Genomic DNA, 131,802 nt, shown 5'->3' on the forward strand with positions numbered 1-131,802 from the left:
CAAGAGCATGTAGAGTCACTATGCACAAGAGTCAAGACGTCTGCTTTGCCGATCGATCGGTCCGGTCCTGGACTCGCGCAAAAGCTGTGCGCTCCGGGTTTGCTTCCGCGATCGCGCCCCGGGCAGCGCGGCGGCGTGGCGAGGACGTCGCGCGTGTGCAAACAGTACCGGACGGCGCTGGTGCGCTGACAGAAGAACATCGGGGGGAAGCCTCGCGTCTGCCACCCTCTGCAGCTGCCAGCAGCTCCGAGCGACACACGCTCGCCGGGGCCGCACCGTACGTATGCCTATCTCCAGTCCGCCAAGCCAGGCCCGAAGACGTGCGCAAGGCCCGATTCCATTCCGTCTCGAGCGTTCTGCGTCGACGGTCGACGGCGTTTCTGCTTTCGTTCGTATACAATGTACAACGGTGCGCTTTTGATGGCGAGCGCGCGACTTCTCTCTCCTGCCGACGCCTTCTATCTACCGCCCCCGAGCCAGTGCGCGCGCGACGGCCCCTCGCACCTCGCGCATCGCGCTCGCCTGCCACCCCCCGCGCTCCCACGAGCACCCCCGGCATCGTCGCCCGCACCCGAGCCCGGAGCACCCGTGAGTGCGCGCGCTCCGCCAGCACTCCTCCGTCCGCGAGGCCGCAGCCCCCCACGTCCGCCGCGCCAGATCCCAATGCCAATGCCGATCAGACAAGAGGCGCAGTACCGGGGAGGCCTCGCCGTCGAAAGCCCCCGAGGCCCCCTCTCGCCCCCCTTCTCCGTGCGCACGCGCGCCACGGGAGAAGCACCAGGCGCTCGCTCACTCGAGGGCCTGGACGCCGTCGTACGCCGGGAGCCGGGCGCACGCCGCGGGCCAGTCGATCGTGCCGTCGACGAGCTCGATGACGGTGTTCAACACCTCGTCCATGTCCCCGATGAGCTGCGTCGTGGTGTCGCGTTCTCTGTGAAGCGAAGGACGGGCGTCAGCGTAAAGGCCGCGGATCAGAACTCGTTTCAGGGATAGGACGAGGTAAGCGGCCGGGGCGGAGGAGAAGGGAACGTGGGTGAGGCGATAGACGGAAAGAAGACGCATCGGAGGGCGACGGAAGCGGAAGCGGAATAGGGTTGCTAGCCGGGAAGGAGGGGATTGTGGGGGCCGCGGGCGTGCCAGGGAGCGCCCGCAGCAGGTCCCCGTGGGGCGCGGGCAGTGAACGAATGCTCACCTCAGGGTCATGGTCCGCTTCTGAACGGCTGTTGTGACGGTGGGAAGGAGGAAAGGGGTCAGCACGCATCAGGGCCTGGACCCAGACCGCAAGGAGCGCACAAGACTACGTACAAGCGAAGTCAAGCGTGAGGCCATAGGGTGTGCCCAGCTCGTCGTTGCGCGAGTAGCGCTTGCCAATCGACTGATTCGAATCGTCCACGCGCGAGAAGATGCCCGCCTTGCGTAATTTCGTCGCTGTGGGGCGTGGGGTTAGCATCCAGATGGTCGTGTGACCTCGGCGACTACCATCGGAACGGCGAACGGAGACTCACAGACTTCGCGGATGAGCGGCTCAAACTCTGGCCTCGCGCTCAGCGGAACGATGAGAACTTTCGTAGGGGCGATGACAGGTGGGAGCGAGAGCACCTAGACCAATCGTCAGCATCCAGGATAGGGTGGCTACTTAAACGGAGCGCCCGAGACGGAGCGGAACGAGGCAAAAGCAGACGCACCCCGCGCTCTACATCTTGTTCTCGGCTCCAGAAGCTGTGCTCGAGCAGCGCGTACAAGATACGGCCCAGACCGAACGATGGCTCAATGACGTTCGGAGTAAACTCGCGGACTGGGGTTTGCATGCGCACACCGTCAGCTGATACTGCACCTCGACCGAGGAGTTGACAATGCCGCTTACCCGACTGCTTGAACGTCTTCCGCTCGATGATCAGATGGTCAGCGGTCAGCGGGAACACCTTGCCTTCGGTGTCGGTTACAGTAGTCGCCCTGTCGGACGCGGAAGGTCGTGTGAGCAGACACGGGTCGCAACGTCCCATTCCCGCGGACGACACATGGCCGCAAAATGAAGGACGCACCCTTGCGCGAGCTCGCCCTGCATCTTGGCTAGAGCGGCCTCGTCCATGGCATCTATAATCGTCTGGATCGAGGCGGTGTCCTTCCCGAACGTCTTACCAAAGTTCTTCTTGTTGTATTCGGGCGTCAGCTTCTCCGTGATTATTGGCTCCTTAAGAGCTTGGCGGACAACCAGAGGGTGACCGGTCTTCGCCATGTGCACGGTGAGGTCGTACGCTGCGCGGTCCGCGCAGCCCACGCACTCAGTCCAGCCATACGAGTTCTGGATCTCGGCGTCCCAGCAATCTGTCGCGTAGTGCGCCATCTCGTTGGACATGTGCTGGCGGAAGCGGAGCCGGTCTCGGTTGATACCAATCTTGAGCAGGAACAGGTGGATACGAGCAATGAAGTAGCCGAGAGTCTCGTTGGCGACAACCCCTTTGTCGACCGCATCACCGATTTTCATTCTTGTGACCTTGGTGCTCCCAGCCGACTGTGTATGCCGGTCAAGAAGATTGAGTTCTACGTCGCGTACGTCGACAAATCGTTCGTGCGACTTGTCTTCAGGATCGACGAAGTGCTCAATCTCGGCCATGGTGAACTCGCGTACGCGAAGGAGACCTGCGCGGGGTGAAATCTCGTTGCGGAAGGAGCGACCGATCTGTGCAGACGCGAAGGGAACGCGCCCGTTGTTGTACTCAAGGAGACGCGAGAAGTTAAGGAAATGGCCTTGCGCCGTCTCTGGCCTAAGGAAACCGGGGTGTTGGCCGGTGGGGCCGATGCTGCTCGCAAACATCAGGTTGAACTGGACGGGTTCAGAGACTTCGTTGTCGGTATCAGGGTTCCGGATGTTGTACTTCTTGCAGAGCTCGCCAAGCTCCGGACCGGAGTAGTTGTCCAGCTTGTGTGTTTTTCCATGGTGAACGCTGGAAGAAATATCGCAATTGAGCGCACTCACTTGGGCTAGAATGTTCTCATATTCCGCTACTACGGTATCCTCGAGCTTGACGGCGACCGCCTTCCCCTTGTCCTTCTTCCTCTTCTTCTTCTCGTCTTCCTTGACAGGTTGCGCCGCAAGCCCTCGCGCTTCCTTGTCCCCGGCTAGCCGCGCCTCGAACACGTTCTTCACTAGATGATCGGCGCGAAGAACCTCGCCTGTCTTCAGATCCTTGACCATCCAGTCGGCGAATCGCGCAACGTGACCGGAGGTCTCGAATACAGGGGCGGGAGTCATGACGGTCGTGTCCACTTCGAGCATGAGCTCCTCGACAATGAAGTGTTTGCGCCATTCCGTGATGATGTTGCTCTGGAGAGCAGAGCCCGGAGGACCGTAGTCATACAGACCGGCGACGCCTAGGAATGATGTCAGATCCGTGACATGACCAACATGTTCCGACAGATTATGTTTCGAGGCCTCAAGCTGTTGAGGGGAGTTCACCCAAGGTCTTGAACCACTCCACTCGTCCTCCTCGACACGAGGCGGCGCGTGACACCCCTTCGGCAGCACCCCACCCCATAACCAGGCACAATGGCGATTGAGATGATTACTCACCGCCATAGATCTCAAAGGCCGGTGCATAGAAGAAGCGACGATTGAGCAACGCCTCGAAGCGCGGCTTGTCAAATGGATGAGCAGTCTTGTTGACCTGGGTGGTAGCCATGTCGGTGTGCTTGGAGCGAGCCCAGATGGGAGGAGGAGTAGAAGTACAAGGGCGAAGAAGAAGACGAGCACCAGGCCGAAGACGCATCTGCTTGAGTCAGTTCTCCAAATCGGTCCGGACATCAGGATAAACGCGACGCGTGACGCTTTTACACGTGAGGACGCGTGACGAGGCGCGCGTGGCCTCGGCGACTCCCACGCCTACTTATTCCGACCGGCGACGCTGCGCACCCAAGCCGCCAATGCGACTCGGCACGCGCGCGGCATCCGCATGTCCGCGTCCTCCCCGACCACCTAGTACGTACCGCATTCAGCCCGTGTGACGAGAAACCACAAAGGCTTGATACGCTCATAGGACGCACTGAAACATCCCTGTTGTAACATAGCCATGTCAGCCGGATGCACATGCAATGGCGCCAAATCTGATGAGCCGAGAGTTGCCCTGGCCACCACCGATATATCCATGCCCGTTATCCCGAACATATACCCTCGGGCCCCGCATTCGTAAGTCTCAACAACGCGCCAACGCGCCTCTCCCCTCCCCTCCCCTCTTCTCCTTCCACGCCCTTCTCTTCTTGGACTTATTAGTCGGTCTTCTTCTCGTCTGCACGCAAAATGGAATCAACCTCCATGTACACGGTTGACCCCTTCGCCCCCAAACACGGGGGTGCCATTTCAAGATTCCTCAGTGCCGCACTCGCCACCGCCGTGTTCCGCTGCTGGCCTCTCCTCCTCTTCTACACCGCATGGGCCACCGCTATTTCGGTCATAAACCATGCCGGAATCGCCAAGCTGTCTTTCCAGCCCACCCTGTTGACTGTGTAGGTAGCTTGCGTCCTTTGTTCTCCCGCCTGCGCCACCGTCGGCATTACCCTACACCACTTACTGACGAGTCTTGACCCGACTCTCCGGCTGCAGACCAAGTGACTGACCGTGCCTCTCCACAGGTTCGGTACAGTCCTCGGTTTCATTGTCTCCTACCGGACGACGGCGAGTTTCGAGCGGTACAACGAGGGTCGGAGGCTATGGTCTCAAATCATCCTGGGCAGCAGGACGTTGGCGAGGACGATCTGGTTCCATGTTCCAGGTATGTTTTCCTTTTTCATTGTGCGTGATAGTGCAGCAAACCCACACCTCCACGCAGAGATGCACCCTGTGCCCGCCGGGCAGACGATGTCGGAGGAGGAGCGTAGGGCTCGCGTGCTCATTGAGAAGAAGACGGTTATCAACCTCATCGAGGCGTTTGGTGTTGCGGTGAAGCACTATCTGCGTGGTGAGGAAGGCGTGTACTATGTCGATCTGTACCACCTCGTCAAGCACCTCCCCGCATACGCTCTTCCCGCCGGTCTTCCCTCCCTCGTCGATGTCAACTCAATGGACAATGCGTCTACACGCTCTCCCCACCGTCGTCGCGGTGACAGCATTGTAACCCCTTCGCTAGTCAGCGGCGTGGAGAATGGGGGCTCCAGATCGCCTGTGTCCCCCACTTTCCCCCAAGGACTTCCTCCCCCGGCCACAGCAGGCATTGGACGCAAAGTCAGCTTGCAGCTCCCTCCTTCCCACCGGGATAACGTTCGCACCAGGCATGCCGAGAAGACCAACAAAGGCGACATTATTGCTGAGACGGACGAGAAGGGCGAGAAGGTCGACAGTCGCTCGGTCATGTCGAACGAGGATTTCCTTCTCCCGGCACGCAACCCCCGAAGTACCACCTGCTCGACCTGTTCCCTCTGTCTCTGCTCGTGGGCTTTTTGACGAAGCGCGGCAAGGAAGTCAAGGTTCGCGTCCTTTGTTTATGCGCATGTACGGGGTCTCACGTTCATATCGCATGCAGGGAAAGAAGGCTGCGCGCATACGGGCGAAGCTTCGGAGCCGGGTTGTCACTCACAACCTGCCTCTTGAGATTTCCCTGTACCTCGTGCGTCGGTGTCTTACGTATGTGACGTCAGGTTGCTCATCTCCGCTGTCAGAGTTCGTACATCGCCGCCCTTCAAGACCGTGGAGTGGTGCCGCCGCCTACGGCCAGTAAGTCACCTTGACTTGAGTACAATCATTGCCTATGCTAATGGTCGACTCAGCCAATCTGCTCAATGCCTTGACTACCCTTGTTGACGCGCTGACTGGTTTGGAGCGTATTTTGACGACGCCGATACCCTTCTCGTAAGCCCTTGACGCGCTCACGACAATTTCCTTCATTGACGTCGCGTGCAGTTACCGGGTTCACTTGTGGAGTGTGGCACTTGTGTACAACTTCTTCCTTGTATGTCCAGTCCATTCTCTATGCTGCGGATCAATACTCACTCCGTGTATAGCCTCTGCAGATTTACCCCACCCTTGGCTTGTTGACCATCCCGGCCACATTTGTCGCGGTTTGTGCTTCTCCATTGCAACTGATCGTTTCAACCCTCATAAACACAACAGAGCTTCATCTTCTTCGGGTTCTTGGTTGCCGGCGAAGAGATCGAAAGTAAGGCATACATTTGTCATTGCCCTTCGTTCGTATACTGATTATCCTGTGATAGATCCCTTCGGTGAGTAAAGCATTCGCCGCATCGTTTTATTGACAGCTCTGATGAAAAATCTGCACGGAAATCAAGGTTATGATAAGAACGACCTGGTAAGGCGTGATACGTTTGGCTGCCCTATCTCTGCTGTCACTGATGGCCGTCTTTTCTCAGAACTTGGATCATTTCACGCACAACATCATTCGTAAGTCGTGCCGTACACACACTGCGGCTACATATTAATAGTAAATTCCAGGCAACGAGCTGCTCGCTATCACTGCACTCCCGGCGCCTCACGTCGAGAACTGGGCGTTCTCCCAGTACAACGACCAGATCTTCTCGAAGGAAGATCGCGCCACGCCCAACGAGTGGATCCACCGCGGGCTGGGACCCATCCAAACTGCGCTTGCGACCATCTAGAAGGACTCCGCTTTTGTCTGCAGACGGAGGTCGGACCCGGAAAAATCCGAACATCCACGACGGACAATGCTGCAACGCAGCTTCACTCGTTATATAGCTTATTCGTCTTTTAGTCCCGCCTCTATTTGCACTCTCCAACCTCACGATGCTCACGACGCACCGCATATATCTAGACATCATGATTCTCGTATATATCCTCGCTGGCACGCTGGTTTTGCACATACCTTATACGGCTCGGGGTCACCTATGTACTGCACATGTAGTAGAGAGCAGTCGCCTCGCCACGCATCACAACGTAGATGGTTTTGTTGTGTCTGGTCCATCGATATGCGTTCGTGTGGGCTGATAGACTTCCACCACGCCGTTCGAGCCTCGTAATAGGTCGATCGCGCCGAGATCGGTGGCACAGAGGGCTGGACGCGTGCGATACGCGCGTGTAGCACGCTCATGTGACCGCGAAGGAAATGAACGAGACGCTCATTTCCGGGTCCGATGTGTCTGTCGGCTTTGGATGCGTGATGATCTCTCTTATTCCTTCACCCTGCACCGCAGCACCGTACATAGCGGGGCCGCGCACCCTCTCTCCCAGCCTGCGAGCGAAGCACCGCCCTTTGAGCCTCCCTTTGTGGACTCGTCTCCCCCCGAGAAGGCCGGGCCGCGCTATTGTAGCTGAAGTGGGAAGGTGGGTTGCCAGGATGTTCCCCGGAGTGCCGCAGCACCTTTGCATATATCCGCCACCCGACTCATGCTGCCTCCTTGCTACTTCACAGCATCCTTACCCCCTCCGCTCTCGCTGTCCCTCCACTTTTATCCCGTGACGATCTGTTCGAAATGACATGGCTCTCGCACCTTCTCGGTGAGTACCAGATACTTGTCCTGGATGCCTTGTGATGACAAGGCTGTATGCTGCACTCCACAAGAGTGTGAGATGAAGCACTACTTGGGGCAAAGTTACCGTCCTCGGTATGTCTTCCACAAGACCACTGCTCAGTATGTGTCTACCAATGACCATTCATGACTACGCCCGGCTCGAATGCCCACATCCAGACGCGTGGACAAAAGCAGTGAAGGTTGGCTAACCTTATTTGACTACAATTATTTGCTCTCACCAACCTATTATGCAGATGTAGAATCCCAGTGGTGGGAGTCAGTGGCATGGTTCCTCGGACCGCTGAGCCGCCCGGCTGCCAAGCTTGGTCCCTTAGCGCAGAAGCCCCAAACTGGCGTTGTTCTCGCGCGGAGGGTCTATCACCTTCAGACGATTTGCGGCGGGAACCTGTGCATTGACCACAGGCTCCCTGCTCGACCGGTGGGGCTGCGGCGCAGGGGCCCAATTGGCGCGAGCTGGCGGGCGCGCGAGTGACAGGCGGGCCACACGTGTAGCGCGTCAAGCCGGCGGAGGCGCCGAAGCGATGCATGCTTGGTGACAAGGCTGAGTGCTCTGCGCCCAGTCACATATAACCCCACGGTCGACGACGACGACGACATTCGCTTCCACACCAACGTCTCTCCTTCCCCCTTCCTCGTCTTCACGCTGTATTTATGACACAGTCCGTCACTGAGTCCTCTATTTCCCCCGGCCCCTTGAGCCCCTTCTCCACCTTCTCGGTCGGTAGCGGCGTTACTTCTGATGGTGAGATACAGCCAAGTACACTCTGGGTAGCCTGCTCAAGCCACCCTCGCCATAGATGCACCAGATCTAGGAGCCTTCGGGACTGTTTTCAGGGCACTCACCAATCTCCACCCTCTCAATGGCACCGACGTTCGTAGTGCCACCCCCACATCCTCCTTCGCCCTCTCCCACTCAGACGACTCGGACCCCCTCCAAGGGCCGTCCAACTGGTCGCAGAGGCGAGTCTCTTCGTACCTCACATCCTCTCTCCCAGGAAGTCCCATGCGCGAAGCCGCCTCCCTCCCGCTCGACACTGAAGACACCGCTTCGGAGTATGACGACGGGACGGAGCTAGAAGTCCCTATCGAAGACGAGAACGCTGTGGACCGCCCTTCGCTCGGATACCTCGACCAAGCGTTGATGTACCTCGCTGCAGAGCGAGAGAAACTCACGCTACAACGCGAGCTCCGCGGAGCCGGCTCAACAACCACCTCAGACAGTCCCTCCCAATTCCCTCTCCCGGCCATCCGTCGAAAGCGCAGACGCAAGTCTCGTTCTGCGCGCAAAGTCGCGCCCGAGGATGGCACCCGTACGGAGACGGCGACGGGGGAAGGAGAAGGGCAGGACGAAGCGAGCGCCGACAACGAGGATGGTGACTACTCTTCATCTTCTCGCGAAGCGACCTCTTCCTCTCCACGACCCAAGACCACTCCTGCTACCCCTGCTACGTTCCGACGCGAGAAGCAGAAGCAACGCGCAGCCGCTGAGACAAACCCCCGCCTCCACCACAGTCGTTCCACACCCAGCCTACACGTTACGACACGATCATTCGACGCCCAAACGATTCAGCTTCGCACTCTTGCCCACAAACTCAGGCTCCTCTTCCGAACAGAACGCCAGGCGCTTCTCGGTGTTCTTTCCAGGGACTTCACATCCTCAGCTACCTACGCCGACCCCCGTGGGCCCGCTCCCACCTCTCAAGACACACTCATCCATGTTTTCATTGACCAGTGCGTATCTCCGCATCGCCCTGTTTCCCGCGCTCGTCCGTTTATCTCCCCCCCCCCCCACGCAGCTCGAACATCCTTATCGGCTTCGTGAACTATGCAAAGCGCCACCTCGGCCACATCGTCCGCAAGATCAAGCAGACCCACCTCTCGCACGCCGCGCTCGCACTCGTCCTCGAGCGCGGCCGGCCCGTCACCCGCCGCGTGCTCGTCACGTCCTCGCCCTCTACCAGCCGATGGACGCCGCGGAGCAGCTCGGGTACGAGGTCCGTATCTACGCGCGCGTCCCGGACACCGGCGACGGCCCCGATCGTCGCGACCAGCACGACGGCGCCCACCAGCGGCGGAACAGCCGCGGGCAGAACAACCATAACAACGGCAACAACAACAGCAACGGCGCCGAAGCGGGCCCACCGCGCGCGCGGGGCAAGGCGCGGCAGCCTGCGCGCGGCCACGCGCATAAGACGTCCACCGGCGGGAACGGGACGTCGACCGAGTCCGAAGGCGCCCACGCGGCCGCTCTCAACGGGAACGGGAACGGGAACGCCACCAGTGCTCACGCCAACGGGGCCGCGAACGCGTCCGGGAGCGCAGCCGGGAACATGCCCGGGTCGAACCCGAGCCCGAACGCGAACGCGAACGGCGCGGCGGCCGCGCGGCAGCGGTACCGCGAGCAGGGCGTGGACGAGCTCCTGCAGCTGAAGCTGCACCAGGCGATCGCGGACGTCGACGCGCCGCCGGCGGGGGCGACGATCGTGCTCGCGACCGGGGACGGGAACGTGGGGCAGTTCAACGAGGACGGCTTCCTGGGGTGCGTGCGCACCGCGCTCAAGAAGGGCTGGCGCGTCGAGCTCTACGCCTGGGAAGGCGGCCTGAGCCGCGCGTGGAACCGCGAGTTCGGCGCCGACCGCCGGTTCACGGTCTGCATGCTCGACGACTACGCCGCGGACCTGATCGAGATGCCGGAGGCGGTCGTGGGCGGCCACGGACTCTGAGCGCGGCGTTATGCTTGAGCCGTCGTCAGTGGGAGGGCGAGGGTGCGGTGTTGGGCAGGGTTGGGAGGTGAGGCGTGCTGTGCTGCGGCGCTGGTTGGTGTGTGCGGTGTGTACGACTCTGTGTGTGCGTGTGGCTAGGGCCCGCTACGTCGGGACGCCGTCAATCGTCGGCGTTGAAAGATCAATAATGTAGGATGTGAGATGTACGACTAGTGTATATACTCGATGGCTGTAATACGTGTGGATATATGTACCTAGACCTAGCGGATCTTCTCGAGATGTACTCTATGTCGTCGGGCGGTGGTGGGGGAGGAGGATGGCGTGCCGCTGCACAATCTATCTCTATTGCGATGGCTCGCATAACCCCCGAGGGCGCTTATAGATAACCAAAAGTCAAATGACCTAAGTTTTATTCGAAGACGGAGGAGAGTAAAAACATAGTTGGTACACGACGAAGGGAAGACCGTTGTCTACGTTGTCTGCTCGTGGAGTGGCAACGCTTTCCTTGTTGGGCCGGATGTATTGTGTTCAACGCTGCCTCAGTTTGCGCATGAGGCAGGCGCAGACAAGGATGCCCAGTTCCCTCGCCGAGAAGCACCTGGCCAGAACAATATATCAGAGAAGCCACCACGACGAAGAGATGACAACCCGTCGCCTTCGAGTGCCGGTAGTAGTCACGCTACACTGTCCCCGAGCACACCAAGCCGGCGCCGATGTCCCCTCCGCCGTTACAACACACCACCGCTATATACCCCAACCCACGCAGATCACGTCGCCAGAGTGACAGTACAAGACAGTGCCCATAACCTCTCGCTCGCTCGCTCGCTCATAGATGTACAAAGGACCGGACAAGGATACCTACCCTCGCTACCCAGCGGGTGACGTCGCCTGGGGTCTTCATAACGCTCGTCGGCACGGTCGTATACAGCTGCGCGCCCCAGTGGGCCACCACGTGTTGTCCTCGCGATCGCGCCAGGGTTCCTCCAAGACACACGCCGTACCCTCAAGGAGCACCATTTCCGCATTCGTGCCGGGAGCGCATGCGCGGCACCATTCAGAACCTCGGAGAGGTTGAAGGACCGGACGCATCGCCATGCGCGAAGCGGGCAGCGGTGCCCTGGCCAGCACTGGGGCGGGGCCCGCCGTTTGCCGACGGCGGGCTGGCTTCCTTGAGAGACTCCCCAGAGATCTGGCCGATCTTCATGAACGCGTCCAGCAGGGCTGGGACCATCATCTGCTGCGAGCTTTCCTGCTGCACCTTCCTCTCGAGATCTTCTAGCCGCAGCCGCTCTGCACGCAACTTCGCTTCCGCGACCTTGCGGGCCACCATTTCCGCTTTGATGTTTTCCTGGAGCGCTGTGGCGAACAACGCGTGGTGGCGCGGCGTATGCCAACGGCGGCGACGAAACAATGAGGTAGGCTATTGCGACATCCAATAGATAGCCACGCACCTGCATTCTCATCCTGAAGGGTCTTCAGGCGAGCGTCTGACTGCCCGGAACCAGGGGCTTCCATAGGCGAGACGTTTTGCCCGAGGCGTTCTAGTTGACGCATCAGCTCCTCTTCGCGTGCCCGAGAGGCAGAGATCTGGCGGCGGACACCCCACAACTCTCGTTGCGCTTCGTTGACCGCAGCAGCCTGCTCTCGGGAAGAGGTGGTCGACATGGGACGAGAAGAGGAAAGATCCGAAGAAGCGATGCCGCTCGACGACGGCAGAGTCAACGATCCCGTCAACGGTCCCATTGTCAGGTTGAGCGACGTGCTTCCCAAGCCTGACGCAGACGTTGGCGAGTATGGGACGTCACTCGTAGGTTGAGCGATCTGGCTTGCGAGGATGGCCTGTGCTTGTGCACTGACGCCAGCCCTCTGCAAAAGTGCCTGGAGATTGTGAATGTCCAATGGTGACGACGACGCCTGCTGTGGAGGGCTAGCAGGCCCACGCAGTGGATATTCGGACAGAGGCTCTTGACCGAGAGGGCTCTGAGAAAGGGAATGAGTATCACCCAGGGCGGTGCCACAGAGCGGAACCGATGCTTACGATAGGACCTGCGCGGTGAAGTAAATTCTGGAACGCCGAAGACTGACTAAGTTGCAAGAGCGTCTTCTGAGTCACATCGATCATTGCGGAGGAGCCGTCGCCCTCCCGTGGAGGAGAGCGTTCAGTTGGGGAATACATATCAACATCGTCCAATCCTTTGCGCGGGTCGTACTCCTGACCGATGCGGTGAGAAAGCGGTGTGACCCCTCGTCGTGCCTGGTTGATCGATGTAGGGGCTTTGGGGGCCTTCCCGAACGTCTTAGGCTCGTGGTCCGTGCTTGGATACGCAGATGCTGGGTAGAAGCGGGGGATGGATTCGGCCTTGTTGTAGGACTTGGGTTTGTATGCCTTGTTCATGAGGGACGTTGTGTGCGTTATCCCACTGGAAACAAGGGATGGTCAGGGAACGTGGCATCTGAAACTGACCTTGAATGCATGTTCACGTACTCTTCATTCAAGGAAATGTATCGACTTGACAGCAACCCACTCTTGAGCGTCGAGAGAGCCTGGCATGGAAAAAGTACTCACATAGACCGCACACTCAGCAGACCCGCCTCGGCTTTAGCCCTCGAAAAACCGTTCTGAATCGCGCGATGCATTTCCTGATAACAGAGCAAGGACGTGAGTATGGTGGAATACCACCGCCATAGAGGCGAAGACGTACGCTGTCCCTATCAACATGCCAGACACATAGCATGAAGCCAGATTTCTCAATTGGCTTCTGCTCATGCGGCATTGGGAAGCCATAGTGCTCGAGGTCATCGATGAGGCCACGCGTGTACTCGGGTGCTTGCTCTTCGCGCAGGAGCTGCTTGGCGCGCTCGCCGATGTACTGGACACGAACAACGAGTTTCATGAGGGAGTGTGGGGGAGCGGGGAGAGAGAGGAGGAGGCGCGTGTGCGGCGTCTGCGACAAGGCGACACCTTTATAAGGCGAGAGGAGATGGGAGCAGGGAACACACACCGGGCAAACAGAAGGGAAATCTGGCGCCTGCGGACTCGTGCTGCATTGACCTCCCCGGAGCACGTGATCTGGCGATCGCACCGACGCGGCGGCCACCGACGCGCGACTTGACGCGCCCGCCCCGCGCGGCTGGAGCGCATCATCGCGACCTCTTTTCCGTCCCGCCGCCATGGCTCCTTGTCTCCTGCTCTCCTCCAGGCACTCTCAGCATGTTCCGAGTACGACGCTCTGACCGCTCACCTCTCTTCCCTCCTGGAGTCGTATCCTCCTCCCTTTGTCTTCGTCCATGACCCAGACAACCCTCGGTTGACGGCCGCCAGTGTTCGCACAATCTCCAAACACTCTCTTCAGGGCCTCTTGAAAGTACCCAACTGAGATACGCTTGCGTCAATGCTGTCGCTTGCTTCACGCCTCGCCTTCTCTTTGACACCGCACTCAATGCACTTGCTGGCTGGGTTCCAGACTGGCACACTGGTGCCCAGAACTGGCTCGGAGCAGGCGACGGCGAAGGGGTCGGTTCAACGAGAGCTTTGATGCATTTGTCCATGGGATTCAGGCCATATATGCGGACAGCGTCGGGGCCAGCGTGGGGGAGGCGACGTGGGTAAGGGCAAGACGCGAGCAAGCGAGCACGCGCACCCCGCCCGGATGGTGTTGATGGTCGAACGCGCGGAGCGCTTGAAAGACAGTCTGCCCGATCTACTCGTGCCTTGACTAGGCTCGCAGAACTGGTGCGCCCCCTCCTTCGCCAGCCCTCGATTATCTCTCACACGTAAATGGTTCACAGTCTCACGTCGATATCATTACCATTTTTGTGTCTGACGTTCAGTGGCAAGACATCCGTCCACCGATGCGGGCAGCACCAGAACCATATTATCTGGACGTCCCATCCCTTTCCAAAGAATGTAAGAGCATCGGCCATTTTTCCATCCAGATGCTTATGAACATCGGTCACACACCCAGCCACTCAAGAACTCCTCGCCGACTGTTATCCGTCCCTATCTGATCATCCCTCCTCGTCCAAGCAAATCGACCACCGTGTGTTCGACCCCGTCTTCCAACCTCTATACCACCGCTTCGTCGCCACCCTTCATAACGTTTGCAGCCTCTTCGTGCGCGATCCTCTCGAGCTCGCATACATTGCATCCGCCCGCTGGCCAAGTTTCATACAGCCCCTTCTAGACGAGCACGACAGAGCCAAAACAGATGACCCCGACGAGATCGATTACGGCGACGCCTCGGTACTCCTACCGAGGACGCCATCCTCCGCCTCACTCGCCTCTTCGCGCCCTCGCTCACCGCCGCCCTCGACGCGCTCTACCCCCGGCTCTCCACCGCCGCGCACTGGGCCCGCGCACACACGCCCCCACCGAACCTCCTCGCCCTGCATCCTCGCCGCGCTCCGGACGCGCTCGCCGCCCACGCTGCCACACTGGCCGCCTCGTCAGCAGGTGGGCCTGGGTGCCGGTGGCGTCGGCGGCGGGCTGGACGCCCTCCCGCGCACGGCCCGCTTCGTGCTCGTCGCCGCCTTCCTCGCGAGCACGAACCCGGCGCGGAGCGACCTGCGCATGTTCGGGCGCGGCCCGGACGAGCGAGCGAAGCGCCGCCGCCGCCGTGGAGGTACCCCACGCAGGCCGAAGCCGGGGGCCCCGACCACCGCGGCGAAGGTGCCCCAGCGGCTGCTGGGCCCGACGGCGTTCCCGCTCGACCGGCTGCTGGCGGTTCTGGGCGCGTTGCTGGAAGAGAACGACTCGGAGACGAGGCTGAGCGCGCCGCAGTATCGGCTTCCTGGGGAGTACACGGAGATGGAATTGGCTCGGACGGCATTGTACGCCAATGTGAGTTTTGGCACAGTGTATGTATGCGGGTGGAGGAAGGCTGAACAGACCTTTGTAGATCGTGGAGCTGTCCAGCATGCGTCTGCTTGTGCGGACGTCGCCTGCAGACTCTTTGGATAGGGTGCAGACGTTCAAGTGCGGCATTGGATTCGACCTCGCTGTGAAGTTGGCGCGTAGTGTCAACATTATACTCGCCGATCTCATATACGAGGTTGTGTAGTGCTCCATGTCACTCGTCAAATCGTGCAATACAGTCAAACATATTTGGATAATGATTCTATGGGATCGGGTGGTCGTCCACGTTCCGCACACTGGACTCATCTCTTAAGCAAGTCAAGCTTCACCCTTCGTCGTCCTTCTACCTGCAGCAGCATCATGGTCGCGGGGCTTCAGCTCCTTCTGGGCCCCTTCCATTTCCTCCTCGGTCGGGAATGAAGCAAACCAGTCCTTGAATTTGTCGATCGGTGCTTCAAGGAAGGCAAGGATGGTCTCCACTGGAGGCTGATTGGGCAGCGATGGATGGGGCCTTCGTGCACAAGAGTCATCAACCGATTCCCGTATGCACAAGCTAGAACTTGCCTTGTAGGGACGAGCTTCTTCGTTCTCTTGAAGCTGGCGGCCGCCTTCATGCTCGCAGATTCTCCAATGGCGGGCTCGAGGAGCGGCAAGTCCTTGATCTCTTCGTCGTCGTTGTGGTGGTGCAGCGACTCCATGACGGTGGTGAGGAGGCTGTGGAACTCAGCGGTACCAGGCTTCAACTCTTCAAGGTGGTACAACTGCTTCTTAACGTTCTGCAACGATACATCAGAAAAGAAATGGCAGCCAGAGACATTAGACAGCGCACCAGATGTTCCTCCCGGTCGTGGTCTGCCAATTTTTTGCCTTGCTCGCCGAGGTGTTGCTCCATCAGGGGGTAGATTACAATCTCTTCCCCGACGGCGTGACGGGCGACCTCCCAGACCAGTTGGCGTGACCAACGACCTTGGGCATCGACGTCCCCGCGGTCTCGGGCACGCTTGTACTGGTCATGGAACTCGTACATCTGCGCCGTGCGTTTGGGAAGATAGCGCGCCATCAGAATGAACGATACCCACCTCCTCATGGTCCTCCTTCACGGTTTCGAAGAGAGTCTTCATGGTTCGATAGTGGAAGAAGAAAGCGGGAGACCTGAGTGCGGCGGCGGGGGAGGGAGCGAAAGTGCGGCGAGAGATGGCGCGGGTCGCGAGCATGTTGCGCCTACAGTGGCCCGGAAGATGAGGATATATAGCGTGGTGTAGGCCATGGAGCATTAAAATTCGATGAGCACAGTGGGATCTTCCTATGACGTCGCCGTTTGCGAAGAGGCCGGTCAGAGCGCGATCCTCTGCCTGGGGCGATCGAGATCCTCGAAGCTATCCCCAGTCACGGACCTGCAAGGACCAACAAAACCCTTCTCTGTGCGTAAGTACAACTAATAGTGAACTTCAAAGTGACGTAATTGGTACTGGAGAAGTCACTGACTGCGGGTCATCTCGAATTGGTTCGAGTCTAAGCGCGAGCTTATCCCTTCTAGTGGGGTTTCAACGCATGAAAGTACCTTGCGTGGTAGCTGTATCGTCAACAATACTGTTGCGAAAAAAAGTGGTGGTAGTAGAGGCAAGCATGGCAACGTTGGATGGGAGCCGGCGCCGCGTTGGCCCTGTCGCGCTGAACAAGACGCTCAAGTAGCGGAGCCCAAGGCAGACACGCCCGAGCGCGTCCTGCTTCGTCGCTGCCCACGACGGGCCCTCGTTGCTCGTCCCCCCACCATGCCCCCTCCTCGTAGCGCCGCCCCGTCGGAAACCCCGAGTCGATATTCGCGCGTAACGGCGCGTTCGTCGACGGCTGGCTCGTCGACTGGACTCGTCAAGCCGCGTTCCTACTCCTCTGCCTCACTCTCCAGCAACATCAGCGGGGTCACCACCGTCGTCCCCAACGGTCGCAGCACCAACGGCTCGCCCAAGAACGGCGCCGGCTCTGTCTCTCGATCGCCCAACGCCACGCCCGCGGCCCCTTCGGCTCCCACTGCAGCCCCCAGCCCAGCGGTGCGTCGGCTGAGCACGGCGAAGCCCCAAGCACGCAGGCTCTCGAGCGCGATAGCGCCCTCCGCCTACTTCGACCCGAACCTCTCCAGCGTGTCCACCTCCAGCGTGTCCATCTCCAGTGTGTCCACCTCGCTCAGCAAGTCCACGACGACGCCCTCCCTGTCGCGCCAGAACAGCGTGCCGATGCCCCGGAAGAGCAGCGCGGGCACAGGCCCCGCCGGGGCTCCCTCGGTCGCCCCGTCCCGGCGGAGCGTGCGCTCTGCGGCCGTGTCGCTCTTCACAGCCGACTCGGACACGCGCGTGGCCAGCGCGAAGGTCGCCGTGCCCACCACGCCCCGCACGCGCACCATGTCCACGCCGTTCGCGCAGTTGGCGTCCAAGAGCCCGTGCGGCCCCCCGGCGCGACGACGGTCACGACCCCGGACAAGACGCTCCCGCTCACCCCACCCCGCGACCCGAAGCCGGCCCCGGTCACGCCCAACAAGTCGACCACGCCCAAGACGACTCCGGGCAAGCCGCAGCGGACCCCCCGGCCGTCGCCATCGAAGATCAGCACCGCGGGGAGGACCGTCAAGAGCGGCACGCCGGGTACAGCGCGAAGCCGGAACACATCCGGAAGTATCGCCGAGTCGCCGTCGATCTTGCTCACATCGGAGGACGAGCCGTTCTGGGACGGAGATGATATGACATTGGAGATGGTCACGGACGTGAACGACGAGGAAGTTGACGAAGACGTACGTCCCTGCACGCGTTGGTCATATCCACCTTTCTCCCGCACGAACTGACCAGTGTGACGGGGTGCCTAGATGCAAGCCGCGCTTGCCGGGGTCAATGGCCTGCACATGCGCAAGCTCCTGCATTACAAGAGGCTGCTCGAACGTGCGCAGGCGTCATCAGCAGCACAGCTGCACGCCCTTCAAGCGGAAGTGAGAATGTTGCGGGAGCGGGAGCGCCAGCAAGAAGGGAACATCGTTCTGGACCCTGACGACGAAGCCCACTGCACGTGTGGGGGCAAAAAGCGGTCGAAGGGATACTGGAGCGGATACCGAGGCGGCGATGACGATGGAATTGGCGGCGAGGTCGACCTTGCCACTGTTCTCAGAGGTGACGGTGGTGGGGGTTTCAACGAGCTGGAAGTGCGGCGGGTGGTGCGAGGGCTGAGCAGGGATGACAGGATGCGATTGTGAGTCTCTGGTCTTCTGCTTTCATCGTCCGGAACTCAGTAGGTGAGGACATAGGATTGCTATCATCCTTGATTCCTGCATGCCCGGAGATATTCGCCTGCAGATTCTCCTGCTCGAGAAGTATGCCAAGTCGACCTTCGACATTGTTGGGAACCTCGCACCAGACCTTGCTCTCAAGGTGTTCAAGTTTCTCACCGTCCGGGAGCTGCTTGGTGTGGAGATGGTGTCCAAGAAGTGGCAAGAGGTCGTCCATTTACCGGTCCTGTGGAGGTACCACTGCTTGCGCATTACTGCGATGGATCCATCTCCCGTCAAGCCGCCAGCAAAGCCAGAGGGATGGTACGAAACTTGCATATACGCGTAGCCAATGCTCTGAATGCTCCCGCTTGTACAGGGAGCCTCTCTACCGCTCGCTTCATCACCGCGAGTCCAACTTCCGCAACGGCCTCGCCCAGAACGTCAGGTTCCTGAACGGTCACACCAACTACTGCACTACTCTTCTCCTACGTGGTAAGCAAGGTCACTCTGGAGTGTAGAAGATGTCTCATTTGCACGTTTTAGGGAAGCGGTTGATCAGTGGCTCGTACGACGAGACCATCCGGTTCTGGGATATTGAGACGGGTGAGCTAAAGAAGTGCCTCCAGGTCAAGAAGCCAGTCAGCTGCGTCGACTTCCTCTCGGATGAGGGTGTGTTTCTTTCGTTCGAGTTCCTGTCCTGACGGCGTGATTTCTAACGACCCTTATAGAGGTCTTCGTCGTCGGCTTCCATGATGTTGGGAGGGTGCACCTCTTCTCATCTTTGACATTCACTCCCTTGCAACAGCTGGCCGGCCACTTAAACGGTATCCGGGCCGTCGCGCTTTCCTCCAAGAACCTGGTCTCAGCTGGCGCTGACAAGGCTCTCGTATGCTGGGACTGGCGTGCGGGCACGAAGATCGTTCGTTTCGGCCAACAGACCACTGTCAACATTGGTGTCCAGATCCTCGGGTCGTCCAACTCTCGTGGTGAGGACGAGGGTGAACGTGTCGTCAGTGTTACTATTGACGGTATCGTCCGCGTGTTCTCTATCAGTAAATGGTTTCATTATCGCGCAGGTGTATGCGCTGACGATTACTTCCGTTTCACAGAGCGCAGAGAGATGGTCTCTCAATTCAAACTGAGCGAGCTCGGTCTTGGGGATCCTCTGTTGAACTCGAAGTTGATGCAAGTCGGCCGTGCCCCTGATAACATGCTTCAATGGTTCGCCGCGAAGGGCACTCAGATGACTGCACGTACCCGTCTTTCCTCTACTGTCTGCCAAGCTTACCCGCCGACAATAGTGTGCCACCAAGTCAGTCATCCTTCACCTTCAGTGGACAGAAGAAGAGGACGCAACGCCCGCAACCGCCACCTCTCAGGATCCAGCTCGCCCTGGCACGCCCCTCACCCCTGGCGCGCTCAGTCCGACCCCCGCCCCTCCTCGCATGCGCACAATCTCCTCCCTATCCCGCTCGACCTCGTCCCTTACCACGCCGAACCGGCGCTCATCGCTCATCGCGCCCGCAGTCAAGAGCCCATGGGCCTTGCGAGCAGCGTCGGCGCCAAGTCGCGCCTCTCGCTCAACATCTCGAGCGGACCCATGACGCCGACGTCGATGCTCGGCTCCCCGCGCGTCGGCACGCCTGTATCCGCGGCGGGCCAGTCGCCGTTCGCGGTGCGCTTCGGGCGCGCGGCGGTGCTCACCGCGCCGCCGAAGCTCGTCGCCGTCGTCGACACACCCGACGTGGCTGTCGGTGCCGTCGACCCGCGAAAGCGCCGCGTCGTGACCGCTACCCGGTTCAGCACCCGTGCTGGGGCCACCAGGGCGGTGAGTTGCGGTTGTTCGTACGTCCATGCGGCAGACCAGTTGCTCATGCTGTGCATGTGCCCCTACAGGTCTACATGTCGCAACACCGCGACAAGGAGGAGATTGCGAAGGCTGCGGAAGAAGACGGCGACGCCAGCGAGAGCGACAGCGGGCGCAAGTCTGATGGCCCGCGCACGCCGTCGCCCGGGGTGGACTACGACACGGTCATCCTCCCCGTCGGGGGCGCATGGGGCGCGCTGTCTCACACGGACGCGGTGGCGGCCGCTGGGGTCAAGGGCCTGCTTGGACAGCTCCCTAACAAGTTCCAGGGTCTTGCGATGCCGGAGAAGAACCCGATGTCGATGCAGCTGAGCCACGAGGAAGTCGTTGTGGGCTGCGCAGATGGTACTATCTAGTGAGTAATGGGCTCTCTGGCGTGCATTCCTTCACTGATAGCGTCTCTGCAGCGTGATGAGCTTCGTTGGATATGACTACCAGAAGGAGAAGGCCCCGCGGCCGGAGGAGTGGCAGTCGCTCACCGAAGAGGAGCTGCCCTCCGGTGAATATGAGTACTGATGGAAGGATTCAAAGATTCTCAAAACACTGTTCTAGGCTTGACCCTCGTCTCTCTGACCCTGACCCGATTACGACACCGGACCGTCCACCAAAAAACTACAGCTTTCGTTTCGTCTTGCTTGCTTAACGTTTATTGCTCTCGGGTTCCAAGCACGTTGCATGACTCGTCCTCTCTCTATATACGCTCATTTTCCCCCACTTGATTACGACCCAGTAAAGGTATCTTAGATCCTCTCTATTCCTGTCCTGGATGGTGCAGCTTATGATGTGCGGTTGAAATTTTACTGTGAGCTTTGAATTGAAGTGGTTTCATGGATGGACTCGTTGTGTGTTGCCAGCCACAACCGGATGAGACGGGCCGACGCCAGACTGATCGCGCTGGCTCCAGCCTTGCGGCGAACCCTCCCACCGCGTGGCGATCACCAACTCTTGTTCCTTTACTTCATCTGGGTTCTGAGGCCAGAGGCGTCAGCCGCTTCTCATTGCTTGCGCGTCTTGGACTTCTGGTCAGCTCTCCTCTGTGGCCTCTGTCTTGCACTCCGACGACTTCAGCGACGCCATTGGCCTCCAGAAGTCCCAACATTCGTCCAAACACCGCACAGCGTAGGGCAGAGGAGGCGAACCGGACAGAGGGGTACAACGTTGGGAGAAAGGGTTCTAGGTGCGTGCTTACGCTTTCTAAACCAACTCCACGCCTCACCTTTCTGATTTTATACGCCATAGTTACTATGCTGGTAGCTGCCTCCGGTCGGATGGGCTCCTCAGGCTCTCTTGGCAGCCCAGGGACGTCCATCGGGTGCAAGATGCTCGGGGCTTCTCCAGAAGCGTACATGGACTTTTTTCCCTCTCGTTTTGGACGTCCTAGCTCTGGCGGTGAAAGCTCTGCATCACGGTCTTTCCTCGACAGTTCACCACATTGCCTGCCGTACGACGAAACGGGATCCCCTCCACCGTGGCCGTTAGCAACACGTCCCGAAGCTACCTCAAGAGTTCCCTGCACTCCTCCACGGAAAACTGGCTTCCCCAAACCCCCTCTTGGTACGCTGTCTCCTCCACCGGCTCTTCCCTCGGCATCGTCCACATTCTTTCTCGAAACACACTCGCTATCATCCAACCACTCGTTGCTGTCCGACATTCCTTCATTCAACAACCTACGCAACCTTGACGATGTCTATCCTCAGTATGCCTCCCCGAGCCCCGCGCGCTCTCAAGCTATCTCTCTTACTCAGTCTACCAAATCCCGCCCTCAACCTAGGCCGTCCATGGAGTCCAATCGTTCTTCCTCGTCTCATCGTGCCGTCACCGTCCAGCAACTTGCACTTGATCTCCCTCTGGCTCGTTCTCGGAGCAGCTCTCTGTCGGCACTCATTCGAGCCCTGGAAGACGCCTCCCCTGGCTGGTATCAATCTCTCATGGACAGCGTAATACCCCAAGGCGGGCCGCCGTCACCGAAAGAGTCCCCTCTTACATCTCCACCGCAAAGCCCAGCGACGTCTCCTCCGCGGTCGTCCCCGGCAACTCCTTGGACCTCTCCGTCTCGTTCTCCCGAGGTATCCGAATCGCTACTGAAAGAGTCTCAGCCACACCTATGGGACAACACTCCCCTTCTTGAGGAAGATGAATCTTCGGAGGACGGTTTACCACCGGACATGCTGGCTCATCTCGAAGAACTTGAACAGCTTGCAATCGAGATCGGACTCCTTCCGCATCCTCGACCTCCAACGCTGGACGGGGACGCCCTGGACTCGTTGTTTCTTCATCCAGCCAAGTCGGACTCGGTCGATCCATTCGAGGCTCATCATTGTGGGCTTTTCGCCTCTCTCGAGGAGCGTAGCTATGAGAAGACGGTGCGACCTTCATCTAGCCGGCCTTCCAGCGACACATCGTCATCCGGGCCTGCTTCGCCTCAGTCCTCGCTTTCTCCGGCGTCTCAGCACGCGTTCAGCCCTAGTCCCTCGACCGCCAAAGCCAACCTCGTCCAACACCCGAAGCTCGCGAAAACCCTCGGCCTTGACGAAGCTGGCCCGTCCACCCCCATCATGCGCTCCCCCGGCCTGTTCAAGACCAGGCGCAGCTCCCGCGGACTGTCTACACCCATGTCCTCCCCGACGAAGCCGTCTCCTGCCAAGCCGTCTCCCACTAAGTCATCTCCCACCAAGTCATCGCCCACCAAGTCGCCTCCCACCAGGTCGATTCGCGCGCCCGCCACCCCCGTCGTGACGGCGCCCAGGAAAGAGCCGTCTACGCCCCCGAAGACCCCTCGCACGCTCAAGCTGCACGCTTTCTTCCGCAGGCGCCCGTCGATGCCTGCCCAGCCCCTCCCGGACAGCAGTGCGCGGCCCACGCTTAGCAGACGGGCGGTGACGGTCCCAGAGACGGGGGAGAACGGGAAGCTCGCCGACCGTCGAGGAGGGAACATCGTCCGAGGGAGGAGCCAGAGGCACTTGAGCGGGAGTGCAGCGACCAGCTCGAGCGCAACGGAGCTGGCCGCCCAGCCGAGCACGACTTCCCTTGCTTCATTCCTGCAGATGATGTGACTTATGTGTGGATGCTGGATTATGACGATGAAGGACGGATGGCGTATGTATGTTTACAGGGTCTATCTTTGGGCTGCTTCGGGAGGAGGTACATGGCTATGCCCGCACATCTTTTACCCACTGGATATTATGCATATTTACTGCCCCTCCTCGAGCTTGTCAGGACGCTGTTCCAAGTTTGGCGATCACGTGTTGGACGAGCACAGTTTTGGTGGAGGAGGCACTGCAAGTTGCTTCAGCAGTGCTCTTGACAACTGCGATGTGCCATGTGCATAGCTCCGTGACATCGCGCTCTGCATGTCTCAAGTTGCACCATTTACTGCTCAATCCCTCACTCAGAGTTCTCTGCGGCCGAGAAAAATAGAAGCACAGCGAACTCTTCCATATGCAGGTGCGTCTTCAGGCTTCGTGTTAAACTTCTGCACTTGCTCAAATACATTCAGGAGACGCCTGTTATAGTCCTTGCGGGATTTCTTCATTCATCTGCGAGCCTCGGAGCCGAACCAAACCATCCGCAGCAGCCATGCACAGTCGGGCTACACCTGGAAGCTTCCCAAGAAGCTTCCTGACACGATCGACTCGCCTCTAGCCCAAAGTTTCAAGAGAGCAAGTCTCCATAGTACAGAGGGCGATCAACAGCCACTCACCCCGCACACGTAACGGCGGCATGCGTCCTCGCACCGGCCAATACATCGCCCATAAGGTCCAGCTTCCGCGCCACTGACGACCGTGTCGGACCTTAAGGCTTTTCGGCTTCGTGGGCTGCGCTAGCTACCCTCTTCCTACTCGTCGTTCGGCGACGGCTGCCTATCAACTCATCAACTCTTCCGCCTCTATTCCCCTCCGGCCGTTGTAAGCTCCTACGCGGCATATCAATCCGCGAGACGAAATGAGCGTTATGAGCGAGCTGGCCGGTATGTCGATGCTGATGAATGTGCGGTATTCAGAACGTACGTGCCCAGCCTCTAGTCGCATCTTTCTCCATCTGATGATCATGTGCCCTCGATATCCCAGTGGCAAGCAGTACAATTATCGTGTTTGACCACCGTGGGTACTTGATCCTCTGGCTGCGCGAAGAGCATGTGTTCATGTCTCCCTGGCTTTGAAGTGCTCACATTCGACCAGGAGGCGAGCATCTCAATCCGCAGCTCTGACATATACGCGTCTAACACACATTCCGCTAGGTCCGCTTCATTTGGGTATGCATACACTCGATGATTGGTTGCCGACGAGCTAAACACCAGCGAAGGGCACACGTTGGAGTCCTGGAAAAATACTCTTCATCCTAGTAAATGCATTTTGCCCTTGACACTCCATACTCACATAGTAGAACCTAGAACCGGTATCACGCACTCTCTGCGGTACTGTAAGTATGATCTTGCGATATGATGGCCATCATGCTAATTTTTGCGCAGCTTTAATAATTTTGGTCAGTACATGCGGTGTTGCTCTTCCGTACTGTTCCACTGGAACTCATCGAGATCTAGTGTTTTCAAGTCCCGTGAAGCTCTCAAATGATGTGAGCGTGACTTGCAGTATTTGAGGCTACTGATATTCACACCGCCAATAGTTGTAGGTGTTCAACTTACTCGCTTTCGCATCACCGCGAGTCTTGACCTCCACCGGTCCACTTTCAGCTGTCAACATTGGATTCGGTGGCAAGGATTAACCGGGATTATTGCATTCTCGCTCACGGAAAGTATGCTACCTCCCCTCTTTCCATCCAGCAATGCTGACGATTTATTATAAGCGATTCTTCTACTAAGACTGTATGCGATGTTCTGTGGAGATAAGCGGGTGTTAGCATTCATCGTGACGGTTGCCGTGAGCGCGACCGCAGCTGCAACATATGTGATGGTGCGTGCTCTCATTGAGATGAAAGGTATGCCCAATCCTCCACCCTCTCGTTCTCCTGAAAGCGATGTGATACCGACGACCTTTCAGGGATTGCAATACCCATCCACACGGACGGCACGACTATATGTGTCCCGACCAACATCAGAAGTGACCTCTACGCCTTTTGGATACCGATGCTCGTCGCAGAAATCACATACTGTGCACTCGCGCTCTACCGCGGCTTCCATAGGTTCCGGGGCGAAAGGAGCATCCTCAAAATTCTCATCCGCGATTCGCTCTACTACTTCATCATGTGCGTGCGCACGTATCTCTTCCCCGCCTTCTCCCTCACCTCCACCTCGCCAGCATCTTCGCCACCTATCTCACCAACACACTCATTTTCCTTCTCCGACCGGTACGCACACACCATCCCCCCTTTCACCTTCCCGCGCTCCCGTCTGACCTGAGACCTCCCGCTATCTACCTCTGCCAACCAGAGCTCGGAAGTAGAGATCCCCATCGGGTTTTCCGTCGCGCTCTCGAGCGTCATGGCCTCCCGGATGTGCCTCAACCTCCACCGCCACGTCCACCGGCGCGACGAAGACCTCGACTCCTCCTCCTTCCTGTCCATCGCGCCCGCCGACGCCGCGCAATCCCCCGCGCGCTCCCACCCCGCCTCGCCGCTCTTCCCGGCGGGCGAGTCGACAAAGACCCTGTCGCTGTCGTTCGATTCCTCTCGACTGTACCAGCAGGTGGACGGCGGCCGCGAGGGCCACGGTCAAGAGCAAGAGCACCACTATGGGCGCGCGGTGGAGGATGAGGATTTCTACCAGCTGCTGGAGAGCATAGACCTGCAAGAGCTGCGCCCAGTCCCCCCGGCGCTGGCAGAGGTGACTTCCGGGGCGGGCACTTGTTCTGCGGCGAAATTTCCCCGGGGCGGTCAGCTTACTTTCCGGAAGATGGGATGTTTGGGGACCGCGGCTAACTTGCCGTGGTCTCAACCCTTTGGATCCTAATTACATCCACGCTCCCACTTCGTTGCCCATCTGCACACCTGGTCATCACAGTATCGACAGTGTGCAAGTTTAATTTCGCAGATATACAGTACATTCATTTGTCTGCAGCACCTCGTACATCACGCATACTCCTCACAACCAAGCCTTTCACGCCTGCTTCGCGTTGACGATGTTGACGAACTCGGGCTTGAGCGACGCGCCGCCGACCAAGAAGCCGTCGACGTCCTTCTGCGAACCTGGCACCCCACGCCCCCGTCGGTCACCGCCGCGCCCACAGAACCCGAAGCGCAGGCACTCACCGAGCTCCTTGCAGTTCCCCGCGTTGACGCTCCCGCCGTAGATGATGCGCGTGCCCTCCGCGACCGCGGAGGAGACCGCGGACGCGAGGTAGGCGCGGATGTCCGCGTGCGCCTCCTGCGCCTGCGCCGACGTCGCGACCTTGCCCGTCCCGATCGCCCACACGGGCTCGTACGCGACCACGACCTTGCTGCGTTCCCCCAAGTCGCGTCAGCACGCGCGCACAAACAGAGGGTCGGGACGGGGTGGGGCAGGACGGGACGCTCACCTCCAGTCGGCCTCCTTGAGCGCGGCGACGACGGGCGTGAGCTGGGCCTCGACGACCTGCTTCGTCTTGCCCGCCTCGCGCTCCTCGAGCGTCTCGCCGACGCAGAGGATGACGGAGAGCCCGGCGGCGATCGCCGCCTGCGTCTTGTCCGCGACGAGCTTCGAGGTCTCGCCGAAGAGCGTGCGGCGCTCCGAGTGGCCTGCGGGCAGCGCGGGTGTGAGCATTGGGTCGCGAGGGCAGCGCGCGCGCGCAGGCGCATGTGAAATGGGGAGGGCGGAGCGGAATTACGGAACCAGAGCGGGAACCAGGGCGATGCGGTGGAATCACTCACCGAGAATCACGTAGGGCACGCCGGCGTCGACGAGCTGGCGCGGGCTGCGAGAACGGTGAGGGAGAGGGCGCAGGCGATGGGATGTGCGCGCGCATACCTGATCTCGCCGGTGAACGCGCCCGAGTCCTTCACGTAGCAGTTCTGGGCGGCGACCTTGAAGTCAGAGCGAAGGCTGTCCTTGACCGGGATGAGGTACAGAGCGGGCGGCGAGATCACGACCTCTAGATGTGCCCACGGAAGACGGTGCTCAGCCTCAAAGGTGCGCCTGCGAAGCGTTTGCCGAGCTCACCAACGTTCTGGTCGACGGTGGCATCGTTGAGGATCTTGATGAGGGCCTTCTTCTGGTCCCGGGTGACCGGGTTCATCTTGAAGTTGCCGCCGACGAAAAACTGGCGCGCCATTTTTCTTGGTGTTAGTCGGGGGCGAGTGAGGGAGGAAGAGGGAGAAGGAGAGTGGATCGATTGCAGGGCGAGGCCCGCGAGAGACACCGTCAGACGAAGGCTGGACGCGTCTCTATCTAATCTAATCTCACGGGATCGCGGCGACAGAGCGGGCACAAGACTCAGCGCATATACAGTGTCCCACGGGTCCTTGGGACACCAAAAACAGTCCCGCTGATATCTCTGCGATTTTGTATCAGCGGTCGCTTATTTTTCATATCTACACAGTCTCACATAGTAGCTACATACATGAATATTTTCAGGGGGATCTGAAGTACAAGAGACGAGTGCGACAAGAAATGACATATGGCCCTAAAGTTCGAACCCACCCCTCCTTGGGACGGCCCATATCGGGCAATAGATGATGGATCTCCCACGACGCGCATTGGCGCTTCCGATGAGCCATCGCGGCCGTGGTGCTCAATGCCATCCTCCTCATCGTCCTCCTCGTCCCCGCTGTTACCTTCATCCCGTATCCGTACCACAGCCTCCCCCTCGTACTTATCAGGTAAGGTTTCCATGCAGGACACGGAGGGGCCAGACAGGACGACGCGTCGTGTGAGAGTGTCACGTGGTACGCGTTATGTCGCCCAAAAAGACGCCAGAAACGCTGGAAACCTGGGACATGTCCGGCATCACTAGCCCAGCCGTGTGATCACTTGAAACCCCGCAGGGAGAGAGCTAACATTAACAGAAGTCATTAAATCAATCTCCGAGCTTCAAGAAAGTTCCACTCTCCCAACGACATGTCCTCTGAGTTTGCTCACACTCTCGGAAATGCGAAAACATATTTTCATGGTCTCAATTAGCTCTGGGATCAGCTGGAATTGTTAGTCTAGCTACATGGAACATCATTGTGCACTGAAGTGCCATTTCTTCAAGATTATTGGGAGTGTATATCAGGAGGATCCGAGGTCTGTCCCAAGGACCCGTGGTGTCCCAAGGACCCGTGGGACACTGTACACCTCCCCGCATACGTCGTTGAGAATGCGCGAAAATCTCCCAAAGTGAGTGTATAATACAATTCACGAAATACGGCGAGGATACGATAATGCGATATGGTACAAGCGACAGCCGTCAGTTTTGAAGGCCGCACCCCGACGGAATACCATCGACGTGCAATGGCTGCTCTATTTGATGACAACTGCGTCGCAGAAGCCGTCCTCCCGCTCGTGCGTGAAGCCGTGGGCATGCTTCCACGACCCGGCGCGAAGCTGGCGGAGCGAGTGCATCTCCATCGCAGACAGTGTGGCGCCTTCGTGCACGAATGACGTGCTCTGATTGTTGTCCACAGCCCCGCTGAGCGATACGAACGCGCTTGGTCTTGGTGGGTTCGTGTACAACGACATTGGGCCTTCGGATTCTTCGATGATGTATCCGCGGACGTTGAGACATAGCCTGTTGGACATGACAACGGAGAGGGCCACTGCGAAGCCGATCGGGATCTCAAACTCCGAATCCTGAAAGGAAAGTCAGTTCTGCGGATTAAACCATGGGTGTGTCGGTATGCTCACAGGTCGCGTCAGGAAGATGATGGCGTTCATGAGGTATGTTGCAAATAGGCTGAAGAAGTCATCCAATCAGTTGTCGCTTGCTAACCCATGGGTTCAGGAGCTCACATGAGGAAGTAGTAGACGGAGTCGCGGACGAGAATCTCTATGATCCCCCGCCCGCTGAGGATGAGAGCGCCATCCGTGCGGTATCTCTGGAGTCCGCGATAAAGTGCGAGTCCGCATAGAACGCACTCAGATATGAGCATTGGGATCCAGAACGCATAGAAGTCGTCCGGCAGACCGAAAGGTACACAAACTGTAGATGCTCCCAGGGGAAGTCGAACAGCCAGGCTATCGCAGGAGTCTACGTGTCAATACAGGTGGATGAGGACAATAGTGGGACAATACCTGTTGTGAGGGAGAGCGCCCTTCCCACCACATACGCTGAACTCGCAGCCGCGGCCAGGCTGATGAACGTCGAAACCGCGACGACGCGCTTGTTTCCGAGGTAGAGCGCGTAGAGGCGTAATTGCAAGATGACTGGGGGTGGAAGGATATTCTCAGCAAAATGCACTCCGAAACAATGCTCGTGCACTCACACTCGGCGATAATGAACATAAGAACCCCAGTGACACCTTGCCATCGAAACCAGAGCAAACAGCTGCAGCGCACGCGTTAAGAGATGCAGGAAGCCGATCTCGACATTAACGTACAACTAAGAAGTTTGTAAGGAATGACGCGTGACTTGAGCAAGTACATCCACTCACAGATGAGGTCAGCACGTTCGTGTTGAATAGTACTGTGGCCACAGCGTTAGCTCGAATTCATGCAGAAGTGGGTGGACTGAAGGCGGACCATAATTGTTGAATCTGGCGTTCGTTCATCACAATGATGTCAGTCATTGGCCTTAATACAATGGTCCAAAGCTCGCTCACAGGACGATAACCAACGCGTAATAGCGATTCTGAAACCCACTTGATCAGCCTCAGAAAGACTGGAGAATGCAAGACTTACAAGAAGAAATAATGCCTTCCCCAAGGACCGTTGTGCGTTCTACAGAGCGCCCATCATCAGCTTCGACATGTCCACGCTACCTCGAGCAGTTCATACCCAGACGAGGCGTATCTACAATGCAAGATCAGCAAGCTACTCCAGAGCGCGCTCCATTACAGACCTCTTGGTCGAGTGTCAGGACTAGGAGCGATGCATTTGAACATTGGGAACGAATTGAGTGTACACAGACGATGACAACTCACCATGGTCAAACAGTATGATCATGGTGCTTGCAACTGTCATTATAGAGGATGAGGACTCTTGCGCATCGCTCTATATTGAGGTGAACTCACGTTCCGCATAGCGAATCTTGACGAGGATGGGCAGAAGCTTGTTTACAAGAGCGAGCTCGAGAGGATTGAGATCGGCCATTTGCGCGAGGAGGTCGCGTCCCTTCGGGACCGAATTGGATGGATGAAGTTGTGTGCCGGGTGAAGGACAGACGCGCCAGAAGGCGGGGCGGAGACGAGGCGGGGGTTGCGTGGGGGGCCGAGGGAGGAGAGAAGCTGCGGAGAGCACTTAAGTGAGCTTCCGAGGAAACGTTGGGAGTAGGTCAGCAAGGAAGAAGCCGGACCGCGCAAAGAGCGGCGCAACGAACGAACGGGCAAGAAACGCATCCGCGATTGACCGCGACCTCGGCCTGCCAGAGCCACGCCAGGCCCGCATTGGACGCGCGCGCGGGGAGCATGTTCAGCCCAGAACGCGTCGCTGACATGCGACGTCGCGCGATGGGCGTTTGGAAGCCGTCCGCGCTGCGCCTGGAAAAAATTCCCGCCTCGCGGCTGGCAGACGGCGTTCAGCCACAGAGTAAAAGTCGCAGTCGTCGGCTATTCTCGTCCCACGCCCATACACACTCTTGCTCGCCGAAAGCTGCTGCCAAAAAAAAGCACTCACAGGGGTCCAGCTTCGATTAATGCTGGTTGCGATGCACGACGCGTTAGTGTGGGTCGCCCGTGATCACCGTGTGGGTGTCTTGTGAAATCGTCGACCACATAGGAATATCGTTTGCACCCGTCCAACTTCCAGACTCCTCGGACTGGAGCGCCCTTCTCGTAATGAGCCGGCCGCCGGCAAGGTTAAGGCTACAGGATATCCATCAGAGTGGCGTAGCTGAAGTACTGGATCGACTTCCGTAAGGAGGGCTCAAGCCGGGTTTGATGTGCTCGGGTAGGCTCGGCTCACAGGCAAATTCAAACCCAGCTTCTTGTGCGGGCGCGCCCACATCGCACAAGTCGTGAGCCGACCTGAGCCGACATGAGCCGACGCGTAGATCGAGACGAGCCGTCAGGGCACGCGTTGAAGGCCGTCGGAGCGCCCGTCGCGCCCGACCGCTGTGCGACGCGCGCCCTGCGCCAAGCATCGCGCGTGCCCGCACGACGCGACGTCCGCTCGCGCACCACGAGTACACGACGTCGCCGCGCGCGGTGCTTTCAGAAGATTTGTTCCGCTGGAGGAGGACAAGGGACGTGGCCGTCTACTACGACGCCAGCCGCGCCGACAGACACGTCGACCGCGTGACGCGCTTGTCCGCCCAGTACGTACTGGCAGCTCGGGCGCACGGGCTCAGTTTTAGACTTCGTGTTCGAGTCCGCTCGGGCTCGCAATCGCGGTGCGTGGTCTCCAAGAAACTTGAAGCGCGCGGCAGAGACAACCCATAACCCACAGGGGCGGACGAGCGCGGCGAAGTGCAGCGCGAAGCGTAGCGTCATCTGCTCCAGGACGAGGACGAGGACGAGGACGAGCGGTGCCGTGTCTTGAATCCGCACAGGGCTGCAGCGCGCGGAAGACGCGGCGAAGACGAGGTCCTCTCTGCACGAGATCACATCCGATATACTCTTGTAGACGATGAACTCGACGCTGTCCATCGCCCGCCCGAGTATCTCCGGCGGCCGCGGCAGCTCATGAGCTCCCGCACCACCCCTGCTACGCCGCGGAGCGCCACCTCGCTGCCAGCCCCACCAGTCGTAGACGTGCGTGTCCGTGAGTAGCCACCGCTGGCCCACGCCGCGGTCCGGGTTCGCGACCGCGGCGAGCACTGTGCACGCGACGTCGAGCCCGTGCATATGTGGATGCTGCACTGCGCGCCGAAAGAAAAGGGGACTCAGGTCAGCGAGCGTGAAGAATGCACTTTTGTCTTCCCAGATCCGCGCGCGCGCGGCGCGGTTGGTCTCCACGCACCCCCGTCGAGAGCGTATGGATATTGACGGGTTCCCTGTGCCGGGCCTCGTCATCAAGCTCCAGCGCGTATGTATGCCCAACGTACTGCATAGAGCCGCCGCTGGTAGGTTCTTCGGCGCGGCCCTTCAGTGCGCGACGAAGCGGGCGGCGCAGTCGGCGTGGACGAGCGCGTGCTCATCGCAGTGTACGCGCGAGGACGTCGCGGGCGCGCGTCGCACGGGGGTCGGGCGCGACGGGCGCTCCGACAGCCTTCAACGCGTGCCCTGACAGCTCGTCTCTACGCGTCAGCTCACGACTTGTGCGATGTCTCAGGTGGGCGCGCCCGCACAAGAAGCTGGGTTTGAATTTGCTTGTGAGCCGAGCCTACCCGAGCACATCAAACCCGGCTTGAGCCCTACGGAAGTGTGTCCACTCACCGACCCCGTCGACGGAACGTTTTTACGTGTGTTGGCTGTCCCAATCAACAGGAACGCTTCCGAAGAAGCCCGGCCCAGGGGGGAGTACCGTGCATCGCGTCAGGACACCGAGCTGCGATTCCATGCATCTTGAACGGCGGTGGCGAGGGCACGCTTGCTCAGCGGTGTTGCATACAGCTGGAGCTGGCCTTGGCCGGCCGTTGGACTCTCCGGATGCCATGTTCCCTGCCTTACGGCCCATTCGCAGTTCCCGTCTTGGCTCCGAAATTTTAGCACCCGTCTTGTCAGGCACCAGCGCTTCAATTTGCGGTCCTTGGATACATTCAAAAGCAGCGACGTTTTTGAGGCCGAGCATGCTAGATCTTGGAGGTGTTGATGTTCATTCGGAGTGAAGCGGCAAAGAGGAGGATACAGGTGCTTCACGACTGTCCCCAACGTAGCTGGTGACTGTGACTGTGACCCCTGTGGAGGGACTGTCAGACGACATGTACATACACGCACCCTACAGGTATGTGGAAGAGGGCTTGAGCTCTCAGCTCGGATCGACCCCTGCTGAGTCCTCGATGATGCAAAGGGGTGTATTACATTTTCGAGGCAGCATATTAGTACAACAACATCAAATAACGTATAACAGAACTTTAGCAAACGGCAGCGTATATACAGCCGTCAAGAAGCCAGCAAAGATGCTGCGGCAAATGCACGACAAATTTCCAGTCAGTCCGACAAGACAGCATGTGTCGGGTCGGCGTAGATAGATGTCCGTGGTCCTGATCACAGGGGTATAAGACGTTCCTTCTCCGTCACCGTCCGGATCCAAATCTCTCCTGGCCGACTGTCATGCACAAGTCAGCGACGGTCCGTGAGCGCAAGGCCACCGTGCCACGTACCTCCTGTCCCGCAAGATTCTGAAAACGTTCCGCTTCGCCTCGTCCTTGGCCACGCGCTCCGGGCTGAGGGCCACGTTGGCGGCCGCACCGGTCGCGCGAATGGGGAACGCCCCCCGACAACGGGCCTGCAGATCCGCCAGGCCCTCGTTCGTGCCCTCAGCCTCGACGACGACAGTGCCGAACCAGCCGGAGTCGACGAACCACATCTCGCCGGGGCCGGGGCCGGGGCCGACGTTCTTCGACTGCGGGATGCGCGGGGGTTTCCCGCTCGGCGACGGGCGGATGTGGAAGGACGAGCGGTGCACCCAGCGCACGACCATGTGGTGTCCGCCCTGCGGCCTTACCGAGGGGGAAAAGGATGTCAGCCTGTGCCAGAGGCTTCCACGGGGTGGGGACACTCACGTCTCCATCTTCATGCGGTCCTGTAACAGCTGCAGGTTCGCCGCGATCTCCTCACCCCAGGGAGCGATGTTGATGTGGCAGATGGGGTTGCCGCCTCCCATGGTGCGTATGACACGATGGAAATAGGAGGGCGGGAACGCGAGCGTTGGGAGGTAGCGCGGGAGGTCGCCAGCGCGCGAGTAAGCGTAGTCAAGATCCTGGCATATCGTGGGCGCCAGTCAGCTTCCCGCTGTGGAGACGGTGCAAAGGGATGAAACGCACGATGAGATAGTTGCCGTCCCACACCAAACGTCCCACATTGCCCTCATCGCCCACAGCCGCGTCCCACACGACATCGCCAGCGCGGAGATACTTGGTGACATCTGCGCGCTTGAGCTCCCGCTCGCACTCGAGCACGCTGGCATCTGAGAGCCAATCACCCTCCGGCGATGGAACGAAAACTTGAAGCAACGGCGCCCTGCGCAGTCTGAAGAGAGGCGACTGAAATCCAATGGGGACTCCGTTGCCGCTAGACGGAGGACCAACCGATCCAGGGATTGATGCAGTGAGCGCGTGCCCGTGTTGAGAGTGGCTGAAGCCCGACATTGGCGATGGCGCACGGCTTGAACTACGCGAGAGGCTCTTCTTGGGTGTTGGGGATGTTGGGATACGATTCACCGAGGTGGACGAACCGCCCCATCCACGCGGACTGAGCGCCCTGTCGAACGACGAGGGGCTGCGCGCTCGCTCGATGGACATCATCTGAGCTTCGGCTTCGGCCTGCGCGCGGAGGCGGAGGACAACGCGGGTGTACGAACGACACGCAGCTTGTAGGAGATGTATTTGGACCGCGTCGCGTTGCCTGCGGTCGCGCGCATGGAGGTACGTGTCGGCGTATCGAGCAAACTGGTGCTGTGGGACGGAGACACCGCGCATATAAGCGTTGAGATCCTGTAGTGATCCATGTCAGCTCCGCGGAGACGAATTCAACCGATGAGAAAAGAAACTCACGGATGCTGTGAGAGGCAGGGGCTCCTTCTCTGCGAAGCTCCAGCGCGAGTATCCCACCGTACGTAGGAAGCGATCCAGAACGTGTTCGCCGATCTCGCGCTCGGTGTAGCACAGCGCGCGAATCGACTTGTTGAGATGGGAGAGCGCCAGCCAGTCGGTGAAGGAGAGGTACCACAGCAAGTGTCCCAAGAGTGCGGGCTCCTCAATGTGCTTCTCGATAGGATAGTACACTGGAGGCTTCAAGTCGTCAGGAATCGGGTCCGAGGCCGGCATGACAGCCTCGATGCCTTCCGGGCGCACACGTTCAAGGGCTTTGCCGCGGCGCTGGTTGCGGACGTTGGCATAATCCTTGGACGACGTCGGGCTGCGCGGTGGCTCCGGAGAGGTCTTTTGGCTGGTCTGGGGAGTCTGAGAAGTCTCCTGCGCAATGCTCTTCGGCCTGGGTTTTGGGGGCGTAGCTGGAGGAACATCGTCTGAATACCGACCGCTGGAGGGCGGAACGAGAGGCCCGTCCATTCCGGAAGAGTGCGAGGACGACGACTTGAGGGCCGGGGCAGATTTCGTGGCCGCAGGCAGATCGGGACGCCGTGGCGACGGATGCGCACCGTTGAGACCGGCGCCGTTTGCACCTTGCGGAGGAAGGCCCTTGGTGGCGCTGAGTTTCTCCATTTGACGCTCTGTAAGGATTTTGACGGGCCGCGCCGGGTTCGGAGACTCTGAGGATATCACGCGTGATGGCGGTGAGCGTGGAGCGTCTGGTGAGCGTCGCTCGGTATGACGGGGGGAGGGCTCAGGGTACGTGTTGCGGCGCCGTTGTCAGAGTCAGGTCCCGGCCGTTTTATCGGCGCTTCGCGTCCGCGCGGTGGCGCGTCTTCGACTGGAGTAGGGGGCTTCGCACCCAAGGTGGACACGGCTTGCGCGTTGGTCAAGGGGGATGTTGGGCCTGGGATGACGAGGGCTGGGAAGAGACATCTGCCATACGAGTCACACGCGACTTGGTTTTGCTCAGCTTCCGCGGGCGCGGCTGCCGTTGCTCTGGCGAGGAGGGCACGTTGCTGGACGCGATCGGGGGCCGGACGGGTTGGATGGTGAAATGGGGCGCGCGTACTCGTTGCTCTTCATACGTTCGAGACCATGCTCGCCGTTACCCCTCCTTTCCGAACGAGGCCCTCGCTCCTCGCTCTCGCTAACATGACCGGTGGGAAGCCTGTTCGGGGAGGCGGAACGTGGGGTGGGATACCCGTTGACGAACTGGCTGGATCCGTTGCTGTGCTCTGTCTGTACAGAGGTCGGTGCTCTTCGTCTCCTGGGTCAGACGTACGAACTGCCATCCATGCCGTAGGCTCAGTGACCTCGGCCTCGACCTCCGCGGCGGCCATAGCAGCGAAGATGAGGGGACGACGGTCTGAAGGTGCGCTCGACTGCTCCTCACGTGAAGGTGGTGAACGCATGGGGGTAGGCGACTTGGGAGGTGAAGCGTTGTGTGGGCGTGCTTGAGGGGGGTGACCGTGGGAGAGCGTCTAGAAGGGAGAGGGTAGCGGGTATCGGCTCCGCAGGGAGGAGACTGTGCTCGATCTCGATTGAACGATTTCGGGAGGACTTGGTTCGCTTGGGATGGGATTTGTGTGGTTGGGAATGCGTAGGGGCAACTTGTACAGTTGGCTCTTCGGGTGTGATGATGGAGATGGTACGGAGTCTGGAGACGAAGAAACAACAGCAAGTATGGAAGTGGATGCAGGTGGAGGTGCGCCGGTGGACGAGATGCACGGTGGACGGAGGTACGCGGCAGATAGGGGTTGCGGGTGCAACAGAGGGGAACGGGGAGGAGCGAGGGGACGGCTGTCTATTTGAGATTTGACTGGATGACTGCACCTGGGACAGAGACCCTTCCTCCGGTTCGGTTACGACAGCAAATTCGGCAGACGCAGAGGCGAGAATGGGCGTATCAACCACGCTGCGGTGTTCCGACGGCTTCGGACTGGGTGGGGGTGGTAACGCGGGGACGTCCGGCACCTCCTGAGCGGTCTCTGACTCTTTTGCGAGCAACGCGTCGACAGAGAAATTGAACCCACTGAGGTGGAGGGATTTGAGTTGAAGGTCGCTGGGGAAGCGCGAGCAGTTGACGGAAGACGCTGCAAATGATGAATATGTCAGCAGACTGGCACAGTGACGTCTGCTCGACTGGGGGCGAACAAAGAACGGCCGGCAGGATGATGTAACACATACCTGACGAGTCTCTATTACTGGGTCCGAAACAGCCGGGACAGGTAGGAGGGGACGGCCGAGTTCTAACGATGCGGGGGACACAGCCGACGATGGGGCGGGGGTGAGGAGAGCGGGCGAAGAGGGAGCAGGGGACGGGCGCTGCGGCGGGCGTTCCAAGGTTAGCGACGGGATCAAAAATACAAGAGCAGGCAATGGGAGAATGCGCGGAGATGGCGAAGAAGCTGCCCTAGTGGACATTCTCGACGCGCCCACGTGATCGAGAAGAACGTGTCTAGCACCAGTGGATGTGATCCCATGGTGCCCACCGTCGGTGATCCGTCACCCACGACTGAACAACGTGGCTGCGGCGACGACGCGGCAACTCGTACGACGAGCCTCCGCTCCGTGGTCGCTCAGACCCGGCAGGCATGCAGCGACCGGCTCGATCGGCACTCGCGCTGCTTCCCCGAGCGGCGCGAGAGGTTCTGGGATTGGAAGCTCCGTACCTTAGCGTCCTGTGAACTGGGCCCGGTGCTGTTCTCCGAATCAGACGCCGCCCGAGAGGGCAATCCGAACGCCGTGCGCAATGAATACTTTCTACGCCTTGGCGGCTTCGTGGAGGTCTCGACCGAGCTGCTGGACGGTTGCGATATTAGACTCGGTGCAACAGGGTGTGGACCGGCTGGCGAGCCTCCGGTAGGGGCCGACGTTGATATAGGCTTATCGGGGGCGTCATAGTGTCGACAACCGAATGGATGGGCCAGTAGTGACCGTGGTCAGTGTTAGACCAGGCGTGACGGGTGGTTGTTGGGCCACCGATTCCGAAACTAAGTCAGGCGGCGAATGCGAAACCAAATGTTGGGCTGAGGTCCTCCAGCGCTGAGTGTCCTCTCGTGGGGCGGAGAACTGGCGCCTCAACATCGCGATGTGTCAATGTCCTCTTTCGGGCCGGGAGAAGGACGCGGTCGCCTACGACCCGTCCTCGTGGGTCATCTACAGGCTCGGTGTCTGCTGACGACGTCGACAAAGAAGGGAAGATGGCAGGAGCCGTGTAATTCACGGGGGACGGGTCCCTCTGAGCAGGAGTGGGGGGCTTGACGGGGGAAGGATTTCTTCGGAGACGTGCGGTAGATGCAGTCACAGCGGGAGTCGCCGTCGAAGTAAGAGAGGGGGACAGCTGTGGGGAGGGCGGGCCGCGGGACGGCCTGGCATCTTGCGAGTTGAAGTGTCCTCTTTTTGGTGCAGAGAATTTGTCTTCCCATTCGTCTGGGCCGGGAGAATTGACAACAATTTTCACCGACGACGAACTTGTTGAAGGTAACATAGGCGGGCGCGAGAGCACTTGTGAAAGCGTGGGACGAGAGCCTTCGGGTCGATGGTAGCTGGAATCCACCTGGGACTGATGTGGGTCGCTGTCGATTTTGCGAACGACCTTCCTGGAAGGCAGCAGTCCTCGATCACCCCCGACACGGCCGCGGTCGTCTTTCACTGGAGAGGTCTTCCTTTGAAGTGGTGAAAGCCCTTCGTCTTCAATGGTATCTCGAGCGGTCTTCCCATGCCCTGCGGACAAGTGCCCCACCGAGGTGCTGACTTCTCCATTCCGCGGGTCTGCGCGCGAAGCTGTGTCGAAGAGCTCACCTTCATTCTGGGAGCGACGCTTTGCGACGCGATCGACATTCGTTGGCCTTCCCGCTGCAATGAACCCCTCACCCGCATTATTCGAAAGCGGTTTGACAACCGGCCCTCTCTTCCCCTCTCCGTCCGCCTGCGGACTCCCTTGAACCGCCACCGCCACCTCTCTCGACACCCGCTTCGCCGCTCGCTCCTGAATCGGCGTGGCTTCTTCCGTCGACCCACTCTCCGCTCTGGTGTAGTCCGTCTTCTTCAAGATGCCTTTCGGCTCCTCTCTCCTCGCATCCTTGAACCGGTCCTTCAGCGGAGACGGGCCTCGGGATGTTGGTCCCTGTGTCGGAGGTGCAATTGGTGGAGTCTCCTTTCGTGTTCCAAGCACAAGAGGTCCCGAGACTACAGGTTTCGTGCTGGGTGCCTCCTGGACACGCTGAGTGCTTGCAAAACGCGCATATAGCGGGGTAGGGGGTCCTCCGGACAATGTAAGAGGTGCGGGTGCGGAAACTTGGACGGAGGCTACCGGAGACGAGACAGAGTTAGTTCGCTTGCGACGGAAGGCCTTCATCTGAATTCCCGATGATTTAGCGTTGATGCTCTGCTGTGAGAGTCAAGCAGAAAGATCGTGGGCCGACTGTACGTCGCGGGGGATCAGCACAAAGGAGTGGAAAGGGGGAGACTACTCGCACGAGGGAGGGGGGACGAAGCCGCGAGGCGTTGTCCAGCTTGTGCCACGGAGAATCGTAAGGGCTCGCGAAAGTTGCGCGGGGCTCGTGATGTCGTCAGGTGTGCCTCGTCGAGCTCCAAGGAGTGGACAATGGTACCTGACGACACTGTCGTATGTCTCCAAGGACCTCAGACGTGAGTAGAGGGCCGGGCTGAGAGGTGTAGATATTTTCTACGCGCTCAGTCAAGACTGCGGCGTAGAAAACAGAGAAGCGCGGTAGATAAATATGGAGAATGGACGGGAACCTGGCCTGCAGGCAGGGAGGTGCAATGAGGCAAAGTCTCATCAAAAAGTTGAACAGGAGTTACGAACTTACCGGAGATTAGATAGTGGCGACCATTAAGATTAGATAGACGCACGCTGATCGGTCGCTAAGAGAATCGGGCTTTCGGTTTACCGGACTCGGCTCGGCCCTGCTCGGCCCTGCCTCCGAAACTCTACCAGGCCTGGTATCCAAACTCAGTGGGCGAACAGCATATATTTGGCTGCCGCACTCTCGGTACAGAGTACAAATACTCCAAGGCTGCATACATCCGTACCAGAGTCTCCTCCAGAACCCCCAGTACTTCAAGTGGCCATGGCGACCTTTGGCAAGGCGACTTTCAACGCTGCCAAGTACGCCTCATGTGAGTTCGCTTAGTAGCCGTCTCGTTCTTCTCTTCCTGCACCAACTTATCCACATATTCCGGAGGCCGTCCGACGTATCCTCGTCAGTTATATGATTTTGTCTTTCAATTTCGCGAGAGCACCAAAGGGGCACGTTGGGATACCGCGCTGGACATAGGATGTGGTACAGGTGTGTGGTCGTATTTATTGGTCTACCGGTCTTTTTGAAACAGGTCGCTGTAGGGCAGGCGACCGTCGAGCTCACTCCATTCAAGCGAATCATTGGTGTAGATCCAAGCGCGAAGATGATTGAGCAGGCACGAGAGAGTGTGAAGACCAGTCATGCCGGACTTGACCTGTCTTCCCAAATCGAGTTCATACAGTCGAATGCGGAGGACTTGAAATCAATTCAGGAGGGCTCTATCGATCTCATAGTCTCAGGTAAGTCTACTTCCATGCAATGTCATGTCTTCGATACCGCGCCTTCATCGTAACCTCCCATCCCCAGCGCAAGCGTGCCATTGGTTCGACTGGGACAAGTTCTGGCCTGAGGCTGCGCGTGTGCTCAGAAAGGACGGCATGTTCGCCGCTTGGGTGCGTATTAACACAACTCCGGCTAACGTTCGTTGTTTGCTCAATCGTTCGACGGCCAGGGTTACTCCGAGTTTCGGCTTGCGCGATACCCTTCTGCGACGTCACTCATCAGCGCGTACTCTCAGGGAAGTGACCCCGAAAAGTCGCTCGGACCACACTGGGAGAGGCCGGGCCGAACGATCGTGGACAACCACCTGCTCGACGTGCCGGATCCTCTGGAGGCCGTCCCCGGCAAATTCAGCTCATTCGAGCGCGTATTTTTCACCGGAGACCACTATCTTCACCTTCCCAACCGCCGCCCGGTCATCCTACGAATGGACACAACATGGGCCGGTCTCATGGGGTATCTCAGAACCTTCAGCGCTTTACATACCTTCCACGGGAAGTATCCCGAAGACTTGGAGCGCGAAGATGGAGACATCGCCACGCGCTTCTGGAGGCGTCTCAAGCAGGAAGTTGCAAGCGTCGACGGCACCGGTGTCCCCAACGACGAGGACCCCATCACAATCGAGTGGCCGCTCGCTCTCATCTTGGCACGGAGGGCTTAGGATGTGCGTCTCATAGGCCATTCCAGCCGTTCTCAATCTGTCTGGTGTTGGGCTCCAATGACTGAATCGTTGAATATTCCCGACTTACATGTATCTACCTTGCTCTAGAGAGTCGAAACAGTGCAGATGGGGCCGCAATACTCATATCCTGTCCCTGCTGGTGGGACCGCCATTGCCCAGCCTTCCCGGCCCCGTCGCACTCGCTGTCCGCGTCGTAGACATCTCTCTGGCCCATCTTCTCCCCGAGGAGCCAGGCCTGAGTACTGAGTGGTCGACGAATCCGATATCTGACCATCAGCAACGAGCCCGCCCGGGCTTGCCGAGCTCCGCGTCCGCCAGCTTCGCGGGCGCTCAACGTTCAACCCCAGCCCCGCCCACGCGGCCGTCGACTCGTGTCGCGTTGGTATCGCGTGCCGTCGAGAGCAAGTGAGACGAGATTTCTATTGACGGTCGTAACTACGGCGAGGTTGCCAGGCCGTCGCCCTCCGCCTTCGCTTTTGGCCAGAGCTCCGTTTTCTTAAGTACCCCTCCAGCTCATCACCGTCCGAGGCCTCAGGATAGGTTTCCCCCTTTACACCAAGATGCGCGCAGCTCGCATTCCTTTCGCCCCGGCGCGCATCGTCGCTTTGTCCCTCGCCGCCGTCTTTGGGGTCGTCGAACTCGCGGTCGTCATCAACCTCCAACAGCAGGCCGGCTCGCAAACCCAACTCCTCGACCAGCTTCCACAGGGCATCGACGTCGACATCAACCTCTCAGACGTCATCGCCGCGGCCGCGGCCGCCGTCATCTTCTCCCTTCTCCTCTCGGGCGCCTCTTTCGTCATCCTCGTCCTTCTCCTCCTCGCACTCTTCCATCGTCGTTCCAAGAAGGGTCGCATTGGCGCCTTCGCGTCGAGATCGGCGCGCAGTCAAAGCATCGTCCTCGGGATCATCACCACAGGCCTCTTCGCCGCAGCGATTGCATTCACAGTCATCTTTGCAACCCACGGGGCGAAGGTCACCGCAAAAGCGTTTGGCTTTGATGTCCCAGACAGCATCCTCGAGGGTGCAGAACAGTTGGCTGGGATCCCAACGACGTACCGTAGTTTTAGCTTCCGTGAGTCCTACAACACTTTTTCTCCCCCCCCGCCGTTCCGATCACCTTCTTCCAGTCAGACTGCCCGTTATCTTCCCCTGGGTCGCGATCCCGTTCGGTGCGATTGCCACCGGGCTCTCGATAGCCGCCGCACGCCGTTCAAATGATGGAATAAATGTTACAATGCATCCCAAGTCAGCCTCCGGGGTCGATCTTGTCACCGACAAGGATGGACGTGGCAGTGTTTGAGCCACCTTGTTTGTCTGAATATTTGTTGTATGTGAGTTCCATGCGTCCCCGGTGTAATACCGTTGCTGATCATTTGAGGAGAAGTTGAACAGATGTACTTTTAGATAGTGGCATACACGCTGGATTGTGTATAACATCTCAAAGGATGAAAGGCCGCCACCAAGACCCAAGCCAGCTCCACAAACAGCTTGGAAGCTTGGTCGATCACCACAAGGCCGGTCTCTCTTCGTTCTCGGCATCGCTTCTCTGCGCGGCAAGGTGCATTTGAGTGCTGTGCATCCGAGCGCACATACTTGGTCTTGGGTTCTCGTCGCGCGCGGCTTGCTCTTCATTCCAAGGTCCCAATGGCGGATATATAGACCTGGACATGGCGCCTATGTCTGTCTTCTACCCCAACCCGCTTCCCTATCTCTAACTGTCCATTCGTTGCCCCGTTGTGCACCCTTCCAGTACGTCGAGGCCCAAGGGGCAGCAGCAGAATGCTCCGACTAACGGCGGATCAGCTACCTGTCTGTGAGTAGTCTACTCAGAATGGCGCAGTCATCGATACTGACAAACCGTGGAAGTTGTGCCCTTTGGTATCATTGGGTGCGTGGAGTTCGGCCTCGTCGACTGGATGCTTATTCCTTACAGGTTCTACCGGTACCTTTGGTATACCATCCGCATCGCCGCATCACTCGCGTACCAACCTATCCCCTTACCCGAACACCCTACCTACGTCGCCAATGAAGACGTCACCATCATCGTCCCCACTATCGACGCGGGCGAAGAATTCAAAGAAGCTGCACACAGCTGGCTCGTGGGCAGGCCGAAGGAGATCCTCATCATCACCGAAGAGAAGATGCTGCAGCCCCTCCAAGAGCTCGCCAACGCCGTCGACCCCGAGCGTATCCGGGTGCTCACCGTCCCGTTCGCGAACAAACGGCTGCAGATGGCACACGGTATCAAGCACGCGATGACGGACATCATCGTCTTCGCAGATGACGACGCGATCTGGCCGCCGACGCTCCTCCCGTACGTTCTTGCTTGCTTCGAGGACCAACAAATCGGCGGTGTTGGTACCTCGCAGCGTGTTCAGGCCGTTGGAAAGCGAATGACGGTGTGGGAGGTGCTTGCAGCGTTTCGACTGACCATCCGCAACATCGAGATCGCGGCATCGACGCACATCGACGGAGGTCTGCCGTGCTTATCTGGACGCACGGCGGCATACCGGACGGTAGTCCTCAAGGACCCCGAGTTCCTGCATGCGTTCACGCACGACTTCTGGCTCGGGAAGTACCAACTCAACTCCGGCGACGACAAGTTCCTCACTCGGTGGATGGTTAGTCACGGGTGGGGCACGTACGTGCAATGTTGCAAGGGGGCGGAGCTGTTGAGCACCATGAAGCCCAACTGGAGATTCGTGAAGCAGGTGCTCCGGTGGACGCGCAACACTTGGCGATCGGACCTTCGGTCGCTATTCACAGAGCGGTACATCTGGACAGCGCATCCGTACGTCGCATATACTATGGTAAGTGGCAATATACCATGCAATGTACATCTTTTGACGTTATGTCCAGGTAGACAAACTCATCAATCCTCTGACGCTCCTCGCGGGACCTGTGTTCGTCTTCTACATCTTATATAGGTCATTTATCCCGGTCGAGAACGGGGGCTTCCATCTACCTTGGTGGTAAGTGAGGTCATATACACAACGACGCCTACCCGACTGATTACGGTCACTAGGAATGTGCTCGTCAGTTACCTCGTCTGGCTGCTGGTGACTCGCGCCTTCAAGCTCCTGCCCCATCTCTGGCATCGCCCGCAGGATGTGATTTACCTCCCCGCCTTCATCCTCTTCGGCTATTATTTCGCCGTCATGAAAATTTACGCTCTCTTCACACTCCACGAGGTCAGTCATCTTTCGTACTCTCATTTCAACGCCGATAGCTGAAGCACCCCGGTCACGTCTAGACTGGCTGGGGGACGCGCGCTGGTATAGGAGATGCCACCGCTGCGACCGCAGCAGCGGACGGCGCGGCGCGGGTAGCCTCTGAGGAGACACAAGCCCAGAGGCCTGTCATCGAGAAGCCGAGACATACTGTTTCCCGGGGAGTGGAGCCACCCAATTTTTCATCAGGGCGGGTTCATCAGAGACTACCTTACGCGCAGGAGGGCGTGGAGTTGCATATGAGGGGGCACGGACCTGTTGCGATATAGGTCGAATACCATACGGATGGTATTCCTAGATCACATCAATTCTCTCTCAGGCTTCTTACCAGTACTAGTAATTTTGGACCAATGTTCATGGACATTCACGTTATCTTCGCCCTTCTAGTGTGGTCTGACGATGGCGGGTAATTAGTGGCGGCCCAGGCATACTTAACGGCAGACTGAAGTTGCGGCGGAAACCCTGAGGGAGCGCATCGATGCGTGTGCAGAAGCAACGATGTCACCGGCCCGGACGAGGCGGTCTGCGCCCCCGCAAGCTGCGACTTGAACTGCTCGTCCTTGTTCACAACGGTGACCATCTTCTCGACTCCCGTCATCGCTCCTGCTGCTCCCATCACGATGGCTACGGTGTTCAAGATCCTTCCTACCACGCAGCAGTACGACTGGGGCAAGATCGGCCTCTCGTCCAAGGTCGCGCAGTATGCGGCGGGATGCAAGCTCCCCGACTTCAGGCTAGATGAGAGCAGACCATACGCGGAAGTGAGTCTCGCAGTGGTATATGGCTGCACGACCGCGGCGCCGATCTGTCAGACGTCTCCTCCGCGATGATTCGCGTAGCTTTGGATGGGCACGCACCACACCTCCCCGTCGCGCCTCGCGGGCTCTGAGTCCCAGCAGAAGCTGTCAGAGTACCTTGCCGCGCACCCTGAACTCATCGGTCCGGCGGTCCTGGGACGATTCAAGGCGGAGGGCGCTGCGGAGGGAAACCTGCCGTTTCTCTACAAGATCCTTGCGATCGGGAAGGCACTCAGCATTCAGACCCATCCGGACAAGGCAATGGCAGAGAAGCTGCATGCGGAGAGGCCAGACGTGTACAAGGGTGCGTCACACTTCAATCCGCTATCGCCCGCGTCGTGTTTGGGGTCCCCAGCCTGACGAGGTCCTGCCTGCAGACGCCAACCACAAACCTGAGATGGCGCTCGCGCTCACACCGTTCCAGGCTTTGTGTGGATTCAGGCCCCTTCCTGATATTGCGGCATTCCTCCGGAGCACACCCGAGTTCGCGGAGCTTATCCCTCAAGCCATCCGCGATAACTTCATTTCCGTCGCCGAGTCCGCAAACCCCATCGGGCCCGCAGAGAAGCAGGCGCTGCGGGACATGTTCTCCGCAGTGATGACGGCCGAAGCAGACGTGTTCCAGCCTGAGCTTAGGAGACTCGTCGCACGCTATAAGGGCGGTGAAGTGGACGCGACGGAGGAAACGGTGAAGGAGCTCGTCGTGACGCTCGACAGCCAGTTCCCGGCCGACATCGGCGTCTTCTGCGCGTTCATGCTCAACCACATGACCCTGAAGCCCGGCGAGGCCATTTTCCTCGCCGCGGGAGAGCCTCACGCCTACGTCTCTGGAGGTGCGCGCACAGCCACTCCCTCAGCAGACGACCATGGACTGACGCGCTTCCTGGATCGCAGACATCGTCGAGTGCATGGCGACGTCCGACAATGTCATCCGCGCCGGCCTCACCCCCAAGCTGCGCGACGTCCCGAACCTCGTCGCGGGCCTGACATACAACGCCGCGCCGCCAAGCAAGCACGTCGTCGCGCCCCGCTCGTTCGCGTCCGCCGCGCGAAGCACACTCTACGATCCGCCGATCCCGGAGTTCTCCGTCGTCCGCACAGTCTTGCCCGCGGGCGAGGCGGAGGCGCATCCGTCCGTAGCAGGCCCGAGCATCGCCATCGTCACGGAGGGGACGGGTACGGTAGTGTGGGGCGGACGTGATGGCATGAACGTCTCGGAGGGAGATGTCTTCTTTGTGGGCGCCGGGCAGGAGATCCGGCTGTCTGCGGGCGGCCAGGGGCAGCTCGTCGTCCACCGCGCGTTCGTAGAGGCCAAGTGAAGAAGACGTATGATCACGCACGGAGAAGTAAGGACACACGAATGTTGTATGTGAATGTAATATCAGTGTACTCGCCCACGCTCGTCAGATGCGAGGCGTACGAGAAGCCCCAGTCCCCACAGTCCCGAACCGTGATGGGCTTTGCTGTGCTTCCGAGCACTGGATCCTGACCCTGAATCTTGTACGCTGTGCCGAGATGGGCAGACTATGATAACCGGTCCAGGCTTGACAGATTCGATTATTGCATGCAAGGGCCGAGGTGTTTCGCATACATATGGCTACGTCAAGTATAGATGAAGCTCCGCATTACCCGCCGGTAGATTCCGCTCCGAATCCTGAGGCTACGCCGAGATTATCTGACCATACAATAGCGTGACTAGAGTAGACTGTTCGAATGTTGTAAAGGCTGTTGAACGCAATGATGAACATCAGCCTGCGTAGTCACTCGCGGCTTGCCGAGATCCTCACATGATGAGCTCGAATCGACCAAAAATCACTATGACTGCCGACGGTACGGCTCCATAGTAACTGTGGATATTGGTTATCAGAACTTGAGGATGGAGACTTCGATCTCAAACAGCCCACCTGTTTCCTCATCAGTGACGCTTCTCTGCATGAGCTCTGTCTCAACATTCTTGAAGAGGTCACAGTGATTCCCAGCACTGTATAAATATTCCTGAACCGTGTCAAACTCGCAACAAGCCATAGACACTCACCCGTCTTGGATTGTACCGGTCTTATTACGCAGGGTGATCATCTGACCACTCCCCAATATTACCGCGACGTCCCTGTTGCCGTCCCCATCGACGTCAAAGTCGTGGGTGAGCGCGACCTTGATCAGTTTGCATCCGTGCTGTAGCGAGACGAGGTAGTACGCCTGAGCCGGCCTGCTGAAAGACCTGACGATGCCTGTGATTTGTTCGCCAGACATATCGTCGAAGTAGTCGAGTGGGGGTGTGTGTTTCGGATTCGGTGAACCGCTGCTTTTCTTCTGGTGAGAGCGAGGAAGTAGCTTGTCGTCAACCGTCCGCCATGGAGGTCATATATACCTCTCTCTCGTCCTCCCCGAGAGGTGTACCGTCCCGAGCCCTCGTCGGACCAGCGTTGGCAACAGACCGCCCCAGCCCCAAGTGCTCTACACCCACCTTACCACAGCGGGCATCGTTTCATCCCCACTTGCGGGCCATGCCCTAACGGCATCCTCCCGGCACAGGCGGCAACAGCGCGCGATGGCCAGCATCCAGTATCCTTGTTCGTGGTAGCCTCTAGTGGTAGCGCACCAGCAGGTGTCCGTGTGACGTACAGTGTCGTCGATGGGACTCGCCGCAGGGCACCTGGCAGAAGCCTGAGAGGGCGGTCCCGTCTTCCATCATCGGAACCGTATGCGGTTGGCGAAGGGGAGTTTCATGTATCCGAAACTTGCGTCCCAACGGGCTGCACTGTCGCGTGCGGCTGCGGACAGCGTTTGGGTGGTACGTCACTCAAGATCTGAGGTGGTGCCTCACATCTGCGCTAGGCACAAAGCGTCAGCTTGTTCCGAAAGAAGTGTTTGTGTGCACCTGAACCTACAAAGTATGTTCGCCACGCAGCCTCGGGCACGAGCGGAGTAGATTTTGGGCCGCAGTGGGCATGCCGACGGAGTTTCGGTCGCCATCGAGGGTTGGTCACGAGATGGATGTCTTCCACACAACGCACAGGCGCGCCCGGTCCAAGCGGGGACGACAAGCACGCGTGTGTGCACCTCCACAGAGCTCCTTCTGGCCTTGACGTGATTGTCGTGCCATAGCTTCGGGCAAAATACAAAGCGGTCTGCAGTGGGAGCCGGACGTCAGATTTGCGCAACCGCACAGGAACACATTCACCCACGGCAGGACGCAGGTATCTGACATCATTGTCACAGGCTGTGTCCAGTGCGAAATAATCTCATATCAGCCACGCACCATTCTGGCAGCGAGTTTCCGACAGTCCGAAACCGATACAGAAGGATGTTTTGACTGAGGAGACCCATTGGGCGCCAGTTCTTCGCTGGCACTGGCCTTGACGCGCGCCAATCTAATCTGTGTTCGTCTGAGCAGGATTGTGCACTGTGAGGCACGATTTACAGAAGGTCTCACGAACGGCGACAACGAGAGGGGAAGTCAAACGCCACACGCTCGTAGCAATCCACTGAAGAAGGCACACCCGCGTCGACTCTAACCTTGTGAACTCGACGCGCGCGTACTAAGCACCATAGCGCCCCGCGGCCGCGTCCACCTTCCGAGGAGTTCGGAGATTGGTGGGAACTGACATATGTTGTGGATGAAAAATGGGACCAGACCAGTAAGTTGTACAAAAATGTAATGATCCGTTCCGAGACCGGGATTGCTACATGCCACCATTCTCGTGCTGCACTTCTCCGAGACGCAGTTCACCTCGCTCGACCCCAATCTAACCATTGCACTCACTGGCGCGAGAGCGTATCCATCCCCTCAATCGAGTCCATGATGAGCTTGAAGTACTCGGGGTCATCCTTAATATGCCTCTCTACGTTTTCTGCAAGCCTCGCTTGCGCTTGAGCTGCAACACGCTCGCCCCGTACAATGTCAAGCCGAGATAGCAGGGAGGGACAATGCAATCAGCACTACAAGACATAAGTACAAGAAAAGAAGGTCACCTTGGTCGATGTCTTCTTGGGCGATACTATCGCGTTCAAAGCTCATTCTTATTTCCGTAGGTGTCTGGAGGGAGCTAACTACGATCGCGCTAATAAAATTGTTACGCATTTTAGCAAGCGAATCACATGCATTCCACGCACAAAGCACTCACTTGACTCCGGGGGTCGTCGGGTGAGGGACACGGACGATTTTCTCAAGAAGGATGAGGGTGCCGCTGTTGAGCGGGGCATCTTGATAGTCGTACACCTTCCCGTTCACTTTGAGGTCTTCTGTGAGTTCGATGGCAACGACTGAGCCGGGGACGCCATCGGTGACCCGGACGTGGTAGGCGAGTCTCAAGTCATGGAGCTCGAAGACGGGGTCATGTCGCACAATGTCGCACAACACCACTTCCGGGCACTCCTTCAGAACATCCGTGTCGGCGTCGTTCATGAGGCGGGAGCAGATGCTTGTCGGGGAGGGAGGCTGGGCCATCTTGAAGACGAGGGAAGACTGAATGAGTGTCGAGTCCCGGTTCGAGGTATGCATATTTATCTGCATCCTCGAGAGCCGGCGGCTTCAAGAGCCACGGGAGGGCAGACTGGTCCGTCGGCGGAGAGGTGTAATATGGGCGTTCTCTTAAACCACATTCCCATGCGGAGAGCGGCGTTCTACAACCGTGCAACCGTATGCAGAACCACCAGTCCTGCCCGAATACTTCTGTGTCTCGTTTGTCAGTGAATGGATCGTGTTCATCAGAAGAAGAAAGAGAAGGGGCGCATAGTAGGAATGCGCCGGCTACTGGGATACCCCGGCGCCCCCCTGGTGGCGCAATGTGGCACGGAACGTTGGTACACTGGCCGATAGCACGGACTACTTGATATCACCATGTATTCGATATCAAAAGGACCTAATACATTCAACTGAGCGGTCACGGTCAAGTGAGAATCTATTTCGGGCCTTCGGTGCCGCAATTTTTTTCTCTGAGTAGATGCTACTAGACGGTTTAGATGCATAGAACACACCTGCTTCTCTCATCTCTTCGACCTTCATAGCGAACTCGGCAATGTATCCAGCAGGGTAATTCGGGAAATTAAGCTCTTCTAGCTTGTTGTTGATCGTTTGGATGAGGGCTTGCGTTGCGGATCTGGCGGTCTCTACCTGAACGCGCTCGAAGTTGACTTGACCTTGAAGATCTGGATGTCTATCAACAAGACAGTACGGGTGAAGCAAAAGAGAACGGTTCCCACTGCCCGACGCCTTCTCAAGATGTTCACAGGTCAGCACAGCATCGAAGACGTGGATACCACTGGTGCCGGGGCTATAAGTAAATGATTAATACCAGACCTGGGGAGAGCATGGAATCACCTCTCGACACACCTTGCCACGGGAAAACGTCGCATGCCATGTACTTTGATGATCGCCCCCGCGCGCAAGTTGCGACAGTTCACATCACAGCACCGGCTGAGGCTGATGGCATTCTCGGATAGTTGGACGTGGATAGTCTCGCCGCTGCCATCTCGGAGGACGGCATTACGTGCAGTGGTGTTGTGTTCTTCAACAAGGAGAGTCGGAGTGGTGGTGAATACTTGGTACTTGTCCTGCTCCCGGAGCTCGGAGCAGATGTTGGGGCTGAGGGCGATGCTGGACATGGTGGATGAGAATATGCTCTGACCATGCCGCGGCTTTTATGGGTCACCTCACGGTGGTGGGGTCGCTTCCTCTACTCCAACGCAGAGCGCTGCGAAAATCAGGCGGCTTTAACGTTGTCCGTGTTCACCGCATCGGTTTGAAGTGTCAGATTGCCTCGGATTAGCCCCTCTGGAACGTGTCCGGTTGCTACATACGCCAAGCCTATCAGCTAGCTGTGGCCTGTACAGCACATCGTATGTACGCTTCTGGGCAGATACATGCCTTCCTCGTGAGAGTGGACGACCGGTAGTCCCCTTGATTGTGTCCGCGCATGCAATAGCCGTCAGCTCGGCACAATCTGAGAAATGTGGCGTGCCTGGAGCGTTCGGCCCCGAAGAACATCGGAGAGGTTCCTAGGCGTGCAACTGAAATTGGGCTCTTCGTCAGAAGTCAGAAAATGACTGGAGAGCACCACGGACCCACGCGGACGAAGGGAAAGGTGGGGAAGGTGTGCGTGCCGTAAACAGCCGTCTTTCGGGTGCTTTGCGAAGGGGAAAGGAATGCTCCGTCCGACGGAGCATCTATCGAAACATTAACAAACCGTACTGTGCCGATAGTCTGGACCAAGCGAACTTCCGCCAAACAAGTCAGGTAGAGCCTTATGGGCTAGTGGAGAATGACAAATAGTTCTCACTAAGACGATCGTTTCTCCCGTCCACATACCATGCAGTCCTTGACATGACCTGAACCCCTGTTTCACGTGAACCGTGTCAGCATTGATCTACAGGGTACCGGGCGCAGAAGCATTAGATCTCCAGGGTACCTAGGTTCCGTAGGCAGCGATAAGCATGACCAAAACCGTCCTCGGCCTATCATAAGTCTTCGATTCCGACTTCCGGTACAAGCAATGCCACGATGAATGACGGACCTTGAGGCGGGAGTCTGGTATAGAGAAGTCAACGACTAGTGTGACAGCGACGTCTGGAGCGAGCCGCTTACCGTTACATAAACCCTTCGCTGGTAATTCATTACATACTCGGACCTGCGCACAATATTTGGCCATCACTGCCAGTCACGCAGGCAGAACGCTCACGCTGTGATCTCACAGCATCGCGCATGATCGCACCAACGGATGGGCGACGAGTTGAAGATCAGCCATTCGACATGCCGACACTGTTCGGTGCATCCATCCAGAGAGCGTTTGGCCGTGTGTAGAGAATTTTGCTCACTGAATAATTACCCATGACCGTCGGTCTGCTGTGTGACCATACACAGATTATTGGCAAACCTTGGGCAGTGTGACCAGCGCGTGTGGACGATGCGCGCTTCAACGCACATACTCCTTGCAATCTTGGATCCGCCGTTATGTCTGGTATCCACTTCTCCATTCCTCGCGTCCATGCGCAAAGTCGCATCCTCTGCACTGCTCACTATCGGCCAGTTTCACCACTTCTGCTGAAACACCTTGGACGAGCATCACCGCGCATTATTCTCAGACGCAACCGTCAACCAGGATGCCGTGCCCACACCTTCATCCGAAGTGACGGACATACTGGGCTATTGCAAACATTCAAACAGTTGGCCTCGGAGTACTCTCAAGCCGAGCCGGAGCTTTCCAGGCCTGAAGGACCCAAGCTTAAGCTGTCGCGACGTCGAATGGTGCGTCCCGCGGTTTGCTTTCTTCCCCCGTCTGCCTCCTCCTGCTCCCTATGTCCTTGCGGCCCCCCTTCAAATCTCTCTCCAGGCACAGAACTCCAATGGCACATACAGAAAGCCTTGTGGATCTTGTGCATACGCTCTAGCCATTGTTCACGAGTCACGAAGGCTCCGAAGTAGCCCTGAGGCAGCATCACTCGGACGTCGGCGTGACCCCTATGGTACGTTTCCATCTCGGATTCCTTGCCCCGTCAAGCATACTGGCAAGAGCGCGTGTCGGCCGTCTTGGGTAAGTAATCTTCGTGCGCAGTACCACCCGCATGATGCGGGCAGCAGCGTCTTGGAGAGTTGTTTGAACTGCGGCCTCTGGCGATCATCGGACGCTATCGCGCCCGGCTTGGACGGCACTTTGCTCAACTAACGGCGCTCTCATGACGTCACTGCACTTCTCTCACTTGCCCACCCAGCGTGACCGACCGTGACTGCTTTCTCGTTCTACATGCATTTACCGTCCGCATTTGTACAGTAGTCACTAGTGCGAATATACTGTTTGTGACACAGGGGGGATTCACCGAAAATCTGTCCCTATTTGGGAGTCCATCAAGCAAGCAGCACTTTATTTCCTCGCTTGAAGAGCATTCCTCGTCTCAGTGGACATTGGTCGTCCGTATGGCCTTACGGCTATCCAGATGTGTTCATACACCCCGCAAGGTATGGGCTTAATTATATTGTCTGGATGTTGCAAGAACAAAGCGCTTCACCGCGTTGTCGTACGAGAGGGGGTCTCAGGTTCACGCCGATCTCGTTTGTTCGGCTGACGAATAAATCGCTGCACGTTGGTGATGAAGTGCCATAACCAGTTCAAAAGTCTGCAAGGAACACGGCAGGCGTCAATTCGGCTGCCAACACATCATACGAGCGAACTGGGGTCCTGTAGTGGGATATATCCACGAAGACACCGATTGTCAAAGCGCCGCTAGACACACAGCATCCGCTTGTCGCGAGGCGCTCCACTCTTTCCGCTCAAGTCCTTCGGTTGACACATTTGACATGTCTTCGAGGCGGTGACGTTCGATAGCTCTAAAAATGATCCAACGCCAGGGTGGGATGACGCCGAACTCACACCGGGTTGCTGGATTCACGATTGGCTGAACCATGCATCCCAGAGATCTGCCTAAGTGATCCGAAGAAGTAAGCTGGAATTGAAGGTACAAATGTTTGCTGCGCCAAGTGGAGATTCCATACGAACGGAATATCCGCCTGCGATCCGGTTCAACGAGCCACTACAGCTCTAGTCCACCCTGATAAGGACGGAGCCGCATTGCGTCTGCTAACGGCATGCGAGTGTCAGGCGACGGTCTGAACATGACGCTGTCTATCACCTACCGCCCGTTCGACCGCAAATTAATGGTTCACCAGCATGGTCGGTGGCCCAAAATCGCCAAGTGAACCCTCCCGAGGCCGCTTTCGATCCCTTTCTGTCCGGGGCGGAGCGCCCTCGTCGTCGTCGGTGCCGTTAAGGTCCAGCTCGATGTCCCACACCGGGCTTGGCGCCCGCTTCCGCGCGGGTGGAGGCCCCGACTCCGCGGTCGGCTCGGGCGAACTGGCGTTGAGATCGAGCTCGAAGTCCCATGTCGGGCTCGGTGCACGGAGGCGCGGCGCCGGGGGTGGACGAACGGGACTCGGTGCGCGTCTTGTTTCCGCTGCGGCCGGATCGGGCACAGCGGATGGAGCATTACCGGCGGTGGGCGGTGCGGGCCACTGACCGGCGCGCTGTTGCTGCGTTCCAGCCAGGAGAGCACTGGTGCTGCTGTTGCGGAACGGGCGGTTGAATGCGTCCTGTATGCGCCTCGCTTTGACCTGCCCGAACCCTGGCAGGTTCTGGAGCTGTTCCGACGACGCGCGGGAGATGGCGGCAAAGCTCTGGGGCGGATAACGAAGTGGTTAGGCGACCGTCACTGTGAGACCGGGAGGTCCGCACCCCGAAGGAAGTCCGCAGGGTCTCGACGTCTGTCTTGTTGACTTTACTGATGCTAGTGAGGGCGGTGCGCAACACCGAGCGATAATCCTTGTCCACTCGCTCCTTGATGAGATCTGGGGGTTTGTGCTCAAACTGCTTGTATGTTGACAAGTAATAGCCCGCTTCCTCAGCACTAAGGATGTCGCATAAGCGATAGTACTTGAAGCCAATCCGCGGCGAGAGCTTACTTCCAAGCGACCATAACGGTGATTTCGTTCATCAAACAGATCTGCGGCGTTTTCATGTCAAAACGGAGCTCCAAGACCCTGATACGCGTGGATTCATGCCTTGGTGAGTTCACGGATCGGCTCTTGGTGTTCGCTCTGTACGCTGATGAGAAACGGCTAAGCGATAGCTGGAATATCTCACGAACCACATCGCACATCAATAGCAAGACGCGAAGCCCATAGGAGCGACCAAGCTTCTCTATGCGTTGGTGGATGTATTCAGGGTGCAGCCTATGATAGCGCAAACTAGAAGCAGAGTCAGAGGAGCACCCTCAAATGACATGACACTGACCTGAGGAAAAGGACACCCATTGTCTTGCCCACCTGGTAATCGGCAACAATCTCCCCAAACTCCTTGCCGACGTTCCGCACGCATTCAAGGACCGGGTTACCTCGCTGTACGAGCTAAAAAAAACGACCACAGGCACTTCATGGTGAGACGTACTTGGCATGGGTTCACTATGATGTTGTTTCCTCCACCTGGAACCACAACGGGAGGCCCTGAAGGCCGTGTGGATGAACCTGCCACCGCAGCGACAGATGACATCGAGTTGTAGAAACTTGGGAAAGTGCGGATGCCAGTAGAGAGCGGGGATACCGGAGGGCCAAACCTGGCCAGACGCGTCAACGTTGAACGCGTCGCGTGGGCTGGTCGGAGCCGAGTGCCGACACGTCTGAAGTGACTTGTTTGGTTTTATTTGAGCGCATGCAACCGGCCACGGTAACTTTCTCCAACTTAACCGGCCGGTGCTGCGTCCGACTCAATTCCGGGCAGGTAGCACATCCAACATAGCAGTGTGTACTCATTGTCAATGGAAGTCTGCGCTCGCGTTTGTGCACTGCAACGAAACCGACATACACCACCGCCTCTTCGCACGCGCCTTCTGATCAGGGTATCTTTGAAACTGAACTTGAACTGAACAGGCTTGACTCTGTTGATATACACACTCAATGTGGCCTTGACTCGTCGTCGCTCATTCGCAATACCACTTCATAATCAACTATGTCAACCCTTAGGTGTTCTCAACAACCGTATGGTGCACGGTATTCTCCACTGCCTCACGTATACGATCGTTCTCTGACTTTATTGCGATCGCACAAGAGCCTCATTTTGAAAAATTTTGTTCGCTCACGAACTATGATGAGCAGTGTGGCTAAGACGGGTGGACGGTACTGCGAACGGTATATATCTCTGTTAGGAGCCTCGTGTGCTAATTGCCCGATATACTAGCTAGGCAGTTATCAGTGCGATGAGTCGCCGTCTTCATCTAGGAGAGCAAAACGAGGAACAATCTGTCACATTGTACAAGTCACCATCTCGCTTGCCATCAGTCATAGTGCGTCCATGCGTAGTCCCGGAAGTAGAATGATATTTGTGGATAATATACATCTGCATACAAGTGTTGACGTCCTCTGGACGGGAGACAGCTGAAGGGCATTGGTTCGGACACAGTACAAGCTTCGTAAGATGGACGACGAGAGATACACATTGTCGAGAAGGTATAGACACAGGAATACACGGAGACGGACGAATTCTTGTCACAGCGCCATGGAAAGGCCCATGGCAGTCGGCCAGAAGATATACAGGATGCGGAACTGAAGACGTGCGACGGCGGCAGTGGGACGTGTGCGCAGACCACTAGAGGCGGCTCCATTCGGGGAATCCAGAGGCAGCTTCCAACGCGCAAGAGATTCCTCTGAGGGAGTCGCGGAAGGCTCGGTAGTGGTACGAGGGAGAACGGGCGTGGGCTGAGGGGTGATGTACACAACACCGAGTGCAGTGTCATTGTGATCTTCGATCGTTGGGCCTTCATACGGGGGGTCGGTGGACATGCCCGTGATTGTGAAGTCGGCGCTGTAGAACGTGACTTTGGGTTCCTTGCATACGAAACGTAGATGGCTGAACGAGACGACCGTTTGAGACGGACGCATTGTCACCAACACGAGAGCGACTCACTAGTCCGAACCGTTGTGCCCCCACGCCGGAGATATCCATATCTCAGCCGAGAAGTTGGTTGGGGCGACGTGTTCGGCCAAGATGCCGAGACTTATCTTGACAGGGAATAGGTAGGCGAACTGAAGCTTGGAGCTAAACAATGTAGGCCTCACCTCGCCAATGTGTAGACGGACATCTACAACCCCCATTTCCTCCAAGGCTGGCCAGGTGTTGTCGTCACGCCAGCGTACGGTTTCAATCCGCCCCGCGGTAAAGCTTGAACCTGTCCAGGGGGTTGTTGGATAGATGCCGGCCGAGACCAGAGCGCAGAAGCCGAGTAACGCAAGGCAGCCCAGTATGATAACGCAGGGCATCGTGGAGGACCGCTGTATCGAGGTCTTGCCTTCTAGCTAGATTGTCCCCCAGATAAGATGAGAACGGGAAACGAGGTCGCGAAGATGTGCAGCAGTTGGGCTAAGTGCGCGAGTTCGAGCTATGAGAGGTAAGGTGGTGGAAGGCCAGGAGTGGCGGACGGTTGTGTCGCTGTGGTCAGTCGGCGAGCTTCTGAGTCTTGGCTTTGAGATCAACATGGGACGGTCCGGAGGCGAGCTCGAGATGCTGCCGAACTCCTGCCTCGGCAACACTGGCGCCCACTCCCGACGATCCTGCTTTCCGCCCCCATCTGGAGCTCAACCCGCCCAAGCTCCCTCTTCGCACACGCCTGGGGCATGCAGCCGAGCGCGTACATAGCACAAACCGGAATGGTCGCGTACACTGCCCTCATCGAAGCCGCGGACGGGAGTTCCGCTGCTCCTTCCGGCTAGGAATACGGTCCGGTGACCCTTCCTCGTACACGCTCCACGGCGGAGGAGCCAGTCGCGCCCAATGTAAGTATCGGCAGCACTCCATGACGCCTTCCAGCGCCTTGCACCCTGCTTGAGCCGCACCCCATATACACCACCACGCCGTGTTCCACCAGCCTGCGCTGCGATACCTGCGCTCTCCCGCTGTTCGCCATGTCGCCGCCGCACCTCCATACCCTGATGGCCGCCGCGCTTGCCCTCGTATACCCACTCCTCGCCCTTGTGGCCGTGCAAGCTGCGGACCCACCTCCCCCGGGAACGTCCAATCACATCCACCTGAAGAGCCTCGTAGAGCAGTGCGCATTCAAGCTCGGAAACATGGGTTTCGACCTGTGCCCGGTCATTTCAGGGAACGAAGGCGGCTGGAGAGTGGAGACGATGCGGAAGACGGACCCCACTGTCACCAAGACAGTGTATAGTATCGATCTTAAGGCGCCTCTAGAGAAGCAGGACGGTGTTCCCGGACACGAACAGGTACGCAGTCTCCTTCTGGTGCAGAGGTGTTTAAGAGGGTGCTGCAGGATAACGGGATGGGAGTGGAGTTGCATACGATGAGGCATTTGTGCGCCGTTCCGTTCCTCGGTCCCGTCAGTGGACTGGTACCTGTGTGCTTGCCGTGCATTATTATATGTCCAGGTTGCGACGTACTTACGCTAATCCTTTCTAGTGTCCTCCAGGGACCTGGATTTGTGGAACCAGTGCGTGTCAATTCCCTAGATTCGTCTTTGGAATTATCGCTGATCGTTGCGCTGCGCAGTTTCTAATCGCCGCCCGCGGCATGAAGATGAAGGATGGCGCGTCCAAGAAGTCACTCCCGTCGCGGGTACTATGAAACTTTCGAACGTAACTGAATACCGCCCGGGTGTCAACATCACCGCTCAGTATACCCCTTGGCGAGCGGACAAGAACAGTGCGCAGCTTCGTCTGACAATTGTTCGTGTTGTCTAACTTGGGGATGGCGTCAGTACGAGCTTTACACGTCCGCCTGCACGGCGGATATCACGCATATGGCCAGCAAATGGCCGATTTTCAGTTCATCTGCGACACGAACGTAGAAGAGGCAAGTTCCACGCTCACTTATGGCTAAATCAAAGTTGACACCTCCCATAGCCTTCTGTTCCCACATTTGCGTGGACATGGAATGGCACACACACGTTCAACTGGCACACCAAGCATGCCTGTCCGAAGTGGGTTGAGGCTTCTCCCAGCAAGGGCAAAGACGAGGACAAGGACAAGGACTCCTCGACTCCTCCAGAGGATAATGCTCCCCCGCCACCAGACGAAGACCGAGAGGATGACCCGGCGCCCCCACCTGGCTCGTCCCCTGACGAGCTCTTCGAAGACGGCCGCCTCGACCGACAGTCCGCAAGACGCACCATGGTCCTTATTCTCTCATCGGCAACCGCGCTCGTTGTGCTTGTGTACCTCGCGTGGCGCCCCCCAACCAGGGTACGCCGGGCGGTGTCGCGATTCGTGAAGAAGCACCCGCGTCTGGCGCGCTGGCGCGTCGGCGAGAGCGTGCTCGTGCGGTGGGCGTACGAGGACCTGGAGTTGCGGGATGGCGAGGACGAAGGGGAAGAGGACGTGATGGTCAACTTCAATGCGCTCGCAGACGTGGACGAAGGCATTCCGCTCAAGCCGTCGCCTAGAAAGGGGCGGTGGGCGAGTTATGGCACTACATGAGTACTTGAGTGTTGGAGATGACTGCAGATAGAGAAGGGTCTTTGGATATCCCTGTACGCATATATACTGCCTGCGCGTTCGTGCTCTGCTTTGTACACATAGATGTTATGTTCTAGGGCTACTGAGAACCGAGAAATCGGCTAGTGAACAGATATTTGCGAAGTCGGTGGTGCAGCAAAGTCATGGGCACATCCAACTGATAGCGAGATTCAGCAGTCGATCCTGATGAGATTGAAGGCGAAGTTGATCGAATTACACTTGTGATCCCAGGTCATGACAGCAGTAGCAGTACAATAGGCGTGAATTGCGAGTCGAGATGGGCGCTGAAATGACAATAAGCCCGGGGTGATCAACCCCAGGCTGCGGTGGTACTGTGATAGCGGGGGAATGATGAGCGAAATGAACCAGGTACCGCGACCATCTGCGCACCTGTAGTTCACTATTAGGTGGCCTTCGGTCGAGAAGGACTACGGAGGGTGTCTCAGGCAGAGGCGCAGAAGCGCGTCGGAAGTGACCCACCTTGAAGAGATTGGCGACCGTGTCGTCCGGTGCGGGGGAGAAGGCGAGGTTGATGTATGTGAACTGCGAGAGCATCGTGATGAGAAGACGACAACATGGTGAACTGCAAGCAGTGGCCGGAAACGCCTATGCACCAGAGGGTCTCCCTGTTTCCAACCAAGTTCCTTACGCAAGAACTGAATGACGGCTTGAAAGCGGTTCGATGCAGTGATCTTGTAGAAGTTCTGCTTCATAATCGGGGCATTGCCAACGGCCTTGAAGCGGACAACGACTGTGAAGCGGCAAAAAGCACCGGATCACGAGATGAAGGTGTACACAATGGCATTGAAGGACGTGTGGGGACGACGATGTAGAAGAAGAACACATAAGAGACGCAGAGGTGAGCCCCAGAAGCGGCACACGATGGTAGTACGCGCACCTTTACTGCCGTCCTTCTTCTTGTAAGCCTCGAGAGCATCCTGGGCCTCCTGCATGACATGTCCGCCGTCGATTGACGTCCATACTGAGGGCAAGGTGCGGGAGGGAGGATCGGGGCTGCCGGGAAGTGCCATACTGGGTCAAGCAGACCACTGACGCCAGCATCGACTCGCGAGTGGTGAGCGACAAGGCCGGGGCGCCCTGGACTGGCGCTCCCGTCCCCAGTGAGTCGTGACGCAGGGGGCGATGTTCGTCGCCTGGTGCCTCTTCTACGTTGCCGAGAGCGACGGTCACCGTTTCCTTGCCATACCCCAAGGCTCGAAGCTGCTGGGTGTCATACACGCTCTCTCTCTCAGGTCTCACTTGCGCTATTCTTGCTGTTCGTCTCACGTCAGCGCCTCTGCCATCGCCTTCTATCGCTGCACGCGCATGCGCCAGCTCGCACGTCCGCGTGATCTTCATCCGATGGTGATGAATTCCCCCAAGGTCTCCAAGGTTCCTTGGGCGAAATGTGGCACTCCTGCGGAGCAAGAAAGTTGCGAAAACCCTCATCCGGATCTTTTGTCTTCTTCCCGCGTAAGGCTGCGGTGCGGCCTCGAGGCCCTCAAATTTCGCGGTGAACAATCAGCGAGTGGGACTAGTCCTCCTTTGAGGGTCACAAACAACGCATATCCGGCTGGGCCATCGGTGCGTGTGGATCCGTTTGGCGCATCCCGGGCCTCGAGCCCCGGAGCTGTGCCAGCGGGCATCATTTACTTCCGCGCTGGGGCGTTCATATGCGCCTTTCATGGGACTCGATTTCATCTCATCCTGGCTTAGCAGCTTTCGATTCGAAGGCTCCAGTTGGCGAAGAAGCGTGTGCGTATGAGACGATGGCCAGATGGCCAGCTCGAACCTTTCGCGCGGTGCACCGCACTGCCTACTTCCGCGCGTCCGTCGCCGGGGGCCTTGGGCGGTGGCTCCCATCTGCAGTCCAATCTCAGTCTCGGACCCGTGGACGGTTACGCGCGATAGGCAGCTGTCGCGACCCGTCGCCGCGCACGCGCGTGCGCGAGCGCAGATTGAGCGCATAAGTACAATGCGCGCGGGCACGGCCATCTGGACGAGTTCCCCGCCGTGCGCCCTCACATCCTTCCGTCCCGCTTCCCGCTCTGCGCTCTGCGCCCCTGGGCATACACGACTCGCCCGGGTCGGATGCTCCCCTGTTGACCCTGGCGCCATGTCCATCGCCTCTGCCACCCTCAGCATCCCCACCCCGTTCAACGAGCCCCTGGAGACGCTCCTTGTTCATGGGACGGCAGTCAAGTGAGTTTATCCGTTGCCCCATGCACGCACATGTGCTGATGCGTTCGTCTGGGGTAGCGTCATGACCCGTGAGTGGAGTATTGAGCGCGACCTTGTGTAAGGGATTGAACTCTTACTGGGTTCTTTAGTCGTTGGGTTTACCGCCCTACTCTATGACCATTTTATCACGGTGTGTTCTCCTTTGTCCACGCGCTAAGTCATTCGCTCATCAGAGATGCCCAGTTCACCGATGAGGTTCGCACCCCGAACCTGTCTTGCAGGAACACTCCCTAACAGTCCAGCACTAGATTCATTTGATTTGGCGCGCCCGCAAGGGTATCGTCTCTACAATATTTCTCCTTGTACGTCTTAGTCCATTGTTATCGCTGCTTTTTTTGACCCCAGTGCTTTCGTTCGGCACAGAATCGCTACATTGTGTGAGCAGCCAGTTCCGGAGATGTTTCACCCATGTGATTGATAACGATTTCCCACAGACCGATGATGTTGGCTCTGGATATCTTTGGTGAGTGTATCAGACGAGTGCGCGTCCCATCATCAACTCATTACCCGCTCAGAGACATTTGGAGACGTTTCTCATCTGCTGACGGTACCCGCGTCTTCTCCTTCCACTGTCAATGTGATTTGACGATGTTTGATAGTTCTGCAAAGTCTGGACGGTGATTCAAAGTTACCTGACGATCACATCTTTCATCTCTGTTCACGGTGAGTAGCATCATTCTGGTATTTCTCGATGTCGCTCATCGCTTTCCTTTGCATAGCAATCGTTGCCTGGAGAGTGTACGCCATCTACAATGGTCACCAGTGGATCTTACGACTACTGTGGATTGTGGGGTCCCTCAACTTCCTGGTCTCTGCGGCCATCACTACAGCCTCTTTGATACCCATCATTTGTACGCCTCCTACCGCCGTATCACTCCACGTTCTCTGACACATGTTTGTTAACAGCAACCCTTCAGCCTTACCACCACGCTTGTGTCGGTAGTGTAAGCTATCTTTCGCGCATCTGACGTCCGTTGGTTTGAGCTGAGGCGCGATACTCGCAGGTTCCGGATTACATCTGGTCCATATGGCTTCCAAGCGTCGTCTTCGAGACACTCCTCTTTGGACTCACTGTTGTTGCAATGTACCACCATAGGCAGCGCCATTCGCTGACCTCTCTCTCACTCCTTTTGTATCGTGATGGTATGTGCCCGACGTTGCCTGACCACGACGTGGTGGGATTGATCTGCCCATTCTCCAGGCATGTTGTACTTCGTTGCTGTAACATTCTGCTCCCTCTTTCGCTCATGGTCTGGGCCTTGGCCGGCCCGGATCTACTTGGCCTCGCTCGCTAGTGCGTCTCCATTCCTGTCATTCGTTTGTCTGATTGACTAACACACTTCCTTTTACCGAATAGCTTCGCCCTGGCGATGGTCAACATCGCAGGGTCTCGGCTCATCCTCAACTTGAAGGCCTACGCCGACGCCCGTCAAGGCGGAGACTCCGACCTTGACTGGGACGTGGTTCCTCCCATCAACGGCATTGCCTACCCTCCCAAGTCTTCTGCGTGCCCGGTCCTCCATCACCCATCACCCCTCGCCAGCAGTACAGTCCTGAAACGGACGCCCCATACCTCACTGCGCTCCCAGCACGCGCTCGAAGGACACGAGGCCCGCTCGGGTCGCGAGGCATTGGCATGGACTCGGACGTGAGGGGGAGGGAGCACACGTCGGACGAAGAGTCAGGCGGGTCGTTGTTCGACGTCGAGCTCTACTCGATCGAACGGCAGTGCCAGCAGCTGGGGTCGCGCATTAGGTAGCCGTAGTCGAAGGGCAAGAAGCAGGAAGACGGAAGTACAAGAGAGACGCAAGGAGATGAGATGGTTTTTGTATGCTACGTCTGGCGGCTCAGACGACTGGCAGGTGTTATACAGTGGGTACACAGTCCACTGTATCGTTAGCTTATGGGTTTCTGCTCCGTTATTTGGGCGCCGCAGCGGCACCCGTGCTGTGTTCGGAATTCGACAACCATGTTTGCCAATATCATGGTCGGAACTATCAGCAAGGCAGGATTGGAGAACGACGTCAGCGCGAGAACTTTCTCCCTGCGCGCGCGTCGGACATCGGCGAGCATCAGATCCCGGCATGTTGAATCGCAAGGCCGCGATTCGGCCGAGGAGGAGGAGGACAGACAGATGACGGACGGGGACGGAGCATCGAGCGCGCACTGGACGTCCGACGAGCCAATGAGCGCGTCGGCCGTCTGCGCACCGAACGCCAAACTCCCAAAAACGGTGTCCACTCGTCATCACCCTCACCTCCCGCCTCGTCGCGAGCCACGCCTTTTCCTCTACCCCCTTCTTCCCCCCACCACCCCCACCGACGATGCACAGGATCGCTCGTCTCCCCCGTGTCGTGCAGGCCCTGCACGGGTCGCGCTTCCGCTACGTCTCGCGCGGGCTCGCGTCCGCCGCCCCGCCGTCGCCCAACGACCCCTTCGCGAACGGAACGAACACGTACTACATCGAGGAGATGTACAGGCTCTGGAGGCAGGATCCCAAGGCTGTGCACGCGTCCTGGGATGTCTACTTCTCCGGCATGGACAAGGGTCTCCCCAGCTACAAGGCGTTCCAGCCCCCACCCGCGGTCGCTCCTGCCGACGGCGCTCCTGCACTCCACGCGAGCGGTGGGGCTGAGCTCGACGACCACTTGAAGGTGCGTCCCGACTCTGCACGCGTGTCGGTTAGGGCTCGCGGTCGCCTCGGCACCAGGGGTGATCCACCTCGCTTGCCGTATTCTGCGTGGTGAAGCGCAACGGTTGACCTATCCGTGCCAACTCTGCAGGTCCAACTCCTTGTTCGCGCCTACCAAGTCCGTGGTCACCACATCGCCCAGCTTGATCCCCTCGGCATCCTTGACCCCGACCTGAACCCCGTGCACCCTCCCGAGCTTGAGCTCAGTCGGTATGGCTTCACCGAGCGCGACCTCGAAAAGCAGATCACCCTTGGGCCTGGTATCCTCCCTCACTTCGCCACTGAGGACAGGAACACGATGTCACTCGGCGACATCATCAACCTCTGCAAGCGTCTTTACTGTGAGTGCTCTGTTCGTATGCAGGCGTGACACTCGATAACCGACGTGGATGCAGGCGGTGCGGTCGGCTTCCAGTACGTGCACATCCCCGACAAGGAGCAGTGTGACTGGATCCGAGAGCGCGTCGAGGTCCCCAAACCCTGGAACTACACTGTGGAGGAGAAGCGCATGGTTTTGGACCGCCTCATCTGGTCGGAGTCGTTCGAGAAGTTCGTCGCCAGCAAGTTCCCCAACGAGAAGCGTTTCGGTCTGGAGGGTTGCGAGTCGCTCATTCCCGGTATGAAGGCTCTCATTGACCGTTCCGTCGAGCATGGCGTCAAGCACATCACCATCGGTATGCCTCACCGCGGTCGTCTCAACGTTCTCGCCAACGTTATCAGGAAACCCATCGAGGCCATCCTGAACGAGTTTTCTGGCACTGCCGAAGACGATGACTTCCCCGCCGGTGACGTCAAGTACCACCTTGGCGCCAACTATGTTCGCCCAACTCCCTCCGGCAAGAAGGTCGCGCTCTCGCTCGTGGCGAACCCGTCCCATCTCGAGGCTGAGGATCCTGTTGTGCTCGGTAAAACTCGTGCTCTTCAGCACTTCGAGCATGACGAGGCGAACCACAACACCGCCATGGGACTCCTTCTCCACGGTGATGCTGCTTTCTCCGGTCAGGGTGTTGTCTACGAGACGATGGGCTTCCACAACCTCACCAACTACGGTACCGGCGGAACCATCCACGTCATTGTCAACAATCAGATCGGATTCACTACCGATCCTCGCTTCTCGCGTTCTACTCCCTATCCCTCCGATATCGCCAAGGCTATCGACGCCCCCATCTTCCATGTGAACGGAGACAACGTCGAGGCGGTCAACTTTGTCTGCCAGCTTGCTGCTGACTGGCGCGCGAAGTGGAAGAAGGATGTTATTATCGACATCGTTTGCTACCGCCGCTACGGCCACAATGAGACCGATCAGCCGAGCTTTACGCAGCCGCGCATGTACAAGGCCATCGAGAAGCAGCCGACCGCTCTGACGAAGTACACTCAGTTCCTCGTCGGCCGTGGCACCTTCACGGAGAAGGACATTGAAGACCACAGGAAGTGGGTATGGGGGATGCTCGAGAAGGCGGCCGCTGGTGCGAAAGACTACGTCCCTTCGAGCAAAGAGTGGCTTTCTGCCACCTGGCCCGGTTTCCCTTCCCCTAAGGAGCTCGCAGAGAAGACTCTCCCCACCCGCCACACTGGCAAGGACGAGGCAACGCTCAAGCACATCGGCAAGGCCATCTCTTCCTTCCCCCCTGGTTTCAAGCCCCACAGGAACCTTGCTCGTATCCTCACCACCCGTGGCAAGACCATTGAAGAGGGCACAAACATCGATTGGGCCACTGCTGAGGCGCTCGCCTTCGGTTCGCTTGCTCTCGAGGACATCCACGTTCGTGTCTCCGGCCAGGATGTTGAGCGTGGAACCTTCTCTCAGCGTCACGCCGTCATCCACGACCAAGAGACTGAAGCGCAGTACATCCCTCTCAACGACCTCGGTCAGAACCAGGCTCGCTTCGTCGTCTGCAACTCCTCTCTATCTGAGTTTGGCGCGCTCGGCTTCGAGCTCGGGTACTCCCTTGTATCGCCCGATGCGTTGACGATCTGGGAGGCGCAGTTTGGTGACTTCGCCAACAACGCGCAGTGCATCATTGACCAGTTCATCGCATCGGGTGAGCGCAAGTGGCTCCAGCGCACTGGTCTCGTCATGAGCATGCCCCACGGTTTCGACGGCCAGGGTCCCGAGCACTCGAGCGGACGCATCGAGCGCTTCCTCCAGCTCTGCGACGACCATCCGCACATTTACCCCTCGCCGGAAAAGATTGAGCGTCAACACCAGGACTGCAACATGCAAATCGTCTACCCCACCACGCCTGCCAACTACGTAAGTGTCACTGGTCGGTTTGCATCATAGATTCTCCAGGTTGACGTTCTTTCGCAGTTCCATGTCCTCCGCCGCCAGATCCACCGTGGCTTCCGCAAGCCTCTCATTGTCTTCTTCTCCAAGTCCCTCCTCCGTCATCCCAAGGCCCGCTCCGATCTCTCGGAGATGGTTAGCGAGACCCACTTCCAGCGCTACCTCCCTGAGTCTCATCCAGAGACCATGGTTGCTCCGGAGAACGTCCGCCGACACGTCCTGTGCACGGGTCAGGTCTACCACACTCTTCTCCAGGAGCGTGAGGACAAGGGTATCAATGATGTCGCAATCAGCCGTGTCGAGCAGATCTCTCCCTTCCCGTATGACCTGGTAAGTTTCCCCTCTCTGACATGCACGTTACCATGCTCACCACCTGGTGCTCTAGATTACTCCCCACCTCGACAAGTACCCCAACGCGGACATCGTCTGGTGCCAGGAGGAGCCGCTTAACAACGGTGCTTGGACATACGTGGGACCTCGCATCCAGACCGCGGCGAACGAGACGGTGCACCACAAGGGCAAGTACCCGCTCTACGCCGGCCGTGAGCCTACAGGCTCTGTCGCCACCGGCAGCAAGACGATCCATAAGAAGCAGACCGAGCAGTTCCTTGCGGAGGCTTTCGCCCAGTGATTGGTCCGAACCAGACATTGCTACCGGCTCGGTTGGCTACGTAGAGGTCTTGGTTTCGCTATGGCGGTGATACCTGTATTCGAGTGACGCTTAATATCTACAGACATGACTTTAGCTACTAGTATTTATCTACGAACTTTGGAAGATGGTCCACCACTCGCCTGGTCGAAAGCACAACGCATGGTTGATCAATCAACCTAACAAGATCTTGTGCTTGGCTCGTTGACACAGTCACTGCTTCCTAGCTGCGTAGTCTCCTGTTTTCCGCGATTGCCGGGGTAGCGCAATGAGGGGCAAGTGTCCGCATGTGGTGGCGTCCGAAGGAGGACCCGCCATATAGGGTTAGGGGTCGTCGCCGACGGTGGTGAGGTCGACATCGTTATGTAGCTGTTGGGCGCGGAGGATTAATGCATCATGAATATGTAGAAGATTGACGGTCGCGTCGACAAATTCAGAGACACGCGCGCACTGGTTGGAGATATGATGCAAGGCTACTCACATCACGTCGCGCAACCGCTCGTGGCTGAAGGCACGACAACTCTTCCTCCTCCTCGACCGCCACCCGCTCCGCATACGATACTCATGTCACTCTGAACTCTGGATTTTTGAAACTCTGGTAGCTTTCCGCTTTGGCAGGTGCATTGAGTCGTCATGTTCCGCACCCTCTTCACCCCTCTCAGCTCCCGCTTCTCGCTCCCCTCGCCCCTCTCGCCCCGTTCCACGAGCCAGCAAATCGAACCGGTCGACGCGCCGGACGAGATCGACCCGGAGGACTTCGCGCGCGATGTGCTCGTGGAGCTTATGCGCAATGCAACGGAGCGGTTGAAGACGGCAGAAACGCTAGCGGAGAGGATTGAGGTGCGTCTCGCCGTCGCTCGCTGCTTGCGTCTCGTTGTGACGGAGACCCGCTCGCCGCGCACAGGTCCTCACCGAAATTCATAAAATCATGCTGCAAGACGCATGCACGAAGGACGTCTTTCGAGAGATGGACGGCTTCCTGGTGCTCATGAGCGTGCTCTCCACCATCCACCCCCAGTTCACCCAGGAGGTGCAGGCCGAAAGCGCAGGCCCGCAACTCCTCGAGTCGACACGCCTGGTATTTCTCATTCTCTCGGAGTCCCTGCACCAACACAACGCGAACGTCGAGTACTTCCAGGTGCGTTCTTGCTCCTTCCGCGCGCTTTCCTTCCCCTGCCTCACCTCGCACCTCGGTGTATGCGCTCCACAGACGCACGTCGGGCTCGAGTCCTTCAAGCACGCGACCCACGCGCTCATCACGGACAAGCGCACCGTAAAGCAGACGGCGAGCTTCCTCGCGTGCCTCGCGCTGCACGACTTCGCCTGGGCGCGCTTCTTCCTGCACATGTCCAGCGCCGACTACGCCCAGATGGACCGCAAGTTCCAGGACTTCGCCGCGCACCTCGGCGTGATCCACGTCCCCGAGGCGGTCCGCGTGCTCTACGACGCCGCGACGCTCCCCGCGCGCGAGGACCGCGTCCTGCGGTACATGGGTACCCGCCTGCTCGAGCGCCTGGCGCTGCACAAGCACCGGAACCAGTGCGTGCTCAGCAGCCTCGGGCTCGTCCGCTCGCTGTTCGAGCGGCTCAGTGGGCCGACGGAGCTGCCGAAGCCGGAGAGGCAGATCGTGCAGAAGTTACTGAGGCGGCTGCTGGACCACAACGTGCAGACCGAGGACGCGCGGGTCATGTTCGAGTTCGCAGTCCGGCCGGACGACACGCTGAACCCGGACCTGCTAGAGGTGCTGCGGGCAGGGATGAAGACGAAGTGGCCGGACCATTTCTCGTTGGAGTCGCCCGCGGCGATCCGCGTCAGCCGGAACGCGTCGAGAGCGGTGCCGTCGACAGGGTTCACGTTCATGGTATGGCGCGTCAGGCCCCTGTCAGGGATGGTAGATTGACGGGTTTCGTCAGATTTGGCTCTGGATTGAGCAAGTCCCGCGAGATCGCATACACAACCTCTTCTCCATCTCCAACGGTGACCAGGAGTACTTCTCCCTGAAGCTGCGCCCCGACGGGAACTTGGATTGCGCCAGCACGGGAAACAAGGAGCCTGCAGTTTTGAAGGCGCGCCTTGCGAAAGGTCGCTGGACGCACGTCACGCTCGTTCACTATCCACATCGAGGCTCCAAGCCAACAATTCGTGAGTGGTGTTCTATACACACCTGGGCGGTCATTGATCCTCTATCTCAGGGCTATTCGTTGACGGTACAATGACCGACTCTGTACAATGGGTGTATCCGCGTGGCGACACGACGGTGGACCGTCCATACACCATCGGTGACAGTACCGACGGGGCAAGTCTCAACTGGTGCATGGCGTCTGCATACCTCATCTGTGTACCATTGCGTGAGTCCTTGTGTCGCGTCAGGGGTGCATGTGGGAGCCCCCAACTAATTCATCCATATCAGCGGACGAGCTTCCACGAATTATTCACGACCTTGGTCCACGCTACGTCTCTCGATTCCAAGCGAGCGACATCGTCCGCTTCCTGACATACGAGGCTGCGACTGCACTGAACATCAACCTGCATGCACGTGCAGAACAGGCGAAGGGTTCTGCGGCGGAGGTGAAGAACCTGATCAACTCTTTCAAGAATGGCCTGGGGATCACCGAGACCACGTTAATCTTCGCTATATCCTCCGCGACCACATTGTTTGAGAACAAGGAGATGGGCGACCTGAATGATGCGGCTCTGGACAAGGACGTTTTTGTTGCTCGATGCAACGGTCTCGACCTCGCTATGTGGGAGATTGGTGGTGCGGCCGTTGCATTGCGGTTGGTACAGATAGCTGGCGTGAGTCTGATGTTTGCCTCCTTTGTACGAAGGTTAATATCCCTTGTGTCCTCGCAGAACTCTCACGAGTTATCACGCGCCCTCGGTGTGCTGACCGACGGCCTACGTAATAGTTGGCAGAATTCGGAAGACATGGAGCAACTTCGTGAGTCGTCGTTCGGGATATCGCGTTCGCCATGTTTAACATTAATGTGATCAGGCGGCTACGACATCTTGTGCCACATCCTCCGATCGAAATCCTTACTGATCAACACGACCGGTTTCGAGACGCTGTTCGAATTCCTCGGTATGAACTTCCGTAACCCTGAGTGAGTGCCTCTGCACCGTCGTCTATCTAGTGCCATACTCATTACGTGACAGCTATTCGACCGTAACCAACACCGTCGCGTACCGCGCAATCGCCCTCGACTTCCAGCTCTGGGCACACACCCGCGAGGAGATCCAGCTGATGCACTTTGAACACTTCGCCACGCTATTGGACACCAGTCGGCACAAGCGGTTCAATATCAAGCAGCGTCTGAGCAAAATGGGTATCGTCAAGAGGTTGCTCTTCGTCCTACAGACAAATTTGTACCCCGCCGACATGATGCCATTCCTGTTGGAGACGATCCGCGTCGTTGCAGAGGCACATTTCTCGATTGACGATGCCATACGGCCTATCGTTTCCTATCTGGCCGCCAACCTCCATGACTGTAAGTGATTGTTTCTTATCACCTAATCCACAGGCTAACGTGCTTGCACGCATATAGCGAGCCACGGTGCTAGCTCTCCACGTTCTGTCATTTCTCGCATCGACTACGTGAACGCCCAGTACAAGGCCGAGCAGGTGCTCAAGATGCTTGTGGGAGTCCTCGACAATACCACCATGTTCAACAAGTTTACTGCGTGCTTGCCGCTCACCAGGATTTGTCTCCTCCTCCTTGGAGACCGTCCTACCCCAGTCACCGCCAACTTCGTCTTGCGCATGATCTCCACGGCACTTGGGATCTCGACTTCGTTCAGTCGCAAGTTCGAGCTTGTCAGCGGCTGGAATATCTTGAAGCTCGTTCTCCCTTACGGCTGGGACGCCACCGTACAAGACGCTGCGTGGGACGTTCTCCTTGGACGGAGTCGCGACAAGAGGGAGATCGTTCCTCACGTGGTCTGCCCGCATATCGTGCCTTCAATCTTCTCGTCTCTGAAGATGAGTTTAGACATGAGCAGGATAATGGAAGACGCCGACGGTAAGCCATCTCTCGCACCACGGTGCTCTGTCGCCAATTTGTCGTTTTATAGCACGGGCCACGGCAACGACCAACGCTGAACACCTACTTGAGGCCCTCATTGAGACGCACTCGGCAAGCCCGACGTTCCGCGAAGTTTTCCGCTCCAACACGATCACTCAGCAGTTCATCGAGGCCTACAAAATGTACTCGTCTTCAGTGGCCCAGTCATATGAGATAGATGAAGGCACTGTCCGCGTCCTCGAGAAGCTTTCGCATCTCGGCCTTAGCATCGCCTTGGATAACGCCGTGGCATCCAACCTGAAACAGGAGGTGAGCTGCCTTTGAAAACTAAACTGGTGACGAATCTAACGTGTCGTAGATCATGAACGTGCTGCAATCGGTCGAAGCCGTCCTCAACCCTCGTTCGACCCAAGAGACGAGCGTCGACGCCGCGGCAATTGTTGGTACCAAGGGTCGCCGGAGACGAATGGCCTCAGTCAGGCTTAGCATGCAACTTGGAGAGAGTGCTGTCAAGCGCTCCATCATTCGCATCCACGAATGGCGCAAGTCTGTTATCATCACGGAGAAGAAACGGTTACGGAAGACGGCACTCGATCTGTGAGTCGTCTTGGGATGCACTATCAATTGTTCGAGCGGCTGACAGAGTTATCAGTCGTGAACATAACCGGCAGATCGCTGCTCTAACCGACTGGTCTACCGTTTTGACAACAGAGCGGGGGTTGTGGGCCAGGCCTGACATCAAACCTAGCTGGCGGTTAGATGAGACCGAGGGGCCTTATCGTGTCCGGTGAGCAGAGTCCGTGTCCATCAAGACCATCGATTCTAAATACTATGCGCAGCAAAAAGCTCCAGCAAGACGACGAGAAGATGCCTAATTCTAAGGTCGATCATCAACAGATCGCTGATGTACAGGACTTTGACGTCGACACACAGTCTATCATGCAGCTCGAGGTCCCTCCGTGGTCGGAATCGTACGAGCTGTCGGCGACCGAACAAGATGGTGAGTCAGATTTTTCGCACTCACCGGGTCTCTTGCCTATGTGCTATATAGATCAGTTGGGTGAAGAAATCGTGGATGACAAGCATCGTCGAGTCAGACACGAACTAGAACCTGGCGACATCATCGACGCTGTCAAGACCGTTGCGCGGATATCTGGTGTCGACTCATCTCGTAAGTCTGCAGTAACTTCTGCTTGCGAAAACAGGCTGACTGCAGTGGTAGCCGGTCTTTTGATCATCGGTCGCAGCCATCTATACCTCCTTGATGGTCTGGTTGAGAATGACGACGGCGAGGTCATCGAGGCTCAAGATGCACCACGAAAATTGTTCTTCGTGCCCGGCAGTGTCATGGACCTTGAACACCATCAACGCGCCCAACGATGGTAGGTGGTACAAGGCCGTCTTTCACCTACATCCGCTCATACACAAACAGGTCACACGATCAGATTATGAGCTTAAGTGATAGGACTTTTTTGTTCCGAGATGTCGCGTACGTGATACCTCGCAGCCCCAAATCAACGATACTGACGACATTTCCCCCCAGGCTGGAGTTGTACTTCCGCGACAGCCGCTCGCTGCTCGTTGTTTTTGTGGACAGGAAACAACGGCGAGAGATGACCGGCAGGCTAACCTCCATCATACGATCGTTCGGCGGGGACCCTGGAAGCGCGGGCTTGATGAAGTCGCCCTTCACCGGGAAGCTTAGCGGACGCTTCGGAGGCAAGTACCTGAACGGCTTTGGCTCGGACGAGCTCTCTATCGCGCAGAGGAAATGGCAGTCTCGCGAGATCTCCAATGTAAGAACAGGATGGTGAGAATGAGTATTTACTGACTCTGCCAACAGTTCACGTATCTCAGCATCCTGAATCAGGTCTCTGGACGAACGCCAAGCGACGCTACTCAGTACCCGGTATTCCGTAAGCAATCTCGGAGCTACTACACAGTCATCAGCTGACTTGTATTGCAGCATGGGTGCTCAGTGACTATACATCAGAGAAGCTTGACTTCTTCTCTACTGACACCTTCCGGGAGTGAGCAGTTTTCTTTGCGTATTTTGACAAATCTCTAACCGGCACGTAGTTTGTCGTTGCCCATGGGGGCTCTTACGGAAGGTCGTCAAGAGGCTGCTCGCTCACGCTACGAGAACTTGATGAGTGTTGAGGAGAAGCCTTTCCACTACGGCACTCACTTCAGTTCTTCAATGATCGTATGCCATTTTCTCATCCGGATGGAGCCCTTCACGCACATGTTCAAGACTCTGCAAGGGGGTGATTGGGATCTCCCTGATCGACTATTCGTGTGCGTGGTACTCCGCACTAAAACTAACTCCGTACCAACAACATATGTAGCGACATCAAGAGAGCCTACACTTCAGCATCACAGGACATCCGAGGAGACGTGCGCGAACTCATTCCGGAATTCTTCTCCTGCCCTGAGTGAGCGTTCTGTTCCCTACGTTCAGTGATGTATTAATCTTATGTCGCGACTAGATTCCTTGAGAACTCGCAGAATCTGGACTTTGGTGTGCAACAGAACACTGGAGAAAAAATTCACGACGTCAAGCTCCCTCCCTGGGCGAAGCACGATCCTCTCTTGTTCATCATAATGCATCGAAAGGCCCTCGAAAGTGACTTTGTTAGCGAACACCTGCCAACATGGATAGACTTGATCTGGGGATGCAAACAGGCCGACGCCGACTCCTACAACGTCTTCCACCCTCTCAGCTACGAAGGTGCAATTGGTAAGCAAGGAAGTGGAGTTTGCATTTTGGTTGTCTGAACGAAATTCTAGATCTCGATGCTATCACCGATGACCTCGAGCGAGAAGCAACTGTTGGTATCATTCACAACTGTGAGTTCCACGACGCGGCTCGATGAAGCCCTTAACATACACCTCTTTGTAGTTGGTCAAACACCTCGCAAGATTTTCGCTACTCCTCATCCACCACGCAACATGCATGGCAACTCGGCACTTCCATTGGGCCAGATCTACGGTATCGCCGAAGACTACCATCTGCTCACACAAGGGTCTCGCCCGCTCAAAGGTACGCAGACGGTATTTGTTATTGATACTGGTTGTCTGATCTTTTTACAAGACCTTGGTCCTGAAATGCCTATAAAGCGATTAGTGCTCGACCTCATCGGCCAACAAGTAATACCTTGCGCGGAGGGGACCCTTTGCGTGACGTCCCGGCCTCATGAAAGTGTCGTATGGGACACCGGCGCCGTCTCAACAGGTACCCTAAAAGTCGTTGTTGATCGCCGGGTAAGCCACGCATTAAGTGTATCGGGACACTCACTCATCTATCGCAGGTGTCCCAAGTCATCGAATCTGCTTTCTGCTGCTGCGCGACCTTCGCAGATACGGACACGCTCGTCACGGGTTCCACAGACAACATGGTACGACTGTGGCACGTCAGCAGGAACGATCGAAGTCGGGAGCAACCGGTGTCCCTCACGCTCACGCATCTCATGCGTGGTCACACTGCGCGTGTGACATGTATAGCGGCCTCTCGGGCGTGGTCCTTGATCGTCAGTGGTTCGCAAGACGGCAGTGCTGCGCTGTGGGACCTCAATCGTGGCGTGTACACACGTTCAATCTGGCATGGGACGGGTTCAGCTACAGATATCCATCTTACTGCTGTGAACGAGAGTACTGTGAGCCGAATGCGCTTTTCCTTGATATGAGCTGTCACTAACTTGAAAACAGGGTTATATCGCCACATGCTCACGAGATTGGTTATGGTTGCACACTGTCAACGCACGACCCATCGCCTGTTTGGACCTGACGAATTCTGCGCCTACACCATTGTGGCCTCCAGTCACGTCAATAGCATTCCTCGAGCGCGACTACTCACAAAAGGATATCATTGCCACCGGCGCGCCCGATGGCACGATCACCCTCCGGACATGGAACACGGACAACACACCAGAAGGGGAGAAGGCGCGCTGGGAATTCAAGACTGTCAAGACCCTCAAGGTGAAGAACGAGAGCCGGCTACGAAGTGCCATTCCATGTGTGACTGCGCTCAAGTTTGTGGGAGAGTCACTTTATCACGGCGAAGATACGGGGCGGACGTACGGATGGGAACTTCCAGACTAGTTCTTAGTGCAGTTTCTTTTTTTGCTTTCGCGCTTTCGGAAGGGCTAGGATGTATTCGCATGTATCACCAGCTGCTTGCATAGATCTGCACGTATCTATATCCCCACTTTTGGATCGCTGTATTCTCCATTCCTTGTTACCCACATCTGAAGTGCATTTACATCCTGCATCATACGTCGTGTTGTGTGTTGGTCGTCGGTGCAGTTGAGGTGGACGCGTTACACCTGACGCAGTCCCGCGAAAGCTGTGCCTGACAGGAGCACTGCGATTAGCACAACGCAGAGAAACGTTGGTACGGAACGTCGGGAACATGGCCAATCAGCAGCCGCGGTCCGTAAACGGGCCGCGGTGGGAGTTCGGCTCTGTTCGGCTATGGCAGAAATAGTGTTACCGTTGGGTTAGCGTGTCGGCCAGGAACTCTGCCCCTCTTCCACCCATCCCGTTGATCGCTCACGAACGTGCTCTTTTACCTTCTTCGCCTCTCGACCTTCTGTCAAGCATGGCAACGCATATTCCGTTAAATACCCGGCGCGCGAGAAGATGAACTTCGTAGAGGTCGTCTCCCCACCGTTCCCGACGCCAGCCTTTGTCCCGGACGCATCCCTCACGCGATGATCTCCGTGAGGACTGTCCTTGTCTCGTTGGCCCTGCTTTCCGTCGCCAACGCGTCCGGAAACGCATTCAAACCTCTGCAGCACTCAGGACCTGCGTCGCCGTACTTCGACGCGCCTGCGCAGTTCGGCATTGGCTCTGATACTCCCGCGGAGTGCAAGGTCGAGCAGGCGGCGTACATAGTGCGCCATGGCTCGTGAGTTTCTGTCCTTTTTTGTCCACCCCACCGCGTGTTACTCCGGCCCTTCTTCCCCCATCCCCGGTCAGACGACCTGTCTTCTGACGCGCATACACCCAGGCGGTACCCCGAGCCAGGCTCGTACAACGGGTGGGTGTCGTTGTATGAGAAGTTCCAAAATGCGACGTTTACCGCGAAGGGACCCTTGGCATTTATCCCTTCGTGGACCGTGCCCGTGGACAACGTGAGCCATGAGCCGCTCTACCTGTCGAGCACGGGCGCAAGGGAGGCTTTCGATCTTGGGGTTGACCTTCGCAAGCGCTATGGGTTCACTGCCGGCGGCGACAACTTCACTGTTTGGTATGTCACGCATATATCTCCCTCATAATTTCGTTGCTCACATTATTTGATGCACAGGGCTGCTGGTCAACAGCGTGTGATGGATACCGCGACCTGGTTTGTGCACGGCTACCTTTCTGCGGGCAACTACCTCTCAACAACGGACGCGAACCGGGGCCACATCGTCACCATGCCAGACTCGGTCAACTATACGTTCGCCGACTCCCTTACGCCTTCGGCGGCGTGTCCCACCTACAAGTCCGGAGACAAGTCGTCTCTCGCAGATAGTTACCGCGCGCTCTTTCGGCCCGCCATTGCCGCGCGACTGAACAAGTACCTCGACGGGTTGGAACTTGACGAGACGGACATCGGCGTCATGCAAGATCTGTGCGGATTCCAGACTGAGGTCAGTGGAGACCATCGGTTCTGCGATGTGTTTGAGGGTGCGTTTGGTGCGGCGTGGAAAGAGAGCGTAGAGGCTGACTCTTGGCGCAGATTCCGAGTGGCTCGACTACGAATATGCTCATGACCTCAACTACTACTATGGTGCTGGTCCTGGAAACCCATTCTCTGCTGTCAACGGCATTCCTTACGTCAAAGCGGCCACCGATCTACTCGTCACCGGCCCCAACAGCGCCGACGCAGCTTCCGGCAACTTCACGCCCTCGCCTCTGATCATGAGCTTCACGCACGACAACAACCTGCCCCCGGTTCTCTCGGCGCTCGGACTCTGGAACACTTCCTCGCATGAAGCTGTCTACCCTCTCAGCTCGACCAAGCGGGAACCCAAGCGGACCTTCCGCTCGTCCTACGTCGTCTCCTTCCGCGGCTTCATCGCGCTCGAGCGTCTCTCGTGCGACCACGCGTAGGCTCAAGCGTGAAGCACACCGCGGGCCAGCTCAACCTGGCGTCGGCGCCAGCCCAGGCGCGAAGAAATACATTCGTGTGAAGGTGGGCTGCATATCTATGCCCCCCATGTCTTCGAACGCTGCGCTAACAATCCCGGGGTCCATAGATCAACAACGCCGTCACTCCGGTGCCAGGCTGCCAGAGCGGACCCGGGGGATCGTGCCCGCTCGCGTCGTTCGATAAATACGTTGCCGGACGCGCGGCAACTATCGGTGACTTCAAGACGGTATGCGGCCTCGAGGACGTTGCGAACGCGACGAGCGAGCTAGATATTTACACGAATGTTCCGTCCACGAACGCGGAGTCGAGCATACTGCAGGTTCCGCTCTCCTACGCGGGAGCGCTGTAGGGGCACGGTGATGCGTGTTTGAGCATACGGCGGCGGGATATGTACGTGTACGGACGACGCGAGGAGGCCGTGCGTCGGCGAGAGGTCGAGAGCGCTCGGCAGGCAAGGAGTAGGATAGAGCGAGCAGTAATGATGACGTCGTTGCGCTACGGATTGACGGGATAGAAGGCGGATAACATCCGCCGCTTGCCGGGGCCTAATGGGCTGGTGTACGGGTGTTATCGGATGGCGATCTCCGGCGCGATTGGATGTATGCGGCAGAGAGAGGAGGCTCGTACTTAGCCTGCCCGATCCGCCCGCCTCTCTTCCTCTCTCTCACCCCGGCTCTCGCCCTCTCCTCTCTTGTTTTCTTTCCTTGCTCTCGCACCATGTCCTGGCAAGGTCGGTGGCCGTTGCGCTGTTCGTGTGCGCGATGCTCAATGTCCCGCCTCTCCTCGTGCACCTGGAACGCGACCGATCGACTCTTACAGCCTACGTCGACAGCAACCTCATCGGCAGTGGCAAAGTCTCCAAGGCTGCCATCATCGGTCTCGCAGGCGGCGTCTGGGCGTCGTCTGCTGGTTTCACGGTGCGTCCCCCCTTCGCGATCTCGGTCGTGCCGCACAGCGCTGAAGAGCTCGCTCCCTTGTGCGTATTTGACATCACCGTTCCCTTTTCGCCACTTTCGGCTCGCCAATCTCCTTTGCCGGTCGCCTCACATACACCCTCATCGCCCCTCTCCTTCCGGCCCAACCGCCTCCTGACAATCCGTGCACTCTCGAACGCTCCGCCGATGGAAACGACGTCCGGTGGGCACATTCGTAGCTCACGCCGGAGGAACAGACGAAGATCGTGAGCATGTTCAACAACGCTGAGGAGGCACGGACGCATGGCATCCGCCTCTCTGGGAACAAGTTTTTCACGCTCTCCGCGAATGACCGTAGCATCTACGGCAAGAAGGGGGTGAGTTGCTTGTTCCTTTATTCTTTTGCTTTCTCTCCACAAATCCCCGCCCACCCCTGCACATCCGTCTACGTCGTAATCACATCACTTTGCATTGTTTCGCGGCGTTTTCACTTTGGAAACAGTTGAATATCGGACGATCGATTGCTCATGCGCATTACAGGGCGACGGCTGCGTGCTTGTCAAGACGAAGCAGGCCGTCCTCGTCACGGAGTACAACGCGCCAATTCAAGCGGGCGAGTGCACACCGACCGTCGAGAGCCTCGCCGACTACCTCATCGGCGTCGGTTACTAGGCAGTCTCCTGGCTCGCCGTGTGGACGGACTTAGGTGGAGGATGGGGTGCGCGTTCGCAGATTTCTCTAGTCGTAACTGCTATCCTGGATGAAGATTCAACAACAAGCTGTATTTGATCACAACCGTCCCTCTCACATTATTGGCATCATCGTAGTTCCTAGACAATTTGAATCCACTCAAGGCGCAGGTGTGCACGTCAGCTCGAGCTAGACTCGTGTTCGGTCGAGATGCTGCCCAAGTGTCGGAACGAGTTGGTGGATGATCTATTTGACCTGTGCTGGATGCCCTCATTTCGAGCGGTAAGGCCTCGGGTGTCGTTGCGTGTCGTATATGCTTATGCATTTTTTTCACGCAGATCACACCCTGAAATCAAAGCAAGGGGGGTGATACTCATTGCACAGTACAACAGACAAGATACATAAGCGATATTTAACCATCCTCTCAGGCCAGGCAGGAATGTCTATCGAGGATTTCTACAGCTCCAACGGATGTGTGCGGACGTCATCCGGCTGTCCTTACAAGGTGAGTCTGTATGCGCTGAGGTCCATTCCAAAGGTGACTGACCGAGTACAAGGTACGTTGCTTAGAAGCAGTCAGCCTCGACACCGTCGCCACGGCCGCAGAGAGGATCGAGACCATCGGCTGGACGCAGAAGACATGATCAGCAATCGGTTCTATGACAGCCCTAGAAGCGACTTACCAGCCGGGGAAGGGACGGCCTGGACGGCGACAAAGAGAGCAAGGAGGGCGAAGAACTTGGTGGCGAACTGCATCTTGCAAGAAGAGAAGGGTTGGTCGCAGAAGTCGATGAAGCGGAGGCTGAGGATCCAACAGCGCACTTGAACCAAGTTTTATACATCTCCAGTTCCCGCTCACGTCGGAGTTGTGCCTTGCCCAGCCAACGGTGAGCGATGCAACAGTCTTATCTGCTCCCTCTTCAATCACAAGTAGTCGAGCAGTCCACTTGCGCCAGCGCTGCGTCAGCCCAGCTCGCGCCTCGTTTTTGGAGGCTCGCGAGGACTGGATCAGCGCATCAGCAGACTGGCGATCCCGCCACACTGCCTGATCATCTCACAAGCCTCTCAGCAGGGCATCCCAGGCACAACGATCTGTGCTCAGTGCTTTGTACTGTACACACTACACATTGATTGCTCACCGCCGCCCCTGGCGCATGTTAATTCAATTGGACTCAAGTGCCCTGCCAGATGCGCGCGCACTCTCGATACTCGTGATCGTAAGTTGTTTGTTCAGCGGATGCATTTCGCCTTCAAATGGCGTACAAGCATGTACTTTCGATACCGCATTCCGTCTGAGGGGGCGCACCGAGGACGGTGCGGTTGATGCTCTCTGTTCGCCCTAGTTTTCAACCGCCTTCATGCTCACCGCTATCCGGTCGCCCAAGGAGTGATTGCTGGGGAGATCATGTCCTTGGCTAGTTGCCTCCAACAAATGGACTTGAGCTCTTGTCGCAATCTTCGGTGTTCGTAACTGGCGCAATGATGACCTTCGAGGTGTGCTTTGTGCCTCTGCCAATTGCTGCCGATGCCCGAGGGGGTCTACTACTGGCGTCCGAAAACTCCCACCGGACCCAATAATAGGTCGGAGCTCGTCCAGCTCTCTTGCCAGGTGTCTCCTATTCCAAGTGCATATAGCGACACTGATCCACGTTGCAAGCTAACCTGCGCCGAGTGGAAATTGACGCAGACAGTGAAGTCCCGAGTCCTGGCGTCTGTACGTTGTCGGAAACCTCGTTCAAATAATGTTCGACGGCACTAGCTAGTTTCGTCGGGAGATATGAGTCTCGACGTTTGGATTTCCACGGCATACGATACACAAGCTCGCCACGACTGCCGGTCGGCGAGACTTCCCCTCCTCGCATCATACGGCGAGTGCTTCCATCACCGGACGAAGCACAAGTGACCGTCAGCCAGCCCATCCTGCGAACCTGCAGGGTCAGAAGACAGAAAGGAGAGTCGCCCGGAGTACCGCCACGCGAACATGTACGGGAGCAGCACCCCGCGCACCACCCACGGAAACGGCGGCCTGTCCATGCACGGGGGCGTGTGCGACGCCGCGAACGGGAGGTTGAGCTATAGACCCGCGTCCTTGACTGCGGCGGCGGCGAAGACACGCGGGCGTGAGGTGAGGAACTGGGTGGAGGGCGCGGAGGGTCTTTGCGCGCGGCTTGGAGGGGGGCGTTGAAGCGGTCGGCGGCGCCACGTACGATATTCGGCTTCCTTGTCGAAGTGCGGCTTCTGGTTCAGCTACGGAATAGCTGCCGTTCTACGGGGGGTTGTCGGGCGCGAGCGTTCGCGTGCCTTCGACGTCGTGATGGTAGATCAAGATCTTGGCCCAGGTCTCGAGGTGCCCCAGGGGATGGGTAGGTCGTCAAGCGGTTGGTTGGCAATGTCCTCGAGCATGTTCTCGACTCTCCCCACTACTTTGAACGAGCGGTGGGCTTTTACCATCTCGTGATGTAGGACTTCAACAGGAGGTATATTCTCCGACATGTTGAATCTACTTGCTGGACCGGTATGAATAGTCAGAGAGAGAAGATCGAGGTGAAGAGAAAAAACTACGGTGCGGCCTCCCCCGCATCCCCGGGCGAGTCGGGCTCCATACGGTACGGTGTGTTTGAATGCCAGAAGCTTCACGACAAATTCTCTGTCTCCCGAAGCTTGAAGCCTCGTCGTGCTCGTCGTGCGCCTCTCCCTTGAAGCGTCCGCGGCCGTGCCCGAGATTTTGTGTCAGAGATGGCTCCCACCCGTCACGCTGGCTGTTGTGCATACTCAATTCTAAAATGAGACGAGAGGTTGAGGCATCGAAGACTTGGAGGTAACGCTTACGCAGGCAAACACTGGGATCCACAAAGGTGGGGCGGGCTGCGATATCGGTGGAGTTGAGTTCATAAGTCACCAGTGGCAGGCTTGGCCGCTGGGCGATTTCCATCGGTGGGCGTCTCAGGGAGCTAACCATGTGACTGCATTATTTCATTATATCAGCCGGAGAAAGCCGGGGGTAGTGGGTAATCGTCCCAGCCGTTCGTCGCCGAGAGGCGATTCGACTTGGGTTTAGTACATGGCCAGCTCCGCTTCGTCGTCCCTTCGTGGTATTGCCAGTGGCACTCTTCCACAGTGAGGCCTTTGTGATCGACTTCACTCTCGAGTCATGCTGAGAGCGCGACATCTTCTAGAATCTGGAAACATAGACTCAGCGTCACGAGAAGCGTCAGACTCCCCATTGATATCGGTCAAGATGATGTTCCTTTGGTGCCTCAGAACGTCAAATACGTGGCCTCTTACAATCGCACAAACGACCCGCAGCCAACTATCCTCGTGCCCGGTACTCCCCTCGCCTTCTCCATGACCCTCCGACGTGCTCACCAGATGCGCTGCGTTGCCAGGATCTCCACGACAATGGCTCGACCTCCCCCTACCACTTGTGGTCCCGTGCGACGTTCCCGATACCCCTCGGATTTTTGCGGAGGCCATGCTTCCAATGCTCCGAGCCGCGGACACCATCGCGCTCTCGCACCCCGAGTGTGCCGTCGACTGGTCCACGATAGACGTGGTCGCCGACCTCGGAGTGCTCCGGACGCTTCTTCACTGGATCCACCGTTTTTCCAACCCCCACATGCCATGGAAAGACGTGCGAGGCTTGGAGTCGTTCGGATCCCGCTTCGACGTGCAGCCCACCACAGGCAGAACCGTCCTGCTTCACCGCATACCTCCCACGCCCCGCCGTCTCGCGTGGGGACGCAAACAAAGGCCGCATACTTCCTTCGGCAGTGACTTTGAGAGACTCGCGACGGCCCCCGGCGCGGGCTGCGAACGCGGCTTGGAGCACTACCGGGCCATCCAATACGTGAGCGTCCCACCGTGCCATCCTGGCCGCACGCTGGTGCCGCCTTCGCCGCACACTGAACGCCGATCTCTCGCTCCCCACAGGACTTCGGGGGGCTCCGGCTCGTCGTTTCCGGCGAAGTCGACGCCTGCATCCCCCAAGACGCGGACCCCTCGTCCACCTCTCCGCCTCCCGCGCAGGCCCCCATCGGGTCTCCCCCCGATCCCCCCGAGCGCCCGGCGCTGCCGCCCCGGAGCGCCGACATCGCGGTCGTGCCCGCGGGCGCGTTCGTGCCCCAGTCCGCCCTGCTCGAGATCAAGACCGAGGGCCTGCGCCACGACGGCGGCAGACGCGTGCACGCGTGGATGCACACCTGGTCGCGGACGTACCCGCAGATGCTCCTCTCGCAGACGCCGACGCTGCTCGCCGCGGGGCGCGTGCGGGAGACGTTCGTGCGCGTGCGCCGGACGCGCGTCGACGCGGACGCGTTCCGCGCGGAGGCGGCGCGGTGGGCGGACGTGCAGCGCGACCTGCGTCTGCTCGTGCCGATGCTGCGGCGCTTCTGCGGCGTCGCGCGCGCGCGCGGGGCGCCGTTCACGGCGCGGGCGTTCAAGGACCGGTGGGCGGTGCAGGAGGTCGATCGGGCGCGGGAACACTGGCTGCTGGGGCCGGAGGATCTGGAGCGGTTTGCGCCCAGGGCGGGCGCGAGCTGGAAGGTGCGGAATCGGACACGGACACCACGCGAGCCTTGAATATTTGAATGGCCGGGGCAGAGGTTTTTCCCGCAGACGCATGCCCCTCTCATACCTTCTCACACCCGCCCGCTACCACACCCACCTCACGGCCCCCACACGGTCTCGCCAGTCCCCTCCGTACTTTACTCCGTTGGCCAGACCGTTGGCCGGGGCGTCCGCGAGGACGCCTCTAATTATTATCCCGTCGGCTGTAGTTTACACAGGTAGCGTACCGCCTACCATAGGGCTCGGCCCTGACGGGCGTTAAACTGGAATACAACAACAACAACACCGGGCGAAAGTCCGGATGCCTCAGGATATACTTGACAGAGGCGTGAAGCCGTCGACGTTGTCCTTCTAGTAGAAGGATCACTGTGCACTATCCACGTAGCATGTTTACGCTGCTCGGGTCGGATAGTTAGTAGTGCGGGATTATGTCCAACGAGATACCACATCCCAGATAAGTGTACTCGGACGACTCTGTGACCAGGTCCTGTTCACAGCATCCCTTCGCCGCTCTCCGGAGAGCAACAACCAGCGGAAATACTCGCCTAGCGTTCAATCTTGAGCGCTTGAGCAGCGAGACATATATCCCTGGAAAAAGGATCAGTTCAGAAGAACCACCGCTGACGTTCCAGAACTGTGACCAGATGGACGTCTGATGGACAGCAAGCAACCATTCTTGTGCCTGGTATCTGGCGTCAGTGTCAGGAGCTCCTCGACAACGGCTCAATCTACCTAGGCCCGTCCAGGTCCCACCAGGTTCGGAACCTTTCCGCATGCGTATACTTAACCGAGGCCTCGCGGCTCCCCATGTATCGTGCCACAGAGGTCACCGTGCGCACACACCCCGAACATGCCGTCGACTGGTCACCAGAGGTATTGTGGTGTACGCAGGTACACTTCGTGAACTGGATCCGCCGCATGTTGCACTGGGCTGTCCTGCGGCGCCACGTCCCGCTTTCGGAAGAGGGCTCGCGTTGGGATCGGAGAGGTCTCAGAATCGGGATTAATGAACCCCTTACTGTTCGGTAGATCTGGGCTTACGACGTGGGTGGATAACACTACCAACTGTCCAAGGAGGCTGTGGCCGGCTCCGCAAGTTGTGAATAGAACGGTATCTTCATTTGATAAACTTGGGTCACCGGCGTGGCTTGTGCCGTTGGTGCTAGGTCAGCCTGGAGCATGTGGAATCAGTCAAGGGCGGTCTAAGCACCATGTTTCCTGTCAGAGTAACGTTGGGGTTGAGCGACGCATCGCAATTGTGGAAGGCCTAGCAAGTAGCGTACCTGCGCCGCCGTCGGCCCGCTCAGAAGTATATCGACGCAGGCCGCAGCCTCGCGGACTGTGAGGCTGAGGCAGCGTGCTAGCGACGGTCCGACGCCGAGTCGGAGTCGGCGGGCGGTGAGTCTGACGGAGACCTCGCTTGAGGAAGCCACTTGACACTAGCGCGATCCGACGCGGGGGGGGGCGCCAGCGTGCAGTGCAGACGGAAGAGTAATGCTTACGACATATGGACGGAATACAGTCAGCTCGGTGGTTGCAGCAGGCAGGAGAAGGGATAGCGAGTGTGCGGCGGAGCGCTGGTGCACCGTTCCGCACCCGCGGCCGCCGCCCGAACTGCATACTGCCGAGCAACTTCATTAACATTGACTGCTCCCGCGTGACTCCCACCGCCGTACGTGTGCTAACGTCAGCTGCGGATGTCTCCCCATCCACGCACACCTCTAAACACTGCGTCCATCCGTCTGCGGCGCATCTGGACACGCGCTCACGACGCCGCAGCCATGAGCGCGAGCTGCTCGTCCTTGTCGAGCCCCATCCGCCCGCGCCAGAAGGGCGGGCACAGCGGCGGTGCGCTCGTGTGCGCGAGCACGCCGCTGCCGGAGTGCCGGGCGAGGATCTCGTCCAGAATGTGCGGCGCGTCAAAGTCTTGGACCGTGCCCAGCCTGCGGGAGCTGGTCAGTGCGGTGGCCAAGATAACACCACGGCTGGAAGTCGCGCTCGTGATCGGATGAGCGCACGTTCTGGCACAAGCGACCAAACGCGCAGTTGCCGTCCTCGCGCGCGCACATCGAACAGCGGCAGACGTTCGCGGCACCGAGACGTGAGGTGCACATGGGCGCCCACTCACCAGTCGCCAGTCGGGAAGACGAGGACGTTCGCGGCGTACCTGCCCATTACAACGTAGCCGAAGGGCGTAAGCGGATACCAGTCAGCGCGCATCAAGAGAGCTGACGAGGAGGAAGGATGACGGACTTGTGTCCCCCGACGTGCGCAACGTCGCCCACAAAGACGTCACCCCCGAGCCCACGCCGCGCGACCTCGTTCCGCAGCGCGCGCGCGACGGCGCTCCCTTGGTCCCCGCACCGGCAGTCGCGCGAGCCGTGGGTACAGACGTAGAGGTGGAGGTTGGGCATCGCCTTCTTCCTATCGCTCTCTTCCATGCCTCCGTTCCGCCCATCGTGGTTAGATTCCAGCTGCGCGCCTATGCGCGCGAGGACCGCGTCGGTGTTCGCGAGGGTCACCTCGGGCACCCGGAGCGGCACCGGCCGCCCTTGGAGAAACACGCTCGCAACGTACGCTTCCTCGCCCTCCTCGCCCGTTTCCCCGAGCCCCGCGTACCCAGGGTGCACTTCCTGCTGCGGCGCCCAGGCGAAGTTCGGGACTGCGCCGATTGCACGACCCTTGAGCGTTAATTCGCGCCAGAGCGGCGACTTGGAGCGCGCGGGGTACGTTGAGGGCGGGGTGTGGGTGTGGAGGAGGACGCATGCGCGGTGGAGGGGAACGGTTCCCGCGAGCGCGTCGCGCGCCGGGGTGGCGGACGAGAGTAGCCTCGATGCGGGCATTCGCGTGGCTGCCGACGTCGCGCCAGCGGTGGTCGGTATCCAGGCGAGGCGAGCCGCGGGGGAGAGCGCGGTGAGATGGAGGCGGGCGAGTATCATAGGAACGACTGCGCTGGAGAGGTTGACGACGACAACGGCAGAGAGGATACAAGGTGAGGGTTGGGAGCTAGAGACGGACGTAGACTCTGGTAGACCCCCCCGACCCCCTCGCGCTCAGCGTCGCGGACGACGATGAGTCGCTGACGATGCACGACGGCAGCCGGCCACGAGAGCGCCAGGATGCGGAGCCGGGGCGGCGTCTTCCGGCCCACGGACTGATCGCACGTGGCGGATTCTGATCAGACGTCCTTTGGCGTCTGGAGAGCCAACTTCGTCCGAATCGGGGGCAGAAGGAACGAAAGGACGGACGGGCGCTCCTCGCTCGCTCTTCCCCGCGCCACGCGTCTATGCTTTCGTCCACTCGTTTGTCTTCGTCGCCCTGGCCCCTCCCTGCCCGCCGCCCGCCGCGCTCCCTTGCGACCTTGTTTTCGCTGCCGCGTGCGCAGAACGGGAGCGGGCAGCGGGCAGCGCAGGGGAGACAGCGGCGCGGGTTGTGGGTGCGTGCGAGGTGCTCGCGCGAGGCCGCGGTCGGAACAACGCTTGTGCTTCTCGCGTGCACACGCGCGCACGGCTGTCTGGAGCGACGTTTGGGAGTCGGACGCGCCGCTCTCGCTTCGTGCGCCATCAGCGAACGTAAGTCGCGCAGGGCCTGCGCCCGACTCCCAGTCTGTCGCGCACAATTTAGAGTTGGTCATCCCCCAGAGGGTGCGAGGGTCCCGGCCGACGCGACCCGTTCGCATATATCCCACCCCGCGGGCTTCTCTCTTCCATTCCCCCTCCCTCTCCCCGACCACTTCGCATATCTACTCCCGACCACCCCGGTGTCGCACCCCCGTTTGCGGCCTCTCTCTGCGCGACACTCCCCCACTCAACCACTCACCCGGTGTGATTGACCTTCGCCAGTCACTCACCCCCTCGCGCACCCCTTCTTCTGCATACTACTTCCACAACACTCCTCAACATGTCTACCTTCATGTGGCTCGCGACCGCCGTCGCCATCTCCTGCGTCTGGGTCGGTCTCCAGCAGAAGAAGAACCGCCTCTCCCTTCCCCCAGGCCCCAAGCCGCTCCCCATCATCGGCAACCTGCGTGACATGGCCCTCACCGGTCTCTGGTTCGAGGCCACCAAGTGGGCGAAGCAGTACGGTGCGTGTCCTGTTTATCTTACCTCCTCATCCAGTCCCCCATCTGCCGATGGCGTTCATTGTCCCCCACCGGCTCTCCGGCTGCGCCTTTTCCCTCCGATCGCGATCTCGATCGCGTTCCGTGCGCTCGTGGCCGAGTATCGTTGCTGACGGGGGCTCTGGTTTAGGCGAGCTCGTCTACCTCAACATTTTCGGGCAGGGCATCCTGTTCATCAACACCCACGATGCCGCCGTCGACCTGCTCGAGAAGCGCGGCGCGATCTACTCGGACAAGCCGAAGATGGTCATGGCCGGCGAGCTGTAAGTTCTTATCGGTGTTCTCTGTCGCCGTTGGCCCAGTTTTCTGACGCGACTATATGCGCCCGTTTTCAGTTGCGGCTGCGAGAACATGGTAGGCTTCGTCTTCGATCTGTTAAACGCAGTCTCACTCACCCGCACGTTCTCGCCCCCAGATCGGCCTCACACCGTATGGCGACCGCCTCCGCCGCCAGCGCAAGCTCATGCTCCAGGCGCTCGGCGCGAACCGCATCGACGCCTACCACCCTCTGCTTGAGATCCAGACGCATTCCCTCCTCCAGGGCATCCTCAACGCACCCGAGGATTCGCTTAACATGGTCCGCCGGTACACGGGAGGCCTGACGCTCCTGATCGTTTACGGCTACCGGGTCATCTCGGCCGCGGACCGCCTGCTCGACATGGCGGACGAGGCGCTCGACATCCTCTCGAACAGGATCGCGGCTGCAGGCATAGTGTGGATTGTCGACTTGATCCCTGCGCGTGAGTGGCCATGGCTGTCTGGTAGACAGCGAGGACAGGGAGCTAACTCCGGGTACAGTGAAGCACCTCCCGACGTGGTTCCCTGGCACGCAGTTCAAGCGCGACGCTGCTGTGTGGAAGGACAAGATGGAGGCGTTCGTCAACCAGCCCTTCGACTTCACCCTCGAGGAGATGGTATGCTTCCACTTCGCCGTTATCTCTGCGCGCATATACTTACCCTTGATTGCGATTTCAGCGCAAAGGCACCGCCGTCCCCTGCTACGTGACTATGCTCCTTGAGGACTCAAAGTTGGAGAACAAGGACCAGATCGTCGGCTCCCAGCGCGAGTTCGACATCCGGTGGACCGCCAACTCCCTCTATGCTGGTGAGTGAGCGCTCCGCGCCTGTCCGGCATGCTTCTCGCGCGAATGCTCACCTATCTCCGGGTTGAAATCTTCAGCGAGCTTCGATACCGTAAGTGATCTCGCCTCCTCACACGCCGGGTGTGCCTCGTGCTGATACGCTCTCCCATGGCACCCACAGACGCGCGCCACGATCTCACACTTTTTCCTCGCGATGGCGCAGCACCCCGAGATCATGCACCGCGCGCAGAAGGAGATCGACGCGGTCATCGGTAGCGGCCGTCTGCCCACGTTCGGGGACCGCCCACACCTGCCATACGTCGACGCGGTCGTGAAGGAGTGCCTCCGCATCGCCTCGCCGGTCCCACTCGGCCTGCCCCGTCGGATCACAGAGGACAACGTGTACAAGGATATGTTCATCCCCAAGGGCACGCTCGTCTTCGGCAACAACTAGTGCGTACATCTGGTCTGTTCTTTGAACACCCGTTCGGCCAGCTGACCGCCCGTCCTCGCAGCAACATGGTGCGCGACCCGGCTGTGTTCCCCAACCCCGACGCGTTCGACCCAGAGCGCTTCCTCGAGGAGGTCGACGAGGAGATGGCGCACAAGCGCGACATCCGCAACTACGTCTTCGGTTTCGGTCGCCGGCGGTGTCCCGGGTCGTTCATGATCGACGCGTCACTCTGGATCGCCATTGCGTCGATGCTCTCCGGCTTTGATATCACCAAGGCGGTCGACGAGTTCGGCAACGTCATCGAGCCCGAGGTCGTATACGACAACTCGGTCTTCACGTGCGTCTTCTCCGTCTTGCATCAGTGTGCGTGGATAGAGGCTGACGAGGAGTGGCAACGTCACAGGACGCTGAAGCCGTTCAAGTACGACATCCGCCCCCGCTCCGCGCAGGCCGTCAAGGTCATCCGCGAAGCCAAGGGCCTCGAGGACTAAAGTGCCGCAGCTCCGCACGGACTATAACTAAAATTGTCCATATCACCCGCCGCGCTGCCCTCTTCCTCCCCCCGCCCTCCACCCACCATCCCCTACTATTTTAACAGTACGCCCCCACTCGAATTCGCGTATCCTACAAGCCCCACCTAGCTGTACCTATTCGTACCTAGCCCACCTCTCACGGACGCTCCGACCTGTGCTCGGATCCCCGGCCCACACTCATTCCCTCACTCGACCTCTAACCGTTATCGCCTGCCCTTGCCCCTGCTTGGTCTCGGGCTCCGGCGCGGCGCGGCGACGCCCGACCAACATCAATGTACACGTTGCTCGGCGGCCCACACCCACACCCCCTCTTGGCTCCGGCTCTACTCTACTGATCGCCTACGCAAATTCCGGAATTTGGCGCCGCTCTCTCTCTCTCCCCCCCGCTTTCTTTGTTTGGATGTTCGGAAGGAGGAGGAGGGGGGGGGGGTGGAAAGGAATCTGTCAGCAGTTCGAAGTCTCGCGCCCCCTTTTACTGTACATCCGCTTCCCGTTGTAGTGTAGTAGACCCCATCTCGCCCCCGCACCCGCACCTGCTCTCCTCGTTAGCTAGCCCGTCTCTCTCGCCTCCGTCCACCTCGCGTCCCCTCTCTCTCGTCAGATCTAGCAACACGCTCTGCGCTCTCTGCTTCTACACACACGCATGCGCTCTCCTCTGTCCAATCTCAACCCGTCCGTTCACACTAACTCTACCCGTACTGGGATAGCATAACTGGTTCCGGAGCCCAATTGAATGGAGCTTCAAAGCTGCTCCTAGAAGCAAAAACCCAAATGCTCAAGTGCGAGCGTGAATGAATGCCCAAGATGTTTTTTCCGTCTTTCGAGGCTCTGGTCCCGTGTCTCGTAATCCTCATCAGATGGTATAACATTGCGCAGCCCAAACCCAAGAATATCGCACAAAGTGATGTACATCTCGAACACGCGTGCAGCGCGCGAGTAACTACTAGCTAATAGGGAATCAAGGTCCGTGCGCTGCGGGTGGATAATCTATGAGCTGGTATTAGGATAGCAAGCGGAGAGCGACGAGACACCGAAAGCGGACGGATATAGACGTCGGGAAGGGAATGCTGAATGTCCCGTGGAGACCGGGCGCCGCAGCGAGACGCCTCTACAGGTATGGCTGCGACGCCCCTGACTCGGGCATCACCTCCGCGACCGCCGTCGGCGGCGGCTCCGTCGCGCCCACGGCGGGTTCTGCCTTCTCGTGGATCGACGGCACGGCTGAGGGAACGGCCGAGGGGAGCGCGGAGGGCACGAGGGAGAGCGCGCCGCGGCCGCCGGCCTGGACGGAGGCGCGGATGCGGAGGACGTCCTGGCGGGAGAGGTTGGCCTCGTTGCAGAGGGAGCGGAAGACCGAGTCCGGGCGGTCGAAGAGCGCGAGGGGCGAGTCGTACTCGACGACCTTGCCGGCGTCCATGACGAGGATGCGGTCGTAGTAGACTGGTGTGCGGGACTAGTGAGCACGTTTGTGGGAAGAAGGAAGGGGAGGAAAGGCGCACCGATGGTGTTCAGTCGGTGGGCGATGCACAGAAGCGTCGAGGACGAGAACTCGGTCTGGATCGTCCGCTGCACCTTTGCATCCGTCTCGACATCGACGCTGCTCGTCGCCTCGTCCTGATGCGCATGTCAATGCCGGTGCCAGATGGAGCCCACGGATGATGAGAACTCACGAGGACAATGATGCGGCTGTTCTTGACCAACGCCCTGCACAGCGCGAGCAGTTGCTTCTCGCCCGCGCTGTAGTTGGACCCCTCATCGCTAACTGGCGAATCGAGGCTGAACTTCGCTTCCGTCGTCGCATCGACCGGGGTGCCCTCCTTCGGCAGGAGCCACGCACGCCGCAGCGAATCCAGCAGCTCAGCGTCCGTCCGAGTGTTTTGCGGATCACTATTCCGACAACGTTAGCGTCGGTTCCACTTAGCTAAGAGATCGGTGTCTGAGGCTCACATGTTGTCCCGAAGCGTACCCTTGAACAGCAAACTGTCCTGTGGGACGAGCGCGAGCCTTTCACGGAGCGTGTCGAGCCCGATCTTCGCGATGTCCACGTTGTCGATTTCGATGGCACCGCTTGGACGTTGACAATCCGAAAGAGCGCCTGTAGGAGCGAGCTCTTGCCTGCGCCCGTACGCCCGACGATGCCGACCTGTTATCGACACCGTCAGCAACCAACCGAAAGCTGCTAGAGTGAGAACGAGAAGCGAAATGGTACGGACCTTCTCCCCGGGCTTGACGTCAAACGAGACACCCTTGAGGACCGGAGGGAGACCTGGACGGTACGCCATCTCGACGTCCTTGAACTTGATCTCACCGTGCGCGGGCCAGGACGGCGGAGGATCGTCGGGGGTGGTCGCCGCGCCCTCGGACGGAAGATCAGTGTAGTAGAGCACTCTCTCGACGGCGTTGAAGTTCTGCTCGTTCTGTGCGTAGGTAGACACCATTGTCGCTGAGATGATTTGACGTCAGCAGATGCTCAGAAATGCCATTGCAAGCTACTCACAGAACATCTGGGTAACTGCGATGGAACGAGGAGTCGATGGTTAGTGATAAGACAGTAAGGCTTGGGAACAGAACTTACTACTGAGGGTATACGAGAGCACGACTCCAATCTTGCTGGGGTCGACGGACGACCGGAAGCCGGCCGCGAAGAGACAGATGCCGAGGATGAGGATGTTGCCGAGGACGTCGAGGCGGACTGCAAGCCAACGCTGTATGGCAATTGTCATGTAGTATGCACGGTTTTCCTGGTCGAGGCCTTCGTTCGATTTGTTCACAAATCGGTCCTATAAGGGAACCATTAGCATGGGTCTAAATCACATCAAGACAGGTCAAGACAACTCACTTGCCAGCGGTAGGCACGAACAGTGCTCAGGCCGGTGAGAGTCTCAGAGTAAGACGCATACAAGAGCGAACGCAGAAGAGAGTCGATACGCTTCGCCTCGACAGAACTGCGCCGATAGTAGAGGGCAGCAGAGTAGTAGAGGATGATCATGGGGGCAAAGATGATGCCGAGGTAGGGGAAGGTGTAGAAGACTAGGCCGGCCGTTCCGAAAACATTGCTACACCGATATTCAGTCTGGTGATAGAATCACACCGCATGGGCGGACTGACCTGGCAGTGCTGAAGAGCTGGATGGCAATTATAGATAGTTCCGTGTCGATCGTGTCCTGATCCTTGGACAGTCGCGACATGATCCGACCTAGAGATGCAAGCATCAATGCCATCCACCTATCGAGGACGCCGAACGTACCAAGAGGGGTGGTGTCGAAGAACGAGACGGGCGAGCGGACGACAGCGGTGAAGGCCGTCTTGTACATCCTGAGACCGCCAGTCAAGCTTGCCAAACTAGAGACAACGCTCGTCAGCACGTCGTCAATGTTTCCCCGAGGGAGGCGACGCTCACCTGATAGTCAAACTCAGCAAGAACGTGAACAGACCGCTACCGACACCAAGCGCCGTGTACGTCCCGATGTAATCCGACTGGGAGAAACCCGAGATCGTCGACGACGTCCAAAACCCAAGGAAGAGCGTGTTACCGACTGTGATCCAAGTCAGCGCGCACATTGAACGTCAACAGAGCCCACACCGACGCACCTTGTGCGCCCTGCGCGAGCACGATCCACATGAGCACGAGTGGGAAGACCATCACGCCCCCACAGAACCGGAAGTACCGCATGTAGACCGACCAGTCAACCGCGCCCGTCATCCGCTCCTCCTCTTGCATGAGCCCCTGGGTCGCCTTCACCGGCACCTTGGCATCGAGTCCGGCCTCCGCCGCCTTCGCATCCGCCGCCGCCCTCTTCTTCTTGGTTGCCGCCACCACGTCGTCGTCCTGGCGGTCGAGCGACCCGTACTCCTCCATCAACCGCGAAAACGCCGGGCCGTTCGCCATTAGGTCCGCGTACGTGCCCTGCTCGACGATCTGGCCCTCGTCCATGACGTAGATGTAGTCCGTGCGGTCGAGGACGTGGAGCGTGTGCGTGACGAGCACCCTCGTCTTCGTCGCGAGCGGGCCGTTGAGGAGGAGGGTGTCGAGGAGGGTCTTGCCGACGTAGGCGTCGACGGCGGAGAGCGAGTCGTCCATGAGCACGATGTCCGCGCCCGAGTATGCAGCGCGCGCGAGGGAGACGCGGGCTTTCTGACCGCCGGAGAGGTTGATGCCCTTCTCGCCGATTTCGGTCTCCTCGCCGTTCGGGAGCATCCCGAGGTCGGGCTCGAGGCAGGAAGCTCTGATGATCTCGCGGAATCTGCCGGTATGTGATAAGAAAACATCAAGGGATAGGGCGGGGAGGTCCGCTCACTTGGTCTCATCGTCTTCCTCGCCGAAGGTGACGTTCTGCCGGAGGGTCGCGTTCATGATCCACGCCGTCTGAGGGACGTACGCGGCCGTCGACGAGAAGACACAGTCGCCACGGTTCTTGCGCATCTCTCCGATCAACGCCTGGAGAAGAGAGCTCTACAATCACAAGGACGCCATGCATGTGAGCTGCCACACGTCGACCAGCAGACGATATAAGCACACCTTTCCGGAACCTACTCGACCGACGATCGCCACGAACGAGCCCTTGGGAATGTTCAGCTTGAGAGCGTTGAGCGCAAACGGCTTCTCTTCCTCCGCCTTTTTGCCCTTTTCCACCTCGCCTTCGGTGCCATCGGTGACTGTCGGGAGAACGGAATCCTTGCCCTTACCCTTCCGCTTCTCCTTCTCCTTGCGCTTGTCCGCCCGGGATGGGCTGCTCTTACGACTTCCCTTGCCGCTACGCTGTCCACTACGCCCGTGACCGAACTTGGGCGACTCGTCGGAGGCCTTGCGCACGGTCTCCCAGGTGAAGTCGCCATCCACAGCAATCGCGTCGGCGGCGTCGTTGTCGACGAGGTAGGGCACTTCGAGCTCTTCCGCCCGGAGGAATTTCGAGATACGGCCGAGCGCGACGAGCGCGTCTGTCACCGACGCGAGGACGAGCGGGAGCAGGGTCAGGGGGAGCCGGATGATCTAGTGAGGACGGATGTAAGCGGGTGCAATTGCAGAGAATTAGCCTGAGGAGCCGTGGGCTGCGCCGCCATTGCGTACGCCCGCGGCTTGATCCCTCATTGACTCGGAATGACTCACCCCCAAGAATTGCACAGACGAGAACACTATCGCGACATCGAAGCTGTCACTGATGAGGGAGTACGTCACCTGCCGGGATGGAACGCATTCGACGGCGCGAGTGAGTCAGTTGTGGAGCAATAAGCTTTGGGGGTACGCACAATCGACAGGACGGTTGCTATGATTGGCACGACGGTGACTACACCGATCAGGACGGACCGCGCTGCGCTGAAATATCCCACGAAGGTTAACGTCAGTCCAAGCATGCACGAGATGCGCACAGTGGTCCAACTCACGCAAGACGGCGAATGGTCCGGATCTCCTGCTCTCGCAGATCGCCGACATGGTGGGAGTAGAACGACTCCCAGGCGAAATACTTGATGAGGCGTATACCGGAAAGGACTTCGTTGGACATACGGACGCGCTGGTCGGTGAGCACGACACCCTTCTTGCGTTGCGCGAACATAACCTTGGCGAGCATGAGTTGGATGGGGAAGCCGATGATCAGTACCTGGACGAAGCGTGGTCAAAAAAGCACACGGATTATGGGCGTAACAACGTACCCCGAGCCCAACGAGGGCGGCGACACCGATCTATCGCAAAATGATGAGGCAAGTGAGCAGACGGGTCCCAAAAAGTGACCCACATTGCGGATGAGCAAGCCAATACCGAGGGCAATCTGGATGGGGGCAATCCACAAACTGCAACACGGTTAGTGAAAATGAGAGAGCGTAGAGATTATGTCGTACTTGTGAAGGGTCCAGCTGTTTCGGTCCAACCTCGTAGCGTCTGTGGAGATCATGGTCGTGATCTGGCCCACACTGTGCTCGTTTCGAGCTCTGCCACTAAGGCGCAATGATTTGCGGAAGATTGCTCCAATGAGCTGAAAAGACGGTGAGAGACCACACGGAGACAAGCAAAAGCACGACATACGCTCGTACGAAGACAAAGACCGTTGGTCATTGCGACTGAATGCGCTCGGTTAAAATCATCCGTGATCAAAGAGGACAAACACTCAACGTACTCATCTGGTAGTGGTTGGACAGCTACATTGCGATGTTTAGCTAATCAAGTGTTTTGAGCCGGATTTCGTACATACCAGACTGGACACCTCTGCAAACGACCCATTCAGCACCAAGTGGAGCACACAACTTAAAGAAAGGAGCTTACCTTGCATCGCGAAGATCCCAAATGCAAGCCCGATACCGTAGCCAATTCCCTGTGGTTTCGACATCACAGCCCGCTCTTCCTCGTTGGCACGGAGATATACGAATGACTGGGTGAGCCACGTTAGGAGGACTTGGTTCACCAGGGGAGTACAAGTGTTGAGGGTATCTGGAAACCATGGTTAGCGAGTCAAACCCCCCTAGGACCACATATGTGCGCACCAGAAAAGAGCTTGAAGATTCCAGCAGTCCACCATTGTACCCAAAAGACGTTGTGTAGAGCGATCGCGAGGTTGGCGTCATACTTCCTCGGCTTTCCCGACTTGGTGGTCTCGGGTGGGGTGCTGTGCGCCTTTCGTTTGCTCGTCGCCTCTGCGGTGGCTTTGTCTTCTTGCTTCTCATCCTCGGCGTGTTGCGTCTCGCTGGACACGGATGATTGGCGCGAGACGCCCGAAGCTTGTGGACCGGCAGCAGGGTCGCGTATGAACGTAGGGCGTTCTTCGGGAGGGCATCGTCTGTAGAATGAATGTTCGACGCGTTCAGTGAGGTGACCCGTCAGGCGGGAGTTGGGGAGCGTCCAAAAGTCTAGGCGCCAATGTTAACTATATGCGCATCGGGATCTTGGGAACAGCAAACACACCTTCTTTCTGAAGGGGGCGCGAGAAACCCACGGCGAGGAAGGGGCCCAACCACGAGAAGAAAAGCCTTGAGAAGGGACTGTGTGGTAGTAGGCAGTCAGCAAGCGCATATGACCGCCGCACGAGTATTGTGGCAGAGGACGAGGGCAAGCGCCCGGAAGGACGGTTGAAAAGCCAAAGCGGCGCGCCAAGAGCAGGTGTGATCGATGACGTACTTGGAGGACTCCTCGGGGACGAGCTTGCCATCCGCGAACGCTGGCGGGGCGGGTGGAGGATGCAGCGGGTTCTTCATCGCGGACGAGAGGGAGTGGACGGGGCGTCGAGCCAAAAGTGCGAGGAGGCCGCGAGGTCTAAATACAGTACAGCCGGGTGGGATGCGCGACGCGTCTCTCGAGCCTCTGACTCTGAGCGCACATCCATCCAGCTCCCCGCTCCTTCGCCCTGCAGGCCGTCCTTCCAGGTGCCCTCCAAGCGTCGCGTGGGCCAATCGGAGAGCTTCCATTACGCATCAGATGCTCTCGGGGCGAGCCCGGCTGGCCTGCGCTGGTGGGCTCGTCGGGCCATGTATGCTCAGCGCGCTTGCGTCACGCTGCCGCATGCGCTCCGGACATGGGCGCCTCCCAGAACAAGCTTCCTGGGGCCGAGCGATCAGTGCATCAACCGCGGCGCAGCATTCCATAGTCAACAATATTCGGACCTCCCTACGACTTCCATTTCGTGCCTCAACTCCCGCTGAACGACCATGAAACACTGGCATGGGCTGCATGTTACTGTACTGTCTACTCTCCTGGAGATACTGTTGCATTTCGACCAAAAGTTCATGTCACGCGTCACGGAGGCCCGTGAACTTTCGATCAAAGTGTCACGGAGGGCCATGAACTTTCCGCCCACGGGATGTCACAGCGTCTAATTTGCCGCCGTTCCAGCGGCCTGAGCGACGAAAAAACGACGGATTATGAACAGGGGAGCCATTACATGTCTATTGAGATAGTCAGACTGGAAATATCACGATGGATACCTACTTTAGCTTCGTCCTCTTCTCTGGCCTGCGTGGGAAGAGGTCGCCTTCCAAATTAGGTACTCAGGGGCGTTTAGCCGGGAGTCGCGCGCCGAGCCTCTGGCAACAGACCCAGCTGGTACCCCCACCGTTGACATCGACCATCCTCCTATGCTCTTTATCGTCGACCTGCGAGGGATGCTTCCAGATCTAGACTTCCCAATCCATCCCATCCAATGCATGCAAGTCTCATGGAAAGTCCATGTCATCAAGTTCCCCAGGCTCTGTCACTACCCCAACCTCATTGATGGCAAGACTATCGGTTGGGTCGTGCGTTTCGAGGTCGCCTGTGACAGGATCCTTGCGGATGGAGGGATGCGTGGTATCAGGTTCAAAAGGTACGGGTGAAGGCAATGTGACAGGTGCAGGCTGCTGCCTGCGTCCCATCTGCGTGGGCGATTGTCATTCACTGCCATTATAGCCTACAATAATCCCTAATAAACACACATTATAATCACTTTAGCGAGAGCGTTGACACCGTTAGACAAGCTCTGATATTGACAATATTGCGCGTTTATCATCATCGTATAGTCGCGGGCGGCTAGAGGGTCCACCGGCGCTATGAACATTCATGGTGTCACAGGGGCCCATGAACAGGGTGAACTTTGATGTCCGCGGTCACGCAGGGCCATGAACTTTTTCGGCTGGAAAAGTTCATGGTCACGCCCAAAATCGATGAACTTTTGGTCGAAATGCAACAGTACGAGATCGTCTACCTGACCCCCGTACTGAGGTTGTCATCAGGTAGTACTGTAGTCTGTACTGCCATCGCCACTCGCCAGGGAGACGATACATATGCTCGGGAAAAAACACCTGGCAATTGCCTGCAGCGTGCGGTACTGTAAGGACTGCATCAAATTGATAACACGCTCGCGAGCCTCCTTGACCTGCTCCACGGCGGTCCGGCGCAGGAGAAAGGCTTCATGGAGGCTGTGCGGAAGCTTTATTGGCGGGCAGTTGCCGGATAAGGTGTGGCGCTGAATTTTGGCGGACTTTGAACCTGCGTCTGGCGTCCTCGGAGACGGCTCTCGAGCCCGTCGTCCTTGCTCTCGTCCACCATGGTCGCTCGCTGCTGACTGCCCAATGCGACCCACTTCCGCGCACAGCGACGCATGTATATCTAGCCTACGTTCTCTTTATCTACCCTTTCCTCTTCCCTGCCACGTCTGAACTCTCCATTCTCCTCCCTTCACGACCTCTCCATGGCCGAAACCGTTGCCGAGGTCTGTTTCCTTTGCTGCCGACTACCACCCCGCTCTTCCGCAAACTTATTGCAGTCTATGTGACAAAGATCGACACCGGTGGCAAGGGTCTCTTCTCCCTCGTCGAGGCCGCCGCCATTTCCCACCCCGTTCCCACCATCGGCGAAACCTCTGCGGACATGTCCTTAGCCCCTGGCAGCTTCAACGGCCCCAGCAGCCTGGGCGGTGCGTCCAACAGCGTCGGGAGCACTTCCAAGGCCCACGCCGCGATGAAGCACCGAAGGTTGTCGTCCACGGGCCAGGCGCGGAGGCGGATGAGCGACGCCAGAGAGGCGAATAGTCGGCCCTCGTGCGTTATTCATGCTCTATGAATACTCCTCTCTCCCCACGAGCAAACGCCTTGCCTTGCTTGCAGTCCTGCGATGTTGCACAATGCCGCGGCAACGCTCTCCTCCCTGGCGGCGCTTTCGCTCTCCGGGTCTCCGCCCCCGCCGGGCGTCCCGCAAGCCGCGACGTCGTTCACCTCGGCAAGCGGGACGATGGCCTTCGAACCCGTGCCGAAGGTCGAGGCGAGAGATGACGAAATCACTCTGGAGGACACGTTCGCGGCGTCTGCCGCGAAAGCGGAGATCCAAGCTGCCGGGATCAGTGTGTCCAAGTCGGGAAAGAAGAGAGGGACCATCTTCAAGTGTGAGAGCTGCTCCAAGGTTAGTCACCAATTCTTTGTCCTGAGCTTTATTTGTCCCCGTTCTTGCCCTGGATCTGGGCGGACGTACGTGGCATGGTCCAACTTGATAGTTGCTGCCACTTGGTGTCCTATTTCGGGGGCGATTAGGGTTGCGCCGGAGTTTCGCGCGCTCATAACATTGCCGCCTGCTTCGTACCTCGAAGATCCTCGGGCGCACAGAGTTGTCAAGCTGGTCCGTTCCATCGAGCTGGGACTTCTGTCGGACGCGGCTTCTGTAGATGGAGAAGGCTGATCTTGAAGTTCGCAGGTTTACCGTCACCCATCCTGTCTGATCAAGCACCGTTGGGAGCACTCTCCACACTGGCGCGAGGCTTCGAAGTTCCTTCTCAGCAAACATCAGCAGGTCCAGTTGTTGGAGGTGAGCATGCAACTGTCTGTCATCTATCTGTCTGGGTTGAACATCAGCAATGCAGGCAGCAGCTATCCTCTCTCACCTCGCGCCCTCCGCGTCGGGAGGCACATCGCTCCCAGAAGACCGCTCCCTTTGGCCCTCCTTCCTCTCCGGTGGTCTCCTCCCTCCTCCAGACCAGGCGAACCTCATCCACGAACCCCGCCCCTCGAAGCCACGCTCGGTCTCTATCTCTGGATCACTCGAGCACAGTTTTACGCACCCTGTCTCGAGCTCCGTTCCCGCGCCCTCTCTCCTCTCCGCCAGCCTCAGCACATCCTCGGCACCCGGCTTCGGCACCGTCTCGTCGCGCTCCGGTTCGCGCTCTGGCACCGCAACCAGCCTCGGCCGCTCCCCTTCGGCCGGCCCGCGCCTGCACAACTACGCGCTGCCCTCCTCCGGCGGAGGTCTAACGCACGTCCGCCCGGGCGTCGTTGGCGTCCCCACCGACCCCACCGCGACACCCGAGCCTGACCCCGCCCGCATCCGCCAAGGCTTCCCAGGCCCTCCGCGGTCCGCGCCCATGCCCGTCCCAGGAGGCGCGCGGCACGCCCCGCAACAACCGGACGGCGCATACTCGTTCGTCAGCGGAGCGTCCGTCTCGGACGCGTGGGGCTCCCCGGTGTCCACCTCGGGTTTCGCGCAGTCCTCGTTCCGTTCGTCTGTCGGGTCCACATCTGGGTACTCGGCGTCGGCGATGGGCCGCTCGTTCTCGGACGGGTGGAGCCTGCCGCGGTCCTCGGTGCGTTCGGGCTCCGGGTCGGGCGGGGGCTCGCGCAGCCGCAGCGGGAGCGCAGACCAGGAGGTCGAGATGGGTGACGCGGACTTCGTCGACGGCGACGAGGGCGTGCGCGCGGGCCGGTTCGGGTTCACGAGCCGTGGATGGAAGCAGGCCGCGGACGAGAAGATCGAAGAGGAGTGGGACGGGATGGAGATGGAGATGGAGATGTAGTGCGGTCTCGATAGACGGACGGGGTCGCGGTCCCGCAAGGGGGCCGTGCCCTCGCGGATGCCACGCTGCGCGGTGGCAGACGGGTCTCGCGGAGGCGGGCCGCCGGTATGTGCTCTGTATGTTATGTCGCGGCATGGTCTCGGATTCCGGAACGGATGGAAGGGAAGGAGGACGGAGGGTGGGGACCGGAAGATCGTCCGCTTGGATTGCACACGTTGGCTTCGTGGCGCTCCCACATCGTCACGCTCGCGTTCCCCTCGCGTACGAGGTCGGACGAGCGGTGTCATCGATGCATGCGCCGTCCGGCCCGCACCCACTCGATAACGGTTTGTGTCAACAGTACGTGTAACATTTGTATCAGTCTCTCATGTTGTGTGTTGTGTCGCTACATTATATATTCACGGACATGCGAATGTACTTCAATTGGAAACCTTGATGTGAACTGGACAGGGCAATTCGCTGGACGTGGTTTGCGGCTCAGTTGATCGAGGCTCGTTGGAATTGCCCGAACGTGTCCGAGGATGTTGTGCTTCAGTGGAAGCAATCTAGATATTGCTGCAGAGTCGACGTCCACGCAGGCGGCACGAACAAGTGACGACCTCCGTGCTCGGAGGCATTTCGGTCATGTCTATGCATATGCATAGTCGTCCACGCGTTATTCGCCATTAGGGAATAAATGACAGGAGATATACACACCAAGGACAGGCGGTCCGTGTGCGACGCATCATGGTAGCGGGTCAAATTTGTGGCCACCGAGTATATGTCGGCGGGAGATCGGGACCGGAATTATCAGGCTAGTGGCCACTTAAGTTTTGAGGAGTACCGTCCAAGTAAGAGTGCATAGTCGGGTGCTGGACCAGGCAATGACCAGACAGTGGGGTTGTCGCCCACTTCAAGGAAGACGGTGGCGAGCCCGTCAGATCTCCAGACGTCATCTAGCATTGGCGGCTGTTGCTTTGGTTGGGTATGACGGCCCTGTACAACTATGTAGAGCGTATTCGGGAGAAGAGATTGCATGGGATTGGGGGTTTGTTACACGACAGCAACGGATATCGTACAACTTGAGCAGGTTCGGTTGTTTGTGAACCAAGAGACAGCCCTGCGTATGCAGTCTGGTGAGCATTGTCGTCATAGCTGCTGCGAAAGCGGATATCCTAGTCGGACAGTCCTGCAGTCTCACCTTCGTCCGCAGAAAAGGCGTTCAGGGCCGGACACTAGAGATGTTTCTCGGCAATAGGGAACACATTGAGGTCAACGCCGTCCTTGAACCAGCGTTCATCGTCGGAGATGGGGACGTCGTTCCCACTCATCTGCCGCTTCCGCATGAGGCCGTCCTCCGCGAACGTCCAATCCTGTGTCGGTTCAACGTAGGTCAAAAAGGGCTGCATGTACGGAATATCGGAGGTCACATACCTCCAGTCCGTAGCAGCGGTACCATTGCTTCACGCCATCCGACTTCTCCTCAAACCATTCGTAGAAGAACTAAAGGAGGTGGGATCACGATATCAGCCTCCGGATGCGCGGTAGAAACAGACGCCTCGAAGCTTCCCTCGATGAAAGAGCTCATGATGGGGTGAAGAGAAGTGGACGCATACAAGGTACCGGGAAGACACGCACCTGTACCGCAATCCTGTTGTCCTGGAACGCGAAGAGCTCCTTCCTGAGCCGATAACCGTTCTCCTTTGCCCACTTCTTGCGCAAGAACTCGATGACTTCATCTCGCCCGGTCATGAATGAGTCGCGGTTCCGCCAGATCGTGTCGGGCTGTATGGTGCCACAGTCAGGGTCCTAGCGAAGTACTTGTAGCCCGAGCGGGAGGGCGTACTGTATAGGCAAGCGCGACTTTCTCTGGGTTTCTAGTGTTCCAAAGGTCTTGCGCGACCTTGACCTTCTGAAGTGCCGTCTCCGCAGTGAAAGGTGGGACGATCGGGGCCATCGTAAGAGTTGTTGTGGCTGATGTGTGGCTGGTGGGGAGGAGGTATGGTGGAATGTTACTCAGGAGCACATGGTGCGCCGCGGGCTTAAACGACTCCTTGGACAGGTCTGCCCTCAACCATCGTGTGTCCAGCAGACCGTTCGAAGCGGCGTGTGTGGGACAGAATTGAAATTAATGGCCTTGAAATAGTCGCGGGTTCGCTGCATCTATTCGTCAACAACGGCGTTGCTGAATGGCCGTTGCAAGAGAAGATGACGTGTGTTCGGAAAGACGGAAATCATGCTGGGAGGAGTGTTGTTTAGGGCGGGCCAGCATGCTGCAGGAAGGAGAAGCTGAGGGCGGAGAAGAGCCCAGAAGAGCCGCTGCTTACTCAACACCCTCAGCTTCTTTCAAATGCTGGGCCGGCGCTTGACACCAGGGCTTGATCACCTCATACCCCCACCATCGGCACTATCACAAGGCGTTGCGCGGAGTCGACGACCGTTTGGTGTGACAAGTCATGCATTTTGGGTCCAAATTATCAGCCGTGTTCACAAGTGCAACAGTCAGCATTCAGCTCAGTTGTCCTCAAACGACCCAATCCGTCTACCATCGCGAAACTCGCTGAGAACATTCATCCCAGTCCGAGGTCGTACAGCATGAAGTCCGACCGCCTCGATGAGCGCAACCAGCGCATCGTCGTCGACCAGCAAGGGAGCGGTCGCTCAAAGCGGAGTCTATCTTCCCTGCATCGAGGCCCACCGCTCGAGTCAACTTTACCCACAGTCTCAGCCGTTATTCTAAACCCATTCTTAGTCAGAATTGAACTAACTTTGTATCGTTCAGATTCTGATGCGTCCTCTTTCTGTTGGTGCTGACCCCGACCGCCCTGGAACCCAGCCTGGCTTGACGCAATTAATCCTGCAGCTTCTGCATGTGAGCATATACATGCATGCACACAAAGCTGCGAAGCATCCGAATGTACCCCTCATCCCGGATGTGTCCTCGAGGGTCGTCTGACTCTGGGGGTGAACCCTCGAGATTGATCTATTCAAATACCTGCGAAGCGATCCGGTGTGAACCGGGAGTCGACTTGATAGGTGGGTGCGCAATTGGCCACTCCAACTTGAAGCCAATCGAGTATCTGTGGCTGTGGAGATCTCTGACCACAGTCACAGAAAGACGCCGACCGGCGACCTGCGTTTCTTACACTGCGTTCGTCTGAGATCTGCCATCTGGCGGGGGTGACTTGATCTTGCGCCGGTACATCGCGATCAGATCCGCAGTACAAGGAGCATTGATTATGAACCCCGAGTACGCCGCCCAGAACGCGTGAATCCCATCTCGACTGATATGTGGCTGTTAAGGTACGGGCGTGCAGGGCGCGGACGTGCCGGATTTCGGTGCCGGAGTTCGGCGTACCGGCCGAATTTCGGCCACGCTGCGAGCAGGGCTCGGGCGTCTTGACTTCGGCGAAGTATTTCGCCGAACTTCGGCCATCAGATCGGGCGATCTGAGACCATACGGACTCTTATGTACTCTACGCGCGTCCCACGGACGCCAGCTTACCTCCACCCGCACTACCGCTGTATTCGTTACCTCAATCGAAGGTTTGGACGAGTCTGGCACCGGTGCGATCGTGATATTGTCATTTTACATCTTTTTTGACTCCCCGCTACCTCTACACGAGGTCTACTGAATACTATGAGTCACAGGTCGCCCCAACAAGACCATTTCGGCGCGTCGTCGTCGTCTGCAGCCCTCGATATGACTGCAGGCGCGACACGCAGCCGTCCCTACACCCCAATCCCGTCTCGCCCTTCGAGCTCAACATTTGCACGCGGCGAAACATCACATTCGCCACGTTCGCATGCTCCCAGCGACGACGACACAACATATCGCCCATCTGCCCGAGTGCGCGACGCCGGAGTGCCTATCACAACGCCTCCGACGCCGACCCCTCGGGCCTCAACATCAACAGGAGTACGTGGATTCGGTGAGTATCCCATTGCCGCACCTTCCCCGCGGCGAGATGCCTCCTACTCTACGTACCACGACTCGATTATGTCGAGTGTGCAGGCCGGGCCATCAGCGGACCCTCGACGGTTCGCTGAAGACTCGCCTGCCGAGCGTGCGTACGCCGCACGCCCTGCCGTCGAAAATACCCAGGCGGAATTAATGCAACACCGCAACCGCCTGGTGTCAATTTCGGCACGATTGGACGCGTTCCACCGTGATCTTGGCGCCGAAATTCATGACGCCATGTCACGTACGAACCGTGTTCTTGGAAACGCAACCAGCGCGCTGCTGGACGTCGACGGGGTAATCAGTAGAAATAAATTTATTGAACGACTGCCCTACCGAAGCCCAGCTACGATCGCGCACGAACTGGAACGTGAGCGAGAGCAGGTAGCACGCGAGCAAGAGAATTGTGTGCTCCGCTCCACGCTCCACGCTATGCATGAACAGGACCCACTGCGGCCAGCAACACCAATCGCTGAGCGGCCGCCGTCCCAGATTGACGAAAGGAGCCATGCAACACATGAGAGTGGCCGAACTTCGCATAGCTCTGTGATAGAAGGCTCTGCCTCTCATAAAAGTCGGCGAAGTGTGGCTGCACCCACGCATAATGCTCCCCAACCGCTGCCTGACAGTGATAGCGAAATTCGGAGGCAACAGCCACCGCATTTCGCTCTTGCGAGCCAGGACGCGCGAAGGTATGCACAACCGGAAGTTCCTGTACGTGCTCCCTCACCTGAGGATCGCTACCGTGACTACCGGTCCACGTATACGCAAATTCTGGATCAGCAACATGAGGATGCGAAGCAACAGCTGCGATTCGAAGCTGAGCAATCACGTCCAACGTACGACCGCAATGCGGCAAGCAATGCGCGGTTCGCAAAGGCATCGAGCACCTTGTATGCTCCTGGCCTAAGTGCAAGCCGTGCACCGTACCCCGCAATCACAAGAAACCATGCACCGAGTGGTTACTACTATCAGGGACAACCTGTGCAAGTAGTACCCTCTGCGCATGTGTCTGCACCCACGCCGAATTCACAATTGCCTGGCACACAGCACCTTGATGTGCTGATGCGGCGAATTGTGGAGAACATCCGCTTTAAAGTCGGCGGACGCAGCATTCCACTGCCTCAGGGTGCAAAGCAGCCGAAACCGGACATGCCAGACAAGTACGGTGGTGAAGATGACCACCAGAAATTTGTGCTCTGGCTGGACGGATTCCTGAATTGGCTCAGGGCGTACAACTTGTGCGGCCCTGATGCTGATGAACATCGTTCGCGGCAAATTCGGCCATGCCTTGAAGGACGAGCGATTGACTGGTGGACCCAGTCAATAGACCGCCCTGGCGTACCACATCTGTCGTTTGAAGAGATCATCTGCAAGATGCACACGCACTTTGTGCACTCCAGTACGGCCGCGAAAGCAACCGAGGAGTTCGCAAAGTGTATGTACTCGCATCGGAAGGGTGTACTCACATTTGCCTCGGATCTCCAACGCCGTGCAGGCGAAATGATCGAACACCCCACAGACTACGAGATGAAGCTCCGTCTATTCCATGGGTTGCCCGAAAATATTCGCACTCACCTGGGCGTGAACCGGAGCATCAACCCTGAGTACAACTCATGGCTCGACATTGTCGAGAATGCACGACAGCTTGAAGAGTCCCTTAGGGTGGTTAGTTCGGCGCCGCGTACGGGAACGTATGGTGCGGCGTCCAGCACACCATCGTCAAAGGATGACCGCAGCGGTCGTGAAGGCCACAAGCCGAACCACCAGCAGGATCGCCGTGATGGAGACCGCGGCCGAACGCAATCGCGCGACCGCAGCCACCAAAATCACGGTAACAAGTCAGCGAGCCAAGGATCACGCCGAAATTTCTCAAATAATCGACGTGATCACTCGAGCTCAAAGCGTGAGCATTCCACTGGAGCAGGAGGACGTCCATCTACTCCAGGTGTGAAAGCCGCCGAAAATGCGTGCTTTGCTTGCGGAAAGACAGGTCACTATATGCGTGATCCTGTGTGCCCCAAGTACAGCGAAACAATGAAGAGCGAGGGCCCGAAAACCACACGCTTCCACGCGCAGCGAATTGTTAGAGATGACGGCCACAGCGAGGATGCGTGGGGTGGGTCACAATATGAGTCGGGCTCAGAATCCGATGGAGCGAAGCTCGCTCCAGAGGGGGAAGATCCAGACTCTGAAGGATCGGAAATTGTACGCTCCTACGCGATGCGCACGCTTCCGAACCTCCGCTTTGGTGCCATGCGTACTACGCCGCACGCCGAATTTTCTGCGAATATTCGGCGTAAGACTAATACGCCTTCTACGGCACAGCCGGAACGATCTCCGGCAGACCAGGCGCACTCTGTTGCCTGGTCGATATCAACGGACTTCAAGCGTACACACTGTTCGATACAGGCAGTACGACCGACGCACTCACGCCGGAATTTGTGCACACTACCCCGCAAAACGTATTGTGCTAGACGAGCAGATTGTACTGCAACTCGGGTGCTCAGGTAGCCGATCTAAGATCAACTACGGTGCTCGAGTACCTATGAAGCTAGGACCGATTGATGCCAAAGACGTGTACTTTGACATTGTCAACCTAGATCGCTACGACTGCATCATTGGGACGCCGATTATGAATAAGTACGGCATAGAAGTGAGCTTCGCCAGCCGTACTATCAAAATCGGCGACCAGATCATTGAGGCGTTCGACTACGACCAGGATGAGAAGTACTGGGCAGGGCGTAAGACTACCTCTGCCAGACAATCACCCCGGAAAGCGAACAAGCCTAAGAGCAATTGACTATCGCCGTCAGCAACCACTACGATGCGCCCTAAAGCGACAGTCGAAGAGGTTGCAGATGACGAAGTTAATAACAAGCGAACTAACACGCTTGCGCAAGATAGTGCGCACATACTCGAGGACTTGAATGAAGAATCAGACGAGCCCCCGAGTATGCATACCACTGCCGATGTGACAACAGATGAGCGTGAGGAGGAGGATGAACCCGCCGAAATTCCTCCTGCGCCACCTAGAGTTGCATACATCTATCGTGAAGACCATGAGACACGTGATTTAGGCCGTCTTGAGCCCAAATTGAGGTCAAAACGCGCCGAAATTACGCCGGAAATTCGGTTTCGGGACCGTGTCGTGTTGCACTCGGATACGGGTGTGATGCGGGACCGTTTCGGACAGCCGGATCCTTACGGTGCCAATGAGGAGCTGGAGGCGTCAGTGGTTGAGTATCAGAGAAACATGGATTCTCGACTCACCGACGCCGACGTTCCCCACCTCCGTGAGAAGTGGCAGAAGGAAACCGAGGACCTCACAGGCCCTATCCCTGCCGAACTTCCACCTTGGCGAGAAGTTAACCACCGAATTCCGCTCATTGATGAGCAGAAACGGTATAACTATCACCACCCTCGCTGTCCGGACGCGCTGAAGCAACAGCTGCGCGACAAGATGTGTCGTGGAACGGACTCTGGATGTGCCCTATGTATTATTTTTCGCCTTTTCCTCACCTTTTCTCTGCCTGTTACTATATTGGAAGGTTGTTCCCGCGCTTAAGCGCCCGTATCGCGGACTCTCTTAGCACTTGCACTTCGTGTCCTAGCCCTCATCTCGACCTCTTGGTCTTTGTGGGCTAGGTGAGTATCTCGATTGCCTGTATGTATGTAGAGCTATGTTAACTTGGTCTTGTGGGCTAGACATCCCTCGTGTGACTCTAGTTTGCGTCTGCTTTGCGCCTAGTGCCGGCAACGCCTCTGCACCACTACATCGAGGTCACCCAACCTCCATCTCTACCCATCCACCCCTCCCTCTCCTCCGATTGGCGTTCGCGGCCCGCTCCCGCGTCATTAGGTCGAGATCTAACCAGTGAGTGCTGGCATCAAAGCATCGGATCGCCCCCACTCGTGCAAGCATCGTCCCCACCCTGTGCCACTCGCCCCGCTCTTCCCCTACCCTGCATACCTGCCGGAGTTATAAGGCTCTGAGCGTATCGCAGTCTCCCTGGGTCTGTTGAGCTCGAGTATCACACTCTGAGAACACTACCCCGCTCCCGGCCGACGACTCTATCCGCGCAGTTGGTCATCCCGACTGATTGGCTGCCCGGAAGCCTCAATAGGTGTTCATTTCCCCGGAGCGTACCCTGGTTCCTAGAGCACGGTGGCTTGCGCAGGTCATCAGCACGCGGTTGACACTGAAGACAACCGGCACGTCCACATCGTCCGCAACGAGCGAAACGACCTCCTCTGGCGAGAGTGCGACAACCAACCGTGTCCTCACATCCGTACCCCTGTTACCTACACGACCCGCAGAGCTAGATACGACGAGACCCACACTCCTATCACACCACTCGTCATGGACGTCCAACAGTTTCAGGCCCTCATGCAGGCCCTCACCGCGAACCAGCAGCAGTTGGTTGCCGGACAGGCCAACCTTACGCAGGCGGTGACAGATCTGGCAACCGCGTTCCAGAACCTGTCCACCACCCTCCCCCAAGCTATGACGAATGCGACGGTGGCTTCGAACGTCAACACCCAAGCCACGAAGGACGCGACCAAGGTCGCGAACAAGCCCCAGCCATACAACGGCAAGACCAGTTCGGATGCACGCCGCTTCGTAGCATCCTTCCAAGTCTACGCGATGCAGATGGGCGGCCATCTGAACACTGCCAACGCCACGGGCGGCTTTGATCGCGACGACGCGAAGTGGATCAAGTCGGCTCTCACTCTCCTCACCGACGATGCTGCGATCTGGGCCACCCCCTACCTGGAAACGATCGGTAACGGGATGGCGGTGTTCAACAATGACTGGACGACCTTCAGAGCGGCGTTCAAAACGCGATTCGAGACGGCCGACGAGGCAGTCGACGCGAAGGCAGCCCTGCAGGCTCTGCACCAGCGTAGCCTCTCCGTCGTCGAGTACTACGCGCGGTTCAATGAGCTCGCGGACAGGACCGGCTACAGCCAGACCGACCTCCGCGACAGGTTCTACGAGCGCCTCTCCTCAGAGATCAAGGACGAGTTGGTGCATACTGCTCGCAACACTTCTGCGCTCCCCGACCTTGTTCAGGTCGCTACGGACCTCGACATGCGCATTCGCACGCGCAAGGCTGAGCGTGCGCGCGAACAGGGCAAGTCTGTGGCGACCCCGACTGTCCCTCGTACCGCCACTGGGCAGTTCGCATCTGTGGCAACTCCCTCGACCATGCGCGCCTCCCGTGACCCCGACGCGATGGACATCGACGCTGCCAAGCTGAGCGAGTTCAGGCGGTCGATGAACGGCAGGTGCTGGGGCTGTGGTGCGACCGACCACCAGAAGAAGGACGGCAACCACTCGAACGAGACTTGTCGCTGGTGCGGAGGCCGTGGCCATCGCGAGAGCGTTTGCCAGAGCAAGGCACTGGGCAGGCCACGCTTGGGCGGTCAGCAGCGCGTTGCAGCTACCACCGAGGACAGCCCGGTCGCGTTGACCTCAACGGCGAACTCCAATGTGCAGGGGATCAACGCAATCCTCGAGCAGATGCAGCAGATGACGGAGCAGCAGAAGATCCTCCGTGGCGAGCTTGAACTGCTCCAAAAGTCTTTTCCGAACGGGCCCGCTTAAGAGCTGCGGCAGCGGCGCCCCCACCAAAGGTCTCTTCTTCTTCGTTCCCTGAACCTGTACCTAGCGCGTACGATACCGTAGATAGCTGTACTATACCTGAAGCAAATCGATCCGGTTCGCATTTTCGCACTAGCGTGATAGTAAAAGGAAACGATAAGAGTGTTAAGACCGCAGCAATGATTGACTCTGGTGCGACTTCGCTTTTTGTTAGTAAAAGGTTCATAGATAGGCATGGTATTTCGGTGCACCCGTTGTTCAAGGAGATCACAGTGCACAATATCGACGGTACAAAGAACAAAGCAGGCAGTATTACGCATTTCACAAGGCTTACGTTAGGTATGGGTACATATAGCGAGCGTCTCGATTTCTTAGTTACAGATCTGGGACCAGAGGACATGATTCTTGGCTTGCCTTGGTTACGTACGGTGAATCCGGAGATAGACTGGGAGAAGGGAGAGATGCGGATTGAGACGGACGAGGAGGAGGAGGAACGGCCTGCGTTCGAGCGTATCAACGCGAACCGGGCACAGCGACGGAAGTGGCAGAAGGCAGGAGTGTTGGAGGATGCGAGGGAGGAGGTGTGGTGTGCGGCAGGCTACACCTATTCGACGCAGCTGGCAGAGGCTGCCAACAAGGGGAAACCTCAGAAGACGTTCGAGGAGATGGTCCCGGAGGAGTATCGACGCCACGCTAAGGTGTTCTCCGAGGTTGAATCAGAGCGTCTCCCTGAGTCGAAACCTTACGACCACGCGATCGACCTCAAGCCTGATGCGCCTGAGTCGATCCGCTCCAAGGTTTTCCCCATGCCTCTGAACGAGCAGGAGGAGCTTGATCGGTTCCTGGAGGACAACATGCGCAAGGGATACATCACACCTTCTAAGTCCCCCATGGCGTCTCCAGTCTTCTTTGTCAAGAAGAAGGACGGGAAGCTCCGGTTAGTACAGGACTACCGGAAGCTGAACGACGTCACTGTCAAGAACCGCTATCCGCTTCCTCTCGCCTCAGACATTGTGAACCGGCTGCGAGAAGCGAAGTACTTCACCAAGTTCGACGTGCGCTGGGGGTACCACAACGTCCGGATCAAGGAGGGTGATGAATGGAAGGCTGCCTTCGTCACTAACCGAGGGTTGTTCGAACCCAAGGTTATGTTCTTCGGGCTCACCAATTCGCCGGCCACCTTCCAAGCGCTGATGAATTCGATCTTCGCGGATCTCATCGCGCAGGGCAAGGTAGCGGTGTACCTGGACGACATCCTCATCTTCACGGACACCCTAGAGGAGCACCGTCGACTGGTTCATGAAGTACTTCAGCGGTTGGAGGAGCACGACCTCTACCTGCGCCCTGAGAAGTGCGAGTTCGAGCGGGAGGAGGTGGAGTACCTGGGGCTGGTGATCCGTCAGGGCTCAGTCAGCATGGACCCGGTGAAGGTGAAAGCCGTGCGCGACTGGCCAGATCCTCGTAACCTGCGAGATCTGCGCGGTTTCCTCGGGTTTGCCAACTTCTATCGCCGCTTCATCAAGGACTTTGCTAGGCTGGCTCGTCCCTTGAACGACTTGACGAAGAAGGACGTCGCGTGGACATGGGAGTTCGCGCAGCGTCAGGCATTCCGCGCGCTCAAGGACGCCTTCATCAGCGAACCGGTTCTCGCTACATGGGCACCAGATCGACCCACCAGACTCGAGGTGGACGCTTCTGGATTCGCAACGGGTGGTGTTCTGCTCCAGAAGCTCCCCGACGGCCTATGGCACCCGATCGCGTTCCGCTCAGAGTCCATGTCGGATGCAGAGCGCAACTACGAGATCTACGACCGAGAGCTCTTGGGGATCATCAGAGCACTGGAGGACTGGCGCCACTACCTTGAGGGCCTTCCAGATCCCTTTGAGATCATCACGGATCATCGGAACCTCGAGTACTGGCGCACTGCTCAGCATCTCTCACGGCGGCAAGCGCGATGGTCAATCTGGTTGGCACGCTTTGACTTCGTCCTCACCCACAAGCCTGGGAAGACGAACACGCAGGCAGATCCTCTCTCGCGTCTCCCCACTCATCAGGTCACGGACGCAGAGGACAACCAGGAGCAGGTCGTACTCAAGCCAGAACGGTTCGCTCAGCTAGCTGCAACCATCTGCAGCGACACCGATCTGCTCGAGCAACGCATCCGTGAGTGCACCAAGCGCGAAGTGGAGGTTAGAAGCGGGCTTGCAGCGCCACCTCGCAGGATGGCAAGTGGAGTAGCCGAGTGGGAAGAGCACGGGGGCCTGGTGTATCACGAAGGTCGCCTATACGTGCCGGCCGACCCAGAGCTCAGACGAGAGGTTCTTCGGCGATGCCACGACTCAGTCACAGCTGGACACCCTGGACGCAGCAGCACCCTTGAGCTCGTCAGCCGACACTACTGGTGGCCTGGGATGGCGCTCTTCGTGGCCAAGTACGTAGCAGGCTGCGAGCGCTGTCAGCGCTACAAGCCAGCTCCACATCCACGCTCCACCCTGCATCCGCACGACGTCCCTGAGGCCCCCTGGAAGGTGGTGGGAGTAGACCTGGTCACTGGGCTCCCAGAGTGCGAAGGGTTCAACGCCATCGCGGTGTACGTCGACCACTATAGCAAACAGTGTCACGTCCTCCCCACACGCGACAGCGTCGACGCTGCCGGCATTGCAGACCTGCACTACCGCGAGATCTTCCGCCTACATGGTGTCCCTCGGAAGATTGTGTCGGACCGTGGTCCCCAGTTCGCCGCTCGCGTGATGCACGAACTCTACGGCAAGCTCGGCATTGAACATGCGCTCACCACCGCGTACCACCCTCAGTCTAACGGACAGACCGAGCGAACGAACCAGGAAGTGGAGCAGCACTTGCGCCTGTTCGTACGCAAACGGCAAGACGACTGGGTACGCTATCTGCCAACAGCCGAGTTCGCGCTGAACAGCCGAATTCACTCTGCACACAACCACACTCCCTTCGAGGTCATGTACGGGTACAAGCCAGACTTCACGGTACCAGTGGGAACAGAGACTCGCTTCCCTCATCTCGAGGATCGTCTAGAGGGCATGCGCCAAGCACAGAAGGACATTGAATCAGTGCTGCGCGCAGGCAAGGCGAAGATGAAGGTCCACTTCGCAGAGGAACACCCTCGTGATCGGAAGGCGTTTGAAGTCGGAGACAAGGTCTGGCTTAGCGCAAAAGACATCAGTGTGCACCAGGCAACGCGCAAGCTCGGTGTCCGGCAGCTGGGACCCTACAAGGTGGTCGAACGCGTGGGTGACCTAGCCTATCGTCTCGAACTCCCACCCACGCTCAAGATCCACCCGGTTGTACATGTGGATCGGCTGTCCAAGTATGGAGGAAACGAGGTGAACGGGCGACGAGCACCACCGCCAGAGCCAGTGGAAGTGGACGGAGAGGAGGAGTACGAGGTGGAGAGGATTCTGGACAGTCGGTTCTTCAACCGCCGGCTTCAGTTCCAGGTGCGGTGGAAGGGATACGGAGAGGGGGATGACTCGTGGGAACCAGCGGCGAATGTCGCCAATGCCCCAGAGAAGGTCGCAGAGTTCTACGAGCGCAATCCCAACGCGCCTCGCAAGATATCTGCAACTCTATTCGCCGCTCTGCCATGGAGGAGGGTTGAGCACCCTGAGCATGCAGAAACGGAGAAGGAAGACTGGCAGGAGGGGAGGATCATGTCCATCCGGGACGGATGGGTTTTAGGAGGGGGGTAATGTCGTGGAACGGACTCTGGATGTGCCCTATGTATTATTTTTCGCCTTTTCCTCACCTTTTCTCTGCCTGTTACTATATTGGAAGGTTGTTCCCGCGCTTAAGCGCCCGTATCGCGGACTCTCTTAGCACTTGCACTTCGTGTCCTAGCCCTCATCTCGACCTCTTGGTCTTTGTGGGCTAGGTGAGTATCTCGATTGCCTGTATGTATGTAGAGCTATGTTAACTTGGTCTTTGTGGGCTAGACATCCCTCGTGTGACTCTAGTTTGCGTCTGCTTTGCGCCTAGTGCCGGCAACGCCTCTGCACCACTACATCGAGGTCACCCAACCTCCATCTCTACCCATCCACCCCTCCCTCTCCTCCGATTGGCGTTCGCGGCCCGCTCCCGCGTCAAGATGGACACCTACCTGAACGCGGGATGGTGGGAGATGAAGCCTGCTGCTCAAGCGGCTCCACTTCTCTGCATCCCGAAGAAAACCGGCAAGCTTCGTACTGTCGTTGATGCACGCCAGCGCAACGACAATACAATCAAGGACGTTACACCGTTCCCGGACCAAGATGCGATCCGGAACGACGTTGCGTCTGCAGCTTACCGAACTAAGATTGACATGTCGGACGCGTACGAGCAAATCCGCATCGATGTCAATGACATATGGAAGACGGCGTTCTCCACCATCTATGGTACCGCCGTCTCGCACGTCATGCAGCAGGGAGACTGTAATGCGCCTAGCACATTTCAGCGCCTGATGACATGGATATTTCGCGAATATATCGGAGTTTTCGTCCATGTATACCTGGACGACATCTTCGTATTTTCGCGATCCGTCGCTGAACATGAGGCACATTTGCGGCTCGTGTTTACCAAACTGCGCGAACAGCATCTGTTTCTCAGCAAGTCCAAGCTTGACGTTTATTCGCTTTTAATGGACTGTCTGGGACACAAGATCGACAATCGCGGACTGCACGCCGACACAGACAAGTTGTCGCGCGTCCGTGATTGGCGGCCAATGCGTTCGCTGAATGAGGTGCAGAGATTTCTCGGCCTTGTTCAGTATCTAGCGCACTTCCTACCCGATGTTTCGGCGTATACTTCGCCGCTGGAATCCATCTGCAAGAATGGCAGACCATTCCAGTGGCGACCGATACACCAGGCCTGCCTCGACCGCATCAAAGCTCTGGTGGCAAAGACGCCGATTCTCAAGCCCATTGACCCGAACAGTGATGAGCCAATCTGGGTCATCACTGACGCGTCAACGTATGGTATCGGCGCAATGTTTGGACAGGGACCTGACTGGCGAACTTGTCGCCCAGCCGGATTCATGTCCAAGAAGTTTACGTCTGCGCAGCGATCTTATTACACCTACGAGCATGAAGCGCTTGGAGTAATTGAAGCGCTCCTCAAATGGGAAGATCGCCTTGCCGGACGCAAGTTCAATATCGTCACCGACCATCAAGCTCTGACGAAGATGAAGACCGCGTCGAGAGAAACTCGGCATGGTCGTCTGCTTCGTTGGACCGAATACATTGATCGATTCGATGCTACGGTCATCCATGTAGCGGGTGAAGACAATCGGGTCGCCGATTGCCTGTCCCGCTACTATGAGAATGACACGTTAGAGGACGAACACTCACCTGAGGTCTTCGTGAACGCTGATGCGCGTCTCGATCCCGAAGGTGAGGATATGCCGGATACTCGCATCGCCGAAATCCTGGAGCAGCACGAGTGTGTGCTGCGCCAGCACGCGATGCAACTTCGCCCGCCGCGCCCACGACGTATCGACCCTGACAATGCTGCTGAGTGGCCGGTTAAACGGACACGCAAGCCGAAAGACAAGGTCGAAGAGCGTCAAGACGAGGCGGAAGCTATGCGCGAACACGCCGAACCGGTGACATCATCGGTCCCACGTAGTTCGCCTATGCCCAATGAAAGCGCTCAGGGCACCTCAGGCAGTGTTTCTGTGCGTGATGCGCTCCAGAACGGCCCCCCACTGGAAGCGAATCTGTTCGCAGACAAAGAAGTGGTGAGAGCGATTAAGAACGGGTACAAGGATGACACTACATTCAGTAAGGTCGTCTTGGACCCGTCCGCATTCGCCAACTTCTCCATGGGTGATGACGGCCTGCTGCGGGTGTCGACACGCACCGGATTTGAGTGCGTGTGCATACCTCGCACGCTCGTACGCAAGCGATCGCTGCAGGAAATTGTCATGTCCATGGCTCATGAGACACTTGGGCACCTAGGACCACAGCGCACCGCCGAATATCTGCGACGGTGGGTCTGGTGGCCAAAGATGTCCAAGTACGTCTACGCATTTTGCGCGACTTGTGGAACGTGTCAGATGTCGAAAACGAGCCCGCTCAAGCCGAGCGGACTCCTGCACACGCTCCCAGTTCCGGCCTATCCAGGTCAATCCATTGGCATGGATTTCGTTGGACCGTTCCCAGAGTCCGGGGGCTACAACTACTTGTGGGTGATAATAGACCGTCTCACAAGTAGAGTAACCCTCGTACCTTGCAATGTGACCGATTCGGCGTACAACCTTGCGTCTCTTTTCATAAAAGAGTACGTTCGGCTGTATGGCATCCCCGAATCGATAGTTTCGGACCGAGATACGAAGTTTACCTCGCGATTTTGGAGCGAGGTACACCGTATGCTCGGTACCAGGCTATTAATGTCTACGTCATTCCACCCGCAGACAGACGGTGCAACTGAGCGTGCAAATCGGAGCGTTGCTCAAATTCTGCGCTCAATTGTGCTGCCTGATCAGTCGGACTGGGCGGATCAACTCCCCCTAGTGGAATTCGCTATCAACTCAAGCATCAGCGCGTCAACAGGATTTGCGCCGTTCGAACTGACGTACGGCTACGTCCCGACGATGAGCCGATTTCCAGCGGTTGAAAAGGCTCTCCCGGGTGCACGCGACTTCGTCGAGCGCGCCCGAGTGAACCTTGAGCAAGCGCACGATGCTATCATTGAAGCACGAGTGGTCTCCACGCACCAAGCGAACAAGCACCGGTCGCGTGAGGACGTATCACTCGTCGGCCCATTTGTGATATTATCTGCACACCCTGAAACCTCTACGTACAGGCTAGATCTGCCCGCCGAACTTAAGCAACGGCGGGTACATCCAGTCTTTCATGCGAGTCTGCTACGGAAGTACGAACCTAGCGACATACACTTATTCCCTGCACGCGAAACGCAGCGGTTTTACGATTTCGGCGTACCAGATGACCAGGAATGGCTGGTAGACGAAATTGTTGGACACCGCTGGGATGGGAATAAGCTAGAACTCATGGTACGGTGGACCGTGGGCGAACACACATGGGAAGAGCTAGCGGAATGCGAAGACTTGCGTGCCCTTGACGATTACCTTGCTCTACTCGGCGTAGCGGACACTTCGGGCCTGCCACGCCGTGAGGTAAGCGCCATGGGCATCAGCCATGCGCTACAACCCGAGATAACGGGAACGAGAAGCCGAAAATCCGAAGATCGGCGCAGATCGCAAGATTAACAGCCCGATAAGCTCAAGTAGGGCTTCTCTGGTGCTCGCGCCTGCGCCTCACCCGCATCTTTCGCACTTCCACGCTCCCACCATGTCCTACCCACCGAACCAATACCAACAACTTCCCATTGCGACGGATGCGCAGGGGCCCACGCCGAACGGCTGGACCCATGCGCCGCCGCCGCCGGCCTCAACTCAATATTATATCGCGACGCCACATGCGGCTCCAAACGCCGAAATTGCGCCGCCTGACGTCGCCATGAACGGCACGATCGACCCTGCGTTACTCACAACGTCGGTCGGAGGAGGAGGGGACTACCAACGCGACGCTGCGCACAACGCTGTAAGTGCGCCGCCGCCCCCTTCTGCGCCGTATCCGGGACAATACGCCGGATTCTACCATGCTGGCCGATACCCTGCTGCTGCTCAAGTTCCGCAGTTCGCTCCACCAGCATACGGACACTACGTGGACCCGCTCACTACGGTCACGCAGTCGTTCCTCACCACTCAGCAGTCCCTCATGGGGCAAGTCGGCGAACTCAATGCCAAGCTAGCCACTGCCGAACACTCTCGCAATGACGCTTTGCGCGCTCGCGACGATGCAGTCGGCGCCCGCAAAGAGCTTGACAAGGAGGTCATCCGACTGAAAACGCAGCTCGCCGCTTCTGAAGAACGTGCGAACACGCTGCAGGTTATCAACAACCAGATCACCGCCCGGATCCGCGAGCTGGAGAACCAAGACTCGGACGCGCAGAGCCAACGATCTTCTAATGATCGGCGCGATCGAGATGAAGACAGCGCCGGTTCGGACGTCACCACGATCGAGAGTACCGGCCGTACTACTCGAACGCGCGCCGAAGCGACCGCTCCAATTCGCGCGCATCCACCTACCACGGTTCGGCTCGACTGAGCGGGGCAATAACGTCCCGCTGAGTACGAGTCGGGTCCTTCGCGCAAGGCACCTCCTGCAAATGCGCCTAATCGCACCCCTGGGCCGAACTTCGCACGGCCATTGCAACTTCTGCAAAGGCCTCTGCGAAGTCTGCCGAAAAGAGCACGGCCAAGGTCACCATAGCGAAATTCGCTGTGATGGCCCCGCCGCCCTCTGTTGCCTCAACTGCGGGTCCATCTGTGACTGTTCAGGCGCAGCCTGAGAGGCTCATTACGGACCCAGACTACAATTTCGGCGACCTTACTAGGTCGTCACTTCGCTCAACTCGTGGTCAAGCGACCCCTCTCTCGCCGGCCACCCGAGACTCCATGGTCGCGGTGGTACGCCGATGTGTTCTAGCGGACACACGTAGCGAGAGCGAACGCAACTACGCCTCCTACTACCTCGACGCCAAAACGTCCGGCAACATGGGACCTGACGCCGAGAAGAAGGAGACGAACAACCTCAAGAAGCGTCTGGCCAGCACGCACGGAAAGCCCTCTAGTGGGGACTTCGAGCGTCTGGACCTAGGCCCTTGGAGCGGACTCCGCATCGTGACTGCCGTTCAGGCGCAGAACCTGCGCATGGCCGCACTCGCGAAGAGCCCGCCGAACCACTACGCAAAACGCGCGTACTGCTGGGTCTATCAGCAGCACGTTGAAGGCCGAACTCGGCGCAGCGAAGGCGAGCGGTACCTTGTACGCTCGTATTCGCTGGACCGAACTGACGCTCTCATGCCGTTCGACGACGCACTGGCGGCCGTCATCAGCTTGTCCAGCAAGGGCAAGATGGCCACTCGCGAAGTCAACTCCGTTGGATACCGTCCTCCTGCGACGGGCACCATCCCTCTTCCTCCAAACGCTCTGGAAGCCATGCGCGGACCGGATCCGCTGCCTGCCGCTCCTTCTATGGATACGCCGCTCCCCACTCTCATTTCGGACCCCACTCCGCCGCGTATTCCCTCTTCTTTCGTCATTCCGGTCACGACGGACGACTGGCGCGATCACCTCAACTGCCTCCTGCCGACCATCATCCCTGGCGACGAGTCGCACATCGCCGCACACATTCGGGACTCCCATCCGATGCTCTGGCCGTCGGCCGTCCGTGACACGAACGGAGCTCTCCCTGAAGAGTCCGCCGACGCTGAAGATCGCTGCGAACCTCATCCAGATGACTGCGCCGCACTTGCTGTGCTCGCCATCGCATCGCCGCGCCGGCCTCCCTTCGGCGTCGCCGAAGAGTACGGCGAATCCGCATTCTTCCGCGGCGCGATCGAACTCTTCTCGGTCGAGGGCCTCTACTCCCTCATCGTGAACCTCGGCCAGTTCGTCCAGGCGAAGCCTGACATCCTTCCGGCCGATATGGCCTTCCCCTTCGACTGCCGCGCACTCGAACTTCACCACATCGCCGCCTGGCTCGCACTCCTTGGCCTCAGTCCAGGCGATCAGCGCATTCGCCAACTCCAGCACCTCGCCACTGCGATGCGCTCTCACCTTCGCGCGCCGGACTCCGTCATCCCCACCCTGGCCGAATTCACCACCCCTGCATTCCTCGGCACTATCCCCCGCAGCAGCGTGCCGAATTTTGGTGCACGCATCCCCGAGTACACCTCTGCGCCGGACGTGGAGATGAAGGCTGAAGACGCTACCCCCCGATCGCGTCGAGTTCGTCGACTGGCGCTGTCGTGTCTACCTCCGCGGCCCCTGTGTCCCCTCCGCTATCTCCATCTCGTCGGGGCCCAGCGTTGAGCGCAAGTAGGACCGTCACTGCGGTCCAGAGGAGGAGGATGTTAAGGTACGGGCGCGCAGGGCGCGCACGTGCCGGATTTCGGTGCCGGAGTTCGGCGTCCCGGCCGAATTTCGGCCACGCTGCGAGCAGGGCTCGGGCGTCTTGACTTCGGCGAAGTATTTCGCCGAACTTCGGCCATCAGATCGGGCGATCTGAGACCATACGGACTCTTATGTACTCTACGCGCGTCCCACGGACGCGAGCTTACCTCCACCCGCACTACCGCTGTATTCGTTACCTCAATCGAAGGTTTGGACGAGTCTGGCACCGGTGCGATCGTGATATTGTCATTTTACAGTGGCGCTCTAGTGCTGGCAGCAACATATGTATAATGGTCATTCTCATCCTCCGGGTCCGAACGAAACATGGCGAACATCAACACTGCGTCAGTCCATGATGGACAGTGTCTCCGCGCGCTTCACGCGTGGTGAACAACACAATGCGTACACAGCATTACTATCATAGTAGCGTCAGGAACTTGTCTCCCCACCTCACAGGATAATATTTCAAGCTCCCTCCCCAATCCACAGTGCCCGGATCCATCGTGGTTGTCCCCCTTCCCTTGGGGGCCAAGCTTCCTAATTTTTCATTCATAACCCTGCACCCACTGGCATTCCATGCGTTATGCTCCTACTGCACCGCGACAAACAAAGGTCTTTTAGTCGCAGCGCCTGTGGGAAGACGCTCGAGTCGTGAGCGCCGCCCCACATATTCGCCGAGTTCGCTTGCCCCGCTTCCGGAATTTGTCCTCAAACACACACTTCGTCGAACCAAGATCCTCAGTAGAACACAGAAGTTGTGTCAAGTGAAACCTGCCCGTCCTGAATTGCCAACGGTGGCTCCGGAAGCCGGACGACCGGCGCGGCGCGACGCTGCTTCCGCGCGTGGTAGAGCGCCTGCCCTCCCCCGCCATACCTTCATCGCACTGTGCGAGGTTGTCACGCATGGGTAAACCTTCTTCTGGTCATTGGTCTCCAGCATGGAATTCCGGGGCGCCAGGCGGACCGATACCACGGAGACCGTATTCCCGCACGTCCGGGTGGAGATGCAAATGCAAAGCGAGTACACATTTTGGACCAAATCTCTCACGGGCGCAAGCGTCGCGGGGCACGGAGTTGAGCAAGTCGCAGGGTTGCGGTTCTACATGTCGGTCGGCGGGCTCGTCCTTGGATAGAAGGGTACGAATAGCGACCCCCATGCTGCAATTCCGGGGTAGTATAAGGCGAACACAAGGTCAGTGTGCACGAACGTGTGCGTTGCGGACGGGCCCTGTGACAAGATAAGGAGGTGCGACGTAAAGCCGCTGTAGATTTTTGTTTGAAGGCACCTTCGTTGGCGGGATGCGCAAGTTCGACGTTATCTTGCTTGAGTGCGTACGTCGGGACCGAGAGACGCGACGCCTGACAAAGACAGACGGAAGAGTGAGAAGCCGCATAGGATAGGAGGATTGCAGCCACGGGGAATGAAACAAATCACCTAAACGAGTTGTAGAATGCGAGAAGTGCACGGCACAGCAGAATAGCTTTCATATACCCGGTGTCTCCACGGAGCCGAAGCGAGATGAAAGACCACGAAGAGTCGAAGACGAAGCACGATTTTACGAGAAGGCTGGCGACGTCACGTTGGTGTACCTCGTCGGTCTCGGTGCAGACTACAGTGGCAGTCCGAGAATGGCAACCAGTATACTTACTGACGATCTGTATAATCGAAGCGGATGCAAGGCGCCTGTGATCATGTGCGCGCGGGTGGACGTTAAAAATTAAGGCCGGGCATGACCTCATGGCTCCCCTCTGGGACCGTCGAGACAGCGGGAGCTTTCCCAAGTCCGACAGAGGATAGGCCCACCCGACGGCATCGGGTTGCAAGGAGGCGTAACAAGAAGCGAGAACGTACGGACATGAACGGCCCCCGACTGCTTCTATTGCCTGCTCTTGCCAGGTTGTCGGGCGCACCCGAGCGCCCGGGATGCTTGATACTAGTCAGATCCGAGAGCCAAGGATCTTCTCCCGACCACATATGCCAAACACGTCGATTGGTTCCGAATGACCGCCGATTGAATGAGGCGCGCTTGGAAAGAGTCAGTACTTGACTGAAGCCAAGAAGTCAATCAGAGCGAGATACCACATTCACGAGTCATGTCCGTTCACGGAGTGTTTTTCTCCTCATGTGCAACTGCACGTAACTTGCGCACACGCGACCGACGGGTATAAGACGGTCAGAAGTGCGGCATTGGCATACCTAGCGTGTCTCCGAGGGTCGAGAGAGGGTGGCAGCGAAGTGGTGCCGAAATCGACGTGGCGGGACAGAGAGGGGTGCCTAAAACAAAGGACGGCGTGTGTCAAAAGATTGGGCTGCTGAGAACCCTGATTCACATGGATGCACCACAAGCTGCATGAACACACGGAGATAACAGTAAGGTGCCAATGGTCCGCTCATTCGAACGGCAGAGAAGACGCGGCTCCGTCCGAGATGTGGAGCAGTGTACAACATCCCCGGGCTGTGATCAAGGGACGGTGCTATAGCAGTGCCGGAGGCTGGAGCGTCCTGGCGAAGGTCCAACCGACGTCGAGGCTCGAATCGCGAGGCGCGTACGCAGCGACAGGCTTGTTCGTAGACATTTTAGGCCAACAACCAGCTCCCCCGCGGCACATGCTCCCGCGGAGGATTACGCCACCCTGGGCGTCGGGCGCCGCGTGACAAAGGGATGGAGTATAATCTATGGCTCAAGCGCAGCGAAATCACTGTTTTGGATATCGACATCGGTTCTTCGGCGTCGACACGGAGACCGTGGACTTGGGCGACTAGAGCGGGCGAATAGAGTTTGTCGCAGCCTAGAGATGAATGGTACGTCAGAGCGTAGTTCTAGACATCGTAAATCCGCAAATTCGCAGTACCAAGGCCGTTGAATAAGTGCTGCGCACGGCCTACCGCTCCCGCATGCGACCCTACATTGGGAGGCCGCTGTCAGTGTTACGGTAGATACAGCTTCGATGCCTGGGCGCACCTGGATGCAATACACAGAGATGTTACTGGAGTCATAAAGTAGAGCCGATATCCGAACACCGCACGCGACTCATGGTGACGGTGACGGCGCCGGGGGAGGCAACTTAACGCCACTGTTGGTCTTACGCGCCGGGGGAGAGCACCTTCACAATTGCACAGCTGTAGATTGAGGTGGATGAGATCGCAGAACGAGTGAGCGGCTTGGATGAATAAGTGGGGAGGCACGCACGGAACAGGATTAGGACGACAGAGCCGGACACGGACAGCACAATGGGCGGTCGAGGACAGCATCCCGTGCAAACCGGGCTGACGGTGGCGGTCCACCACCCATCGATCGCACGTGGCAGAAATGTGCGCGTTCCCGCTTGGTGGTCTGACCAGATGTCCGTGCGGCTAATGTTAGTTTGTGCAGCCGCGGACGTAGCCAACCACCGTATTGTGTCGCCGTGTCGCCACATGGACCTGTGACCGCGCCACCGCTGTCTGAGAACTTCTGACGCCGGCGAGAGAGACTGCTTGGAGGAGGCCGTCAAGGCACTAGACCGGAGGGCGCTGCACGAGGATGTAGAGCCGTTCTGGATTCAGTGACGGAGAGCTCGATGGCCGTGTGTGAGACAACCAGTGCGAAGGGGATACAAGTGTACAACTGTGGTGAACAAGAAGCGAGCCGGTCAGGCGTCGCCGGGGGATCTGGAGAATTCGAAGCCCCGATGACCCAGCGCCAACGTGCAAAGGTGCCTCGCAGCAGAGACAACGTGGGCATGTAAGTTCTAACGGGCAGATGGAGTGGAGGGCAGAGAGACGGGCGTCTAGAGACGGGCGGCAGGCTGCGGCTGCGGGCGAGCCCAGGGCCGGATGGGCGCCCGAGCCTGCCCGAGAGCGTGCCGTGGTGCTCCTTGCTTCCCCCACCCATGGTCTCCCATCGTCCGCCGGTCTCCCTGGCGCTCGCGCGCTGGAAGGACATCGGAGATCGAGGTCGCCGTATTGGCCACCGTCACGCCTCGCTCGCGCGTCGCACGCGATGACCGAGCCGACACACAAATGCGGTATGCCCTCCTGACTAAGTCTCTTGTCTCGCCACTGCCGCACCTCCCAGATTTGGGATGCCACCCGGCACCCTCGCCTTTCCGACTTTTGGTCCAAAGTCTGTTCTCAGGTGTTTCATCCCAGGAAATCCGAGATCCTAACACAACACAACCGACAATCTCGCCGTGATGAGCAATCTGCTACGAGCCCTCTCTGCAGACCACTCCTCACCGCTATATAAGTTCCGCGGCCTCGCCGTCGGTGTGTCCAGTACCCATTCGCTCCACCTCCCTCCCACTTAACATGGCCTCCTCATCCAGCCTTTGTGCTCGGCCTCTCAACCGGGGTGCCGCCTGTCTGCCCTGCCGCAAACTGAAAGCGGTAGGTCCTACTTGCCCCCACCCACCCCCTCACTACCTCGTTTCCCTTTCGTCCGTCTGCGCCGGGAATATTCGCAGCGGCCCTGCATAGTATATACTGACGTATATTTTCCACAGAAATGTGACGGTAACAAGCCGGCCTGCAGCCGTTGTATCACGAACAGCCGACCAGATGATTGCGAGTACGCTACCGGGGCCGAAGTGACACGCTCTCGTCTGCTCGAAGAAAATATTGCCCTGCTCGAAGCGCGCATCCGCGAGCTCGAGAACCCCAATGAGAGCACTCCCTCGGTTCAGCTCCACGATCCTCGCGGACGCGGATCCACTGCGTCCACGAGCGTGCCAGCCATCCCGCTCTACCCGGTCGCGGGTGCACTCCCAGCAGGTGAGCGGACCGTCAGTTGGTGATTTTTTCACGGAACATTCATCTGAGGACACGTATTCGCAGCCACCGCTGATCCCAGTCCACAGGAGGCGCAAATGCTGTGCGTATGCTGTCTTCTTTACGAATCGTAGATTTTCTCAAATACTCCTTCCTGACAGGGTTCAAACCTTCATGACACACGCGTCTCAGCTGGGGTTCTTCCTCAACCCTACGCGGTTTATGCGGCGACAAAATAACGGCCCTGGTACTGAAGCCCTCGTTGCCTCCGTCTACCTTTGGGGCAGTAAACTTTCATCATCATCAATGCTGCGCGCCTGCGAAACCACATTCATGGATCGTGCTACCCAGGCCGCCCTGGCTTGTCAAACAACGCCACCGGCCGCCCACACAGTCCTCCACATGTTGCAGGCCGAGGTTCTCCTCGCCAACTACTTCTTCTCTAATAACCGGGTCCTCGAAGGTCGATACCATGCCATCGCTGCTGTTGCCCTAGCCACGGGCAGCAGGTTGCACCTGCTCGACCCGCGCAATCTGGGTACTGACACCATTGCCGCCGGGGAGCGTATTCAAGCCTTCTGGATCGTCGCTGCGATGGACAAGTCATGGGCCGCGATGATGAACACGCCATCCTACATCCAGTGCCACAACGGTCGCGCTAACATACACGTCACCACCCTTGGCCGCTGTCCACGGAGGCGTATGAGCAGGTGCGCTAATCTCAAGTCATGCGCTGCATGCAATTTTCGGGGGCTTACTGAAAAATTTCTCTCGTCCTGTAGGGGATACTACTGCAGCCCAATGCGATGTACACCGTCATCGACTACGTCCGCGGCCACGTCGACGACAGCGGCGAGGCGTTCTCGCCACACGCGACGCGCATCAAGGCGTGTGCGATCTACGACCACGCCGTCTACGTCACGTCCCAGTTCCGCCCGGACATGCCCGACCGCGACGGGTTCATGGTCCGCTATCAGGCCGCGGACGCCCTCGTCCAGCGCGTGCACGGCGCGCTCGTCGCGCTCCGCCCCCGCACGCCGGACGACAGACGCGAGGTCCTCGTCTCCCGCACCTTCCTCTGCGCCGCCGCGATCCAGCTCCACGCGCCATTCGCGAGCGCCCAGCCGGCGGCGTGGCAGCGGAGCATCTGCGCCGCGACGGCCGCCGCGCGTGCGCTCGAGATCGTCGACCTCAACCAGACCCCGCACTTGGACCCGGTCGTCGCAGTGAGCCTCCCCGCCCCGTCTTGCCCGAGGCCATGCGCATGTGAGGCAGTGCTGACCGTGTTCCTTAGATCCTGTGGACACACATCTGCCGCACGCTGGTGAGCGAGATGCGTCGCGTGCGCCGGGGAGCGGCACCGATTTTGGCGGCGGACGAGCGGCGCGTGGCGACGTCGCTCGAGAAGATCATGTCGTCCATGACGCTCCTCTCGCTGACGAGCGCGCTGATGGGTGCGTGCGCCTCCTGTCCATCTTTGCCATTTCTTTCTAACAATTACAATCAGCATCACAGCTTGCAGAGATACAGCAGCTAGCGTCGACGATGTGAACGCGCACACTCTCCCAAATAGCCTGTTGCTTGCTGGACATCGTACATAGAGATTCAAGCGACCGCCGACCGTTTGCTCACAAGCCTGCTCTCACAGTTATATTTCCCCGGCCCCTGTTATCTCTACCGAGCTATTATCCTCCTGTTTGTTGTCGCTCACTGTAGCCTTTACATTATGTCGGCTCCTTTCTTGATGCACCTTACCTGGCGACAATACTAGATGCCTATCTCGCTCCGCGCCCACTGTGGGAATCTTCATGGCCCAAATGGCCAAGCAACCTCAGGTCCTTCCGGTCAAAAACACACGAGAAGGACTGGTTTTCCGTCCCACACATGTAATACCGTGCTATATACCGGCGCTCCCCTCCCTGCCTCCTGCCAGGAGCGCTGACGAATTGAACTGAACCGATCACGAATTGATCTTTGTCAGTAGAGGCTCGATTTGATATGGAAGCAGTTCGATTGTGTTGCTGACTCTTGGCTGACTCCACGTAATTTGTTCAGTTCACAGTGCGGCGGTTCAGCTCCGTGTTGAGCCGAGCATACCTGACACACTTTCCTGGATTGCTCAGGCCGTGGCACGTGAGACGGTCTATGGTTCTGCTGCAGCTTACAAAGTTCGTTGCCCACGTACTTATGTTTCGCGTTTCCGTTGCAATTGCGAAAAGAGCGGGAGGAATTGGGGAGGAACCGGTGTTCCACAGCACTTGCTATTCCGGGCGACCAGGTATCCGCGTGGCTCGGGTCCATGAGCGCCAGAGTGCCGCCTCCGTCTCAGTCTCCGTTGACCGCCTCCTGCCGCCTCCTCCTTCGCCCCGATTCGTCTCACGATCCCCGGCTCGCCCGGCGCTGACGCACTTAGCTTCACCATGAAATCCTTGGCGAGGCTCACCTCTCTGTCGACTCAGACGTTATCCCTGTTGCTGGAGCGGCAACGGCTGCAGACGCTTGCGTCCAACTCTTCAACATCCCTGCACGGCCCGCAGATCGCCAAGAACCTCGAGCAGTTGCGCGCCGGGATCGTCGAGCTCGAGCAGAACGGCGCCCCATCGGAGGCCTCGCGCCTGCTCCGCCAGCAGCACGAGCGCATGCGGGGCATGCTCGGGCCTGACGCGGACGCGCTGGGCGTGCAGAGGTGCGTGCTCCGCTCGTGTGCGTGTCCCGCAGTGGCCGACCCCGAATACCTCCCCCTCCCCTTCCCCCTTTCCGTGGACATGTGCTCTGTAGGTGCGCGGAGCCGCAACCAGACCCGATGCCCGACGCGCCATCCTCGTTTTCGCTCGCGACCGCAGGCCCACCACACACGTCGTCCAGCGACCCGCACTTCGCGCCGTACTCGGACGACCCGGAGGCGGGGTACTCGAACGGGGAGATGCTGGAGCAGCAGCGGATGATCATGGACGACCAGGACGTGCGCCTCGACGAGCTCTCGCGCTCGGTCTCCCGCCAGCACGACATCTCGCTCCAGATCGGCGACGAGCTCGACGTGCACACCGGGCTGCTCGAGGGTCTCGACCACGATCTCGACCACACCGACACGAGGCTGCGGGGCGCGAGGAGGAGGTTAGGTCGGGTCGCGCAGGGCGCGAAAGAGAACGGTGCGTGTTTTGTTCTCCTCATGCTGCCTGCAGTAGTTGAGCTGACGCGGTTCTGTGTCCCGCAGGTTCGGTCCTCATGATTGGGCTTTTGATTCTCGTCCTCTTCATTCTTATCATCGTCTTCAAGACATGACCCCATGCGCACATACCCTGCTGGTCTCTCCCCGGATGTATGTACTTGTCCCATATTCACGCCGTCTCCGTTCGCTTCCTTGTTGCCGTGGGTCCGTTCAATGCTGGTCAAATTTGTCGGATAGAAGTGCGATGTTTTAGCTCTGACAGCATCGAACGTCGCCCGTACTTCTCGGACGTATCCTATTACATGCACAGCCTCTTGGACTTCGGGTCTGCGGACGGTTGTTCAAAATCTTGAGCAAGCACGACAAGGCGCGGGTCTGGGTGATGTCCAAAACACGCACGCGTTTGCATGTCGAAAGCCGACAGCCTCAGAGTCGCAGATAGTGAGTGTCACACACCGGCAGTGTTCAGATAAGGCCTGTTACATCTGTTCAACGACCCAGCTACTGCTTTTGGCCCGCACGCTTGGCAGCCGATCCCTAAACGCGATACCCGACCCTATTGCACGCCAACCAAAACTCTCTCCCTCCCTCTTCGCACCACCCCAATGGACCAAGGTCGCACTCGGCACAAGCCAGCAGTTTCATCCTTCCTCCTCCCGGCGCTGGCACCAAAAAAACGCGTCAGCCATCGAGTCACATTTTTCAGCCCAAACCCAAAAACAAAGCTCGCGGCCGCGGCGGAAACCCAGACATGACAGAGCATCCGACGCAACCCACAGCCGTGTGGTATACTCACCGCTCAGACCCTGCACCGGGCGCGAGAAGCCGATGTTCTCGAACGCCATCGCGCTCCCGCGCACGAGCCACCACTCTGCCTGCGCCGGCGGCGCGGGCAGCGCGCCCAAGCACTCCGGCCGCGTCAGCCCCGCGCCCTCGGGCTCGACGCGCACGCTCGCCGACGCGGCGTGCTCTGCGGCCCCCGTCTTGAGGATGACGCTCCCGCAGCCGGCGCGCGGGCAGACGAGATCGTGCGCGTTCGCGCCGTCCGCCGCGCGCACGTCCGCGACGCCACCGGGGAACGAGGGCAGCAGGCGCGCGGTGGGCTGCGTGCGTGCGGACGCCGAGGCGCGTTGCAGCGCCGCAAGCACGTCCGTCTGGCTGACCCCCGGGGGCAGCTGCGTTGCAACGGCCTGCTCGGCGGAGTCGTCGGGAACGACGGCGGGGGGCACGGTCTCGAACTCGCTGAACTCGGCGCACATCTCGACCCACGGGCGCGGGCCGTGGACGACGGCGCTGGGCCCGCGGTCCGCGAAGCCGGCGGCCGTGTAGAAGGGCACGAGCTCGGGGTGCGTGATGAGCACCGCGCGGGCGCAGGTGCGCGCGGCGGCGAGGTGGGCGAGGTACGCGCGGACGAGGGGGACGCCGACGCCGCGGCGGTGGTGCGAGCGCGCGACGCAGACGGAGTGGATGCAGACGGTGGGGCCCGTGGGGTCATGCGTGGACATGGAGTCGTGGGTGAGCGTCGGGCCCGCGGCGCGTGTCGCACAGACGTAGCCGACGAGCGTGCGTGGGGTGGTGGTGGGGAGGTATGCACCCAGGAATAGGGAGGGGGCTTGGGATTGGCGGAATCTGCGGGTGGGTTAGAGCCGGCGTCGTGTAAACTGGGTGATAGAGCGGTGAGATGTTGACGAGAACGCTATGGCACACCTGAAAGCTTCGAGGCTACCCGCCTCGTCCTCCGGGAAACCTAGGAAGTCAGTTCAGTCACACTGCTTGCCCCGCCGCAGAGGACACCGAGCGCGCCAACGATTTCAGTAGATTGAGCTGGGCACTCACCATCCACCTCGAGCTTGTGTGCCGCCTCGAGCTCATCGGGCTTAACGAGATCGTACACGATCGCCTCCATTGCGTGTCGTCTCGAAGGGATTGCTTGTCTCGACAAAGGGCAGTGTTTGGCACGCCGTCGTCGTAGTTGGGAAGGGCCGTAAACGCTCGGATGTTGACTCGTAGGATGTTTGACGCTCGACTCCTGAATGGAGTTAAGTCCGATTGAGAATTCGCAAAGAGGGTGCAACGGACCCAAAGTGCTCGATCGCGTGCGCGGAGGTAACTTGGGGTCCCGCGCAAGGACATCCCGACGGCAGATCATGCTCAAAATTTCACAAGACTGTGTGCTCCTAATATTATCTGGGCAGCGAAGAAGGATTTGGCGCCGCCAATCGCGATGCATCGTCTATGTAGCTATGGTACAACGTACAGCGCACTTAATACACAGAGCAAGCGGCACTTGGCGTACATCGATACAACAACACAAAGACCGCGGGACTGGATATGTATGTGCAGCAAGTCTGGAATCCAGGAAAACGCGGGGGGTAACGGGCACAAACGAAGAACAAACTGAACAATCAACGATACAATTCAGCGGAGCGAGCAGCGTCCATATGTGTGTGATGATGCGGGAGACGACGAATAATACCGAAAAGACGGACAGCCCCGCCAGCAGGACGTTTAAGTACGGATCCAAGACGAAAGGATTACTCCGATGGTGAAAAGGACTCGGACTAAGGATATCACATAGGCCTATCCGAGACATCGAGAGCGAGCAACTATCCCATGACCGAGGGGTAGCTGACGCTCTCGCTGAGGTGTTCGTTGCCAGGGTTGTAGGTGAAACCACGGAACTGGTCCTGCACCGTCTCGGACAAGGGCGTGTCGTCGACGTGAGAGTCTTGCGGCTTCTCCCCGGTAAACTCGGCGTCGAAATTTCCAGTGTCCAGCACGGATTCCTGGCATGCTAGTCAGCGTGCTGCTACCAAACCAACAGATCACTGTGGAGACTCACGACAGTGGGCTTGAAGGGAGGTTGAATCTTCTTCGCCATTAGCCTGAATTGAGAAGCACACGTTAGCTTATGCCCGCCACAAACTCTTGTTACTACGTGGATAAAGGTTGACTCACCGGTGCCAGTCAACGTGCTTCGAGAAGAAGGGGTGCCGCTTGATCTCTTCAGCGCCGTTAGATCCGAGACGCTTCGCAGGGTCGCGTTGGAGAAGGCCCGTGATAAGAGTCATCGCATCGTGTGGCATGTCCTGCGGGAAGAGCAGCGGATCCGAGACGATGCGCTGGTACATCACGTTGACATCCTCGTCGTAGAACGGTGGAAGACCAGTCTGGTATCTTGAGTAAAAATCCGAAGCGTTGACTTAGTAATCGGGTGACATACCATCATCTCGTACAGAAGTACACCGAGGGTCCACCAATCTACCGTTTTAGTGTATCCTTGGTTCATCAAGAGCTCCGGTGCGATGTATTCCGGCGTTCCACAGAAGGCTAGTCGGGAATTTTTGTCAAATTTCCCCGTGTCACTTCGGAGCGCACTGGAGAAATTCGCGTACTGTTGGTCTTCTCGGTCTCGGACATGTTGAGCTTACAAAGCCCGAAGTCGCAAAGCGCGATATGCCCTGTGTAATCAAGAAGAATGTTCTCGGGCTTCAGGTCGCTAGGGTCCGTG

General features: G+C 58.3%; 36 protein-coding genes across 36 annotated transcripts in view; 20 read left to right on the forward strand and 16 right to left on the reverse strand.

The window, feature by feature from the left end:
• Positions 1-789: 789 nt before the first annotated feature.
• Positions 790-3,680, reverse strand: BXZ73DRAFT_52485 (glycyl-tRNA synthetase; the record flags this gene model as incomplete). The annotated part of the gene is made up of 9 exons (XM_048020820.1): positions 790-931; positions 1,193-1,220; positions 1,306-1,428; positions 1,506-1,599; positions 1,686-1,795; positions 1,865-1,953; positions 2,043-2,920; positions 2,978-3,372; positions 3,572-3,680. The coding sequence occupies 9 exons, from the start codon at positions 3,678-3,680 to the stop codon at positions 790-792; spliced, it is 1,968 nt and encodes a 655-aa protein (XP_047874215.1).
• Positions 3,681-4,309: 629 nt separating this feature from the next.
• BXZ73DRAFT_104940 (UPF0187-domain-containing protein) lies at positions 4,310-6,603 on the forward strand (the record flags this gene model as incomplete). Its single annotated transcript, XM_048016077.1, has 14 exons — positions 4,310-4,500; positions 4,627-4,766; positions 4,824-5,323; positions 5,386-5,457; positions 5,514-5,597; positions 5,650-5,704; positions 5,758-5,839; positions 5,891-5,939; positions 5,992-6,048; positions 6,101-6,146; positions 6,202-6,210; positions 6,277-6,296; positions 6,358-6,388; positions 6,440-6,603. The coding sequence occupies 14 exons, from the start codon at positions 4,310-4,312 to the stop codon at positions 6,601-6,603; spliced, it is 1,500 nt and encodes a 499-aa protein (XP_047874216.1).
• Positions 6,604-8,145: 1,542 nt separating this feature from the next.
• BXZ73DRAFT_92068 (uncharacterized protein) lies at positions 8,146-10,217 on the forward strand (the record flags this gene model as incomplete). Its single annotated transcript, XM_048026228.1, has 5 exons — positions 8,146-8,236; positions 8,292-9,225; positions 9,291-9,488; positions 9,575-9,718; positions 9,845-10,217. The coding sequence occupies 5 exons, from the start codon at positions 8,146-8,148 to the stop codon at positions 10,215-10,217; spliced, it is 1,740 nt and encodes a 579-aa protein (XP_047874217.1).
• Positions 10,218-11,271: 1,054 nt separating this feature from the next.
• BXZ73DRAFT_92069 (uncharacterized protein) lies at positions 11,272-13,111 on the reverse strand (the record flags this gene model as incomplete). Its single annotated transcript, XM_048026229.1, has 8 exons — positions 11,272-11,573; positions 11,648-11,919; positions 11,941-11,989; positions 12,023-12,144; positions 12,236-12,637; positions 12,703-12,726; positions 12,784-12,857; positions 12,920-13,111. 8 exons carry the CDS (start codon positions 13,109-13,111, stop codon positions 11,272-11,274), a joined length of 1,437 nt encoding a protein of 478 aa, XP_047874218.1.
• Positions 13,112-13,388: 277 nt separating this feature from the next.
• On the forward strand, positions 13,389-15,277 carry BXZ73DRAFT_92070 (origin recognition complex subunit 5 C-terminus-domain-containing protein; the record flags this gene model as incomplete). Its single annotated transcript, XM_048026230.1, has 9 exons — positions 13,389-13,430; positions 13,478-13,538; positions 13,571-13,731; positions 13,805-13,924; positions 14,007-14,124; positions 14,183-14,380; positions 14,440-14,680; positions 14,760-15,057; positions 15,116-15,277. The coding sequence occupies 9 exons, from the start codon at positions 13,389-13,391 to the stop codon at positions 15,275-15,277; spliced, it is 1,401 nt and encodes a 466-aa protein (XP_047874219.1).
• Positions 15,278-15,390: 113 nt separating this feature from the next.
• BXZ73DRAFT_52556 (uncharacterized protein) lies at positions 15,391-16,193 on the reverse strand (the record flags this gene model as incomplete). The annotated part of the gene is made up of 4 exons (XM_048020833.1): positions 15,391-15,583; positions 15,607-15,848; positions 15,902-16,099; positions 16,152-16,193. The coding sequence occupies 4 exons, from the start codon at positions 16,191-16,193 to the stop codon at positions 15,391-15,393; spliced, it is 675 nt and encodes a 224-aa protein (XP_047874220.1).
• Positions 16,194-16,844: 651 nt separating this feature from the next.
• On the forward strand, positions 16,845-20,705 carry BXZ73DRAFT_92072 (uncharacterized protein; the record flags this gene model as incomplete). Its single annotated transcript, XM_048026231.1, has 13 exons — positions 16,845-17,120; positions 17,145-17,590; positions 17,674-17,854; positions 17,927-18,239; positions 18,352-18,643; positions 18,699-18,814; positions 18,866-18,991; positions 19,051-19,374; positions 19,432-19,595; positions 19,624-19,802; positions 19,850-20,150; positions 20,219-20,544; positions 20,597-20,705. The coding sequence occupies 13 exons, from the start codon at positions 16,845-16,847 to the stop codon at positions 20,703-20,705; spliced, it is 3,153 nt and encodes a 1,050-aa protein (XP_047874221.1).
• A 728-nt stretch (positions 20,706-21,433) lies between these two features.
• On the forward strand, positions 21,434-23,242 carry BXZ73DRAFT_80345 (uncharacterized protein; the record flags this gene model as incomplete). Its single annotated transcript, XM_048023263.1, has 1 exon — positions 21,434-23,242. The coding sequence occupies one exon, from the start codon at positions 21,434-21,436 to the stop codon at positions 23,240-23,242; it is 1,809 nt and encodes a 602-aa protein (XP_047874222.1).
• Positions 23,243-25,018: 1,776 nt separating this feature from the next.
• Positions 25,019-26,094, forward strand: BXZ73DRAFT_80346 (uncharacterized protein; the record flags this gene model as incomplete). The annotated part of the gene is made up of 4 exons (XM_048023264.1): positions 25,019-25,124; positions 25,187-25,391; positions 25,445-25,493; positions 25,576-26,094. The coding sequence occupies 4 exons, from the start codon at positions 25,019-25,021 to the stop codon at positions 26,092-26,094; spliced, it is 879 nt and encodes a 292-aa protein (XP_047874223.1).
• Positions 26,095-26,241: 147 nt separating this feature from the next.
• BXZ73DRAFT_52533 (triose phosphate isomerase) lies at positions 26,242-27,391 on the reverse strand (the record flags this gene model as incomplete). The annotated part of the gene is made up of 6 exons (XM_048020827.1): positions 26,242-26,330; positions 26,394-26,581; positions 26,660-26,858; positions 26,991-27,034; positions 27,088-27,211; positions 27,280-27,391. 6 exons carry the CDS (start codon positions 27,389-27,391, stop codon positions 26,242-26,244), a joined length of 756 nt encoding a protein of 251 aa, XP_047874224.1.
• A 1,169-nt stretch (positions 27,392-28,560) lies between these two features.
• Positions 28,561-30,348, reverse strand: BXZ73DRAFT_52492 (uncharacterized protein; the record flags this gene model as incomplete). The annotated part of the gene is made up of 13 exons (XM_048020821.1): positions 28,561-28,890; positions 28,945-28,993; positions 29,050-29,287; positions 29,332-29,463; positions 29,523-29,584; positions 29,662-29,722; positions 29,779-29,792; positions 29,859-29,887; positions 29,938-29,976; positions 30,034-30,048; positions 30,098-30,117; positions 30,180-30,212; positions 30,270-30,348. The coding sequence occupies 13 exons, from the start codon at positions 30,346-30,348 to the stop codon at positions 28,561-28,563; spliced, it is 1,101 nt and encodes a 366-aa protein (XP_047874225.1).
• Positions 30,349-31,406: 1,058 nt separating this feature from the next.
• BXZ73DRAFT_80349 (uncharacterized protein) lies at positions 31,407-32,039 on the reverse strand (the record flags this gene model as incomplete). The annotated part of the gene is made up of 1 exon (XM_048023265.1): positions 31,407-32,039. One exon carries the CDS (start codon positions 32,037-32,039, stop codon positions 31,407-31,409), a length of 633 nt encoding a protein of 210 aa, XP_047874226.1.
• Positions 32,040-33,341: 1,302 nt separating this feature from the next.
• BXZ73DRAFT_52527 (uncharacterized protein) lies at positions 33,342-34,774 on the reverse strand (the record flags this gene model as incomplete). The annotated part of the gene is made up of 4 exons (XM_048020826.1): positions 33,342-33,402; positions 33,458-33,796; positions 33,860-34,056; positions 34,121-34,774. The coding sequence occupies 4 exons, from the start codon at positions 34,772-34,774 to the stop codon at positions 33,342-33,344; spliced, it is 1,251 nt and encodes a 416-aa protein (XP_047874227.1).
• A 5,210-nt stretch (positions 34,775-39,984) lies between these two features.
• On the forward strand, positions 39,985-41,155 carry BXZ73DRAFT_52507 (S-adenosyl-L-methionine-dependent methyltransferase; the record flags this gene model as incomplete). The annotated part of the gene is made up of 5 exons (XM_048020824.1): positions 39,985-40,033; positions 40,099-40,203; positions 40,257-40,454; positions 40,522-40,607; positions 40,667-41,155. 5 exons carry the CDS (start codon positions 39,985-39,987, stop codon positions 41,153-41,155), a joined length of 927 nt encoding a protein of 308 aa, XP_047874228.1.
• A 1,802-nt stretch (positions 41,156-42,957) lies between these two features.
• Positions 42,958-44,874, forward strand: BXZ73DRAFT_92076 (glycosyltransferase family 2 protein; the record flags this gene model as incomplete). The annotated part of the gene is made up of 7 exons (XM_048026232.1): positions 42,958-42,991; positions 43,045-43,066; positions 43,112-43,988; positions 44,038-44,150; positions 44,204-44,369; positions 44,432-44,602; positions 44,857-44,874. The coding sequence occupies 7 exons, from the start codon at positions 42,958-42,960 to the stop codon at positions 44,872-44,874; spliced, it is 1,401 nt and encodes a 466-aa protein (XP_047874229.1).
• Positions 44,875-45,028: 154 nt separating this feature from the next.
• On the forward strand, positions 45,029-46,524 carry BXZ73DRAFT_52536 (mannose-6-phosphate isomerase; the record flags this gene model as incomplete). Its single annotated transcript, XM_048020828.1, has 4 exons — positions 45,029-45,169; positions 45,248-45,509; positions 45,583-46,038; positions 46,100-46,524. 4 exons carry the CDS (start codon positions 45,029-45,031, stop codon positions 46,522-46,524), a joined length of 1,284 nt encoding a protein of 427 aa, XP_047874230.1.
• Positions 46,525-48,964: 2,440 nt separating this feature from the next.
• Positions 48,965-50,809, reverse strand: BXZ73DRAFT_80352 (uncharacterized protein; the record flags this gene model as incomplete). The annotated part of the gene is made up of 6 exons (XM_048023266.1): positions 48,965-49,080; positions 49,178-49,266; positions 49,330-49,670; positions 50,045-50,067; positions 50,183-50,361; positions 50,538-50,809. 6 exons carry the CDS (start codon positions 50,807-50,809, stop codon positions 48,965-48,967), a joined length of 1,020 nt encoding a protein of 339 aa, XP_047874231.1.
• A 3,040-nt stretch (positions 50,810-53,849) lies between these two features.
• On the reverse strand, positions 53,850-55,239 carry BXZ73DRAFT_92078 (DNA repair protein rad10; the record flags this gene model as incomplete). The annotated part of the gene is made up of 7 exons (XM_048026233.1): positions 53,850-54,368; positions 54,427-54,598; positions 54,654-54,694; positions 54,753-54,788; positions 54,839-54,938; positions 54,985-55,088; positions 55,138-55,239. The coding sequence occupies 7 exons, from the start codon at positions 55,237-55,239 to the stop codon at positions 53,850-53,852; spliced, it is 1,074 nt and encodes a 357-aa protein (XP_047874232.1).
• A 992-nt stretch (positions 55,240-56,231) lies between these two features.
• BXZ73DRAFT_92079 (uncharacterized protein) lies at positions 56,232-57,002 on the reverse strand (the record flags this gene model as incomplete). The annotated part of the gene is made up of 3 exons (XM_048026234.1): positions 56,232-56,592; positions 56,650-56,744; positions 56,802-57,002. 3 exons carry the CDS (start codon positions 57,000-57,002, stop codon positions 56,232-56,234), a joined length of 657 nt encoding a protein of 218 aa, XP_047874233.1.
• Positions 57,003-57,644: 642 nt separating this feature from the next.
• BXZ73DRAFT_92080 (autophagy-related protein 27-domain-containing protein) lies at positions 57,645-59,174 on the forward strand (the record flags this gene model as incomplete). The annotated part of the gene is made up of 5 exons (XM_048026235.1): positions 57,645-57,965; positions 58,159-58,189; positions 58,249-58,401; positions 58,457-58,551; positions 58,602-59,174. The coding sequence occupies 5 exons, from the start codon at positions 57,645-57,647 to the stop codon at positions 59,172-59,174; spliced, it is 1,173 nt and encodes a 390-aa protein (XP_047874234.1).
• Positions 59,175-59,523: 349 nt separating this feature from the next.
• BXZ73DRAFT_52540 (APG12-domain-containing protein) lies at positions 59,524-60,244 on the reverse strand (the record flags this gene model as incomplete). Its single annotated transcript, XM_048020829.1, has 5 exons — positions 59,524-59,545; positions 59,604-59,641; positions 59,694-59,756; positions 59,828-59,964; positions 60,112-60,244. 5 exons carry the CDS (start codon positions 60,242-60,244, stop codon positions 59,524-59,526), a joined length of 393 nt encoding a protein of 130 aa, XP_047874235.1.
• A 1,085-nt stretch (positions 60,245-61,329) lies between these two features.
• On the forward strand, positions 61,330-63,106 carry BXZ73DRAFT_104959 (uncharacterized protein; the record flags this gene model as incomplete). Its single annotated transcript, XM_048016078.1, has 14 exons — positions 61,330-61,415; positions 61,473-61,483; positions 61,544-61,584; positions 61,638-61,649; positions 61,703-61,756; positions 61,818-61,831; positions 61,889-61,917; positions 61,970-62,001; positions 62,054-62,117; positions 62,174-62,305; positions 62,361-62,398; positions 62,459-62,538; positions 62,656-62,748; positions 62,812-63,106. 14 exons carry the CDS (start codon positions 61,330-61,332, stop codon positions 63,104-63,106), a joined length of 981 nt encoding a protein of 326 aa, XP_047874236.1.
• A 672-nt stretch (positions 63,107-63,778) lies between these two features.
• Positions 63,779-67,064, forward strand: BXZ73DRAFT_52515 (2-oxoglutarate dehydrogenase complex E1 component mitochondrial precursor; the record flags this gene model as incomplete). The annotated part of the gene is made up of 5 exons (XM_048020825.1): positions 63,779-64,108; positions 64,238-64,487; positions 64,542-66,400; positions 66,458-66,763; positions 66,819-67,064. The coding sequence occupies 5 exons, from the start codon at positions 63,779-63,781 to the stop codon at positions 67,062-67,064; spliced, it is 2,991 nt and encodes a 996-aa protein (XP_047874237.1).
• A 651-nt stretch (positions 67,065-67,715) lies between these two features.
• Positions 67,716-75,205, forward strand: BXZ73DRAFT_52502 (beach-domain-containing protein; the record flags this gene model as incomplete). Its single annotated transcript, XM_048020822.1, has 28 exons — positions 67,716-67,922; positions 67,987-68,220; positions 68,293-68,943; positions 68,996-69,224; positions 69,275-69,430; positions 69,493-69,878; positions 69,936-70,023; positions 70,078-70,186; positions 70,239-70,570; positions 70,628-71,101; positions 71,154-71,413; positions 71,463-71,701; positions 71,757-71,891; positions 71,944-72,104; positions 72,156-72,275; positions 72,327-72,486; positions 72,537-72,593; positions 72,648-72,900; positions 72,948-73,020; positions 73,071-73,134; positions 73,184-73,402; positions 73,453-73,539; positions 73,594-73,844; positions 73,895-73,954; positions 74,007-74,147; positions 74,199-74,368; positions 74,416-74,760; positions 74,813-75,205. The coding sequence occupies 28 exons, from the start codon at positions 67,716-67,718 to the stop codon at positions 75,203-75,205; spliced, it is 6,054 nt and encodes a 2,017-aa protein (XP_047874238.1).
• A 611-nt stretch (positions 75,206-75,816) lies between these two features.
• BXZ73DRAFT_104962 (phosphoglycerate mutase-like protein) lies at positions 75,817-77,592 on the forward strand (the record flags this gene model as incomplete). The annotated part of the gene is made up of 6 exons (XM_048016079.1): positions 75,817-76,013; positions 76,116-76,355; positions 76,413-76,777; positions 76,830-77,199; positions 77,255-77,285; positions 77,350-77,592. 6 exons carry the CDS (start codon positions 75,817-75,819, stop codon positions 77,590-77,592), a joined length of 1,446 nt encoding a protein of 481 aa, XP_047874239.1.
• A 368-nt stretch (positions 77,593-77,960) lies between these two features.
• On the forward strand, positions 77,961-78,829 carry BXZ73DRAFT_92084 (profilin; the record flags this gene model as incomplete). Its single annotated transcript, XM_048026236.1, has 4 exons — positions 77,961-77,973; positions 78,063-78,160; positions 78,397-78,534; positions 78,698-78,829. The coding sequence occupies 4 exons, from the start codon at positions 77,961-77,963 to the stop codon at positions 78,827-78,829; spliced, it is 381 nt and encodes a 126-aa protein (XP_047874240.1).
• Positions 78,830-81,908: 3,079 nt separating this feature from the next.
• BXZ73DRAFT_104965 (uncharacterized protein) lies at positions 81,909-83,425 on the forward strand (the record flags this gene model as incomplete). The annotated part of the gene is made up of 4 exons (XM_048016080.1): positions 81,909-81,964; positions 82,024-82,172; positions 82,234-82,694; positions 82,778-83,425. 4 exons carry the CDS (start codon positions 81,909-81,911, stop codon positions 83,423-83,425), a joined length of 1,314 nt encoding a protein of 437 aa, XP_047874241.1.
• Positions 83,426-85,178: 1,753 nt separating this feature from the next.
• BXZ73DRAFT_52571 (Sucrase/ferredoxin-like-domain-containing protein) lies at positions 85,179-86,256 on the reverse strand (the record flags this gene model as incomplete). The annotated part of the gene is made up of 3 exons (XM_048020835.1): positions 85,179-85,356; positions 85,542-85,580; positions 85,667-86,256. The coding sequence occupies 3 exons, from the start codon at positions 86,254-86,256 to the stop codon at positions 85,179-85,181; spliced, it is 807 nt and encodes a 268-aa protein (XP_047874242.1).
• A 1,057-nt stretch (positions 86,257-87,313) lies between these two features.
• Positions 87,314-89,560, forward strand: BXZ73DRAFT_104967 (cytochrome P450; the record flags this gene model as incomplete). Its single annotated transcript, XM_048016081.1, has 10 exons — positions 87,314-87,497; positions 87,664-87,796; positions 87,869-87,887; positions 87,949-88,273; positions 88,332-88,447; positions 88,509-88,638; positions 88,714-88,727; positions 88,797-89,068; positions 89,131-89,406; positions 89,473-89,560. The coding sequence occupies 10 exons, from the start codon at positions 87,314-87,316 to the stop codon at positions 89,558-89,560; spliced, it is 1,557 nt and encodes a 518-aa protein (XP_047874243.1).
• Positions 89,561-90,710: 1,150 nt separating this feature from the next.
• Positions 90,711-96,784, reverse strand: BXZ73DRAFT_104968 (multidrug resistance-associated ABC transporter; the record flags this gene model as incomplete). The annotated part of the gene is made up of 27 exons (XM_048016082.1): positions 90,711-91,042; positions 91,102-91,216; positions 91,273-91,489; positions 91,550-91,745; positions 91,812-92,045; positions 92,100-92,114; positions 92,178-92,382; positions 92,442-92,658; positions 92,711-92,798; positions 92,850-92,944; positions 93,003-93,138; positions 93,194-93,846; positions 93,901-94,055; positions 94,122-94,592; positions 94,710-94,778; positions 94,850-94,916; positions 94,985-95,199; positions 95,252-95,281; positions 95,335-95,389; positions 95,438-95,571; positions 95,622-95,656; positions 95,713-95,734; positions 95,788-95,801; positions 95,859-96,023; positions 96,077-96,439; positions 96,495-96,571; positions 96,708-96,784. The coding sequence occupies 27 exons, from the start codon at positions 96,782-96,784 to the stop codon at positions 90,711-90,713; spliced, it is 4,452 nt and encodes a 1,483-aa protein (XP_047874244.1).
• Positions 96,785-98,751: 1,967 nt separating this feature from the next.
• BXZ73DRAFT_92088 (uncharacterized protein) lies at positions 98,752-100,839 on the forward strand (the record flags this gene model as incomplete). Its single annotated transcript, XM_048026237.1, has 5 exons — positions 98,752-98,772; positions 98,841-99,100; positions 99,167-99,458; positions 99,747-99,857; positions 99,913-100,839. The coding sequence occupies 5 exons, from the start codon at positions 98,752-98,754 to the stop codon at positions 100,837-100,839; spliced, it is 1,611 nt and encodes a 536-aa protein (XP_047874245.1).
• A 1,214-nt stretch (positions 100,840-102,053) lies between these two features.
• BXZ73DRAFT_52549 (uncharacterized protein) lies at positions 102,054-102,775 on the reverse strand (the record flags this gene model as incomplete). Its single annotated transcript, XM_048020831.1, has 4 exons — positions 102,054-102,191; positions 102,253-102,321; positions 102,457-102,603; positions 102,665-102,775. The coding sequence occupies 4 exons, from the start codon at positions 102,773-102,775 to the stop codon at positions 102,054-102,056; spliced, it is 465 nt and encodes a 154-aa protein (XP_047874246.1).
• A 21,888-nt stretch (positions 102,776-124,663) lies between these two features.
• Positions 124,664-126,673, forward strand: BXZ73DRAFT_92090 (uncharacterized protein; the record flags this gene model as incomplete). Its single annotated transcript, XM_048026238.1, has 8 exons — positions 124,664-124,741; positions 124,858-125,125; positions 125,189-125,225; positions 125,284-125,791; positions 125,821-125,832; positions 125,905-126,348; positions 126,417-126,576; positions 126,630-126,673. The coding sequence occupies 8 exons, from the start codon at positions 124,664-124,666 to the stop codon at positions 126,671-126,673; spliced, it is 1,551 nt and encodes a 516-aa protein (XP_047874247.1).
• Positions 126,674-127,542: 869 nt separating this feature from the next.
• BXZ73DRAFT_104978 (uncharacterized protein) lies at positions 127,543-128,404 on the forward strand (the record flags this gene model as incomplete). Its single annotated transcript, XM_048016083.1, has 3 exons — positions 127,543-127,808; positions 127,901-128,271; positions 128,337-128,404. 3 exons carry the CDS (start codon positions 127,543-127,545, stop codon positions 128,402-128,404), a joined length of 705 nt encoding a protein of 234 aa, XP_047874248.1.
• Positions 128,405-128,828: 424 nt separating this feature from the next.
• BXZ73DRAFT_52482 (acyl-CoA N-acyltransferase) lies at positions 128,829-130,197 on the reverse strand (the record flags this gene model as incomplete). Its single annotated transcript, XM_048020819.1, has 4 exons — positions 128,829-128,953; positions 129,088-129,920; positions 129,999-130,038; positions 130,128-130,197. 4 exons carry the CDS (start codon positions 130,195-130,197, stop codon positions 128,829-128,831), a joined length of 1,068 nt encoding a protein of 355 aa, XP_047874249.1.
• A 700-nt stretch (positions 130,198-130,897) lies between these two features.
• The window catches only part of BXZ73DRAFT_104980 (Pkinase-domain-containing protein), a gene marked incomplete at both ends in the record, with an annotated part of 2,544 nt that continues 1,639 nt past the window's right edge, over positions 130,898-131,802 (reverse strand). The window contains 5 exons of the mRNA XM_048016084.1: positions 130,898-131,077; positions 131,134-131,176; positions 131,250-131,461; positions 131,515-131,621; positions 131,687-131,790. Of these exons, the coding sequence (XP_047874250.1) occupies positions 130,898-131,077; positions 131,134-131,176; positions 131,250-131,461; positions 131,515-131,621; positions 131,687-131,790 (646 nt within the window). The remainder of the gene's footprint in view (positions 131,078-131,133; positions 131,177-131,249; positions 131,462-131,514; positions 131,622-131,686; positions 131,791-131,802) is intronic.

The sequence above is a fragment of the Epithele typhae genome, assembly GCF_022376455.1.
Source record: "Epithele typhae strain CBS 203.58 chromosome Unknown BXZ73scaffold_58, whole genome shotgun sequence".
Taxonomy (NCBI): Eukaryota; Fungi; Basidiomycota; class Agaricomycetes; order Polyporales; family Epitheliaceae; genus Epithele; species Epithele typhae.